Here is a 109,916-nt window from a genome sequence, read left to right as displayed (position 1 = left end):
TGGGCTTGTGTTGCCGCTCTGTCCAGTGTTCAGCAAGGGCCTGGCAGCTCGTCACGGCCCTTGGGGGCAGCCTCGTGTCCTCACGCGTGGAAGTGCAGGGTCCCGGCAGGTGAGAGGCCCCCACTCCCCTGATCACGCTGCCGTGTCCCTGTCCCGGGGGCAAGGGGTCCCCCCTCCAGGGCCACCAGCCGTCACTGAGCAGGAGGAGGGCTCGCCGCTATGACACACAGTCTCACACGACCTTTTGTCCCACTTTTTTTTTTTTAAATTAAAACAGCAATCAGGCAACTGCCCCAACCAATCAGGGACAGGACCCTGGACGGGCAGTCCTTTCTTCAAAAAAATATATTTTCTTTTTTTTTTTTAAAACAATACCAAAAGCAAATCCACAGCCCGTCGAGCCGGTCCCCAAGGAGAGTGAGCTGGATGGCTCCCCTAGCACCTCTCTGAGCAGAGACCTTGGGCCCATCCCCCTAGACCCCAGCCTGAGCAGAGAGGGCAGGTCTTAGCCTGCTGGTCCCCTAGCAGGTGACAGAAAAGTGATCGGCTCCAAACCATGCAAGAAAAACCAGCCAAACCCACAAAGCGAAAGAAAAAAATCAAGAGGATAAATTAAAAAAATAAAAGTGAAACAACACCCCTAGAGGCGGCAGGCAGGGGCGAGGTGGCCCCGGTGCCCTTAGAGCCCTGTCTGCCAGTGCTGGGGTGAAGGCCTCGGTGGCTCTGGCATCTGCCTCGTGGGGGCTCCAGGGGATTCACATGGCTCATCCCCCTACTGGGTCCCCCTACCGATGCCGGGACAGAGGTGTGGCCAGCCTGGGCCAAGTGTGCAAAGTCCATTCAGTCGAGAGATAAAAAAATATACAACTTGGGTGGCATCCAGGGCCGGGCCAAGGCAGCGGCCTGTACAAGGCACCACTGCCTTCTCTGTGAGGGGCGTCTGGCCCCTCCAAGTCCAGAGTCTCAGAGTCCTTGGAGCAGCAGGGGCAGAGGCACTGCAGGGCCCCGATGGTCTGGTTCTTTGGCACTTGGGACCAACAGCCTGTCAGGCAGGAGCAGCCCCCCGGATTTCTCCCGGGTGCCCAAGGCCAGGTTGGCAGTAGCTTATGGGTGTGGGCAAGCACTGCCGCAGCAGAGGGCTGCGGGGCGCCGCGGGGCCAGAGTGGGTCCAAGGCCCCGCCGCCTACGAGTCCTCTCCCAGGATCTCCTTCACAAAGGCAGCGATGTCGGTCTTCTTGGTTTTGTGCGAGGTGAAGAAAGGGTGTTCCTGATGGGGACAGAAGGCAGTCACCTTGGAGGGGGCGAGGTGGAGGTGCCCCCACATGCTCCTCCTGCCCAGCAAACTCCTAGTCATCCTTCCAGGACCTCTGCCCCCCAGAAGCCCTCCTGTTAGAGGCAGCGTTCGTGGCCTCCTCCTCAGCCCTCCCGCAGCCGCCCTCAACTCACTCTTCCCCGTGCATGCTAGGCCTCTGTCCCTCAGAGGGTAAATCCTTATTCACCCTTCTAGGCCCAGTTCCCCTGCAAAGCCTTCCCTGATGCCTCCAAAGAAAATGGTCCACCTGCCCCCCATTGACCTTTGCCTCCCTCCCCAGGGCCTGGCATGGAGCGGGGAGGAGGGAGCCAGGGTACATGTGAGTGAATGAGTGACGGAGTTCCTAGGAGTGAATGCACAGGCAAGCCAGAGGAGCTGCCCACCGCGCTGCGCACAGGTGCAGCCCTCTCCCAGAGAGTCCCGCCCACACTCACCATCAGCTCCAGGTAGCTCATGCGTTCCGCAGGGTTCTTTCTCAGGCTAGGACAGAACAGGGCAGGCTGAGGGCAGGCTGGAGCCATACTGGCAGGGAAGAAGTGAGTCCAGCCCATCCAGGCCAGCCAAGCCAGTCTGGGTTCAGCCCTGCCCGGGAAGCAAGGGGACACACATGCTCCTCGGGCTCAGGGAAGAAGGGGCTGGACTGTTCTGGGGGGCTTCCAAGGGCGGAGTGGGATCCATGGTGCAAACTACAGAGATTTGGACCAAGTTTCTTTGCCTCTTGGGGTGTCAGCTTTCTTGTCTCTATAGTGATCTAGGGAATTTGCAATGATCCCGATACCAAAATGCTACCATTAACAATCACATACTTGGTATCCTTAATCGGGATACCCCTACCACGGGTCTTGGGAGAAAATGACTCTGTCTGCCAGGCTCACTTGTCTCCAGTCTTTCTTATTTTCCAATAAAAGAAATAAAGGCTACGAATTTTCCTCTGCATATCTCTTTGGCCACAACACATAGATGTTGACATGTTATATTCTCATTGTCTTCACTTCTGACTAGTTCATAATTTTATTGTTTAAATCTCTCTCATAACCCAAGAGTGCATTAGAAGAATTTACTTTTAATTTGCATGTAGCTTTTTTCTCTTCAGTTATGGATTTCCTGTTCCAGCTAATTACAGTCAGAGAACGTGGCCTATATGGCTTTGCCTTCTGCCTCTTCCCCTATTTCCTTTGTAATCTCAAACATAATTAATTTTTATAAGGATCCTGTGGGCATTCTTTAATTTGATACGAAGTTCTAAACATCAGTGAAAGCAAATTTGTTATGCATTAAAATCCTCCATATGCTTTTTGTTTTCTTTTTCCATCTTCAGGATCTGTCCATTTCTAGAGGGACTATATTAAAATCTCCCCACTAGGACCATAGTTTGTCAAATTTTCCTTGTACTCAAACTATTTCTGCCTTACTTATTTTGATGCTATGTTGTTTGGGGGTTATTTGCTAAAGGAGGAGGAGACCAGGCCCAGGGAGGAGCTGGGATCTGGCCAGGACAGGGAGGGGTACTGACTGGGCTTGGGGAGGCCCAGAGGTCCGGGCAGGGCTGAGACTCACCACTGTGCAGTGAAGTCCACAAACTCGGGGGAGAAGCGGTCGGCTGGGAGCTGCGGGGACGGCTCCTCCACCACCTGCTTCAGCTGCTGGAACGGGGTCCCCCAGGACTCATAAGGAAACCGCAGGATGGCCATCTCGATCTGCAGTGGAAACAGCGGCACTGGGTCAGATGCACCCACACTCTGCACGTGGAAGCAGGGCCTTCACAGACCCTGCCTGTCCTGGTCCAGCACCCAGAGCTGGACTGTGAGGCAGGTCAAGGGGCTGATAGGTGACATCATACCAAAGATGAAAGCCAAGGGGACACCAGTAGTTAGTTCTTCTGACCCAACCAGCAGCTATGGCTCATAGCTCAGCAAATCCAACCCTGAGTTTTGACTGGCTTAGCTATCATCAGGTTTTCAAACAATCTGAATTCAGAAGATTGTACATGAAAACCCAGGTTTCAGCTAATCTGGAAAAATCAGAGGAGCTGGCAACCTGGGGATGCTTTCCCACAGGCCGCCGCCAGCAAAGGAACTCGGATAGGCAACCAGTTTCCCTTTCCTTTGCCACAGGCCACTCCCCACTCCCTAACGTCTCAACAATGACTTAAGCGTCTGCTGCCATTTATTTGGGCTGTTGTTATTACTGAAAGGGCAAACAGGAAATGAAATGACTCTCATGTGTTTGCAGAAGGAATGTTAGACTGTGAGGTCCGCCTTTGACCGTGAGTTTCATCTCCTGGACTGTGCAACAATCCACCAGACTCCACTAGGAAATGAAGTTTACAGGCCCTTCCTCCTCCACAGAGCCCCCACTGCCCAGCCATCAATACCTGTAAGGCCCATCTCCAATGCCTCCCCCTCCGGGAAGCCTTCCGGCTCTGACCTCATCACTGTGTCTCCCTGACTCCCTGGACACAAGGCTACCATGGCCTCATCTCTCCTACTAGACCCGGACCTCCCTGTGCCCTGGGTGCCTCACTTGCAGTTGGCAGGAGTCATCTCTGGGAAAGACTGACAGTTCGGGACTTCCCTGGTGGTGCAGTGGTTAGGAATCCGCCTGCCAATGCAGGGGACACGAATTCGAGCCCTGGTCCAGGAAGATCCCACATGCCGCAGAGCAACTAAGCCCATGCGCCACAACTACTGAGCCGGCGCTCTAGAGCCCGCGAGCCACAACTACTGAGCCCATGCGCCACAACTACTGAAACCTGCGCACCTAGAGCCCGTGCTCTGCAACGAGAGAAGCCGCCACAATGAGAAGCCCGCACACCGAAACGAAAATAGCCCCCGCTCACCGCAACTAGAGAAAGCCCACACAGAGCAACGAAGACCCAATGCAGCCGTTAATTAATTAATTAATTAATTAATTTTTAAAAAAAGACTGGCAGCTCACAGCAAACTCTGGGTTCCGATTTTGACTGCTGAGATGAAAACACAAATCAGGTCCACCCAGGCCCCTTTCCCTGATAAGTGATCACCGTAATGAATAGAAGAGACCTCAGCTCAAGCAAACGCTTCTTGTTGGTGGTGACTGGCACCCAAACAGATCGCTAGTCATTGTGCTAAGAAAGCACCTTCCCGTTAGGCTAAAGGCCCCTTTCCAGCCAAGACACAAATGCATCACAAGACACAAATGCAAGACTCCAGGCCACAGATGGAGGTGGCACAGTGCGGTGGGTGTGGGTGTGACCCTGGATTTTCATAGGACAAAGTCAGCCTGCTTTTTTTCCTAGAGTTTCCAATGACTCCGACACACAGAAGTGAGGACCCTGCCTGGGCTGCAGAGAAGGACCACCAGAGTTTACAAGTAGGAAAACAGAGAAGTGTCCAAACCCTGGACCTCGTAATTCCTTTCCTGGTAATTTTTTCTAAAGAGCTCAAAAAAAGAAAAATACAAACAGCCTCTGGGCACAGAGATGCACAGTACGATGTTATCTGTGATAGTAAACGTCGACCGTCCAGCGCCAGGGCTGAGTCTCACTGCGATCGTGAGGGCCACGTGTACAAGGAACTCACCTAATTTGGGGTTGACTGTGATTTCTCGACAAGCACCATGAGCGCTGGGTAAAGTCCAATGGACGAGTCATCAGAGACGTCGAGAACTATGTAAAGCTGCCCCTCACCCCACGGCGGGCATAAGGCACCTGCAGATGCTCCCCTTAAGACACCGCAATTTTTGATGATACAGTCTCTCCTCAGTTTGTGAAGCCAACCAACATTTCTGTCCAAGGCTAAACTATTTCACAGGCCCCGGAAGCTCGAGGACCTGGTACAGCCCCTCCCAAATAGCAAGGGAGCCCCAGGCAGTACCATGGTGATGCCGAGGCTCCAGACGTCGGACTTGACATTGTAGCCTTTCTGGTTCAGCTCCGGGTTGATCCTCTCAGGCTGTAAGAGGGACCAGAGCAGGGTCGCCCAGGCATCCTCAGCTGGGTCTGGCCTCCCCAACCCCAAACAGAGGGACCAGGGCTCACCCATCCCACCTCCCCCGGGGCAAATGAGGAAGCTGAGGGCCAGGGTCTCAAGGTGGAGGCCCGAGTCTTGCCACGCAGCTGCCCTGCCTGGGGGTCCCACCTTCGGGACACTGGGGGAGGGGTGGGACCCCGCAGGCCCCACCAGCCACCTCCCTGAGGTGAGACTTATTACCCAAATGGGCACCACGGGGCCAGTCAGAAAGGGGTGGAGAGGGCCGGGCAGCAGAGCCCTCTGCCCGCAACGGCAGGGAATTCGGGGTCTGGGGAGGCCTCATCCCTGATGGACACAGGACACGGCCGGGGTGGCCAAGCCCGGCTGTTTTCTCCTGGGGTGGCCCAGGAGCCACTCACAGCCATGTAGGGCTTGCAGCCGGCATCCATCGTCTTGGCCACGGAATCCACCAGGTAGCCACTGATCCCAAAGTCGCACATCTTCACGTGGCCCTCCTTGTTGATGAGGACGTTGGACGGCTTCACGTCTGCCAGGGGCAGGACACGCCTTTCAGCTCCTGGTTGTGGGGCCCCCACTGCCCAGGTCAGAGCTGGTGGCCACACAGCCAGGAGCCCCGGGCTCCAGCCACAGGTAGGGGAGGAAGTCAGGGCTCTGGGGCTTCGCCCGGGACCATGTCTCTGCAGCCAACCAGCTGGGACTGGGCCGCCACTTCCCAGCACAACCTCTAGCTCTGCGGCCCACCCAGGCTCCAGGGGGACACATCATTGACAGTGTGGGCACTGGAAACCACCCCGTGTCCACCCAGAGGGGTTGGCAGATTTGCCCAGGAAGCGCAGGGCAGCAGCTAAGACACAGGAGATGGGTCTGCGGGAGAACCCAGAGCCCCAGGACTCGAGGTGGATGTGGAATGGGCTGGAGGGCACAGCAGGGACCGTCCAGCGAGCACACACACAGGACACACACGCATCTCTCCCGCCTTCTATGGGGACTTCTGTGTGGATACAGATGCACAGAAAAAGGACCGAAGGTTCCGTGACAACCTGCCCCTGAGTGGTCAAGGGGGCTTAGCCTAATGAACTTGGTCTGGAAAAGCAGAGCACCCAGAACACAGACGAAGAGGCAGGACGTACACTGCCTGGGTGAGTCTCAGAATCATCGGGCCAAGCGGGAGGCTGAGACCAAGCAAAACCAACCCACTGCGGGAAAATCAGAGGAGTGTGGCTCCAGGGCGTGGGGGGCAGGGGGCGGGGGCGGGACTGAGCAGGACGGGCTGAGACCGTGCTGGGAGGGAGCGGGAGGCTGGAAACACCTTCACCTCGATGGGCGGGGCTTACACAGCGTAAACAACGATCACATCCACGCAGTGGTACACACACCCCCTGCGTGTCTTGCAACACATAAACAACACATCAGAACAAGATGGCTCAGCCTCCCCAGGACAACGGTCCACCCCATCCGTGCTCTCAGCACCAGCGAACGGAACTGGGACTGGGTCTTGGGGCTGAGGAGCATGGCTGGGAGGAGTGCACAGTGGGCCGGACCGGCCAACAGGCTCAGCTCCTGACCCAACAGGCACGTCAGAGCCGGCTGCCTCTGAGCCCCGGTGGTGCGGGCCCAGCAGGCCTGGGCAAGAGCGCGTGTGCGGGCAGCCAGGCCCCTTCCCGCCGGCCGGCCTGGGCACTGACCTCTGTGGATCACGGACAGCTTGCTGTGCAGGTGCTCCAGGGCCCTCACAATCTGGCATTTGGAACAGGAAGAGGGGGGAAGAGACCGGATGGCTGTGATTCCCGGTTGCATCAACAATGACAGAGCTGCAAGACACCCCACCCAGGGCCATCCGTCGCCCTCTCCCAGGTACACACCCAACCCTTCACTACCCTAGGCTCCTGCCCACATCCCAGCCTTTGCTGTGGGGTCCCAGCAACCTTGGTGCAGACGCACTCGGTTCCTGCATTGCTCTGAGTGGGCAAGGGTCTCAGGTGATATGCCCAGGACCCTGCAGAGTCCCAGACTTATGAGCCCCCAGGGTGCTGTCCCTTCCCCCTGCCAGGCTCCTGGTAGAACCCAGCCCTCTGCAGCCTCCCTGCTTCCTCTCCCTCCCTCAGCAGTCAGTGGGCTACATGCTCGGAGCCATTCCCCACAGGAATGACCCCCAAAGATCCTGATTCAACGCCAGGGGGGATGTTCACACGTTCGCAGGTGCGGTCAGGAGGAAGGACCGCTGGTTCGCTGACTCCATTTCCCTTTCTGCTTTGTCTGCTGGGGTGCTCCAGCCCAGGGCTGCCGCCCTGCCCTAGACACATGCAAGCTCAGGAGGCAAGCACGGATGCGAACCCCTCCCCCGACACTGTGCCTCCGTGAGCTGCCCCAGAGCGTCCTCGGCATGCGGGAGCTGTAAACACTAAGTCCTCTTTCGTGGCCTAGAAGCTCAGGAGCTGCACAGAAAGGCCCAGAGGGCCTGGCTCTGCGGAATTTGCGCGGCCCCAGGAGCCCCGGTCTCCTCAGCAGGGAGGCTCTGGTCCAGGGTGGCGGCAGCTGGGCTCCGAGGGGCAGCTGCCCAGGTTCAGGGCCACAGCTGGGGGCCACACTGGGAGCCCGACTCTGCCCACGACAACACCATCGGGACCCCCACCCCAGCAGGGCCTGAGCCACTTACAGATACAGCGATTTCCCCGAGAATGTCCTCCGGGATCGTCATGTCCTTGTCCAGCACCTTCCGGTAGAACTTGTCCAGGGATGTGTCCATGAGCTCCATGCAGATCCACACGTCTCCCTGCACGTGGGCATCCGGAACTCAGCCATGCCCGCCCAGGACTGCCCGGCCCGGCGTCCTCCCGTGCCCACCTCCCCGGAGCCGGCCGGCGCCCCCGACACACCTCCACCCCTCAGCCTTTGCGGATGCCCCGACCTCCCAGCTCCTCCCCCTTCCCCCGAGGCGTGCCCACTCTGCTGGGCCCACACGGCAGCCTCCCCCCGCTGTCACCTCTGCTCTCCCCTATCTGACCCCTAATTCCACGGCAGGTTCCAAAGAGAAGTGACTGAGTCCCTCCAGTGGGGGCTTCTGGGACTCGCCTGTGCCAGCTCAGCTCCATGCCCCAGCCCTGCAGACCCCTCCTGCTTCAGCCCCATACCCCCGCCCCCCGCCACCGCCATCCCGTGGCTCATCCCAGCTCTGAACCTGGCAGACGGGGCCTTCCTCCACCAGGCCCCCACCGCCCGCCCCTACCCAAGACAGCCTTCCGAGAAGGCCGGGTGCAGCACCCCCTGGGGTACCCCCAAGCCCCTGGGCCCCTGCCAGCTCTGACCCGGCCTGTGGTGAGGCTGGCGTGTCTCCCCTGCCACGGCCTGGGCCTGGCTGAGCCCCCAGCCCCGGGCCCGCCCCCCGAGGGCCCACCTCTCTGAAGAGGGCCCCGTAGAAGGTGACGGTGTAGAAGCAGTCGACCGTGCGCATGTTCACGTCCAAGTCCATGAGCAGGCGTTTCTGCTCCTGCGAGTTCACGGTGGCCCGGATGCGCTGCGGGGCGAGGGCTGCGGTCAGGGGCTGGGAGGCAGGGCCGCGGCCCCCGGCGCCCCCGGCCGCGACAGCCCTGGGCTGGGGGCGCCGCTCACCTTCACGGCCATGATGGTGCCGCTCTGGGCGTGCCGCACCTTCTCCACCACCCCGTAGGCGCCTCGGCCCAGCTCCGAGATGGCGACCAGGTCATCCGCCTCCACCTCAAAGTTCTCGGGGGACACAAAAGAGAGAGGGTTCACGGGGGCTAAGTCAGGCGCCAGTGGAGACGCTGGGGCAGCAGAAAGAGAGGACCGCCAGCCGGTCAGACCTGTGCTCAAATCTTGCCCCAACCACTTCTGCTGTGTGCCCTGGGGCAACTCACTTAACCTCTCTGAGCCTCCCCTCACCTTCTATAGAGCAGGCACAGCACCTACTTCCAAGGGCTGCTGCGAGGTGTCAGCAGGCCGGTCTGGGAAGTGCTCCCAGCGGCGTGGGGCCCTTGAGAGATGCTCCTTCCCTCCCGCCCCGCCCCACTCAGGTGGCCAGACTGAATCACTCACTCGGCACCTACTGCGCACAAGTCCCTGTTTCAGGCACCGGGGACACGGAGAGGACAACGGAAAGGCCTCGCCTCACAGGGAGCAGCCAAAAAAGGGAGCGCGCAGGGGGACGAACAGGGCACCCTCGGCGTGTCCTGTGGTCGACACACGGTCCCCGAGCCGGGCTTCCCAAGCCATCAGGAAGCGCGAGTGAAATGCAGGCCCCCGGGCACTGGCCCTGAGGGCAGGGCCAGGGATCTGCGAGCTCAGCACCACTCCTCTGAGGCCGGGGAGCTGCACGCCGGCTCCGGCTCACCAGGGCACCAGGAGGCAACCACCACCTCTGCCCCCGACGGGCCACTGGTCAGCAGCGGGGAGCCAGCGCTCCGCCCCAGCCCAGCTCCGTCCACCACCCACAGCCACCTCCCAGGGCCCGACGACACCTACCCTGTCCCCGATGGTGATGAAGGCCCGGGAGTCCAGGTTCCGGGGGGGCCTGCAGGGAGGAGCGGGGCCGTGAGCCCGGGGGGGCACGCCCTCCTGAGCGGGCAGCTCAGCCTGGCGCACATCCTGCCCGGGAGCCCCCACCCCCCAGCCACCGAGCGTCTGCGGGGCAGCACGCGGTACAGCACGCGGACACGGCCGGGGCCTCGCCTTCCGTCCTCGACGGGAGAGCAGGGCCCTGAGCGGACATGCGAGGCCCATGGCCCCCGCAGCTGCCCAGAGGAGGTGCTGCCCAGGCAGGGGCCTGGCTCTCAACAGCGGCCCCTTCGGGAGGCCGTCTGGGCGGCGCCGGGGGAAACCCGAGGCCAACTCACGTGGGGCTGGGCGCCGGCGGCTTGGACACGCAGGAGATTCGTAAATCCTTCTTCCTCCTGGACTTTCCTAAATGGGAGGGAGAGAAAGGAGCGTCCGCTCAGCCACTGCTCAGTCAGCGTCTCCCGGGACAGGCAGGACCCCCAGGGGCCCAGCACAGATACAGACGCCGAGGGTCGGCATGGTCGGCGCCGTGACGGGGCCCCGGGGCCTCCGGGAGCCCAGAGGACGTGCCCAGCCCGGGCTGGAGGGCCTGAGCCCCGCCGGTCCTCCTGCAACAGTCGCCCCACAGCCACCTGAGAAAAGTCGGCGCCTCCGAGGAGGACGCACCGTCACAGACCGGCCCCCACGGCCCCCATCAGACCCCCGCGCTCCCACCCACGCAGAGTCCTATGTCCCAAGTTTCCCTGAAGGCCTGCATTGTGTCCTAACCCCTGAAAGCTGAAGTCCTAACCCCGAGTACCTCCGAGCATGACCCTATTCGGAGATTTACAGAGATGATCAGGTTAAAATGAGGTCATTAAGGTGAGGCCCTAATCCAACACAACAAGTGTCCTTAAAAAAGGGGAAATTTGGACACAGAGACAGACACGCATCAAGGGAAGACGGCCGTCTGCAGTCCCGGGGACGAGGCCGGGGCGGCTCCTCCCATCATGGCCACAGCAGGACCAGCCCTGCGACACCTGGATGGGCTCCGGCCTCCAGACGGGGGACAGGAGGTTCCGGTGTTGAAGCCGCGCAGCGTGTGGGGCTCTGTCCCGCAGCCTGGGAAGGTAGCAGGGCCTCTACCCACCCCACCCCCATGCAGTGCTAACCTCGGTGGGGGGGCACCCGCCTCTGAGCCTCGACGTCCCCACCCGTCATGCTGGAACGCAGACGTAGGCTGGGGGCCCTGCCGGCAGGCATCACATGCAACCCGGCCAGGGGTGTCCACAGCCAGGCCCATGGGCCGGGACCCTGTGTGCAGGCACCCCGCCTCTCTCAGCCTCAGCTTCCCCAGAAGGGGCCCCGGGTGGACAAAGTACGAGGACAAGGACCACCTGCCAGGGCATCGGCCCCCGGCTCAGGTTGGAAAACGGGGGCAGGGCCAAGGGCAGGAAGGTGAGTCGGGAAAGGACCACATGTGCAGCCAGGTCTGCTGGTTCCACAGCCGGGGGTGTGCAGGGCAGGGCAGGACGTCCCCTGTGGAGTGAGGGCGCTGGACCGGCTGGGCTCCCACCGCCGCCAAGCCTGCCTGTGCCCGGGGCCGGCTCCCCAGCCCTCCACACAGCCCTCCCCGCGGACAGGCGGCGAGACAGGGGTGCCTGTACCCACAGCTACACCTGATGCTGTCGGCTTCCCCGCCCAGGCTCACGCCAGGCTGGGAGCGGGGGAGGTTCCTGGGGGCCCACCTTCCTGGGGAAGCGGGAAGTAAGCCCAGCAGGCCTGCAGGGGCCAAAGCAGGGCAGATCCAGGCCTGGAGGACGGACCCATGGCCTCATCTCACCCCTGCCCACTGCCCCGGGCACACTGCAGTGTCCCTGGGCCTCAGTATCCCCATCTGTGAGGAGCCCCACCCCCAGCTCTAGCCAACAGGGTGGGAGGTGAGAGGGGCCCGGCGGGGTCCACGTCCCACGGGAGGAGGACCACCCGAGGCGCGGGCAGGGCCAGCTCTGGCTGGGCCCACTCACCCTGGAGGCCGGAGCCTGCGCACATTCTCACCACGCAGCCCCAGGAAGCCCACTCCCACCCCACAGGGTGCTGGGTGGGCCTGAGTCCCGAGGCAACGCCTCCCTCACCCCTCACCCCCAGGGACTGACAAGAAGTGTCTCCTCTCCAAGCCTCTCTGGCCAGCTAAGAGCGCGACCCGGTGCCCGGCACACGGTCGGTGCTAAAGAAGAATCGGCATCGAGAGCGCTGGGCGGACCTGGGACTCGACCAGGACTTCCCAAAACCACCCAGAGCAGAAACGGTGCCCATGTGCCTCTCCTGCGGGCACGTTCTCCCGCCTCCCGCCCAAGGCCCTGTGCCTCGTGCCGCAGGGGTGCGCAGGGCACCAGGAGACCCTGTGCACACCCTCCTGAAGTCACCTCTGAGCCGGGTTCGGGTCAAGCCTCCAGCACACCCTGCTGTGCAGACTCAGCGCCTCGTCTGTGAATCCAGACAGGCCCGTGCGCTCGGGCCCAGCAGCGGGGGGGGGGGCGCCCCGGCACCACTGTCCATGATAGGAGGGGTTCTCAGTGCCCCCGGGAAGACGAGGCCCGGGCCCAGCTGTCCTGAGGGCTGGGTGAACCACCAGGAAAAGTCCGGTGGAGGTGGGGTCCCAGCATCTACCCCAGGGTGGGTGACGTGAGCAGACACTTGCAGCCTCTCCATAGAAGCACCCCCAGGGGCCCCCAGATGCCAGGCTTGAGGTGCATCCGTCTGTGCCCTGGCGGCCAGCAGGAGAGTCTCAGTCCTGGCCAAAGGCCCTGACCCAGGCGGCCCTGGGCCTGCAGCCGAGTCAGCGCTCCGAAGGCACAGTCCACAGCTCCAGAGCCGGGGCCCCCGCTCAGTCCACACCAGGCTCGGCTCTCGTGCAACCCTGTCGCCAAAAGCATGGGCTCTCTCTGCCACAAGGTCAAATCCCCTTTGCCCCTTACAGGCTGGGTGATCTTGGGCAAGTGCCCACACCTCTCTGAGCCTCAGCGTTCTCGTCCATACAATGGGGACAAAAACAGCACCTCCTGTGAATTCCCTGCTGGCACAGTGGTTAAGACTCCACGCTCCCAATGCAGGGGGCCCGGGTTCAATCCCTGGTCAGGGAACTAGATCCCACATGCATGCCACAGCTAAGAGTTCGCACGCCACAACTAAGGAGCCTGCCTGCCGCAACTAAGACCCAGCACAACCAAATTTAAAAACAAAACAAAAAGCAGCACCCCCTGTAGAGTTATCAGATAAAGCACTCGGGACAGCGCTCAGCCTGTATCGAGCTACTTCACCGCCTCTGAGCCCCCAGGGGCCTGTCCAGGACCTGACCGGCGCCACCGCCTGCCCCCAGCACGGGGCTGTGCCAGCTGCCCAGTCATGCCCTCGTGTGTGGAGAGATTTCATCCCGTTTTACAGACGAGGCAAGGTGGCTGGTTGTCAGAGGCCAGGGTGGGGGGGTCTCCCTCCAAAGTCCTTTCGCCCATGAGAGAGGCAACCTGCCACTCACACACGGGCCCTTCCCATCTCCTCTAGACGCCCCGACGACCCTGGAGGAGGAGCTCTTAGCCTCATTTTACTTGGGGAAACCGAGGCTCGGAGGTGGAGTCACTGCACGTTAGTCAAGGGTCTGGCCAGGAGTCACACCTGGAGACCCCAAAAGGCCAGGCCAGCGGCTCACAGCACCCCTCCTGCAGGGAGGAGGGGACAGGCCTGCTGCGCCCCCCCCAGGGGAAGCCAGCACATTCCACACGCCAAGAGGAAAACAGAAAAGCCGGGGCTTCAGTTCCTGAGGCCACTTCTGTGCTGCCCCTGGATCAGACTAAGTCACCACCAGGCCCCAAGGTGGCGCAGGGGTCCACGGCGTGTGGAGGCCACAGGCCGGGCCAAAGGAAGCCCAGCTCCGCAGCCTGGCTGGAGCCCAGCACAGAGCCCTCCTGCCCGCACCTCTACTTCTCACCCGCTCGGAGGTGCACCTGCCGCCCTAAAAGGCAAGGCCGAGGGTCTGGCACACAGCAGGTGGCCCTCTAACGGCCCCCAAGCGGACACCACAGTGACCATCAGCGCCTCTGCACAGGTGAAAAAATCCGTCCTCAGTAATGAGAAATGTGGGTGGCTTTTATTCTTGACTTGATGCTATTTTGTAACCAGAAAATAAAACATTTTAAGTTAAAAGGTAACAATCCGGGGCTTCCCTGGTGGCGCAGTGGTTGAGAATCCGCCTGCCAATGCAGGGGGCACGGGTTCGAGCCCTGGTCTGGGAAGATCCCACATGCCGCGGAGCAACTAGGCCCGTGAGCCACAATTACTGAGCCTGCGCGTCTGGAGCCTGTGCTCTGCAACAGGAAAGGCCGCGATAGTGAGAGGCCCGCGCACCGTGATGAAGAGTGGCCCCCGCTCACCGCAACTAGAGAAAGCCCTCACACAGAAACAAAGACCCAACACAGCCATAAATAAATAAAATAAATAAAGATACATGAAATTGCTAAAATTAAAAAAAAAAAAAAAAGATGAAAAGGTAACAATCCACGTGGGGGTCTCCGGGGCTCACAGCCGCAGGCCCTCCTGCGCCTTCTCTGCTCTCAGCCCCCTTTCCACCTTTCTTGGGCTCAGCCTGCACACCCACGGCCCGCCCTGGGCTTTGGGAACGTCCCCCTGACAAGCCTCAGTCTCCCTGCCTTTGGCTGCAGCGGTGGGGGGGGGGGGGAGGGGAAGAGGGCGAGGACCCCCTGCCTGTCAGGGTCCCCAGGCCTACGTCTAGGGTGACACAACTGGGTCTGCAGGGCGGCCAGAAACAGGCTGCCGGCCCCTCCCACCGTCTGCCGGAGCCGTCAGCGCCGGGCCGGGGCTGCCCAGGTGCAGGCCACTGTGGCGACTGTCACCACGACAAACAGACTTTGTGGGCTGCCCCCGGCAGAGCACGACGAGCCCGCCAGCCTCGGCTTGCGGGGCTCCCGGTGCAGGAGGGCACAGTACCGGGTGTCTGTGTCCTCGTCGGCTCCGGCCTTCCAGGGGAGCCACAGGAGGCAACGAGGACTCCAGCCGTGACCTGAATGAGCCACCGTTGTTCCCAGCTCAGGGCCTTTGCCGGGTCTGTTCCCTCTGCCTAGAACGCTCTTCCCTGCAACTCTGTCCCAGCTGATGCGTGAGCCTCAGCTCCTGCCTGTCCAGAGAGGCCCTCCCGGTCGTGCAGCTGAGCGCCCTTGTTAACTGGCTCTCCCGTGTCCAGCCGGCTCCTCACAAGCCACGGCCCTGTAGTTACATCTCAGAGGCAGCTCTGACTCGAGCCAGGCAGCCCGGGCTCGGACCGCAAGGCTGCCGCTTCCTAGCTGGGTGCCCTCAGGCAAACGACTTCACCTCTCTGGTCATCACGGCCTCAGCTGTGACGTGGGGACAACGGACTGACCTCGCATGGGTATCAGCGCACCCAGCGCGGGCCAGTGCCCTGCCTTAGTGGTCCTGGCGCGAGGAAGATTAGACTGAGCCATCTGGAAACGCGTGGGACCCACGCTAACACCGGGCCCGCAGCCCAGACGGCCACTCCGTCAACACCCTCAGCAGCCCCGGCAGTGTCTTCACGGATCTGCTGCACCAAGAGGGTCGGAGAGGAGGCGCCAGGCGAGGTCACAGTGAGCGCCTGCTGGGGAGCAGACCCTGGGCGGGGCCTGGGGACATTCCAACAAGCCAGCTGTGCCCGGCTCTCAGGCTCCGTCCGGGGGGGGGCAGGGCCGACAGCCGCGCACCACGGACCCGGCCGGGCCTCGCTCACACGGGAGCCGCACGCCCCGCCACGTTCTGTCTCCTCCGCGGCCCCCACTTTCTCATTCCCGCCTCCTACTTCTGGATATTTGGGGTGCTCCTCGTGCCTTCCAATCCTGCTGGAGACGTCCTGGGTCCCCCGGGTCCGTGCCCATCAGGTAAGGCAGCGCCTGCCACCACGGAGGTGTCGGAGGCCAGATGTCCGAGGACGGCCCCGCCCCCGCCTGGCCCTGCCCCCAGCGGGCCACCTCTATCCTGTGGGGGTCCCACAGAGAGAGACCAACTAGGCCAACCCACTCCCACTGCTCAGGTGGGCAAACTGAGGCCCCGAGAAGGGGAGGCTTTCGGGGGGCAGCAGATTCACCTGCACAGTCAATGTCCATCGCCAAGCCAAGCCAAGGCCCACCCCCACCCCCTGATATCATGACCCCCCCGTTACCGCTCTGCAGGCGTGTCCGGGCGAGGACACGGAGAGGCAGGCACAGCAGGGACGCCCCCTCACCTTCACACCGGCTCCCCAGCTCTGCAGTGGCCTCTCCCCAGGGTCCCGCAGAGGGGAGGGCGCTCCGTTTCCCGGGAGCCTCCACGGGCCGGGCCCGCACCCGCCACGGTGCCCTTAGCACCGAGCCCACAGGGGAGTGACAGGCGGGGCGGGGGGCTGCTCAACCCAGCAGCCCTGCCCTGTGCCCCCCCAGCGGCACGGTGGCCCCCGGCCCAGGCCCTGGCCTTAGAGGCCTTCGGCATCCCTCGTCCCCCCCACCTCCAGGCCCTTCTCATCTGCAGAGCCCGTGGGGAGGGTCCCGAGCCCACCCAGCTCGCAGCACCCGTCCCTTCAGCAGTGAGCAGACAGGGCCCTGCCCTCCCAGGACCGCCCTCTAACCGCAGCCACGTGGCAAAGCCTGAAGACACTCTGCTTGTCACAGCTTGGGGTGCTACTGGTACCTGGTGGGTAGAGGCCAGAGGCGCTGCCCCACAAGCCAGAACGATCCGGCCCTAGACGCCCGGGGCTGGGGAGAGACAGGGCCACAGACAAGGCCAACTAGCAGACAAAGCCCGGGTACACACCGTTCACGGAGATTTCCACAGCGCTAAGTGCTCTGAAGAAAAAGGAAGCAGGGGACCCTGCGGAGGTGAGATCCGAGCTGAGGCGGACGGGTAAGAGGAGGCAACCTGGAAAGCTCTGCAGCAGGGGAATCCAGGCAGGGGGCTCGGGCTGGAAGTGCCCACGGGGTCACCCAGCAAGGGTCCCACCACACTATCCGGGTCTGCACAGGGCAACTCGGGACGGGACGAGCTGGGCGGGAGTCAGAGGGGATGGGGTGGGCCAGAGGCCCAGACCCAGGTGCACAGAAGAACAAAGAGGGCAGGAAACATTCTCCAGCCCCCGCGCCCAGAGCGGTCTCGCGCAGGCCTCCCACCCAGGCCTCAGCAGCCGCTGACCGCCAACACCGAGGAAGCACCGACTTACTGGAGGCACAGCAATGCCCCTTGGCCCCCTTTTTACTCCCTGGTGGTACCCAAACACCTCCGCTGACATCCGAGGCCCTTCACTTGTCCCTTCGTGCCCACTGGCTCGTGCAAACCTTAAGACGAACCCTCGAAGCTGCCCAGTGACGCAGACAAGGAAACTCAGGGCTGTGGTACAGCTGCGCGGTCCGAGCACTGCACCACTTGGGCTTAACGTTCACTTGAAGCAACAGTAATAACAGCTGCAGACACTCAGACACGCTAACCCTGAGGCCCCGTACCTGGTGCTGCCACGTGTTAACACGCTGACTCCTCCACGTAGGTCCCGGTATCACCCCCGCAGGGCAGCTCCTGATCGCCAGCCAGCTCTAGCCTTTCCCCCAACAGCGCTACACACTGGTGCTGGTGCCACGGACCATGGTGTGGACACTGGCCCGGGGCTCCTGCAGGCCAGGGAGCTTAACTACACCACACGTACGTTAGGGCCTGATTTAAAACAATAATACAGAAATGATGTGCACGCGCGTCAGGATGGTTGTCAGGGAGAGGCAGCGCTGCAGGGCTGCAGGGGCACAGCAAGGTGAGATTTCTTCCGCTGGGTATCGGGTGTACAGAATTCACTTTTCTTTAGTCTTTAAAACGTAGAGGTGCGTTCTGTAGATCCTTCCGCTGTCTGCCCTGACAGGGCAGAGGGGCCAGTGCAGAGCGGCCAGGGCGAGCCCCGGGGGAGAGGGCCGACTGGACACGGCCTCCCAGAGAAGCCAGGGCAGCCCCTGGATGCCAGCTCAGCCTGCAAGGGCACCCCAGAGAGGACCTCAGGACAGGGGGAGGGTGACAGGGACCTGTGCCCAGGACTGGGGGGATGGGGCAGGGGGAAGCCCTGTCAGGGTGAGCCTGGTGACCCCCTCTGGGGTGGGACGTGGGCCCAAGCGGGTGTCTGAGCTGCAGAGGGGCTGCCTCCCAGCCCTGCCTGCTCTTCACGCCCTTTATACGAGGCTTCGGGGGGCTTCCCACGGCCACTGCTGGGGAAGCAGGCCTGACCACAGGGGCCACACCGAGAGGCCCGGCCAGTCCCGGGAGGGCGATGAGCCCCAGCGTGGGGAGCTGAGCTCAGGGAGGCCCGCCCCGTCGCCGCACCCGGCTGGGACGGGGCCCTGCGGGGCGTTCTTCTTCTGGGACCCAACAGTGACCCCTCCCAGGACGCGGACGATGCTCCCCACAGCGGCCTAGTCCCCGCCCAGCTGCTCCCACTCAGCTCAGCCCTGCCGCCCACCGACCCGGACCCTCAGAACCACCTCCCCCGCGGCCTCCTTCCGCTCCACGGTTGGGGCGCTCTCCACCCAGCCCTGCGCTCCTGCAGCAGGTGCCCTGCCTGGCCCTGACGGAGCTCCACCCACTGAGGGGCTGGCCTAGGAGGCTCCCACCCTCCCAACTCCCGGTCCCACACGCCCCCATGCTGCAGGGGACGCGGATGTGCAGGCCGAGGCAGGCACGCCGTCCTCTCCGTTCCCCGCAAGCCCTCCCCAGGAAGGCCCAAGGGGAAATGAAGCTCCCAGCTCCAGCCTGGGGACCAGTGGGGAAAGAGCCTGGTATATCCTAGCTGCCATTACAGGACCCTGCAGCCAGAGTCGTGTCACAGAGCTTAAAGTCCATCACCAGAGGTCCCCATCCTGGTTATTCATCCACCAACGAACAACTGCCACCACCAAAACGATGAGAAAATAATAACAGATGACATTTGTTTGACAAACACCGTCTCCCACCTTTACCACCACCCTGTGGGGGGCTGTTTTCTCCCACTTTACAGAAGAGGAGACTGAGGGTCAGAGAGGGCACGTGAGGAAGTTGGGAAGCAGTGGAGCGAGTCAGAATTTGAACACAGGTCCATCCACCCCCCGAGCCCAGGCTCTGCCCCACTTCCTGTCTCGCTGAGGTTCTTCGTGGGCAGAGGGCAGTCTCGCTGTTCCCAGGACCTGACACTTAGCAAGAGTGGAATGAGGCTGTCTACACCTGTCCTCGTGGCTGCCGGCAAGACGGCCTGCAGGGTTCCCACTCCCATTTTGCAGGTGAAGAAACCGAGGCCTCACATCCAAGAGCCGGGCAGTGCCAGGGGACTGAAAGCATTTACAGCAGGCAGCGGACGTCCAATGTCAAAGCGAAGGGGCTGAGCTGCGATCTGACAGCAGAGTCTTCACCTCTGCACAGCCCTGTCTCCTGGGAGCCCAGGGGACCCCGCCCCACCTCTGCTCCTGGGCCTCCCGCGGCCCCAGGGAGCACATCGGAGCCGGAGGCGGCCCTGGGCCAAGGGCGGTAAACAGCCGCCGTCACCTGCTCCCGCTCCTGCTCCCTGAACAGAGGAAGCAGGGCCCTTGCCTAACAGAGGAAGTTCCTGCGGGGATGGGCGCAGGGCCAGGAGGGGGCTCCGGGCTCCATCCCAGGTCCAGGAGGGGGGCCACCTCCGTGCCCAGCTCTGGGCCACAGGCCGCCCGAGAGGTGGGGACTCCCAGCCCCCTCCCGCCCACCAGCGGCCAGGCACTGGCCCTTTAAGCTGCAGCCAGCCGGCTGGCGTGCCCCACGGGTGAGTCAGCGCCCAGTGCCCGCTGACTCACGCCGGAAGCCTTCCGCTGCCCCGGCCCTCTCCCCACACAAGCGACTGAGAACTTTGCTCCCTTCAGGCCCTGAGCCACAGGTTGGCAGATAGTTTCCTGTGCGTCACGCCAGGGGTGGGGAAGTCCCCAAGTGCCACCTTCCAATCTTTCCGAGAGCCGGGACAGGACGGGACAGGTCAGGGGAGGGCAGCTGCACAGCAGGAAGGGCCGGGACACGGGGCTCCTGCAGCCTCAGGGTCCCCATCAGGCATCCAGGAGCCACTTGAGGATCAACCAGGAAGTGCCCACGGGGGCAGCACTCACGGGGCAGTGGGGGCACCCCAAGGACAAACGTGGCCGGAGGCAGCAGACCCAGACTGTGCCGACCAAACGCACCCCTGCCCTCTGGCCGCAGCTGCCCTCGGCCTCTGATCCCAGGCAGAGATGGCATGTGGGCGAGGAAGCGGGGAAAACAGCAGGGCTGTAGGGCCCGGAGCCTCGCGCACTCCCGGAAAACTCCCAAGGGCTGTGGCATGGAGGACGGGGCAGGGCACCCCTGCAGGGCAGGAAGCTTAGAGGTAAAGCTCCCTAAGGTCAAGTGCCAACCACATCCTGCTTGGTCCAAATTCCTCGAGAAGGTGGCGAGAAGGACAACACTGTGGCCTGTGCCCAGGACACGGAGGGCTGGGTCAAGTCACTCCTCCCATCTGACCTCAGTTTTGTCACCTGACAAATGGGCCGGACCGCAGTGAGTATGAAATGTGCCAGCTGTAAAGGGCTCTGCACACAGGAGACATCATCTCTGCTCAGTCCGTCCTCCAGGTCAGGCATGTAAAGGGCTAGAGGAGATGCCTCAGAACAGAGGTGTGATGCGGGAGGAGGGAGTATCCCACCAGCTCAGCCCAAGCACCCGTCACAGAAATGGGACACAGAGGAGCACTGAGCACTAGAACAGCAGCTCCATCTGTCACAGCCGTGTGACCTCAAGCAAGGCAATGAGCACCTCCAAGCCTCAGCTTCCTCGTCTGTGAATGGGGCTGTGAGCAATAAATGGGCTAGCGCATGGCACATGGAAAAACCTTGGTAAGTGGGAGCTCTTGGGATTTCTGGCAAGAGGTCATTGTGGCTTCCCCACCACATGCTGCCACAGACCCCAAAGAGGCTGACAGCGTCCCCACCCAACATCATCTGTTACCTGGACCCACAGACTGGAAATGCATCCTGGCCCTCTCTCTGCAGAGAGGCTCAGAGAAGGCAATGCCAGGACTCAGGTCACACAGCATATGAGTGTTTCCCCAAAGTGCTTTACTCCTTCACACCCATGACCCTTCTCCCTTCCCAACCCTGCAACTGTAATTTTTATTTTGATGAGGCATTCCCTGCCTGGAAGAGCTCAAGGGCCTTCAAAAACAAACACTGCTTCCAACCTCTTTTTTCCACCCATGAAAACACTGTGGCCCAGAGAGGTTGATGGACCTGCCCGAGGTCTCACAGCACTGGCCAGGCCAGGCCTACACCTGGAGCTGGGGAAAAGAAGTGTCTGATTTCCCGGTTCCCAAGCTCCACGAGGTCTGCGCAGTGCAAGTCCCTCCCCAGCCGTCTTCCCCCTCGAGTGCCTCCTGGGTTACTCACAGTGGTTGGGCAACGGTCAGGGATCCGGCCTCCCACTTATGTAAGACATAATTACCCTGCCCACCCGGCCGGCTGGGCTCTGGCCCCAGCCACAGCAGCCGCCAGGAGCAGGGGCAGCGAAGGACCCACACCCTCCCCCGGACCCCACAAGCCCTCCAGCTGCCTGGGCTCCCCCCACCGCAGAGAAAAAGAGGCAGAGGCAACCCCTGATTAGGGGCCCCCTAAGTGCCAGCTGCTACCTTTCTCCACCTCACTCTGCAGCTACAGCCCAACAGAGGCAAGGCCTGGATCCCACATGGCTGAGGCCTTTCCAGCAAGAATGGTAACAGTAATAAAACGGAGCAAGTGCCCCTTCCCCAGCACCTCTGGGCTCTTCATCTCATCACCCGCACTTGCCTAGAGCTCTTTAGTACTCACTGTCTCACATCCTACGCCAGGAGTCCACGGAAGGTAGGTGTGATAAGGGAAACCGAGGCCCAGAGACAGCAAGTTAGGGAGCCGCGGGCAGCCCATTCACTACGGCTGCGTCCGGTTTGCAACTCTCTCACACAGCCCAGCCCGCCGAGACTCCGACATGCCAAAAACACCCTTTCCTCTTCCTGCCAAAAAAATCCCCCTTTCGCCCTCCAAGTCTCATCCTCCCCCTCTGCATGACAAACCCTGCTGCCGCAGCCGCCACCTCACAAACATTTCCAGGAAGGCCGGCTGCCTGGAGAAAACAAGAGCGAGCCCATCGCACGGCCAGCACCCACCGGGCAGCCAGCCCAGGACCCACAGGCAGCGTCGGAGGTGAGCACCGCCCCCCCCCCCGCCCGCCCCCGTGCACAGAAAAGCTTGCAAGTCCAGATGAGGGAGCCGATGGAGAGGCCATGCAGTAGGGTGGGGTGGGAGGCCAAGAGAGGTTCTCCGGAAGACAGGGCTGCAGACAGAGCTGCAGGACGGGGTGCAGCCGCCAGGGATGGGGCAATGTGGCACCTAGGAGGGTGGAGAGCCTTGGGGGAGAGGACGGGGAGTTCTGAGCTGGACCGTAGCCAGGGCAGCCACACGGGAGGGGGCGTTTACAGAGAGATCCGCAGCAGGGGAGCACCACTGGGGGCCCAGACTGGATACAGCCCTGGGACCCGGGAGTGGAAGGGGGCTGGGTGCAAGATCAGAGTGAATCCCGCCTGGGTCCAGCTGAGAGACCCAGACTGGGAGAGTTCCTGTCCAAGGTGCAGTTAAGGCCCAAAGGGGGAGGTCCAAGCAAGGTTCCTGACCTGGAGCGGGGTGATCAGAACGAGACCCTCTCCCGACTTCGGGCCTGGGTGCAGCCCCAAGGCCTAAACTGGGGTCCGGCTGGGCCCGGGACCTAAGGGAGGCGTTCCGGGCAGGGGAGCTGCCCCGGTGCGGGCCGGGCCGGGGGACCGCGCAGAGGTCGGGGCCGGGGGACCGCGCAGAGGTCGGGTTCGCAGCCCGGGCGTTCCTAACCTTTGGACGCGGGCACACCGGCGGGCTGGCTCGCGGCAGGAGATTCCATGGTGCAGGCGGGTCGGGGCGGCGGCGGGACTAGTCCAGGGGGCGGCGAGCTCGGCCCGGGCGGAGCACGCTCATGGCTGCGGGCGGGCGGCCCGGGCGGCTAGCAGGGCGTCGGCTGGTACGCGTCCGCGGCGGGCGGCGGCGGGGCCAGACTGGGCAGCGCGACTGGGGCCCCGGCCGGACGGCGCCGACGCAGGCCCCGCCCCGCGCACCCATTGGCCCGCCGGTCTCCGGGCCCGGCCCCTGCCTATCAACCGCCGGCCGGGGCCTGCCCGTCAAGCTCAAGCCTCGCCCTCCATTGGCCCGGGGTACGGCTCCTCCCACCGCCTGTCAAGCCCGCCCACCACCGGGAAACCCGTCAGGCCCCGCCCCCCCAGGCCTCGGCGGGTCCCTCCCGCTGCCTGTCCGGACGCAAGCCCCGCCCACCCCCGGGCCCCGCCTCGCGCGCGCTGGCTCCCGTGCGCAGAAACCGCGGGTACCCCTGGCCCGCCCAGCTGCGGCCCCGGGGAGCGGGAAGGCGGGTGCTGCGGGGGCCAAAGTGCGCCCCCCGGGTGGGGCCAGGGTCAGATCCCGCTTCGACTACTTCCTAGCGGGGCTGACGTGGGCAACTCAGGTCACCCCGGAGCTTGTTTTCGCGTCCGCGCCTCCGGTCGCAGCTGGTGGAAAGGGACCTGGGCTACCGCGGACACTCAGGAGGTGTTTGTTGACTATTCAGTCCGGACGGGCCAGCCCTCCCTTCTGCTCCCACGTGGAGCCTTGGAGGATTTCAGGAGCCACTGACCAATCTGGCAGTGGGACCAGGTCACTAGGATGGACAGCCTGGCAAAGGTCACGGGGTCAGTCCCTCGCTTCACGCGGGCGTGAGTGTGTGACCGGCCAGGAGCCTCACATGAGGGAAGCAGGTTCCACCACCTGCTGGAAAGGCTTGGAGCCCTCCCGCTTGTAAGATGGGGTGACAGCCGGGCCTATCCACACCGTGATGGGGGGGGCCAGATGAGATAAGGGGAGGCCTGCTAATTGTCATTATTTCCTCCTGCGTCCCCAGGCAGTGGGAGGAAAGGCATGAGCTATGAACTCAGCAGGTTACAGGTTCAAATGCCAACCCTGCCACTCAGAGACGTCCTGAGCCGCTCCGTGCCTGTTGACGTACCTGTGCCACGGGGACAGGGCGCCCTCTCCGAAATCGGTTCACAAGTGCAAGCTTGGAAGTGCCTGGCTTAGGTCCTGGCACTCACTAGGTGCCCAGCAAATGTTTCTAAAATTCCTACAGGAAGCTGACCCGGCCTCACCACACGTGGGTGTCTGGAGTGGCCCAGAGCGCTCAGTCCCAAATGGGTCCTGCTGCTTATCTATCTGCAAAATGGGCACCAGCAGCAGATACCTTCCTAGTGGGACTGCAGGCCTGGTCTGGTGGGTTTTCTGGGTTCAGGCCCCTGCCCACCACTCGGACTCCTGCTCCTCCCGTGCTCCCCGTCGCCCCCTCCGCTCCATGCCACATGCAAGGGTTCTCAGTGCTGCCCCTTGTACACGCCAATACCGGTCCTGCCTCACGGCCTGTGCCTCTGCTGTTCCCTCTACCTGAAACATCTTTCTCCCCTACCCTCCCACCGTGGCTGCTGGGGCTGGTCCCTTTCATCCTGCAGGCCTCCTCTTAAATGAACTTCCCTAAGAGGCTTTCCGGCCATACCCCCAAATCAGTTGTAATTCTCTGCACAGCATTCATGCCACCAATGCCTTTCCTATTTCCTCTGCTTTTAATCTGACTCTTAATCTGGACCGTCAGTGCCTCCTGGGCAGGAATCTGGCCAACTCACTCCCTGCGGGGCATTCCTGATGCACAGCCCAGGGCCTGGCACATAGTAGGCCAGGAAAAATCCTTGAGGAATGAGCAAAGGACAGACAGAAAGCATGCCACAGACACTGGAAGCAACTCTAGTCCCATGCTGGCCTGCTCCTATGACTCAGACGAGGCCCTGCCGTTGGAGGAGGTGACGGTTAGTCAGGGAGCCTGACAGACAGCCCAAGAATCACAGAACTCCATGTGGGCTGCTATAAATAGATGCATGAGCAAGAGTCCCAGGACGGTGCCAGGCTCCACCTGGGTGAGGTCGGGAAGGCTCCTCAGAGGAGGTGACTTTGAGACTGGACCTTTAAGGACCAGTAGGAGCTCGTGAGCTCATCAGGCAGAGAAGCGAGAAACAGTCTCCCTGTAGAGGGTTGGTGTTGTGCAAGGGGCCCCGTGTGAGGGCCTGGCAGGGAGGCAGGGCTCCGTCGGCCCTTCCTCGCTTGTTGCAGCTCCATGACCACTCAGAAACCAGAGGGGACATTGGACAGGGTCCCTGTAACAAGCTGCTTCTTGCCCTGACTCCTAGAAGATAAGTCCCCAACACCCTTTGTGGACTCAGGGAAAGGGGTGTGGTCAGATCAGGATCTGGGTGTGAGCTGAGGTGGGTGGGGCCTGGGGTTACCGAGGGCTGGAGAGAGGATGTCGGCGCCCGGGATGGCGGGAGCTCATCCCTTCATTCACTCGGCAGCTCCGTAGTGAGCACTGACTGTGTGCCTGGCGCTGAGGGCACGACGTTGAAGAGACGGACACAAGGCCCTGCCCTCGGGGAGGTGACTGGTGGACGAAACACACAAGCGAAATGCCCAAATTAAATTATAGTCACCGGAGGATCTGCTACCAGGAAAGGAGGGAAGGGGACTGGCGTGCGTCTGAGGGTGGGGCTGTAATTTTAAAGAGGGAGGACAAGCCTCACCGGCAGGTGACTGACGTGTAAGCAAAGACCTGAGCAGGTGAGGGAGGTGTCATGAGGGTGGGGGAAAGAGCACTCCAGGGGGAGGAAACAGCGTGTGCAAAGGCCTTGAGGTGGGCGGCTGGTGGGGGAGGAACAGGCGGGAGCAGCGGGGGATGAGGGCCCTGCTCTCACCTATGTGCACCCCTGCACGTGCTCACTCACGCCCTCGCCCCCCAACCCCCAGCTCACACCCAAGTTCACACACCCCAGATGCGCATGCACACGCTCGTGAGCACGGCGGGGTGCACAAGCATGGACCTGCCCGCGGAGCGGCCACGCAGGCTCAGGCACGTGCACAGATACCACACACACACACACACACACACACACACACACACACACACACACACACACACACACACACACGGCCCTGACTCCGCAAGGGCCCCCTCAGCTTGCGCCCACAGTGCCCTCTGGTGGCCAGCCCTGGCATGGCGGCTGGACGTGAGCTGGTCACTACGGAGCCCTGGGCACTTCCGGGACCTCGTCTGCTCCCCCTCCCCCTCCCCGTGCTTCCTGCCCCCAGTTCCTCCACAGCAGCCAGAGGGCCTTCCAGAACACGGCCGGCCAAGCTCAAACCCTGCTGAGGTCACTCAGCAGAGAACCTCCCCAGGCTCTCCCCAGTCCAGCGACTCCCAACCCCAGCTCTCCTCCCTGAACCTTTCTTTGCAATGGCTGTTCCCTCAGCTTGGAATGCCCTTCCCTGCCTTCTCCACCTGACTCATTCCTACCCCTCAAGGCCCACTTCTGAAACATGGAGGGGAGGCTCTCCCTGACACTGCCCCCAGGGACCCCATCTCTGCCAGCGGCGGAAACCCCACCTGCGTCTCCTGCAGAATCAAGCTGCTCTGAGGCAGGGGCTGAGTTCTTTCTGGCCCAGCATCAGGCTGGCTGGAGGTGGTGCTTTAGTGCAGTAAGTAATTGTCCTTGAGCTTGGAGGGAGGTGGGAGCCTCCCTCAGGGTCAGGCCCTGACATTGCAGTTTACAAAGAAGGAAACCTCAAGGGAGGGCGGGAGCTCACCTGCTCTATCTAAGCCGCCATCAGTCTTGAATATCAAAGGGTGAATTCACACCAGTTAGGTGGCTCCAGGAGCAAAACAGCAAGTGCCATTGTTAGAGCACCTACTATGCGCTAGTCCCTTGAAGCTCATGGTTCTGTGGACTCACTATAATCAAGCTGCATGGGGGCCGTGACTTTGCTCCGGTCACCGCAGTGTCCCCACACACTGCAGGTGTGCAGTGAACAGCTGTGGAAAGGAGGAAGGCTCACAGTACTGCAGCAAGGGGCAGCTGTTATCGTCATCCCAGTGGAATAGCTGAGAAGCGGAGGCTCAGAGAGGGGCTGAAGGCTGCTGGCAATGACAGAGCTGTTGCTGGAACGGTCAGATGGAGACAGAGTTTTCCCTGCGCAAGCTTCCATTAATAAGTAGTTTGCAACAGCCTCCTTCTGGGCAAATCACATCGCCCTAGAACTCCCTCCACCGCTTTCTGGGAAGATGCCAAGCGCTTCGCTTCTGACTGAGCCCTCGGGTCTGTCCTGCCCAGGAGCTTCACGGCTGCACAGAAACCCTGAGGCTTCCCCCAGGACATCTTCCAGGCAGCCAGGGGCTCAGGGCATCCCAGGAGCCCTGGCCCAGAGCCTGTCTGTCCCCAGGCCCTCACACATAGCACTTCATGCCCGGGAGTCAGGGCCAGGGGTTCACTGACACGCGTTACACTCCAAGCCCAAGACTTGACGTGACCCGGCAAGGCCAGTGTGGTTAGACCTTCATCTCACAGACGAGGAAACTGAGGCCCAAGTCTTCAAGCAGCTGGCCCAGGTCCCACTGCCAGGTAGAACAAAGCCAGGCTTTTAGCCCTGATCAGGAACAGCCTGCTATGTATCAGGCACTTCAGTAGCAGAGGCTCAAGCCTGTCACCCAGGATCCAGGACGTGAGAATTGTCCTCGTCACTGTGGACTGGGGGAGAAGTACTGCAAACACAGAGACAGGCCACGTTCCCAAGACCACAGGACCAGGGAGAAGAGAGAAAGAACTGTGTCCAGACCGGGCTGACTCCACGACCCGGACACATCCCAATATCTGCCTGCAAAGGGCTGTTTTCCAATCTGAGGGGAGTCCTGGCTCCACCAGGATGGAAATGAGTGACCTGAAGCCAATCACCTGTCTCAGCCAGGCCTTGGAGGTGATCACATCCATTCTCACTAGAGTTTGTGGCCCCTTTCAGCCATCCCCAAGCCTGGGCTTACATCCCTTCCCTGATGAGGGGTTCACCCTCTCACTGGCAGTATCTTCCATTCCCAGGAAACTCTGCCCATTACCAGCTTCTTCCTTAAGTTATGCTGAAGTTGCCTCTTGAAGATCCCAGGCTCAAATCCATCCATCCATTCAACGCATATTTCCTGAACATCTGTTTTTGCCTGACACCGTGCTACATGCTGAGGGGGCAGTGAAGAACAAAACAGACAGGGTCCCTGCCTTTATGGAGCAAGCCTTCTGAGGGAGGTTGAAAAAGAAGGCAAATATATCAATGAAAGTAAATCTATAAATTAATTTCAAATAGTGATAAGGGCTAAAAACAAGTAAAGCAGGGCAACATGATAGAGAAGCACTGGGCTGGCTCCATTAGATGGGTGGCCAAGGAGGCCTACCTGGAGGAGGTTTCTTCTGAGCTCAAACTTGGGTGACAGAAAAAGAGCTATGTGAAACTGGGTGTAGGAGCCGACCTTAAATAGTCCACGGCACACAGCAGGTGCTCAAAGAGAAGGTATGGGGGACTCCTAATTAACCATGAACTGAACAGGGATATTTTTCTCCCTTCCCTCCCAAAACTCCACTAAAATAAAAGTAAAATAAGAAAACTTTAAGGCACAAACTCACAAGGACAAAGAGAACAGGAAAGTCAATGACAGGGACAGAATCTATAAAACTTTTGAAGCTGTTAAATGAATAGAAAAATGGTAACCAACTTAGTAGAGTAGAGGAAAGTGAAATGAAAGTCTACAGGGAAGGAAGCCAATCTGCAGCCAGACCACCTACAGACAGCACCTAGAAACAGCAGCCTGGGAGACACCAGGTCCCTCTGGAGGTGGAAGGGCAGGCAGGGATGAAAAGAAAATAAGCTAAGAGTTTGTGAAAGGAGGAGTTATGCCTTCCAACTTCCCAGAACGAAGGTCATGAGTTCCCAGATTGAAAGGACCCCCCCCTCAATGCCCAGCTGGATGTAAGAAGAAAACAAGGCAATTATCAACTCCTGGAAAAACAAATAACACAAAATAGAAAATGTAGTCATTGGGACTTCCTTGGTGGCGCAGTGGTTAAGAATCTGCCTGCCAATGCAGGGGACACAGGTTTGAGCCCTGGTCCGGGAAGATCCCACATGCCGCGGAGCAACTAAGCCCGTGCGCCACAACTACTGAGCCTGCGTTCTAGAGCCTGCCAGCCACAACTACTGAGCCCCCGTGCCACAACTAATGAAGCCCGCGTGCCTAGAGCCCATGCTCTGCAAGAACAGAAGCCACCGCAATGAGAAGCCCACGCACCGCAACGAAGAGTAGCCTCCGCTTGACACAACTAGAGAAAGCCTGAGTGCAGCAACGAAGACCCAACACAGCAAAACTTAATTAATTGATTAATTAATTTTTTAAAGAAAATGTAGTCATAAAGTACTGCACAGCTCAGCTGGGAACAATATTTACATAATCATAATATGTAAACCAAAACATCCAATGCTGATATATCCAAAAATTGTGACGAAAAGAGAGTGAGCGCTGGGGCAGGGGAAGTGCAGGGATCCGTGTGTAAGGGACTAAGTCCTTGTCTGCAGTAGGAAGCATCCGATACTGTCTAACACTGAAAAGAGAGAAAAGAAATAGCAATGCAAGCGTGTGATTGAGAAGTAAGGGGGAACTACAAGGGCTGGAAGCAGTCGCACCAGAATGTCAGCTGAGGGAGGGTCCGTTTGGGTCTCTGCTGCATCCCCAGTGCCTAGAGCCCAGTACACAGTAGGTGCTCAGTTCCTGTTTGTCAATGGGTGCAGGCAGGCGGCTGCTGGTTTTCTGTTCCTGTCCCCATAGGCCTCGCAGTGCTGTCTGACTTCTAACACTATGTGCCTGCATCGATCTAATCAGAATTAGAAAAACAAACAAACAAAAAAAAAAAAGAATTAGAAGTCACTTGAAGGAACACTTAAAGGCCAGCGTGTCTAGAGTACAGCCCAAGCAGGAGGGGAGGACCGCAGAGTGAGAGCCTGAGGCTACGAGGTCAGCAGGCCCGGGGCGTGGAAAGCCAAAAATGGAATATTTTTAGAAGATCTGGGCTGTCCGGCCTGCCAGCCACCCGCTCAAGAACAAAGACGCAAGTCTCCCCAGAGCCCTGCGGGCCAGACACCCTCCCACAGCCTCGGCGGTGGTGGCCCTGCGACCCCGCCCGGCGCCGCCCTTCCGCCCTCAGCCTGGTTTCCAGCGGAGCCCGAGTGCGGAGCCGGTCGTGCGGGCACGGGGCCCGCGAGGGGCCCGCCGGAGAGGAATCCGGGCCGACCGTCCATCAGACCCCGAGTCGAGCCCCAGATCCGTCCTGCGTAGTACCCCACGGGGCACTGTGACCAGCGCTTTGCAGCAGAAAATGCTATAAATGTCGACTTTTTTCCACCAGTGTCTCCCTCCGGCTGCCCAGGCCTAGGGCGAGGGCGCGGCCTGGCGCCCTGAGACCGCGGAGCCCCACTGCGAGGAACGTCCTGCTCCCAGACCCTCTCCAGCGGCCGACACGTCGTCCTCTGAAAAGCCAGAGACAGTACAAGTTCAAGTGCTTGACCTTGGAGGGTCACAAACACCCTCGGGTAGAAAGAAGAGTTCCCCCCCCCTCCCCCCTCGGGCTGCTGGGGGCGGGGTGCCTTGATGCCCAGAGGAAGGAATTCATTTCCTCCCCAGGCCCAGGACTCAGACTGATTCTGACACCTGCTGGGCGGCCCCCAGGATGCCCCAGCTCCTCTGACAAGTGGCTTCCACTGCCCTGGGCCTGGGGGTTATTGTGCTTGGGACTTAGAGAGCCCAGAGGTGGCAGGAAGGATGCCGGGTCTGGCACACTCGGAGGTGTCCCTCCACAGGGCTGTTCTGTGAATGACCAGGGCACCAGCTGCATGATGACCTTTTTGTTGGTGGCCGGGCAGGGGCAGGGGAGGAGGGCCCCACGCCGGCCAGGACCACATGCCGCAAGCCTGGCTTCCTCTGCTGCTGGTGGGAACACCCGCTTCTGCCAGCTGGTTTGTGCCTTGTTTGAACCACCGGGGAAGTTTGCCCAAAGTTGCAGCCTGGTCCCAGTTGCAAGGGGGGAAGGTAGGAAATACTCCACCAGGCCAGCCATAATGATATCTGGGCCCAAGTTCACAAGGAATGTGTTTATCTTCATTATGCTTTTCTAGTCAAACATTTCTGCAAGAATTATTTGTTGTTTTTTTTAATAAATTTATTTATTTTTAATTTTGGGTGTGTTGGGTCTTTGTTGCTGCGCGTGGGCTTTCTCTAGCTGCGGCGAGCGGGGGCTACTCTTCGTTGCGGTGCACGGGCTTCTCATTGCGGTGGCTTCTCTTGGTGCGGAGCACGGGCTCTAAGTGCACGGGCTTCAGTCGTTGTAGCACGCGGGCTTCAGTAGTTGTGGCTCACGGGCTCAGTAGTTGTGGCTTGTGGGCTCTACAGCACAGGCTCAGTAGTTGTGGCGCACGGGCTTAGTTGCTCCGTGGCATGTGGGATCTTCCCGGACCAGGGCTCGAACCCGTGTCTCCTGCACTGGCAGGCGGATTCTTAACCACTGCGCCAGCAGGGAAGTCCCAAGAATTATTTGTTATTTTTAATATAAATTAAATATATAGTATTTTAATATGTTTAAAAAGTCAGTTAATGTAATTATATTATTTTGATATTTTAATGTAAACAAGCAAAATGGCATCATTATTTTTGACTCTGTTCTTTACAACTAAATCCTGCCTCTTACATGCAGCCTTCCTGGATTACCCAAATTGATCCTCATGAGACTTGACACCACCTAATGACCCAAGACTCTACTCCAGTGCTGTCAGGGGCTGGGTGTATGTAGTGGCTTGGGGGAAGCAGATGGTCATGGCCAATGTCCCCTGATTCTAATCCAGCCCCGTAGTTTCACAGGGAAGGGGTAAACAGTGGCTCTAGGGTTGGACCCTGGGCCGAGTTCCAAGACAGCACCACCTCCACAGCCCCCAGCCCCTCAGAGGTCCCAGCAGAAATGTGTTGAGAAAGGAATAACATCAGAGATGGGGAAAGTCACAAAATCCCCCTCTGCTTATCTCCTGCTGCATTCCAACCTCCCTAAACTCACTGGTGTTAAACAACTATTTTACGATGCTGTCTCTGTCCCACGATGTCTGGGGCCTCCCTCCGCTGGATTCATCCGGAGGCCCTTCATTTCCATTCATTTCCAAGTCTGGCACTTGGGCTGGGAGGACTCCAGGGCTGGAGCCCCTCCACGCAGCCTCCGTCTCTGGCCAGGGCTTCCTCCCACGGGGTGGATGGAGAGTGGAAGCTGCATAATCCTTTCTGCTGGCGTTGCTGCTGCCTGACTCTATGGGCCAAAGCAACCCGTCCAGTTTTAAGGCGCGGAGACATCGACCCTGCCCCACCATGAGTGGAATGACAGAGAACTTGCAGCCATTTTTCAAAACCTCCACACCCCTTCTGCAGTTCATCATGGGCAGTACCATTCACAGAGCTACCTACCGCACTTCCCAGTGTGACAGCGTGACTCATAGGGCAGGGCCCCAGGGGGACTTCCTCCTCCAGTGAGGAGGCTGGAGCAAGTCCATGTGGGACAGGAGTGGGGCTGGAAGGTGCGGACGGGATCTGAGAAAGACCCGGAAGCCTTAGTGGCTGGTAGGAAGAGGGTAGAGGCCAAGGGAGGAGGCCAGGGTTACGGGGAAGCTTGAAGCCTCCTCCAGGGCCTGGAGGAGGGTGTCAGTCATCAAATAAAATGGGGTGGGGCAGTAGGTGTGGGAAGAGAAGATAGTGAGTCTGGTGGGAACACGTTGGACTGAAGATTTGACGGCCACCTCATCTTTGCAGGCTGAGCGCCAGCACCACCTTCCCCAGGAAGCCCTCCCCGCTGCTCCAGGTGGAATTACTGCTCCCTCCTCTGGGCTCCCGAAAGCCCTGTTCTGCCCTCATCACACTGGCTCGGAGTCCTCAGTCCCAGGACGGTGCATCTTTGGGGCCCCAGCCGCATCCAGGGCAGGAGAAAAAGCACCTACAGGCTGAGGGACCTCGCAGCACCAGGAAGAGCAATATCTCTCAAAGGGCTGCCAGAAGCCTCGCTAGGGTGGAATTCCGGCTCTTCCCTCACTAGTGTGTGACCCCAGGCGAGTGAAGGGATCTCTGAACTGCTCTGAGCCTCAGTTTCCTCCTCTGTAAAGTGGGTATATTAATGGTCTTCACTCTTAAGAGTCAGGGTGAGGATTAGAATGTGCCCAGCCCACAATCAGCGCTTCAGCGAGGCTGGGCTCAGAAACCAGCCCCCTCGTGAGGTCAGGCGGGAACAGGCCTAGGATCTGGGCCAACTCAGTGGCCACCTAGGGTCTTGAGCTGGATACCAGGCCCCTCCCTCAGGGGTGCCCGGTGTAACCCAAAAGCCACAAGGGAAGGGCTGGTGGGAGGCGCTCCCCCAAGAACTCGTGGGCGGGCAGCAGATTTAGAAAAGGGAGGTTCGTCGCCTGACCCCCAAGTTACTCAAAACAGCACTGAGGTGGGGACACTTCAGGGGGTGGAATCAGAGGTGGCCTCCCGAGGAGGGAGAAATTTCAGTTCGAAATTCAAGCAGTGATAAGACATAGAGTGACAAGTGTCCCCGGCTCTGTCCCCCGACGCCCGGGTGCCCCCCGGGGATGTAGCCCGTGTGCACCTTTGCGGGGCAAGGCAGCCTCTGTTCTCCACACACTGTCCCTTTGTGACTCAACGTCCCAAGGCCCCGAGTGTCCTTTCAGCTCAGCGTGGGGAGAGCACCCGTCCTCGTCGCAGCGGCCGACAGAGTGTCCACAGGGTGACTCCCCCCTCAAGGCACTCAGTAGTCCCCTGCTGACAGGCATTCGGGTGCCTTCCGGTCTTCTGCGCTGACAATGAATGTCTTCGTGCAAACACCATTTCCCACCCGCATGAGCGTATCCGAGGAAGACAGTCCCGAGGGGGCGGCTGGAAAGGGCACACGCTCCTCATGTAGCCAGATGTGGCTACCTTGCCCTCCGCACTCTGGGGCCAGCAGAGGCTCTGAGCCAGCCATGTCCACGGGGAAGGGTCTACTGAATAGGGGGTGCTCAGGTCGGGAGGGCAGTCGGGAAGCAGCCCGGCACAGACAAGGGTACAGAGACGGGGAGGGGGGTCACAATGAGCTTGAAGGGAGAAGGGAAGTGGGGAGTCATGGGTGAAGTGGGGGTGGCGTGACTGACTCCCCACGGGTATCGTGACGGTCAATGAGGTGCACGCCACCCTCACCCAGTTGGGGCAGGCCCCACAGAAGGGACAGAGGCCATGGGTTCAGCCTGGCCCAGCAGTCAAGCACTCAGGCTGAGGGGACAGGGTACCTGGGCTCAAATCCTACTCTGCCACTGATTTATTGAGTCACTTGGTCTCTCTCAGCCTCAGTTTCCTCATCTGTAAAATGGGACCATAACAGCTACTCCCTGGAGGGAGATCACTCACGCAGAGACAGGTGCTCAGTAGTCCCTGTCTGCTTCCGCTGGCCCTCCGCTCAGCCTGGGGGGACATCTGCCAAGTGACACTGCTGCCGATGACACGCTCAGGGCACGAGAGCCAGGGTCTCCGCAGCACCCCTTCTGGGCTGTGGACTCTGGGCAGCCACACTGGCTCCTCGAGCCTCCCCTGTCTCGTCTGGCACATGGGACTCGGACCCTGGGTGCTGTGATGAGGCTCGAATGAGGGGCGTGTCTGTGCATGCCGGCACGAGGAGTGTGGGCTGGAGATGGGAGGGATGTGGCTCTGTCCTGCGGGCAGAGTGGGGCAGGTGGGGCGAGGCCATCTCTGCAGCCTCCTCTGGGACCAGCCAAGCGGCCAGGGCCAGCTGGATGGTTTTGATAAGTGAACATGTAAACAACAAACAACACAGATGTCCTGGGCTCCAGCGGAGGCTGGGCCCCCTCAGGGAGTTCCAGCAAAGGGGACCTGGGGGGATGGGGTTCGGGCAGCCTTGTTGCAGGTGCCACGAGGAGTTTGGGCGGAGAGGTGTGAGGTCTTATTCTATCCACGGGACAAAATAGAGTGATAAATAACAGTAGTAAAAAGAATAATAATGATAAGAGTACCCACTTACTTAGTGTTTATGGTGTTATTTAATCCTCAAAACAACCCTGAGAGAAAATATTTGCAAAACACATCTCTGATAAAGGGCTTGTAGCCAGAATATACAAAGAATTCTTACAAGTCAATCATAAGAAAACAAACAACCCAATAAAAAATGTGCAAAAGGCCTGAACAGACACCTGACCAAGGAAGCTATCCAGACAGCAAACAAGATGATGAAAAGATGCTTTCACCACCAGTCACCAGGGATGCAAACTGAGACCACGGAAAGAGTCCATTGCACCCCTGTTAGGACGGCTAAGATTTTGTTTTATACAAAGATTTTTAAAAATTGAAGTCTAGTTGATTTACAATGTTGTGTTAATTACTGCTGTACAGCAAAGTGATACACTTACACATTTATATATATTTTTTCATACTCTTTGCCATTATGGTTTTTCATAGGATATTGAATATAGTTCTCTGTGCTATACAGTAGGACCTTGTTGTTTATCCATCCTATATATAAAAGCTTACATCTGCTACAAACATGTTGGCAATCTCCTATAAAATCAAATCTATACCTACCTACAACCCAGCCGTTCTACTCCTAAGAGAAATGAAAACCTACACAGACACACACAAAAAACTTGTATGTAAGTATTAATAGCAGCTTTATTCATTATAACTAAATCCTGGAAAGACCCCAAATGCCCATAGAACTTGCGAATGGACAGACGAATGTGGTCAATCCGTCAATGGGCGACTCCTCAGAAACAAAGAAACGAACTCCAGATATGGGAACAACACGGTGCGTCCCAAGGGCGTTGAGTCCAAGACGCCAGACCTAAAAGGTGACACTCGGCAGGATTCCCTTTGAATGCCATTGTGGAAAAGGCAAAACTAGACACAAGACAGAGCCGTGGCTGCCAGGGCGGGGTGGGGGGGGGGTGGGTTAACCGCAAAGGAGCTCAAGGGAACTTGTGATAAAGGAAATGATGCTTGTGGTGGTCGTTGCGTAACTGTATACATTTGCCAAAAACTGTCAAACACACTTAAATGGTGAATTTTGTTGTATGCAAATTATACCTTATTAAAGCTGGAGGGGGGTGGAGGGAAGCCTGTCTTCCCTTCCTGTTGGGCCGTCCCTGCTCTGTTACAGATGAGGAAACCGGGGCTCAGAAGGTGCCGGGATGGCTCCGAGGCTTGTGGCGAACGCTGACCTGAGGGGGTGTGGATAGGCTGGCAGAGAGGCCGCTGGGAAAGCCTCAGGTGGAGCCAGGGCTGCGGGAGCCAGGGCTGTGGAGGGAAGGGCTCAGGCCCAGCGCAGCCTGCGGGAAGGCTGCTGGAGATGCTGAGATTTCAAGGACACAGGGCAGAGGGACATGTGACAGCACCAATGTGCACAGGGCAGCGGGCAGGAGCCTTCTCACCTGAAGCTGTGGCTCAGAGAGGTCAGGTGAGTCCCCCAGGTCACACAGCAAAGCTGGTGACAGAGCCGGACCTGCCGACTCCAAAGCTAGTGTCCTTGCTCTGGGGACAGAGGGAAAACGGGAGGCCTGAGGCCTTTGATGAACAGCCCAGTCCGTTCACTTCTCTCTGGGCCACAGCTCCCACCTCCATGAAGTGGGGGGAGAGAGACGAAGGTCTGGAAGGCGCTGCCTGGGCCCCGTCCCCACGTGGCCGACACCCGCTCTCACGCTGGGTGGGGAAACCAATCAGGAAGGTAGGTCAGCGGCCGGAGGGGACACTCCCTCCTCCCTGGGCCTCAGTTTCCCCGGCTCGTGGGAGCAAACTGGCTAAATGACAGGTGGAAAACTGGGGGCCGCAGTTAGCACCTGCACACATTCTGCTTTACCTCCATGCCTGCCTTTTCCCCCCTTTCCCCTCCAATTTGTATTGTGCAAAGTTTAAAGCACACAGGAAGTGGCAGCCTGGGCCAGCCGTGTTCCCGCGGAGCCGCTGGGCTCTCTCGCTAGCATAACCTTTCTCTGAGCCCTTCAGCGTGTGTCCCTGGAGGACAGATACATTCTCCTCATAACCACAACACGATTATCCCACCTAAGAAAAAAGCCATCGTGCCACAGACACCTAATATACAGGCCACATCCAAGTACCCCATTAACCCCGCATGTTTTTTGTGGCTGATTTTTTTTTCAAACCAGGATCTGACAAGATTCACATATTCTACTTGGTTTTATCTCTTTTTTCCCACAATTTTTTTTTTTTGGCCGCGCTGAGTGGCATGTGGGATCTTAGTTCCCCGACCAGGGATCGAACCCGTGCTTCCACTGCAGTGGAAGCATGGAGTCCTAACCACTGGGCCGCCAAGGAAGTCCCCACATTTTTAATTTAAAAAAATTTACATCTCCAGAAAAATGGCCTGAATCCTGCAATGAGCATGCAGACGGACTTTATTTGCCAGATCCTCTGTCTCTCGCCGCTAACCATTTAAGAGTAAGCAGCAGCCGCGTGTAATTGTGCAGTTAATCAGTTGCCATCATTTAAGCATTAGGAGGCCTCACTTCATTTTTTTCTTTCCAGCTCCTACTGAAACATCAGAAGACCTGGCCAGGTTTCCCACGTGAGCTGTCAGCCCCAGTCGGGGAGGCAGGGCAGGAAGCCCCACTTTGCCACACTCCGCACTGCCCCCTTTTGCCTAGCACCCGCCTGCCTTCCCAGTCCCTGCACCATAGCAGGCCTGGGCCCGCCCCCATTGCACTGTCGACCCCGATCTACCCCAAGGGCCTCAGGACCTCGGGCCGTCTCGGGAGGCTCCTTGGTCAGGCCTGCCCGGCGGCCCGTCCCGTCCTCCGCCTGGAATGTCAGCCCTGGACTCAGCCTCCCCGGGTTTGAGCCCTGGCTCCACCGCCTCCCCCCCAGAGAGCTTCAGCAGCACGCTGCTCTCGCTCAATGGATCCTGGCTCCACATGGGGGGGAGAGAGAAAATGAGGCCTTGCCCGGGAAGCACCCAGCGCACACTCAGTGCAGTGAGAGCTTGGCGCCTGACCCAACGGCCCAGTGACAGGGGCCGCTCAGAGGATCATTGTCTCCTTAAGATGGAAGAGCCGCAGTTGCGACAGAAGCTGTATTTAGAAATGACTCAAGTGCCCGACAATAAAGGGCCGTGGGGCGGGGGGGCTGCCAGGGCCTTGTCATCTGCTACTGACGTCATGGTGTCCACTCAGAGGATGACCACACACTGGGCGGAGGGCGGGTCCTTGGCACGTGCTGGCGCCGACCGGGCTGCAGGGCCTATGGTTCAGTGACAGGCTTCACTGTGGGTTTATACGCTAACTTTGGGGTTCAAATGGGAAGAAAGAATATACATTTGTATTTACTTGGGTTTATGTGTAGAAAACTGGAAAAATTCATAACAAGTGAGAACGCTTCCCTCTGTGAGGCGGGGGAGGATGGGGAAGGTGGGAGAGGGAGGTTGAGTGTCCCCTGGGGCTTGTGTACATTTTGTTTTAGTTTTGGAAACGTGTGAATATATTACATAATCAAAAATTAAATATAAGAATATTCTTAAAGAATGATTCTGTGGTTTCCTATATATTAACAAAGGAACTTGCTCACAGTATACTGTTAAATGGGAAAAAAGACTACAAAACAGTGAATATGAGTCCACTTGTGCTGGAGGAAACATTCTACCTGTGTGTAAAGAGCTCACATGAACAGTTCTGGTGCCTTATTTGTCGATTTCCCAGACTCTAGAACCGGGGCACTTGCTCCATACGAGGAAGGAAGGAATGACGTCGCAGGAGAAGTCACCCAGGAGGACACGCCACCCCGGCCGTGGACCTCGGAGGGGCTCGGTCTCCTGGATATTTTCCTGATTATTCGGAAGATTGTAAGTCAGGTCCCTCGTGCATCCACTCAGGCAGGAAGGACAGGAGAGGCTCCGTCCCAGGGTGGAGGCGGGGAGGGGGGCGCCGGGCCGGACGGTGAGCTCCCCGGGGAGGATGTGGGGCTGGTGAGCAGCACGGGGTCGGGGGTCATAAAAGTGCTTTACAACTGGGTTGTGATGGCAGCTGCACGGGGTACACATTTGTCAAAACTATAAAAAGGGGTAATTTTTGCTATATGTAAACACTACCTAAAATGTTTTTTGATAAAAGAAAAAAACACAGAAACAAACACCACAGCCACGATGGGTACGCTGGGCTTCATTTTATAATTCTCTCTACTTACATATGTGTTTGAAATTTTCCAATATTAAAAAACAAACAAACAGGAGCCGGTCCCCGCGTGCGGTGCGCTTCCCTGAGCTGTGGGACGTGCACCTGGGACTCGGCTCAGACACTTGCAAAACAAACAAACAAACAAACAAACAAACAAAAAACCTAAGATCCCTGGTCTGCTCAGAACCCTCTCACGGCCCCTCCTGGCTCAGAATAAAAGCTGAAGACGCCACATGGCCTCAGTTCTTTAAATTCACCCCAGGGTCTTTGCACTGGCTGTTCTCGCTGACTGGACCAGGCTCCCTCACCTCCTTCAAGTCTTTCATTAAAAAAGCCCGGTCTGTAGAGGTCTGTCCTCGATACCCCCTCTGAAACCTCTCCAAAGGCACCTCCTCCCCTCCCCCCCACTGAGTCGCCCTGGGCCCTTGTCTCAGTGAGACGGACCACGGATTTATTTCCTTCTTGGTGCCTCTCCCTCCCCTAGAATGTCAGCTCCTGAAGGGCAAGGAGTTTGGTCTGTTTGTTCACTGGGTGCCCCTAGAATAGTGACTGGCACGTAGTAGGTGCTCAATAAATATTTGCTAAATGAATTAATGGCTGACTGAATAAATGATACCCTATACACAATACATGGGACCCGGTCTCTGTGTGGCCCCACCAAGGCTTGGCCATTGGGGCTTTCATGACCCAGGGCCCATCTCCCCAGGACTGCTGGGACCCAGCTTTGCTTTCTAACTTTGGGGTGGGGGGTGGTCACAGGTTCATTCAGGAGCCCCTCCCCAAGGCTCCTCCGTGACCAGCATGCTTTGGGGTTGAAAGATAGAGGCAAGTCCTTTCAACTCTGTAAAGACTGATTACTTGCTTTATTCTTTGATTGATCCACTGCCTGTTCCACAAAGGATTTCCGCAAGGTTTAAAGACCCCAACAAGATAATAGACATTTAAAACTAGGACAGAAAGAAGGGAATCAAAAACAGGGAGGATCCTGGGCGCTTATGGTGGACCTGGTGTGCCCTCGGCCCTGCCAAGAATCTCCCCTGGACCCAGGAGGGCTGAGGAGCTTCGATGAGGGCCTTCCAAGGCAGGTGATGCTTGCACAGCAGCGCATGCCAAGGCCCAGCATGGGAAACAGCAGAGCCAGTTGATGGAATTTCCAGAAACTTGTTCTGGCTTCCCCACAGCGCTCAAGTTCTTTGGAGACAAAGAAATCACCTGAGACACACACAAGGTTACGTCTTGCTCAGGATTGCAGCCAGCCCTGACTCAGCTCCAGTCAAGACCCCCTCTGACCCCAGGATCCTTTTTTATCTCCTTGTATGTGATGACTCACTCCTCAGCCTTGTTTCGTTTCCAAACTCTGTGACACAATACACACTTATTTTTTTTTTAAACTGCTAGGATAGGATATTCTCAATAAATGTATCTGACAAAGGACTAATAACCAGACAATAAAAAGAACTCCAAAAAAAAAAAAAAAACTTAAACAGGCACTTCACAAAAGTAGATATCCAAACGGTCAAGGAGTGGATGAAAAAGGTTCAACGTCATGGGTCATCTGGTGAAAGCAAACTTAAGCCAGTGAGCGACGACTTCACACTCATCAGATGGCTAGAACTAAAGGGACTGACAGCACCAAACATAACTCTCAAAATTGTTGGCAGGAGTGTAAAAATGGTACAACCACTTTGGAAAAAGGCCTGGCAAGTCCTCATAAAACTCAAGGTACACTGACTGTAAGACACAGCCACCTGCAAGGAACACCATGTTCAAGAATGTCCACAGTACGTTTATTCATAACAGTCAAAATCCAGAAACAACCCAAATGCCCATCAACAGCAGGCGGATAAATTGTGGAATATGTATACAATGGAATACTATTCGGTGATGAAAAAGATACAACCACAAGGATTAACCTCACACATAAAATGTTGAAAAAAAGAAACTGGACCCTGAAAGTGCATACTATATGATGCTGTTTACATGAAGTTCTAGGAAAAGCAAATTAGTCAAGGGTTGGGGCACTGGCTGGAAGGGGGAAACACAAGGGTCGGGTATCTGGTATTGGGCAGTGGTCACGTGGGAGTGACGTCATGCTTACACCCTCGTTAACGAACTAGTAAAACTTGCAGTCACCTGACTCGGTGGGCTGCTTCTGATCTGAGCAAAGCTGGGGGTGGGGAGGGGTTGTCCAGTCCGCCTTCAAAAAAGTAGTCTGGTCCTCACACCCCCCCCAGTCCTGTGTGTCCTCAAGCAAGTCCCTGGCCCTCTTGGGACTCAGTCCCCCCGCCCACCCCCCCTCGAGTGGCTCCAGGGATCTCCAAGGCGCTTCCCGCGCTGCTGCCTCTGGGGTAGAGGGGGCATTTCACCGGATCCAAAGCAAGCAAGGTGACCTCGCAGGTCTCCCCAGGCCCCTGTCCTCCCGGTGACAAGGGGTTAAGCGCACCTACTTCCCAGGCTTCGCTAGGGCTTTGCTGAGCGCAGGCACACAGCAAGCGCTTAATAAGTGGTGGCTGCGAGGAACTTCCCTGCTGGCGCAGTGGTTAAGAATCTGCCTGCCAATGCAGGGGACACGGGTTCAAGCCCTGGTCCGGGAAGATCCCACATGCCGTGGAGCAACTAAGCCCGTGCACTGCAACTACTGAGCCTGTGCTCTAGAGCCCGTGAGCCACAACTACTGAGCCTGTGAGCCACAACTACTGAAGCCCGCGTGCCTAGAGCCCATGCTCCGCAGCAAGAGAAGCCACCGCTATGAGAAACCCGCGCACCCCAAAAGTAGCCCCCGCTCGCCACAACTAGAGAAAGCCCGCGGGCAGCAACGAAGACCCAACGCAGCCAAAACTAAATAAATTTAAAAAAAAACAAGTGGTGGCTGCGAGGGGACGGTGAGAATTGCCCTACAGGTCGTCACGTGTCTTTGAGAAGGGGTCCGTGGGGGCCCCAGAGTCTCCTGCCGGCTGAGGCCAGAGGCCCAAGGGCCCTGGCGCGAAGCTGTGAGCGGCGCGGCGCCTTTAAGAGCCAAACGGAATGCACCAAAACAGAGCGGCCGCGCGCTCACTGGCCGCGCGCTGCACGTGACCGCACAGCTGATTTCCTGCCCCCCCTTTTTGTTGCTGCCGCCGCCGAGTGTCAGTTTCTGCGCCGCCGCCTGCGGTCGGCCCACGGTGCGGGTCCGTGCGCATCTCGCGGAGCCCGCCGCGCGCCCGCAGCCCGGGTCCCAGCGCCCATGGCGCACTCGCCGCCCGCCGTGCCGCCGGGCGCGCCGGAGCAGGGCTGCCCCATCCGCGTGGAGCACGACCGTAGGCGCCGCCAGTTCACCGTCCGGCTTAACGGTAACGCGGGGCCCGGCCCGCCCCCGCCTTTTGTCTGCGCGCCGCGGGGCTGGGGGCGCACTCGCGGGCCGGGTGGAGGCGGGCTGCCGGGAGAGTCGAGCCCGCGCCGGGCGCCCGGGGTGGAGAGGGCCCCGGGGAGGCGGAGGCAGGCGCCGGGCAGCTCCGATCCCGCCTCGGCCCCGGGGAACCCGCACCTGCTCGGCCTGGCTGTTTTCCGGGCTGCTGCCGAGGTCCTGGGGAGCGTGGTGAGCCACCACCTCCCCTTTCTCCGGTGTTCAGTGGCTTCTGGCTGTCCCTGGGAACCTTAGCTTTAATGCACCAAGGGGATTGGAAGAATCCTCTGGGCCGACCCGGGGCTGACAGACAGAGGGGCTTCTGCCTGGGAGGGGCGGGGGGCGTGGAGGGATGGTGTCACCATCAGACCCCAGAGGCTCTGGGACTTTGGCTAAGTTGCCTCATCTCTGTGCGCGCCAGTTTCTCCGTCTCTGCAATGGGGTTAACACCAGCGCATAACCCCTGACTGGTGGTAAGGACCAGATGCCCCAGTAAGAGTAAGGTTCAGAACAGCGCCTGCGGCAGGTAGTAAATGTTGGTGAGCATTGACTGGGCATTATTATTATTATTATTAATTATTATTATTTTGGCCAAGAGGTGCAGCATGCGGGATCTTAGTTCCCCCACCAGGGATTGAACGCGTGCCCCCTGAAGTGGAGGCACTGGAAGTGCGGAGTCTTAACCACTGGACCTCCAGGAAAGTCCCTGGGCATTACTTTTTAAACCAGAAGCAAAGTGAAGTCCTCATTTCCTGTAAAGAAAGGTTCCACCACTTACTAGCCCACACTCCCTCCGCCTAAGAGGTCTGGGGATGGAAAGTGGAATTATGAAATGGAGGAGTGAACTTTCATCCCTGTGCCCCACCCCTTCTGCCTTAATAACTTTTTCTTCCCTCCCAGCTGGGCCCCCTGTGGCAGTGTCCAAGCTGGAAGGGCCCTTATGGGCCACTGTGCCCATTTGTGAGGAGGGAAGAGAAAGGCTTCCTGAGGTGGGGGGGATGTGCAGAGCCCGGATGGGGTCCTACCTGGGCCCACTCCTCCCACCTGCACTTGGACGCCCGGGAGGGGCTGGGGCCTGGAGCGCGGACCGTCGTCAGACTCCCCCTTTGGGCTGTGCTGTGCATTGAGCTGGGCCCAGCACATCGCTGTCACAACACCCTTGTGACCTGGGCATCACCACCGCAGCTCAGGGGAGTAAGCCGAGGCCGGCGCAGGGGAGGAGCTCAGGCCAGAACTCAAACACGTGTCTTTCCACCTGGAGGCATGTCCTTCCTCCGCCGTGCTGCCTGCAGTGGCCCAGCGGGCTGGCCGGCCGTGACTCTCCGGGCCCCGCTGCTCTCGTTGGACGAGGCCCCATGGCTTTTCAAATCCTCTTTTTGAGGCTCCAGAGAGGCCTTAGATTCCCTTGGGGGGGCTCAGGAGACCCTAGACACTCAGAGGAAGAAGAAAAAGGGAATGTTTGGGGTTTTCCTTCTTTCTTTCCCTAGTGAGTACAGCCAAAGGACACCCCTCTAGACTCGGCTGTGGTCAGAGCTGGACGTGACCCGCCGTCTTTCTAAACTTGCCCCTCTGTTGCCTGCTGCTCGGATGGCTAACTGTAAAGTGGACCGGGGTCCCCAGCCAAGCCCGGGAGTAGCTCCTCGCCCGCCCGCGAGGCGGGGGCTGTGCGGCCGGGCCGGACCTGGTCTGGGTGTATATGGGGGGCGGGGAGTCATCTGTGCCCAAGCCCCCACCCCACCCCGCCCCAGCTAGGGAGGGGAACGGCCTGCCGTGCTGTCTCCTGACCTGCAGGCAGGCCCCGGAGGCCAGCTCACTGCGCCCGGTGAGAGATGTGGACACTGAGGCCGAGAGGCAGAGCGGCCCTGGGGCTCCAGGTGCGGGTGTGTACCGGCCATCCCCTGGCAGAGCTGGGCTGTTGCGCCTCCAGCGGGCTCCAGGTCTGGGGAGGGAAGAGGTTTGAGCGGCTGTGTGCATTCAGTCCTCAGGAGGCCCCACGCACGCGGAGTCGCTTTATCCTCAGCCTTGTTGGTGGGGGGTGGCGGCGTTGTCCGAACTGCTCTGCCCATTTTACAGAGGAGGAAGCTGAGGCAGGGAAAGTGACTGACGTGCCCAGGGGCTCGCACCTTGGAGGTAGAAGAACTAGGATTCATTCCACAAGTGCTTATTGAACACCTACTGTGTGTTGCGAAACGTTGTTGTAGGTGCTGGGGGCTCCTGGGACCGACCGTCTGGGGGGCAGTGGACGATAAAGTGTAGAGCGTCCTAGAGAGCAAGACTGGTGAGAAATAAGGTCGGGTGTCAGGAGAGGGCTCTTCTTTGTTTGTTTGTTTATTTCGGCTGCGCTGAGCATCATGTGGGATCTTAGTTCCCCCACCAGGGATCGAATCCGTGGCCCCTGCATTGGAAGCGCAGAGTCTTAACCACTGGACCACCAGGGAAGTCCCAAGGGCTGTTGTTTAGAGTCAGGTGTCTGGGAGGGCCGCCCTGCGAAGGAGGCAAGGAAGGGAGCTACGGTGGGAAGGGCACTCCACGTGGAAGGGGCGGCAAGTGCAAAGGCCCTAGGATGCCTGGTGTGTATTGGGAGCAGCAGGGACGGGGGACGGAGAGGCTGCATAGCAGAGGACGTCAAGAGGTCTTGGGGGCAGGTGGTGCGGGGCCGTGGAAGGCATTGTGAGGACTTGGCCTTGACTCCGGGTGAGGTGGGTGCCTGGGAGGGTCCTGAGCAGAGGGCGGGTGGGATGTCCTGGGCTCCCTCTGGCTGCTCTGGGGCAAGACAGGAGCAAGGATGGCTACTGCTCTGGAGCAGGCGGTGTGAGAGGAGGGGAGAAATCCCAGCTGCTGGATGGTTGTTGAAAGAAGCGTGGTTGGGTCTTGCTGATGTGGGCTGTGAGAGAACGCAGGTGCCCAGGCTTGTCTGGTCCCCAGATCCAGGGTCTGAAAAGCTAGCTTGTATCACCAGTGGGGTGAAAGCGCAAAGCCAGAACTGAGCTCCCACCCCTGGGCGGCCCCACCCTTGGCCTTTGCTTTCCCCTCCCAGCCAGTGCCGAGCGTCCCACTTGCTCCAAGAAGGGTCATTTGGGGGTCCTGGAACCCAGCGCCTTCCACATCCTCCCCAGCCCCCACTTTGCGGATGGGAAGACTGAGGCCCTGGGCAGCAGAGGCCTCCTACATTCGGATCCCAGTTCCCGGGCAGGAGGCCCCTGCACGAGACACGTTGTGCCCCCAGGGCACCCTCATGCCCTTCGCGTCCTGGGATGCATGCTAGAGCGGGTCCCTGGGCAGGGTGCCTGGCGGGGGGATGGGACCAGCTGGGCCTGTGGGTGGGCTTCCTGGGCGGCCCCCAGGGTCTGCCCTCTCACGCTTCCCAGCTCTGAGCCACCAGCACGTGGCCCCTGCCCACACCAGGCTCTGCAGGTAGAGATGCCCAGAGAAGCCAGGCGGTGCCGCCCGCCCTGGGCTCCCTCGCCCACTTGTCCTTGGCCAGCTACCTCCCAGAGGGCGCAGAGGGCCTGGGTTCTGGCTTTGCCTCTGCCTCAGCCTCATCGTCTGTATAACAGGCGTTTTGATCTGCTGGGCCTGCTCTCGGAACTGGTGCAGGCAGGGCGGAGACCGAGGGAAGGGCTCCTCATTTGCCAAGTTGCTTTAACTTTTCTCAAAACCAGTCACAGCCCATGATCTCGACGCGACTCTCAGGCCCAGGAGGGAAGTAGTGGTTGTCCCAGACCTGGTGAGGTCTGAGGTCTCCTGGCAGAGCTGGGACTGGAAGCCGGGGCCCTGGCTGGCTCCGTGGCCCGCAGGTGGCAAGTACTGGCCCAGCCCGGAGAAGGGCCTGGGGTCCAGCCAGGCTGCCATGAGCGGAGACTGTGGGATCCACGGACCCAGATGCCGGGGATGGGGTGGCCGTGGTGCCCAGGGGGGCAGGTCAGGGGGGTCTCCGGCGGGAGGCGCCAGGCAGAGGGAGCACCCGCCTGAGGCTGGGTGGACGTGGGGGGCCACGAGGGGGCCCCTGAGCAGAGGACGGACAGGATGTGACTCGGCTTCCACGGGGGTGCAGGGGCCGGCGGAGGTATGAAGTGGCCAGATTCCGGGCATGTTTTGAAAGCTGTGCCCACGGGCCTGCCGGAGGTCAGAGCAGAGGCTGAGAGGCGTACGAGAAGGGCCTCGGGGGGTGGCCGTCCCCAGGCAGCGTGGGGCAGTTGGGGCTGGGTGGCCTCTGCGGTCACCCTGAGGCCCAGGTGTTGCAGGGCTGTCCGCTGGCGTCCGGCTCCTCCGCAGCCCGGGGAGGTGCGGGGCGGGGAGAGGGGTCAGCGTCGCGCCCTCTCCCTCACACGCAGCCCACGTCCGCCCCGCGGCCCGATGCCCTTCTGCTCCTCTCGGCCGCGAGACCCGGGGTCCCCAGACAGCTCCACACGTGCCGAGCTGCGCCATAGCCTCTCAGAGCCTCGGTTTCCCTGTTTGTCGACGGGGCTGTGAGAACCCTGCCCATTTTGTAAGGTTCTCGTGAGGATTGGTGTGCGCAGGGGCTGAGTGCGCCCCACCGGTGTGCGCTGCAGCTGTCCTGTCCTGCTGTCCCCAAGGGCGTGGGGTCGGGCTCCGGGGAGGTACCGGGCGTGCAGGAGCCACGAGCCGGCCTCCAACTCCTGCTGTGCGTCTGGCCCACAGAACAGCAGGAGTTTGTGGGGCAGGTATTTCTTGGGCATCTGCCCCGGGCTGGGCACTGGGGATGTGGTGGTGACCGAGCCCCTGGGACCACCAGGAGCTGGCGGGCTGGGAGGGGCAGAGAACCCCCCAGGCCATCGTGGGATCTGGTCCATCTGTGGCCCCAGTGGTCACGCAGGAATGCTGACGGAGGCGCTGGGTGAGCGAGTAAACAGGGGCCGGGAGCAGGCCAACAAGGGCTCCAGACCCCCGCCCCCTCTCCGCAGGGCTGGCCACAGGGCAGAAGCAGAGGTCTGCTCAGTGCCCGTGAAGCCCCCGACGTGGCCTGCTCCCCTGCGTAAACATTCGCCTCGGGGCCTTTGCGCTGGCTGTGCCCTCTGCCCACCCCTCCCCTGCTCTTCCCTCAGACGCCTCCTGCTCCCCAGTTACCCCTCAGCTCAGAGGTTTCCTCCTGGGAGGTCTCCCCTGACTACCCTGGCTAAATGCCCGTCTCCCCTGGCCCAGATTATTTTTTCCTTCATACACTTGAAACTTCCTGAAATAGTAACCCGTGGAGTTGTCCTCAGCTCCTGAAACAGTGTCTGGGGCTCAGTGAACTTTTGTCAAGGGGAACAGGTGGCCAGATGGGTGGATGGGATGCCTGGGCAGGCAGATGGGGGCCAGATGGGTGGATGGGTGTGTGGTTGGATGGACAGACAGGCGGATGAGGAACTGAGGACTTTGGTTGGAGGAACTCCAGTGAAATGTTTTTCCAGCGGGAAACCAGAGTGGACCAGAGTTCCAGGCCTGAGAGGGCATGAAGGCCAGCTTGCTCTGCCTCCCATGCCTGGCGTGGCTGTCCTGTGTGCCCTCCTCCTGCCCTTCCCCAGGGTCCGGTGGGCGGTCCTGCTCTCTTGTCTCTTCTGGCTCTGGTTGAGTTGGCGCCTTGCTGAGCTCTGCTCTTCATCCAGCGCTGGGCCTGGGGCTCCCAGACCCTCGGGCAGGTGCTCCGCTGGGGATGCAGAGAGCTGGGCTTTGGGGGGCGCCGGGGGCCCTGGGATGCTGGCTGGAGGGTAGCAGGAAAGGCCCACGCGGGGCGCGGTGTGTTCGGGCGCTGTTCTAAGCATTTTATGGAAATTGCCTCATTTAACCCTCCACACACTCTAATGAGGAACGTTCTGTTACATCCATACTTTATGGACGCGGAACTGAGGCGCAGAGAGGCTGTTCCAGACCCAGCTCCCCAGCCGGGCTCCAAACGCCTGCGCCTCCAAGGCCCAGGTCTCCGTGCCGGCTCGGGCCTCACCCGCCCACCACCCTCCCCACAGGGTGTCACGACCGGGCTGTCCTGCTCTACGAGTACGTGGGCAAGCGGATTGTGGACCTGCAGCACACGGAGGTCCCCGACGCCTACCGCGGGCGCGGCATCGCCAAGCACCTGGCCAAGGTAGGGGCGTGGGGGCTGCCCCCCACTCAAAGGAGACCACGCCCCGGGGGCCGGGCCCCGCCCTCCCGGGGCTGCCGCTGCCTCGCCCCCTTCCCCTCCTCTCGGGCCGGGCCCCGCCCTCCTCCCGGGGCTGCCGCTGCCTCGCCCCCTTCCCCTCCTCTCGGGCCGGGCCTCGGGCCCCCCCCCCACCAGCACACGCACACACCTGCCTGGTGCCGGGAGCTCACTGCCGGGACCCCGTGTCTGGTGCTCCATGAACCCTTGCTGAACAGGTGGACAGACGGACATTGGAGTGACTTGGCTCTTGCCCCTGCGTCCCCAGCCGCTAGGAGAGCAGCTTGGGCTACAAGGGGCTTTAACCTGGAGCAGAGCTCGGCCTTGCGTTCCCCTGACGGCTGCTGGGGCCCAGCCCCTCCCCCTGCTGCCCCGCTGCTCCCTCCGCCTCCTCCCCCCTGGCCCGGGCGGGGGACAGGTGTCTTTCAGCAGCAGCTCGAGCTGGTCTGTGGGCCCACCCCGTTACAAGCGAGGAACCCAGAGTTGCTACCTGGGTAACAGGAGAAGGGATCTGCCAGGGGTGAGGGCGCTTATCCGCAAAATGGGAGAAGAGCCTGGAATCCTGTCACTAGAGGCTCTCGGGTTGAAACCCGGGGTCAGGTGTGGGCCACTGGGGGGGGGGGCCGGACGGTCAGACGGCCGACCAGGAGCCCAGGCGCCTAGTCGGCCCTCGGCCTTTGTCATCAGATCCTCCAGCTACACCCAGACTGTGCTGTACTGTTTCAGCAAGCGTTCATTGTGCTCCAGTGTGTGCAGGGCACTGGGGCAGGGAGGTCACCAGACCCACCAGGACGACAACTGCACGCTGACACCCCCGCCCCCGGCTGCTGCTCTTGGGATCCCTGTGAAAACTGAGTGACCTCTGCCAGGGGCGGAGGGAGCCCCGGGCGCCCTGACCCAGCCCATAGGGGAGGCTCTTGAAGGAGCATCCAGTGAAGAATTAGCGGAGGAGTTTGGTGGGCACCCCGGCTCCCTGTGGAGACGGGCGGGCGGGGTTCTCCCGGGGCGGATCCGATCCTGGCCCCTCTCTTCCCTGCCTTGTTCCTCCGGCAATTCACCAGAGCTTCCCGCCCCGGCTTCCCGACTGTAACGGCGGTGGCGGCGGCACCCCTGGCTCCGTCGCAGACCCGAGGGAAAGCCCGGGGCCTGAGGGGCTGGGCCTCCGAGCCGAGGTGCCGCTGGGGGCCCTGACCGCTCTTCTCTCTGCCCGGCTGCCAGGCCGCTCTGGACTTCGTAGTGGAGGAGGACCTGAGGGCCCATGTCACGTGCTGGTACATCCAGAAGTTCGTCAAGGAAAACCCCCTGCCGCAGTACCTGGAGCGCCTGCAGCCGTAGCCCCGGCCCCGCGGGGCCCGAGCCCGCCCACCGGACCCTCCCTCCGGGCCTCGCCCCGGCCTCTGCGTGCTCTCAGGAACCCTGGTCCCCACGGGGACAGACTCAGAGTTATTTTTGTAAGGACGCTCATCTGTGGCCATGGTCCAGCTGCCGTGGCGAACGGGGCCCGGCTGTTCCTGCTCTGCAGACACCGTGAGGGCCCGCAGTCAGGACTGGAACGCGGACAGGGGCGGCCCTCTGGCCTTTCTGGGTCCCACCTGCTGCTCCCCGCTCCGTGATGGGCAGGGGGGCTGATCTGGGGCCCTGCCGACTTGCCCAGGCCGGGTCCTCTGTGCAGATGAGGAGCCACGAGGAACCTTGTATGCCAACTGCTGGGGGCATAGGGCCAAGCGCGCATGCGCGCACACGTCTCCTTACTCCTTGCAACGCCCCCACAGCTCTCCAAGAGGCAGGCCCCCCGTGGCTGCCCTCCCCCTTCCAGCCCGAGTATCTTGGGGATCCCCACCCCTCGCTGTGGCTGAGCTTTCTCAGAGAGGGCCCTTCAGAGCTGGGGTGGGAGGGAGAAAACCGTCCTCCACGAACCATCCGCACCACCCAAGAGGAAGAAGCAGTTCTGCAGAGGGATTTCCTGTGCAGCCGCCAGACATCGGAGCGTCTTTGCCTTCCTGCGAGCTCGTGGCCCGTCAGGAGTCCTGGGGCCCCGCCCGGACCGGCCTTCCTGGGAACAGCCTGGGGAGCAAGCACCCCAGCACCCTTTGTCCTGTGGGGCCAGCCTTTCTGGGGGCTTCCTCTTGGGGGCTGGTTAGGGCTCAGTGTACCAGCCTCCTCTGCCGTGCTCCCCACAAGGGCTGAATCCACGCCTGCTCTTCTGTGGGGCTGGAGGGGAGCCCAGGAGTCCGGTCCCTCTGGGGCTGAGACGTGAGTGACGTGGCCCCTCCAGGCCTCTGGCTAGGGTGGGCTGGTTGCCCCCGTGACGCCTCCCTTGCCTGACCTCGGCAGGCATTAGCCTGTGTCCTCTTTCCACTCGTCCGCTCCAGTGTTGCACCAAGCCCCACTCCTCCACTGCAGTGGCCTGGGGCCCCCAAACACCTGTGCACAAATGCCTTCTCACCTGGTGGCGGGAACATCTCCGTCTGCGTGCCTGAAGGCCTGGCAGCCCCAGAGTCACCGTCCTCAGCATCCCCCACTCTTCCCAGGTCCCAGCCCCCAGGTCCCAGCCCCCCTCTGGCCTCCAGGAATTCCTGAGAGGGCCAAGGGCACCCACCGCACTCCCAGCTATGTTTGCAAAGGGCTTTTGGGGGAGTCAGGGAGGCCCCTGAGCCTCTACTGTGCTGGCAGGAGGTGGGCTCGGCTGCTGGGTCCCCTCCGAGCCCGGGGGTATCCCCTTCCCGGTGCAGCATAAGGAAAGAGTGGGTTGTAGGCCTGAGAGTGGACTGACGGGCAGCCCAGGCTCTGAGCCATTTCCCTCTCCAGCACCACCCCCTCCCCATCCACACATCCCTCCCCAAGTTCAAGCACAGACTCCGTCATGAGAACTTCTCTCCAGTAGCTCAGCGAGCTGGTGCTGATCCCTCTGCAGCCTTTGGGGCAAGGTGGCCCCGTTCCAGGAGGCGCTGTCCATGGGAGGGTGTCGCAGCGGTGGCGCAGGGGACCCCAGGGCAAGCAGCTTGTGGAGGAGCGGAGGGCTGGGTGGCACCAGGGCTCGCCAACCCCCGGCCCAGCCTGCACCTGTGTTCTAACAGCAGGTGACTCTGGTGCCCAGCCGGCACACAGACAAAACACTTAGTACTTGAACCAGGGGATGTGCGGGGTCTCCAGGGCCCCTGCAGCGCTGGACCCAGGGACAGCTTGTCCCCAGTTTCTGCAGGTGCGACCCGGGCCTCCTTGCCTCGGGCTGCCTTAAAGTGCCGCTGCTCCCGCTAGAGCCCTCGGCGGCAGCAACGGCCAACTCTCCCAGGTCGGGCCGGGTCCGCTGCAGACCCCTGCCCCGGAGCCCCAGCCCCCTCTGCCAGCATGCCCAACCCCATCCCGCTGTGGCTGGCCGCCCCCCCCCACCCCGGTGCTACCCTGACTGACTGGCATCCCAGCCTCGGCCCCCAACCCCACCCATCCCGGGACACCTGGGGAACTCTTGCTCAGGAGGCAGGTCACGTGGGCCAGTTTGTGTGCCACTGGCAGGACAGGGGGACACTCAAGAGACCCACCTAGGCCCCCCAGGCAGATCACCCCCGAGGCCCCGTGCCCTCCTGCCACAGCTGACTTTGTGGGTCTCTCTTTCTTGCCCGGTCGAGACAGGTGGTCACTCACGTGCCTTTCCCACTCAGGACCTGCTGCAGGTGGCGTCTGGGCCAGGGCTGGTCTCCAGACGGATTGCATGACGTACATTTCAATAAAAGGTGTGACCCAGTGCAGCTCCAGGACTGCTTCTGGAAGGGCAGGGGCACTCCCCCACCCCCCACCCCTGCCTCTGCCCCACCCCCATGACAGTTGGGCTCCACCCAGGTGTGTGTGTGGGGGAGCCCTCAGGTGTGAGGGAGGAGTAAGAGGGCAGACCTGGCAGGTGCTCTGCGTTCCCGCATCCTAACTGGCGGCAGGGGAAGCAAGGCTCTGAGAGGCGCAGGTGGCGTCAGGATCTGGGGGCTTTGCCGGCCCGGCCCGTGCCTCCTCCCATGTACGGGCCCCTCTGAGGCCACAGTCATGCCCCGGGCACTGGCTCCCCTCGCTGGGAGCAGCTGGACGGGGTGACCAGGAAGAGGCCGTCAGGTCACATCAGCTGCTGCTCTTAGCCCTGTCCCTCTCTCCCCAGGAAGCCTTCCCTTGGAGCTCCTGGCCCAGGGGGCACAGGCCAGGGGCAAGCGTGACTCAGAACACAGACGATGGAGAGCCTCCGGCATGGTGTCCGGAGCCTGAGGACTCCTGGATGGGGCGTGTTCCTCTAGGTCCACCTGGCGGGGGGGGGGGGGGGGGCGGGGGTCACATCTCTGCCCCGACGGAGAGGAAGGGGCTCTGCGGTCACCAGGTCGCCAGCCCTCCATCGTGGCCAGCTCAGCTCCCACAGCAGCTCCGTGAGACACCAGGTATTGGGAACCAGAGGCTGGGGGCAGGGGGGTGTGTGTCACAAGGCTGCAGGAAGGCAAGGGGACCAGGACCCACGCCCAGTTCTTGCCCCTCCACGTCCACATCCCGTGGCGGAGACTTCACATGGCAATTCCCAGGGACACCCCCAGCAACTGCCCTGCTGCAGCCTGGGGTCTAGAAGTAAAACCCAAGTTACCGTCTACCCTGAACCAGAATGAAACGGCGGGGCAGGGACAGGACAGACCCAGTAAAGGTCCTACCGGGAGGAGGGAGGGCAGGAGCCGGCAGCCGGGGCAGGAGTCGTGGGTGCTGAGTGACCCCTGCCCACCCAGCCCTCCTCATCCTGCTTCCCCATGGCCACCTCTCAGGAGTCGTCGGCACACTTTCTGCAGCTCTTTCCTGACCACGTGGGTGTGACTAGGCTTTCCTCTGAGCAGCAACTCGGGGGCCCATGTCCCCTCCAGCCTGCAGAGTCCCCATCCCCAAAGCCGACCACATCCAGCTGTGGAACGGGCAGGACGGGGCCCAGGGCCCCCTCATGTCCCCAGCACTGCTGCAGGGCAGGCTGGGGGTGAGTTCCAGCCATACAAACAAGGAGCCTGCGTTCTGAGGCCTGGATGGGGAGAGAGGAAAACGCACCCCCACTGGGATCTGGATTGGGGGAGGGCTCTTTGCTCACAGCATGGGGCAGGGTCCCCTCAAGGCAGCCTGGCTGGCAAGGTGGTCCTGGGAGGTTCAAAGCCTGGAGTTAGATGGCAGGACAGAGCTGCAGGCACAGCATGCAGCCTTTGGGTAAAAGAAAGCAGTTTCTTTTTTTTTTAATTGAGGTATAGTTGATGTACAATATTAAATAAGTTTCAGGTGTTCAAGATAGTGATTCAGCCAGCCTGCCCAGCACCTCCACAAACAATGCCCTGTATTAAATCCCTTCTGTTTGAAATACCTCGGGTGGATTTCTTTTCCTAATTAGACACTGATTAATATAGATAAAACTACCCCCATTTTACAGTTGAGAAAAGTGACATTCAAAGAGAGGAAACGACTAACCAAAGGCAAACCCAGTACCTCTCCTCTTGTCACCCTGGTCCCATTACTGGGTCACAATGCTGTCCCCAGCTCTTCCTTGCACACTCTTCATCCAGGCCCCATGCAGATGCCACCTCTTGAAAAGACCTCTAGCCAGGTGTCATCTCCGAGTCATCTATTACATCATCCTGCTTAGTTTCTTGTCAGTATTTATCATTCACTGAAAATACTTAGTTACTTAGTTGTTTATTCCACTGGACTGGAAACGCCACGAGACCAGGAAGTGTTTGTCTTACTAAATGCTGTGCCTCTGGTGCCTGAGAGTACCTGGTACTGACTGTGCACACAATTATTTGCTATAAAAATGAATGAAAAGAGTAGTAAGGGAAGCGGCAGAGATTTCCGAGCACAGCTAGGACCCACCTTTCCTGCTGGCTACTTCTCCGCCAGCAATCAGGGCTCTCTGGGCGCCCACAGGAATTTCAACTCCCACCATTCAGGTTGTGCCCTCAGTGGGAGCTCAGTTACTACACGCTGAGGGAATCAAGCTGCCCATGAATCTTCCAGAAGGTGTCTGTGCACTAGCAGTGATGAACAGGTGACATTCTGGGCGTCTCCACTCAAGTCAGCAGACTTCACCCTAAAAAGACCTCCTTTAGCGTGGCAGATGGCCTGTTAGAAGTTAAGTGCAAGAGCAGGGAGATGGGGAGATGGTCCCAGGCCCACAGTTGCTTGAGCACTTTCCTCTGTGCACTAGATCCTGGCCTTCCTGAGAGACACCATAGCCTAGCGAAATCTCGGCAACCGGACAGCTTGGGCTCAAATCCTGGCGCATGACTTTAGCGAGTCACTCAGGTAGGTCCTCCTCATTTGCAAAATAAGAATGTGGATAAAAACAGTATCACTTTCACAGGGCTGTTGTGAAGATTTAAGAGTTAATCACTTAAAATAATTAGAACAGGGCTTGGCCTGACTTAAATGTCAGTTGATTGTTACCTTGTGTGCTGTTCTGAGTTCCTACAGGTGTCACCTTGTGTAATGCTCATACTGGTCCTCTGAGGAGAGGTGCTAGTATCACGCCCAGGTTACACACTGGGAGGCTGAGAAACAGAGGTTATACAAGCAGCCCCAGATCCAGATCCATGCTTCAAACCCAGCTGTTGTAGAATCCCTAGAAACCCTCTGAATCAGCAAACTGGTCCAGAGAAAACAGATAATCACAAGGCGAGATGGTCATTGTTCGGAGGTCTCTAGCAGTGCCGCACACTGTTACCTGGAGGCGGGATCGTGACCCAACAGGAAGAGCAGGTACTGCTGAAGGATGGTTGGCAGGGAGAGAAAGGCATTTTAGGCACAGCATGGACCGTCTGGGGACCTCCGAACCCTCCGAATCTGCTAACCTGGCTCTGGGCAGGGAAGGGAGGCAGCTGAAGCTGGAGAGGGGAGCAACCTCCACATTATGGAGGGGCTTCTGGGTTGCGTTAAGGAGCTTGAGTTGCATCTTGTAGGTACCGAGGGCCCGTGACAGACTATTAAGACTATTGTAGACTGTGAGCCGGAAGGAAATCCTGAGGAATCCTCAACAATGGGAGCCGCATCTACACCCAACAGCCCTCGGGCCCTGGTTCGCCCGGCTACGCCAGACCCGGGGGCTGAGAGCAGGCGCCGTGCTTCTCCCCTCTCTGAACACGGAGCTGATTTCGGCATGAGAGTTGCTCAAATGCTTATGGGACCAATTATGTCTAGCGACGCTGTCGGTCGGAAGCAGGGGAGGGACTACAAGTTCAGAGCTGCGAGGGGTCCCCCGGATCAGCCCCTGGTCGGAGGCGACAGGGGGCAGGAGTCACTGGGCTCCGTCCGCCCTCCCGACTCGGCAGGGTCCAGGCAGGGCTCCCGCCGGCGGGGTGAGGGGCTAGCACCCGCCTTCGAAGACGCCCGAGTGCGGGGCTGTGTCCTCGCCACCACGGCCGGACGAGGGTGCGACGTGCGCGGGCCCCTGTCTCTCCCAGCAGTCATCACACGTTAAATTCTCCCCTTTCTCCGCTTCCAGACACTCTCTGCCAACAGCCTGCCAGCAGGGACCCCCTGGCGGCGGGAACCGCGTCCGTCTCGCCTCCCGAGAATTTGGGGGATGAGCGAGAGTGGCCCCTCGGTGACCTCGGCGGTCGAAGCTCTCGAAGCGCAGGAGGCCTAGCGGCGGCTAGTCCGGAAGTGGGCCCTCAGCTCCTCCTGTCTGGGCCCGCCTTTCCCAGGCGGCCTCGGGGTGGGCTTCCGGCGCGCAGTGTATTGTGGACCTTATAGTCCCACGTGGCCCGATCCCCAGCCGGCGCGCCCTCCGGGGCGGCGGCCGGACTACAACTCCCTCCCGCCCGCGCGGTGTCGCGAGGCCTCCCGGCGTGAGGCGTTCGCGAGCGGGGAGTCTCCAAGATGGCCGCGTGGGGAAGGAGGCGTCTTGGCCCGGGCGGCGGCGGCGGCGCCCGAGAGAGGTGAGGCGCGGGCTGCTCCCTGCGAGCGAGTCGGGGCTGGGAGCCGGCGGGGCTCCTCAGGCTGCAGCGCCGTCCCCGCCTCCGCCCCGCGGCTCGCCCCGGTCAGCCGCCGGGCGCGCGGGGTCCCGGTCCTGGCCGACGCGGCCTCCGCGGAGGACTCAGGAAGGGGCGATGGCGGGCTGGGCACGGCCGGGCCGCTGCGGGACCCACCTGGATGCCGCGGGCCGAGCGGCGCCGGAGCCCCCGGCCGTCTGGTCTCGCGCGTGGTCCTCTCAGCCGTAGCGAGGAGCGGCTCCTGGGACGGAGGAGGAAGGGGAAGCCTTCCCAGCGCGGGCCGGTGCGGGGCGAGCGAGGAGGTTCGCGCGGTCACCGAGGGGCCTCAGCCTTCCGCGCTGTGACTCCGGACAGGGAGCCGGCCGCTTCCCCCGGGGGTGATCCTTGGGACTTTGGAGGCGTCTCCGCGATCGCCCCTGCCGTGCAAGTCCTTTGCAGCGACCTTTCCTAACGAACGGTGCGTGAGTAGGGAGCCGGGAGCTTGTTTCTAACAAGGTGGATTTCGATTTGAAGGACTCATTTCTAGAAGATGAGATTGGAGTCGGTTTCGTGTTTCGTGTTGAATTTACAGTTTTTGCTTCTGGAAAACAGTTTCAGCTAGTGGAAGCCACTAGAAGCTGTTCAGGCACCAGAAGTTTGGGAAAGGATGTGTATTCGTGGAGTCATCCGGTTTGCACTGTCCTGACCATTCTGTTACGAGTGGGCTGGTGCGGTAGATATAGGTCAGCAGGATCTCCGGGTTTGGGTTTTTTTTTTTTTTTTTTTTTTTTTTGGTGAGGATTGTTGAAGAGAAAAGTTCTCTTTCTTTCCTCTTCCCCCTTCCTCCCCTCGCCTCCCGCCCCGCTCTCTTTTTCTCTCGACTATTCTGCGTTATTCTCTTTCTTTGATTGCATCACATACTCATTGTGGTCGCCTTCCTGTTTGGTTAGCTGTGCTGATAGACCCCTCCAGGTTGCATTTTATTCTCGAGCTCGGAGTTATCCAGCCTTGTCCCTGCTGCACTTCCTCTTCTTGGAGAAGCAGCAGTGAACGGCCAGCAAGTATTTTTGTTTTTCCACCTCCCACCTGGTTATTTCTTAGATGGGACCATAAAAAGTTAAAGAAGTGATCTCGATGGTTTCCAGATGGCCTTAAAAACTAGCAAACATTTTCAAGATCTTTAATGCAAACATTAATCCTTTAGTAATAGGAAATAACTGGTTTAGAAGACACAGTTGCAGAGAGAAAAGCATTCCTCCTTACTGGATAAAAACAACAGAAAGGGCCAAATGAGGACGCCCCAGGCACCATACAGGGGCCGTGCCAGCAAAAGTTACGCTTTTACTGATCTAAGAAATTGGATATTGGTTTGTTTTTTTTTCCCTCTTTGGTTTAAGACAAGTGTTAATTCGAAACTGAGTTTGCAAACCAGGATCCCAAAGGCTGAAACTAGTCCTTGACTGTGATCCTCAGTTTTTAAGAGAATTTAAGTTAGTTGCCAATGGTTATAAATGGAAAGATTTCACATAAAACTCCCCTTGAAAAGCTGCGTGGTGGCTCTTTTTGGTCAGGGCAGGTGCTCATCATTCCTCACCTGACAGCTTGACTCATTGCAGTTACCTGTCTGGTCTCCTTAGGTGTTCAGGTTGCACCCTTTGGCCTGAACGGCAGGCTCTGCTTGCACATGCATATGTCGTGTGTCAGCCAGGGATGGGGCGTCTGCTTTTGTGGTTTGGGTGGCACCATCTGTCATCCTTCCAGATAACATGGAGTGGCTGGAGGGGGGTACCCCTTTGTTTGCCTCTGCCATGAGGCCCTAGCTGGGCTCTTTTGGAGGAGTGTTTGCCTGGGCTGTTCCCTGAGATCCTCCATGCTGAGTAGGGGATGGAAACATAGCCTGGGCACACCTCCATTCCTGCTCAGTGGGTGGGAAGACTTTCGGGTGGGCAGGCTGGATTGATTGCCCACACCATAGATTGAGGCCCAAGCATACCTAGTGGCTCCCGTGACCGAAGCAGGCTGATTATGGTGGTCTTAAATGACTTTGTTCCATGTCACGTTTGTGCTGACTCAGATTTCAGCTCCACACTCTAAGACCACTTTCCCGAGTTGCTGCACACACTTGGTTGGAATCTGCTTCATGCTGACACCCAAGGAAACGTCGTCTAGTTTGGGGCATTGGCTGGAGCAGAGCAACGCTTTGGGCAGACTTTCCAGATTTGCCTGTGGCTGCAAACTCTGAAGCCTGCATTGTATTTGAAGGCCCTGCTTGGTGCCAGACTTTCCTCAGGAGTTACTGTTGTCAGCTGTGTGTTAATGACGGTCCAGTTTAGAATACATAGTGTGTGAATTCTTGATTTACCTGGTTCTGGAGTCTAGAGCTGTGTTAATTCAGTGCCCACTAGTCACTTGCAGCAATTAAATTTAAATTAATTAAAATTAAATAAAGTGAAAAATTCAGCTCCTCAGTCACACTATTCACATTTCAAGTGCTTGGTAGCAACGCATGGCTCGTGGCTAATATATTGCACAGCGCAGATAGAGAACAGAAAGGTCAGCGCTGGTCTAGACCAAAATAGGAGAGGGGTGGAAATAGCAAAATGAGAGCTGCTTGCATGTTGATTTTTCTCTTCAGTCCATTAGATCTAGGGAACCCACAGTGTTTGTAATGAAGAACATCAGACCCTGAGCTGTAACCTGAATTCTTGTCCAAAACTCCACACACTGGCAGCAAGCACAGCAAACAGATGGCCGCTTGTCCTGACGGCCTCTTTGAGACAAACTTGCCCATCTGGGAAGGCGTGGTGCAGGTATCTGTGTGTTCTGCCGCTTGGGTGCCAACCTGGGCCAGCTCACAGAGTCCCCCCTCCGTCCCATGTGGGCTGCCTGTCCTCCTCCCGGAGGGCCCCCGAGTGTCCCTAGTTCTCTGTGACTGCTGAACGTGAGCGCAGCCCGTGAGGGTGCACGGGATCTGATTCTGATCACGGTGTGAGGCGGCAGCACTGCTGAAAGGCCTGGAGTGTTCAGGGGGCCGGGCGTGCTCTACTGAATGCTCAGGTTTTAGAGTGAAACCACTTTTTGTGGCCTTTCCCCTCCCCGGCTCGTGCAGGTGTCTGCTCCAGCGTTTCTAGGCAGCCAGTTCTGTGGGATTACTTCCACATCTTCTGTGCTACACTTTATGCCCGGGGACTGGGCCCTCCTCTTGGACAGCTTTGCTGTAATCTTTGAACGGGATGGATGTGGTTCTGGCTGGCTGCTGGAGGGTTTCGTTCCCAGAACAGGTGGACCACGAGCCCCGTGGGCAGGTGGCTGACATCCCCAGGGCGACATTCCCCTCATTCTGACCTGGTCATTTCCTTTAGAGCTGAGGACCTCCAGGGGGTTTGGATGTTTTCTTTCTCCTGAGTTTCTTTCCTCCTGGTCTGTATGAGTCGTGCCAGTAGAGCATCTGCACCCAGGTCCACGGGTGTGCAGGCCTGAGGGTGTGGGTCCCTCTCAGCTGGCTGCCAGAAGGTTCTGATCCTGGAAGTTGGATGTTGTAGGTTAGGGTCTGCTGAGGTTTGTTCTCTGCGGTGAATCTCCATTTTCCTTGATTCGTTCAAGCCGTCCGGGTTCCAACGGCGGTAACTCATGCCTCTGTGGTTCAGTCCTTCAGGCCTGACTTTCTGAAGGAGGGAGGGTGGTCTTGTGTCCTGAGCCAGGCCTCTCTGCACCGGCGCCCGGCCAGTCTCGGCAGTTCCGCTCGGGGCTGTCCACTAGGGCAGCCGTTGGCCACCTGCGGCTGTCAAGCATTGGAAATGTGGCTGGTGTGTCTGAGGAACGGAATTTTAAATTTCACTCAATTTTACTTAAGTTTACACAGTGCTTGGGCCTTACACTGGGTGGTGCTTTGCAGCTGTCACCTTGTTTGCATGCCCGGCCCATCCCATCTCACCCCATCTTCACTCTGTGAGCCGGGGCCTTTGCACCATTTGACATGAGGGAAGCTGGCTCAGAGCAGCAAGGGGTTTTGTCCTTGGACACAAGGCCAGTGAGTGACTGAGAGGAACCGGAATCCAGGCCTCTCGGCTCCCACTCTTGGTGCGCCGTGGTCTTGTCCCCAACGCAGAGCTGCCCGGTCCCTGGAGCACCACGGGGAGCCTGTTCCCTGGCACGTGGCTTCCTCTGAAACAACGAGAACGTCAGGTGCCAGTTTGGAAATGTCCTCAGTATTTGGAGCTACAAGCCTGTGCTTTTCAGTCCTAACTGGCCTTTGAATCCACAGCATAGGAGTTTACTGCTTTCCTTGGCTCCCAAGGAAGTGATTTGGGGTTTGCCAGAAGTGGGTTTCCCTAGACCGGGGATGCGGGGGTGGCACCACCTGGCATGTCACAGCTGGTCACGTGACCCTGTGCTTATTGGGTGGAAGGCAACCTGATGCATGGACCTAGTTTAATTTTCAGCCACAGGTGCCCTTAATTACTGTTAATTGTTTTTCATCTGTCAGTCCTTTCAAACGTCCTTCCTCTAAGTCTGCTGGGAACCTGTCACATTCAGGCCCAGGGTGGGGCGGGGCGGACCAGACTGCGATGAAAGCAGTCACTGCCTTCAAGGAGCTTGGCATCACCTCCTCCTGTGTTTGAGCTGAGACTGTGAGCCCAGCGCCGCTCCAGGAAGGGGCCTTAAAGCAGTGTTTGGGTCGGTTCTTCTGGTTCCAGCATGACCAGAAAAGGTGGTGGGTTGCAGGGCCAGTGCCCGCTGGAGTGGAACAGGGAAACGGACTGCAGGAGTGTGAGACCACCTCGGCCCCTTTGCGGCCTGGGAAGCCACTGGAGCAGGAGGGGGGCCCCCTCTCCTCGGCTGGGAGGGCCTGCCCTGTCTGGTCTCTTCCACCCCAAGGGATACAGAGCTATTGGACAGGATTTTTCTTTTTATGAAAAAATTTATAATTAATTTTCCCATTATAAAAGAAACACGTTTATTTTTTGTTTTTGAAAAATACAGAAAACTAAAATTTAAAAGTTACCTGTTGGGCCACCATCCAGAGAAAACCATTATTGGCCTTTTTTTATGCAGAGCATCTTTGATGCTTCCCGCTGGGTATTTTGTCTTGGAATTTTAAAAATTATATGTTAAATCCATCAAAAGTATGTCTCTACCATATGAAAAGTTATACACTTGCTACCATATGTACGACCTTGGGAACACGAGGCTAAATGAAGGAATCAGCCCCAAAGCCCACGTGCCACGTGATGCATTCCTGCAGAACGCCCAGAAGAGGCAGATACACAGTCAGAAAGTAGGCTGGAGATTGCCAGGGACGGGGGTCAGGGGCGAATGGGGAGTGACGGGGTTACTTTTTGAGGTGAGGAAGATGTTCTAAAATTGATCGTGGTGTTGGTTGCACAACTCAGTGAAAGTGTCGAGCCACTGACTTGTGCAGTTTAAGTGGGTGAATCTATCACAATAAAGCTGTCATTTAGGAAGCACAAGTCAAAACCACCACGAGATGCCACCTCATACCACTAGGATGGCTACTATGGAAAAAACAGAAAATAAAAGTGTTGGCAAGGATGCGGAGAAAAGGGAACCCTTGTGCAGTGTTGGTGGGAATGTAAATTAGTACAGCCACTGTGGGAAAGTGTGGAGGTTCCTCAGAAAATTAAAAATAGAACTACCACATGATCCAGCAATCCCACTTCTAGGTATATATCCAAAATAATTAAAAGCAGGGACTAAAACAGGTATTTTTACACCCGTGTTCACAGCAGCATCGTTCACAATAGCTAGAAGGTGGAAGCAACCTATCGATGGATGGATGGATAACGAAACGTGGTCTGTACACACAGGGAATATTACTCAGCATTAAAAAGGAAGGAAACTGACACTTGCTACAACGTGGATGAACCTTGAGGACATTATGCTAAGTGAAAGAAGCCGGCCACAAAAAAAGATACTGTGTGACTCCACTTACATGAGGTCCCTCCCTGAGCAGCCAAATTCATAGAGACAGAAAGTAGAAGGGTGGGGTGCGGGGGGAGTTGTGGTTTAATGGGGACAGAGTTTTAGTTTTGTAAGACAAAAAAGTTCTGGACATTGGTTGCCCAACAGTGTCTTAGTGTACTTAACCTTACTGAACTGTACACATAACACAAAATTTACAGATAGTAAATTTTGTGTTATGTGTATTTTACCGTAGTTTAGAAAACAATTAATGAACCAAGCGCTAGCGTCTCCCTGGGCCACACTGCCCTCCCGAGCGCAGGCAGCGGCCACCTCACTCCGGAATCCTCCGCCGTCTCCGTGACGGCACGTGCTTGGTTCTGCACGCTTCTGAACCGTGCGTGCGTGCGTGCGGCGTTCACGGGTGTTGTGCGCCCGCTTCCCCTTCCGGGTCGGGAGGCACTGGGTGACTGTGCCTCCACGGCTTTACCTCCCGTGGCCGAGTCACGCTCTCTCTCTCTCTGCTCTCGCCAGAGTGCTGCTTTGAACATTCTTGTGCACCCCTGACTTTTGGAGCTGTCTCCAGACTCTGTGGGTCCCGTGTCTGAGGCTCCTGTAATCCCAGGTTCAAGACAGGCTTCAAGATGGCGTGGGATCCCCAGGGCCGGCTTCTGTGCTGGCAAAATGAGGTTTGTTCTGTGGGCTCTTCGTGCTGGCTGCCAGGTTCCCCAGGATTCCTTTGAGGACTATTTCCTGGGTGCTGCTGGAGCCGATTCTGACGAGGAGAGGAGACTGACCCCAGCTGGAGGCAGGTTCACAAGCCCCCAGGGAGAGCCCGTGACCCTGACCGGAGGCAGCGCCTGCAGCAGCCCCTGTGGCCCGGCAGGCTGTGCTCCTGTGCAGGCCAGTTCCGTCCCGTAAGCTCCATGGAACCTGCCAAATTCAAAGGGTTCTAAAGTCATTTGGTAAGAAGGGGCCCCTTTCTTTCTGGAGCCCCTCCATTCCCCTCCTCAGAGACAGTCGTAACTCTTGGGTCTTTGTATATCCGCCCAGAAACGTTCTGTGCATCTAAAAGCAAATGTACACTTTCTCAGAAATGCACTGGAAATCACAGGCTACACACACTGTTCTGTACTTGACTTTTTCACTTTTAAAGACCTTTCCATTATTGGCGTGCTCAGTTTTATTTTTCAACGTGAACCCTTTTTACTATGCTCTCTTGCTGGTCATTTCACACCTGCAACAAAATGCAAAAATATAGTCGCTTAGGAAGCCCAGGACTCAAAGGATCCCAATTAGCTATTAGTTGTTGGGTTTTTTTAATCTGCTTTTGTGTACAGGGTCAAGTTGGGGGTTGGCTGGTGGTGCTCTGAGATGGTTCAAGGCAACCTTCTGACTGGGTTCTTTCCTTAATTGGGTTACTTCTGACCCAGAAACAAAGCAGGCCACACGCAGTGGGCGCTGGGGTAGCTGGGCAGTGGTGGCCATGGCTCACTTTCGAGTCCTCGGCCACCTGGCTTGAGAAGCAACAGTCCCTGTCAACTGCAGGACTGAATCTGGTGGTCCAGGCAGCCTTTGAAACCATTTGCAGGGCAGAGGGTGCCCCGGCGCCCCCAGCAGGTGGGGCTGTGCGTGCTGACTGCGGGGTGGGTCCTCTGACAAAGGGGACGCCTGCTGGTGGGTCTGGGTCTGTTTGGGACCTTGTGCCGCTTCCCTTCCCCGCACAGTGTGGAGGCCTGGAAATCTGCGTGTGTGTGTGTCACGGTCCATCCTTTCCTGAGCAGGTAAAGCAGGTTTGGCCTCTAAAGCAGAACTGGTGGTGAGCCCAGGGTGATGTGCCCGCTGGGCTGGCTCCTGAGCCTAGTGTGTTGGAAGGCGCCTGGGAGGGTTCTCCGCGCTGTGGAAGGTTGTTCACTGGTTGGCGGTGACGGACAGGAGTGGGGTGACCGGCCCACCGTAAGACTTGGGGCTCCAGGTGGCCTTGGTAGGTGAGCTCCCCATCCACACACCCTCAGCTGTGCTGTCCCGACTGCCCGTGTCCACTGGTAGTTGCCCCCGTGCCATCAGGGCTGAACCAGCAGCCTGGAGGGACTTGTGGGCACAGCCACCAACATGTGCTCGCCCAGCACGCTGTGGGAGGAACCGGGAGCCCGCCCCTGGGGTGGGCGCCAGCACGCCGGCAGAGGCGAGGGCGGGGCAGACAGGAAGGCCTGGGTGAGCACCAGGTGAGGGTGGGGTCTGCCCATGACGTGGCCCCGAGATGGAGCAGTCTGTTTGGACGCTGGGGTTTCAACTGGCACTTTCTTGTTGGGCCTGTTTTGTCACTGCACTCAGGTAGGTTAGGGTTTGGGCAAGAATGTTCTCTAATCCCAGCCTTGACACCCGCGTCTTGCTCTGAGCATTCCAGAGGGACTCTGTGGCCCGAAAGCTCACCTTGGAGGCCGAGAGGGAGGCATCGTCCCTTGGCCTCACTCTGACGGTCAGCGGGGCGGCACAGACCCTCCCTTTTCCCGTGCTTCTCTCCCTGTGCCTGTCTTGGCTGATGAACTGGAGAACACAAAGGAAATCTCTGCGCCAGGGCTGCTGCTGCCGGGAGTGAGGCCCGCCTCCTAGGTTTGCTTGTCTGCTGAGGTGCCTCGTAAGGTGCTGGATCCCACCTGGGAGCCTGTCTCCTTTCTGAGTTAAAACCAAATGGGGAGGGGGACTTCCCTGGCAGTCCAGTGGCTAAGACGCCATGCTCCCAATGCAGGGGGCACGGGTTCGATCCCTGGTTGGGGAGCTAAGATCCCACATGCCATGCAGCACGGCCCCCCCAAAAAAAATCCCCCTGGGAGCACGAAAGGGCGGGCACCAGTGGCCGGCTCTCCCTCGCCTGTCTGTCCTCCCAGGAGTTTGCCCAACAGTCCGGTCTCCGCTGCCTTGAACGCGTAACAGCTTTCCTCTTTGAAGGAAATGCTGACCCTGGAGGTTCTGGGGTGACCTCGCTTCACAAGCCTTCCCTGGTCCCTACGCGCGCGGCCCCTTGTGCGGCCGCTGACCAGGCAGCTCCGAGCCCCGCTCCCAGCGGCCGCCTGGCGTGCGCAGGGCAGGGGCCTCCCCGCGGGGGATGGCATCTCCGCAGAGCAGCAGCCTCTAACCTGCTCTTCTTTTTCCCCACCCCTCCCTCCTAAGGGCGAGCCTGTCGGCCACAGACTGTTACATTGTGCATGAGATCTACAACGGGGAGAATGCCCAAGACCAGTTTGAGTACGAGCTGGAGCAGGCCCTGGAAGCCCAGTACAAGTACATCGTGATCGAGCCCACCCGCATCGGTGACGAGACAGCCCGCTGGATCACCGTGGGCAACTGCCTGCACAAGACCACCGTGCTGGCGGGCACCGCCTGCCTCTTCACCCCGCTGGCGCTGCCCCTGGATTACTCCCACTATATCTCCCTGCCCGCGGGCGTGCTGAGCCTGGCCTGCTGCACCCTCTACGGCATCTCCTGGCAGTTCGACCCCTGCTGCAAGTACCAGGTGGAGTACGACGCCTACAGACTGTCCCGGCTGCCCCTGCACACACTCACCTCCTCCTCCCCGGTGGTGCTGGTCCGGAAGGACGACTTGCACAGAAAGAGACTGCACAACACGATAGCACTGGCGGCTCTGGTGTACTGTGTAAAGAAGATCTACGAGCTCTGCGCCGTATGATCGGGGCAGAGTAGGGCGAGCAGGCAGCCCGGCCCGCGAGGTGGCGGAAGGGAGCCCGGGAAGGCATCTGGCTGCACGTTTGTTATTTTAAAGAAATAACACATCGCAAGTGTACCAGGGGTTTTTTCAGCTCATCACACTAAGATGTGGATTCCCGTAACCCACGGGGGCCTGAGGCTGTGGAAGGCCGACCAGGCAGCTGGATGTGATGGAAGCAACGCTACTGGGGGATGTGAACACGCTTGGGGGGTTGTTAAGTATGTTGTTTAACTGTACCATCCAGAGCCAACCAGAAGCTATTGACCATTAAAATTATGAGAATTTCAACTCCAGGTGTCCGCTCTCTCCGTGACGGTCCGCGAACAGGCCTCTCAACAGGCAGGGCCAGCCCCTCCCAGAGCAGCCTCACGCCTCGCCTTGGCCTTGGCCCAAGGCGGCGCAGCTCAGTGCCGCTCGGGGGTGTGGCAGGACAGGTAGGTGGCGAGGCCTGGCGGTCACTGGGTCTCCACTGGGTTCCCCTGGAGAGCTGGGGCCTGGGACCTCTTGTACAGATTCTGATTTAGGAGAACACAAACTAACATCTGTATTTTTCTTAAAGCACTGAAGCTGTCCTGATGTGTCCTGAGTTCAACCTGCTGCCCCCCTCATGTTCCACAGACAAGGGGGCCATGCCGGCCCGAGACTCTGCTCGGTCATCCCTAAAGGGCACCTTTCTAAGCGGCAACCAGACTGATGTTCACGTAGTTTTAAAGGATCCCTCAGGAAGATCAGACACCAGAGAGTAACAAGGGGTGCAGGGAAGGTGTCAAAAGGGTGTATGGGGGTGATGGGGCCATCTGTTTATAGGGGGAGAGCCAGAAATTTTAGAAGAGTGAGAAACTATGGTCCCTCAGTTGGGTGCTGGGTGGCAAATGGTCTGGAACAAGGGTAAACTGGCAGTGATCCTAAACAGACCTGTCTTGACCGTGCGGTGCCCACCACCCTCCTGAGCCTGCTGGGTGGGACTGGGAGGTGTTTCTGTAATAAACAGGCCAGATTTGGAAAGGGAGCCTGTGATCTGCCTGCAGATCAGATTCATGGGTGAGGCGGCTGGAGACGGACAAGCTGTGGCCACCTTGGGGCAGCCGAGCAGAAGCTGTCACCAGAAACAAGCCAGGTGCGGATGGGCGGCTCCAGCACACTGAACGACGGGACACGCCGAGAAGCCAGTCACATGCTGACTGTTGGCCGCGCTGAGCAAGGTGCTGGGGGACCCTGTGAACGGTGTGAAGGCAGCAGCAGCCTTCTCCCCGAGCCCCAGGGATGGGCTCTGCCCCCAGCGCTAGGTGAGTCAAGTACGAGAACTGGCTCAGATGACAGGATGTCTTTGATCTCAAGACCCAGATTCAAAGGAGGCGTGGTTCTGCCTGCCCTCGGGGATCACAGCTCCACAGCTCAACCCTTTCCTTCATGTCCTAGAGTTTAGACCCAGCTGCATTTTACCCCTCCCCCGGAGGAAGCCTGTCCTCCTCCAGCAGGACAGGCTGGGGGTCTGCGGGAGAGGCGTGACTCCCTCCCTCCCCTCCCCGTGAGGCAAGAATCCAGTACAGTCCACGCAGACACACCTGTCGCCGTGCAGCAGCGGTGCTGCCGCGCCGCCTGCCCGCACAGGCACTAGCAACGCTTGGGCTTCCACTCCTTCCTGGCCCGGGAGGCCATGAGGCTGAAGAAGAGCCGGGGAGCCAGAGTCCGCAGGTAAACAGCCAGGGAAGGCGCCACATCAGCCAGGACCACATCCTTCTTTTTCTTCCCCACGGCAGCCAGCACATCTCGGGCCACCTGCGAGGGGCTTCGGCCCTGGGCCGTGGTCTCGTCCATCACTGAAATGAAACGAGAGACTCACTGAGCTCGGGTTCATGCCGAGTGAGGTCAGTCGTCAGTATATACGACCAACACCCACACGTCAAGTGGTTTAGTTTTAAACTTATTTTCTGAAAGAAAATGAAAACGACCACAGAATCATCAGGTAGCTCTGCATAGAAAAAAAGCGACACCAGGGCCTAACCTCCATACTTGGACCCGTCGGCCGTGACGGCGTTGAGGGAGAGGCTGGTCTGGATGTACCCGGGGCTGACGACGGTCACCTCGATGTCATGCCGCTCCACCTCGGCCCGCAAGCAGTCGAAGAAGGCCTGGGTCGCGTGTTTGGAGGCCGCGTCTGCAAAGGTCGGTGGCCAGAGGGGCAGGTGAGTGAGGGGCGGGACGCATTCGTTCCCTGAGTCAGAGGCGCCCGGTCTGGGCCCTGGACAGGCGCGGGGGTGTCAGGTCTCCTGCCCTCGTGTGGTTCAGGGAAAACACTGTACATGATACACTCACATACAGGTACGCTCACACACAACACGACACAGCGCACATGGTCAAACGTGAACCACCGGCAATGTGCAGGAAGGGTGCGTGGGCGTTCTTTGTACTGTTCCTGCAAGGTTTAAGTGTGAAATTCATCTAAATTAAAAGTTTAAAGAATAAAAAACACTTAATGCCTACTGGGTAAAATATTCAAATAGTTCAGGAGGAAACAGAGTCACCAAGCGAAGGTCCTCCTTGTGCCTTCCATACGGTTCCCCAGAGGAAGCCAGGCTGCCGGTGCCTCAGCATTCACTTCTCACATCACCAGGTACCTACACGGGACGCGACACAGAAGTCCCGTGTGTGCGGACGTGGCCTCACGCTGTGCCTGCTTCCGTGCCATTCCTGCACGTAGCTCTCTCCAGCGGGGGACGGACGGGGCGGCGGCCATGCTCCTCGTGGTCACAGGCCACGTTGCGACAGTGCGTCCAGGGCGGCTCCCTGCGCGTGCAGGAGCGTGTGTACACACCACCTCTGGCCACCTCACGTGTCTGTCTGACAGCTTCTACAGGATGGCCTTTCACCTGGAAGAGCTGTCCGGGCCCCCTCCGCTCCCCAGCAACGGCCTCACTGCACGGCGTCGGGTGCTCTGAGGGGACAGAGGAACCCTACGATGGCACTGCTGGGAAACGGCATCTCCACTGACGGTTTCCAGATTTGGAGTCCACACGTTCGAGCCTGAGGAAAGGGCACCCATCGGCCACACAACTGCAGGTCCTGTGAGCAGCCCAACAGCGTCTGGACCCCGCAGAGCCTCTGGAGGAGCGGCCTGGCTGAACGAACGCTCTGCGGGTGGGCGGCTCGAGACACGCTCCTACCAGCCGTGATTCCACAGGCACGGCCCAGGCCGAGGCCCGAGAGGACTGAGCCACCTGGGGGCCTCCCTGACCCCCGGTCTCCACGGCTCTCGGGCCGTATGTAGGTCCTCAGCCAGGCTATGCTAACCTAAACGCCGTGACTGTGGTCCCCAGGGCTCCACGTGCGCCACACACCTCCTGGATCCTCCCACTCGGCCTCACAACAGCCCCGAGAGGCGCACGAAGCCACCCCCACTTCACGAGTGGGGAGACTGCTGCCCGTTGGGTTGGCTGACGTGCCCAGGAGGCGCCGCCTTGTCCGGCCTGGTGGTTATAAAGCACCCAGAACTACCAAGTGTGACCTACGCAGTCACAGCCAAGAGGAGGACAAAACTCAGTGGGACTAAATCCAAGTGAAGTTTGGAAATAATTCAGTACAAAGAACTCCTTGACCCTGTATATCCTTCTCCCTGTTATTGCCTCATCTGCTCTGTCACATGTGATGCCTGCATATCTATTCCTCAGGCGGCTGTCCTGTGCCAGCGAAGTGAAACAGAAAACTGGCAAAGGGAAATAACCACCCCAGAAACAAGCACGGATACGGCGGGTGTCTCGCGTTGTCTTGAGCACGGCCGTGGAGACTGTCTGATGACATGAGGGGGCAGTGCGGGCTCAGACAAGTCCCACGGCTGACCCAGACACACGGCCGGCACCAGGAGGATGGCTGCGCTGCGTTCGGGCTGACAGGTGGCTCCCAGTCGTCCAGCTGGGTGTGCGTGGCCGTCCTTTCACGGTGCGGAGGCGGCTTCGCCCCTCCCCTCCCTTCCCGTGGCTACGTTGAGCATCTGGAGAGGGGGAGACTGTTACAGCTGAGTGTTTCCTTGCAGACGGTGAAGCAAAGAATGCAGTTCCCAGGACAGTTTGTGAAATCACCTTTCAAATCTTTTAACAAAAGTAGAATCTGCTTGCTGGTGCTCGTGATGGCGCAATCTCAACATTCTGGCCTAGCCATTCATGCAGGGGGGTGAGAGTCGGAACTGAAGTCAAGCTGGCAGCGTTAATTTTTGGGTCCTATGTCCACTTTTTGGAACTAATCTTACTGAAACCCTCCCATGAGCGCCCAGAGATAAAAATACTGAAGGATGGTGTACACAGCACATCACTGCTACTGGTCACCGACTGAAGGGACGCAAATCCTCACGTGTCACGAAAACTACTAAGGAAATTATGCCACATCCATTCGATTAATGACTGTATATCCACTTAAAGGAACTAGGTAAATCCATACGTGCTGATGCAGAAAGATACACTGTCAAACGGAATAAGCGAACCACAAAACTACATACAACGTGCCCCAGTTTTGCACATTTGATCCCATGTAGAATTCTGGAGGCACATGCAGTAAAGTGGTGGCAAGGCAGCACCTGTGGGCCGACGGTGGTGGCACTGAGAGGGGCCAACACTCGGGGGGCACAGCACGGGGGCCACGGCACGAGGTCACACGTGGCACGAGGAGCAGAGCTGGGGCTGAGCCCAGGCCTCTGCTCAGGAGCACACGCTGATTTTGTCCCTGCACGTTCTGTGCTGAGTGTTTCTCTAACGTCTGAATTCTGGACAGTAAACGTGTTGTTTTTATAATAGGGAGAAAACACTAAAGGAAACGTGGGAAGAAGGAAGTACTCACACGCGGATCGGAAAGGAACGCTGATTTTGCCCTGGATACTGCTGATGGCGACAACGTGGCCCTGGCGCCTTCTGATCATAGAGGGCAGGAGCGCTGTGGGGAGAGGGTAGAGGTCACTGCAGCTCATGCTGAGAGCCTGGGGGGGGACTGTCTGCTGGAACTCTTAGCCCCCTGCACCCAGGAGGGGAGGGAGGGCCTCTCCCTGGAGTGAGAGCCGTGGCTGGACGTCAGAAGGCCCCACTCTGTAGGTGTCCAGACACAGTGGAAAGACATGGAGCCAACACTGTGCAGATGAGGCTGTTGCTGAGGAGAACATCTCGACGTAAGACCGTAAAGCAGTTGACGAAAATGCAAATAAAAGCCCAGAAAAGCCAACACGCAGGCTGTAAGGACAGCACTGACTCCAGGGTCAAACGGATGGGACAGGCCAGGTCTAGGAAGAAGGAACCAAGGGAAATACAAAGAATGCCGACGTGCCTGTGCTCGTCTTCCTTTCCACCCAAGACGGTTACCTTTCGTCAGAGCAACTGGACCAAAGTAGTTTGTCTCCATGACTCTCCTGTCCACGTCCAGGTTGGTGTCCACAATGGTGCCGCGGTAGCTGATCCCAGCGTTGTTGATGAGCACGTCCACATAGCCAAAGCACTGCAGGATCTCCGCAGCGGCCCCCACTATGGCCCCAGGGTCCGTGAGGTCAAAGGTCACCGTGTAAGGCTTGTGAGTCTGCACCTGGGCGAGGACAGAAGCCAAACGTAGCTTCAGAGCGACGGGCGTGGGAGCCACAGGCCCTGCTTCTCAGCGCTGGGAGGGCCTGGCCGTGAAGGGACAGGTCACAACACTTCTCCTCTGAAGGATGTGACCTGGAGGAGCCTGCCAACCCTGTCACACCTGGCCTGGGCAGCCTTTCTCCTTAACTGCCTGTAACTGCCACGGGGCAGGGGTCACGTATGATGGAAGCGTGGCTCCCCTGGCCGCCCTGTGCCAGCCTGGCGCTGCACTGTCCTACGTCACAGAGCTGCTATCCTTCTCAGGCCAGATCAGTTTCATTCCTCATTCACAGAACATTTTTATATGCCCCTATATGCTCAACACTGGGGACACGGCAGAAAGCAAGATAGACGTGCTTCTGTCCTCCTAAAGCATGCAGTCTCGTGGGGGAGAGAGACAAATTCTGTAACTGAAGAGAATGACGAGCCAAGCAGTCTAACTCGGGGCCGTCGCAGAATCTAAGAAGATGAGGGAGGGGACGTGGAGTCAGAGGGAGCACGAGAAGGAAGTGCCTGGAGTCCTGCCTCTGCCTGGACAGCTGCACAGGCAGCAACTCTCTGGAGTGAAATGACGTCATGGCTCTGGAGTCTGTTTGAACGCCTGCAGCTTCCAGGGGAGTGCTCGGCTGGCAAAGGATAGACAATTTCGGTCAATTTCAACCATTAGCTCCATGGTGGCCCCACCCCTGTGGTGGGCAGCTGTGGGAAAGGCAACCCACATTTCTCTTGCAGCTTGAAGGAGCCAAGGTAGACAATAAGGACCTTGTCTTCCACATATCAGGACTGCATTCTGATGGTGGATGCTGTTCTGATCGCCGAGCTGCAGCACGGAAGCAGGCTGCACTCTTTTAACCACCACCTGCTGAAGTGGCTTCCAGTAGGTTTAATGGAGTTGCACTTGCCTTCTGGTATTCAAAAATGTAGATAAATCCCCAGAAAAACATTCCTCAGGAAGCCCAGACAATGAACTGACTAAAACAACTGTCTTAAATGTGCTCAAAGTGCTAAAGGAAGATGTGGACAAAGGCAGGAAACTGATGTATAACAAAATGAGAATATCACTAGAAACAGAAATTATTAAAAAATTCTGGAGCTCAGAAGTACAATAACTGAAATGAAAAATACACTACAGAGGTCCAAAGGCAGATCTGAGCAAGTAGAAGAGAGAATCCATGAACCTGAAGAGGGGACAACTAAAATTCTCAAATCTGAGAACAAGAAAAATGACGAAAAGTGAGCAGAGCCTAAGGGATCTGTGGGACACCACCAAGTGGACCAACACACTCCTAGTGGGAATCTGAGAAGGAGGAGAGAGAGAGAAAGGGGCAGAGAAAACACTGGAAGAAATAACTGCTGAAAAAGTCCCAAATTTAATGAAGGACATGAATCTACACATCCAAGAAATTCAACAGCAAGTAGGATAAACTCAGAGACCCGCACTATGACACATCACAATCACAGCCAAGTGACAGAGAATCTGAAAACTGCAAGAGAGAAACTACTCCTCACATAAAAGAAATCCTTACTAAGACTATCAGCTGATTTCTCATTAGAAACCTTGGAGGCCTGAAGACAGTGGGTTGATATATTCAAAGTGCTGAAAGAAGAAAAATGTCAACCAAGAATTCTATATCTGTGTTCTATAACGTCAAAAATGAGGGAGAAATTAAAGTTCCCATATAAATAAAAGCTGAGGGAGTTTGTTACCACTAGACATGCCCTGCAAGAAGTGCTAAATGAAGTCCTTCAGGTTTGAAATGAAAGGAAGCTATACAGTGTAACTCAAAGCCATTTGAAGAAATAAAGATCTCCAGGAATATAAATACATGGGGAATTATAAAACCTAGTAGTATTGTAACTTTGGATTGTAACTCTACTCTTTATTGTCTACATAATTTGACAAATGCATTTAAAAACTATTATTAATCTATGTTACTGGGCAAACAATGTATAAAGATGTAATCTATGACATGAAGAGCAGAAATGGGGGAGGACAGAGTGGAGTTTTTGTGTGCTATTGACATTAAGTTGGTATAAATTCCAATTAGATTGTTACAACTTCAGGATATTCAATGTAATCTCCATGATAATCACATAGAAAATAGCTATAGAATATACGTGTAAGGAAATGAGAAGGGAATCAAAGCATTTCACTCCAAAAAAATCAACTAAACACAAGAGAGTAATGCAGGAAATGAGGGACAAAAAAGCTACAAGACATATAGAAAACAAATAGCGAAATGGCAGAAGTCCCTCCTAAATAGTAATTACTTTAAATGTAAATAGTTTAAACCCTCTAATCAAAAGACTGATTGGCAGAATGGATTAAAAAAAAAAAAAAACACCTAACTATATGCTGTCTTTAAGAGACTAACTTTAGATCCAAAGACACATTGACAGGAAAAGGATGAAAAGAGATATTCTATTTAAATAGTAACCAAATAGAGAGCTAGGGTGCCTAAACTAATATCAGACAAAAAAATACTTTAAATCAAAAAAGGTTACAAGAGACAAAGAAGGACATTATATAATAATGTTAAAAGGTACATTACAACAAGAAGGTATAACAGTTATAAACACTTACGTACCTAATAACAGACCCTCAAAATATAGGAAGCAAAAATCAACAGAATTGAAGGGAGAAATAGACAGTTCTACAATAATATTTTGATATTTCAATACCCCACTTTCAATAATGGATAGAACAACCAGACAAATCAATTAGGAAATAGATGACCTGAACAACACTGTAAACAAATTGGACTTAACAGACATATTTAGAACGCTCCACCGAGCAACAGTGTAATACATAACTCTTCACAAGCACACATGGAACATTCTCCAGGACAGACCACATGTTAGGTCGCAAACAAGTCTCAACAGATTTTAAAAGATAAATATCATAAAAATTATCTTCTGCAACCACAGAGTGATGAAACTAGAAACCAATAACACCACGCAAACTGGAAACAAGGGGACATTAAACAACCACTGACTCAAAAAAGAAATCACAAGGGACATTAGAGAATATTTAGAAGAAAATGAAAATGGAAACATAACATACCAAAACTTACAGGATGCAGTGAAAGCTGTGCTAAGAGGGAAACATAACTATAAATGACTATATTAAAAAAGAAGGGGATTTCCCTGGCAGTCCAGTGGTTAAGACTGTGCCTCCAGTGCAGGGGGTGCAGGTTCGATCCCTAGTTGGGGAGCTATGATCCCACATGCCGTGCAGCATGGCTGGGGAAAAAAAAAAAAAAAAAGATCTCAAATCAATAACATATCTTTAACATATCTGTGCATCTTAGGGAAACAGAGCAAACTAAACTCAAAGCTAGCAGAGGAAGGAAGGCAGATTAGAAAGAAGATAAAATACAGGGGACTTCCCTGGTGGTCCAGTGGTTAAGACTCCATGCTCCCAATGCAGGGGGCCCAGGTTCGATCCCTGGTCAGGGAACTAGATCCCACATGCTGCAAGTAAAGATTCCACACACGGCAATAAAGATCCCAAGTGCCTCAGCTAAAGACTCGGCGCAGCCAAATAAATAAATAAAATATTTTAAAACAAAAATATATAGAGAGAGAATAGAAAACTAAGAAAATGAATGAAATCACAAGTTGGTGTTCTGAAAAGATCAACAAAATTGAGAAACCATTAGCTAGACCAAAGAAAAAAGAAAAGATGCAAATAACTAAAATTGGAACTGCAAGTGGGACCTTACATAGATAAAAAAGATTATAAAAGAATACTATGAACAACTGTATGCCAACAAATTAGATAACCTAGAAGAAATGGACAAATTCCCGGAAACACACAAATTACCTAAACTGACTCAAGAAGAAACAGAAAATCTCAGCAGACATGTGACAGGTAGAAACTGAATCAGTGACCTAAAACCTCCCAACAAAAAATATCCTGAACCAAATTCACTGGTGAATTTTATCAAATTTTAAAGAAGAATTAACACCAATACTTATACTCTTCCAAAAAACTGAAGAGGAGGGACTTCCCTGGTGGTGAAGTGGTTAAGAATCTGCCTTCGATGCAGGGGACGCGGGTTTGATCCCTGGTCAGGGAACTAAGTTCCCACATGCCGCGGAGCAACTAAGCCTGCACGCTCTGGAGCCCACGCAATGCAACAAAAGATCGCGCATTACACGACTAAGATCTGGCGCAGCCAAATAAATAAATATTAGAAACAAAAACAAAAAAAAACCCGAAGAGGAGAAAACACTTACTGATTCATTCTGTGAGGCCAGCATTACTCTGATACCAAGGCCAGATAAAGACACCACAAGAAAATTACAGACCAAAATCCTTTATGAATATAGATGCTAAAATCCTCAACAGAACACTAACAAATCAAATTCAACAGCATATTAAAAGGATTATTCATCACGAACACGCTGAATTTATCCTAGCAATGCAAGGGTAGTTTACCATAAGGAAATCAATCAGTATGACCCACCACATTAATAGAATGCAGGGGGAAGGACCACGTATCCATCGCAAGTGACGCAGAAAAGAGATCTGACATGATCCAACACCCTTTCATGATAAAAACTCTCAGAAAACTAGGAATAGAGGGGAAATTCCCCAAGGTATTTATGAAAAACTTACAACTAACATCATGTCCACTGGTGTAAGACTGAAAGTGTTCCTCTCTGCTCCAGAACAAGACAAGGATGTCTGCTTTCACTGCAGCTATTCAGCATAGCTTGTTCTAATCGGAGCAGTTAGACAAGAAAAAGGATAAAAGGCACCTCAATTGGAAAGGAAACGTTAAATGTCATCTTAACTTAAAATGTTAAAAGTCATCGCCAACCTCCCGGCTCCCACCGCCAAGAGGTGCACAGGTATTAGCGGAGACATGGGGGAGGAAGAAAGCACTCACAGAGGGGCCTCCCTAACCTCGCGGCACTGCGAAAGTGGTGGATTTGAGCCCAGCTGGCCGACCGGGGCTGCACCTCTTCCCCACGAAAAACACCCCTGCCTGGGCTCACCTTGGTAGCCCGGGAAGCAGCAAGTTCTCGGGTGAGCTCCTCCAGGGCCTCGGCGTTCCGGCCACAGAGCACCAGCTTAGCGCCCGCAGCGTGGAAAACTCTGGCACATTCTAGAGGAAGAAGAAAGCAGCGTGGCAGCTGGGGAGGCCCAGGCCTTCACCGTCAGCTCAGCTCCCAGCTCCCCAGCCCCAGACCATAGGGCTACTTCTTCCCCAGCCATCGGCACCGGCCCGCCGTGGAAGGCTGTGGGGCAGGGGTAGGGCCCCGGCACAGGGAGCTCTGCTGTCACCACTGCAGAGCCCACGTTCGGGGCTGTGACAGACGTCCACGGGCAGGAGGAAGGCAGCAGCTGGGGGACAGACTGTTAGGTACCAGGCTCAGAACTTTCCAGCATAACCTTCAGTTCTGATCCACCCTGACAGCAGTATCCCCACTTGCATGGCGAGGAGCTCAGTGAGGCCAGGGATGTGCCCGACGGTCAGGCAGCGCCAGCTCGGGGATGCCGTGACCCCAACGCAGCAGGCACACACCTGCCGGGGCCGCTTCTGTGGTTCTGTGGGCGCACGGGGGCCACAGGACTCTGGTGAGAAGGGGTGGAGAGGCTCCCCCCAGGCCTGAAGCCTGCAGGCTGTTCCTCCCGAGAGTACACAGGCCCGAGGGCTCGTGGACACACGCAGCGGGGACAGAAAGTGGGGAGGCTGACAGCCTTGCAAGGAGGTTAAAGAGCTAAAGTATGCCGAGCGCCCACACAGCAGGGCGGCATTAAGGGTGGCATCATTTTTTTTTTTTTTTGGCTGCGTTGGGTCTTTGTTGCCGCACGCAGGCTTTCTCTAGTTGCGGCGAGCGGGGCCTACTCTTCATTGCGGTGCATGGGCTTCTCATGGCAGTGGCTTCTCTTGGTATGGAGCACGGGCTCCAGTAGTTGTGGCACGTGGGCTCAGTAGTTGTGGCGCACGGGCTTAGTTGCTCTGCAGCATGTGGGATCTTCCTGGACCAGGGCCTAAACCCGTGTCCCCTGCATCAGCAGGAAGATTCTTAACCACTGTGCCACCAGGCAAGTCCAAGGGTGGCATCATTCTAAAAGGTTCCCTCCTGCTGGGGGTTCCTCTGAGTCACTACAGCATCCAGGTGACAACTGACGAAGACCATGGCGGAGGAGTCCAGAACTATCTGGGCACCTCTTAGTCAATATTCTTTGGTGGCAAGAAAAGAGACTCAAGTCACCCGGGGCAAAGCAAAAAGAGGATTTATCAGGAGGATTCCAGGGTAGCTCAAGCATTAAGGGAAGGAGCTGAATGGTTCAGATGGGAAGAACAGGAGTGGTGGTGGCCCAGGGTCCTGGGTAGCAGGAACCAGGCTCTCTGAATGCTAGCAGGTCCCTTCCCCACTTCACTCCCAGCCTGGCCTCTCCACCAGATGGGGGTGGGGCTGCAGACAGCTCTGCGTTCCCGTGGACACCACTCCCTGGCCAGACAAGGGTGCCCTTGGCCCGTTCCCTCCAAGCTCTGGTGGCAGAATCCTTGGGAGGGACCAGATCAGCCCTGGTGGGGGCAGCATCTCTAGGACTGGGCCAGCCAGGGTCATGAGTGAATCCCAAGGCCACAACGGGAGGGGCAGGGAGAGGGAGGAAGCAGGGGGTGAGGTCCTCTCGCCCTGCCCCCAAACACAGCCGAGCATTCAGTGCCCCGCAGCTCACAGCCCACGGAGAGCAGCACAGCCCCGCGGTCAAGAGGACGGACGTGAGCGAGACTTCCTGTGTCCGACTCAGACTCCCAGCCCTGACTGGCCCTGTGATGCGGGCAGTTTCGACCTCTTTGTCCCCACTTTCCTCTCTTGTAGATGCAGGTCAGCAGCGCCAGGACTGAGCGAGTTAGAGCGGCCACGGTCAGCACCGCGCAGAGAGAAGGCGCTACCCAAGTGCTGCGTTTGTGTTTCCAAGCTGCCTTTTTAAAATGTTCTAAAGACTGGCTGTTAGTGAAGATGGAAACGTGCGGCTTGAAGGGGCACAGTCTGTCCTCACTAGAGGCCTAGTCACTCAGGTGCCCAAGAGCAGGTGTGTGCAGCCCCCGTGGCCCCAGCTGACCATGCGGCCACCCCCGGGTCCCAGACTGAGTCTCAGGGGCCAGGTGGTCAAGCGGAGTCTTGGTGCCGCGGGCTGCTAGGAGGGCAAGGCCGGCCCCAGGAGCCCACCGGAGGGTCAGGGATCCAGGAAGGGAGGAGGCTCCGGGGTCCAGGCGGGGCCCTTCCCCCACCAGCGCGTTGAAAGCGAAGCGGGGAGAATGCCAGCGTCCCTCAGGGAGGGAGGCAGGAGGCTCCCTGGCGGCAAAGCCTTCTTTCCAGACGCGGCGCCTCCTGCAGCTTCACTTGCTATCCCAGGGCCGGCGCCTCCCAGCCTGACCCAGATGGAGCTTTCTGGAAGGAGGTTCAAGTCAACTAAACCGGTGCACTTCCAGGCGGGCGGTGTTGTCTTCTTTGAAGCTCACCCTGACCGAGGGCACAAACCCAGACAGAGCCACCGCCCCCGCTCTGGCCCCGGGGTCTGCTTGGGTCACGGCCCCCATCCCACCTGCCCTGCGGAGCCTCCTGGGGGTGGGGGTGGGGCTGGGGGCAGGCGCGCCTGAGGTCCGTTTCCTGTCACTCCCGAAGCCCTGCTGGCTTCCTGACCCCATTTTGTCCCGACCTGGCCACCACGATGGACATTCTGTGAGGTGCCACCAAGATCCAAGGTGGGGGACACGCAAGTGTCTGAACAGCTCTGGAAACTGGTCACCCGCGTTCTGCTTAAGCTTTGCTTCCCAAGGAAAGCCAAGGGAGGAAATTAAAGTTCGCGTAGAGAATGACAGAAACGCCAACAGGCTGAGAAAATTCCATTTTCATTTCTTGAAAAAGCTGATACAAAGAGGTGGGAAGGTGGAGAGAAAAAGGAATACATTTATCTTGGGCTGCCAGCCAGTCCCCAGGCCACCAGCACTACCAGCTTATAAGTCCACTAGCTGCTCGTGGCCTCGGGGCCGAGACGTGTCCGTTCACCCAGTGTCCTGCCAGGCCACAAGGACAAGCCAGGAGACAAGGCAGGAGAAACACGAGAGCTGTCCGAACACTTAGCACGTCAGCCAGGCCTCCAGGGCGGCCGACAGGGTGGGCAGAGCCATGAGGGTGGCCGGGGTCTCCTCCCCACGCCTCCTGGGCAGTCGCTGAGGGGTGTTTGTACCGAGACAGCCAGAGGGGGAGGGATACACGCCCTCCTGGCCCTCCGATGGAATCCAGGAGATGGAGGGAAGAGCACAGATGCACACAGACACGCGGCTCTGTCCTCCATCCCCTTCCCGGCCCTGGGGTCACAGGAGGAAGCGCGGATGAAGAGAGAACAGCATCTCCATCACGCGTGTGCACATCGGCGCCGCAGTGTGCCTGTCCCTCACAGCCAACCCCCAGGCACGCTTCAAGGACGTTAAAAAAAAGGCTTCTCTCTGTGGTAGAGCAGCGGCTGCTGACACCCTATATTTAGCTGCTGAGTAAGGTCAGAGGCCCGGCTATGGCTCGGGGCCTGAGATCTGATGACAGACCCTGGGTCACCCCCGAGAGCTCACCTGAACACCATGCTGGTGCACGCACGGACCCCCGCTTCCTGCAGTCTGCCCAGGTCCCCTGGCCGCCTGCGTGCCACTCCCCATCTGCTCCTCTGGGTTCCCGCAGCTCTCAAGCGCCAGCAGCCCCTGCGTGACCCTACTGCTCGCGGCCCACCCTGCCCCCTCCCCCAGGGAGACAAGACGAGGGCTTGAGTCCTGGCTTCGCGCTCCTGCCTACAACTCCCAGGGCAAGTCACACCTTCTCTGAGCGTCAGCTGTGAGGACTCAGGGAGATGAGCCCAAGCCAGCACGCACCTAGGTGCCTCCCCTGCCAGCCCGCTGGGAACACCCGTCCTGAAAGGGCAACACACGGAGAGAAGTCCTTCCTCTCTGCACAGACCACGGGCTCCCGGAGGGAAGGGACCCTGCCTCACATCCGTCTGTTGCAGCACCTGGCCTAGGGGCCAGCACGTGGCCCAGGGCCACACTGGCTGTACTCTCACCGGCCAGGAGACGCAGGGGCGCTGGGTGTACCCCAACTCAGGGCGCCTCTCGGCCTCGTTCCATGGAACTGAGCGCGAGCATGGGGGGCGCGCAGGGGTGGCGTGGCGCGTGTACGGATGTCGACACACCCGCACCTGCCCTGGTATACTGCCACGGTTAGCATAGGCGCGTGGGGTGGGCCTGGACCCAGAAGCTCCACGTGGCCACTAGGTTAGATCTGAGCTCAACTGGAGAACCCAGCTGAGGAACAGCTGAGGCCTCACCCATCCTGTCCCCACCTGCCAAGGTGCCAGGGCACGGCTGAAGGCACGGCCCCGTGAGGGGACGGCAAGTTGCAGGTGACACCAAAGCCGTAAACCTGGGATGCTCGCTAACCCAGGAAAAGGAACGTTTTGTTTGGCCCTAAGTTAGTGTCCATTTTTGAAAGCCTCCACGTACAAATGCCTGTTTCCACACCGACCGGCGCTGAGGCCGCCCCACGTGCACACGCGGCCTCCTCCCTGGCTTCCGCCTCCGGCCCTGGTGCCGAAGGTCAGGTCCGTCTCTCACTGCGCTTAAGCTCTCCGTCTCCATCTGGACCAAGGGCAGTGCCGCCCTTGCTGCCCAGCTGCCGGCCCGCCTCGCGCGTCCGCACCCACGCCGCTGCCCACCCCCCAGCACTGCCCCACCACCCACCTCGGCCCAGGCCCGACGTGGCGCCGGTGATGACCACCACGGCGTTCCGGACGCAGGCTCTCGTGCGCAGCCACTGCAGCAGCTTGAAGAGGCTGCAGACGCCCACGCAGCCCAGCAGCAGGGGCAGGATGGCCGTGGAGGTGACGAAGTCCATGACCCTCGCCCTCAGCAGACTCCTTCTGGAAGACAAACCAGATAAATTAGTGACAAGGTGGGAGGACGCCAGGGACTCACCAACCCTCCTCCCCCAAGTCTGACACAGACCCCAGATCTCTCGTGCGGACCTCAGCTCTGAGCCCGTCAGTGTCTCCCCAGGCCCTGCGCCCCGTGTGGACCGTTCAGCGTGGTGGAACCAGTTTCCTCTCTGCACGGACACGAGCGGGTGGCAGGGCGCAGACGCACGTCGCCCAGGCAGCTGAGGACCAGCTCCTGAAGTGCGTCAAGGAGGCCCCAAGTCTCCTGCAGCAATCTGTTTTGAGGAACTTAATATCACCCACTATCATTTTCAATTCCTGGTATTTGTGAAACTAGAGAGGTTTTTCTAAAAAGATTTTTTAAAAGGAAAAAGGAGCCATACCCATCGATTCTTACACTCCTCCCTGGACAGTCTCCTCCACGGCCACAGGCCTCCGGACGCCTGGGGGACTCATGGCAGCGCAAGCAGCCCTCTGCCAAGCGGGCGCAGACTCAGGCCGTGGAGTGGAGGCCCTGCTGCACTGTGGCCTGTGCCCACCAAGTGCCACTGGCGAGCTGCGTCAGCCTGACCAATCAGGAGCCCACGGGAGCGTGGTGAGCGCTACCACGCGGGGTCCATGCTTAGGAAACACCCGTTCCTTCTACAGCTGCCCCTCCCTTCCTCATTCCCACCCCCCACGCCCCGGGCCCAGAGCAGCAGCCAAGAGGGGAGACACGGGGTTAAAGGAACGCTGAGGAGGAGCTACAGGGGAGCAGCACCACGCATGCCGCCTTGAGATGCCCCCCCTCGGCCCTCCAGGACTATGATGTTAGAAGCACGTCAGCTTCCAGGGGAGGAAGGGGCTGGGAGTAAGCGCACAGCTCCCGCGAACAAGCCTGCAGCTTTCAATCATTCATCACACCGCAGTGACTGCGTAAAGCCCTCGCCCACCTCCCAAGCCCTCAACTCCGCATATTTAAAAACATATCTCTGCTCCCTTCCCAAGACAGCACCCACTCTGTGGATACCATGAAGCCAAGAACACACAGATCCCAGCACGGATCCGCCTGTGCCCTGAGCTGCTTTGACTCTGAAGTCCAGGTTTGGGAGGGGCCGTCCCGATCTAAGCTAAAAGGTTCTGCTCCAGTTTGATCAACTAAGCTAGTTCAGTATTTAGCTTAATTTTTCACCTCCCTTTCCAAATACACCCAAATTCTTGATCACTATAAAAAATTAACATCCTTAGACGAACATCTGCAAAAATGACGCTTTCCTATCAACCTCCACTTAATCTACTTCTGAAAGACGCCGGCTACTGTCTGCTAAGTGGACACACTTCCCTCTTACCCTACACTGTGCCAAACCCACACGGGGATGCCCTGGCAATCCAAGTGGATTCTGAAGTGCCGAGCTCTTTACCCGGGTACTACTGGCACCAACCCCTGCCCTCAACTGGACGTTCAGGCAGGGCCGAGTCCCAGGGGAGAGATGAGGACCCAAAGATCCTTTGTTTGGGGACTCCCCTGGTGGTCCAGTGGTTAAGAGTCTGCCTTCCAAAGCAGGGGACGCGAGTTCGATCCCTGGTCATGGAACTAAGATCCCACACGCCGTGGGGCAACTAAGCCTGCGCTCTAGAGCCCGTGCACCACAACTAGAGAGCCCGTGTGCCACAACTACTGAGCCCACGCACCCTGAAGCCTGTGTACTACAACTAGAGAGAAGCCCACGTGCCGCAAGGAAGATCCCACATGCCGCATCTAAGACCCGACGCAGACAAATTAATTAATTAATTTAAAAAACAAAGATCCTTTGTTTGGCACCTGGTAGTACTCAGAGAGGTTTAGAGCAGGCAGGAGCACCTCCGCCATTCCGTGGGTCTGTGGGTGCTGCCTAGGGGTCTTCACAGGGCACAGCCCCTGAAGACGGCAGGCTGCGGGATCCATTTCAGCCCAGCGGGACGGCTGCGCGGGAAGAGCTTTATCCCCAGGGCAATCCCAGATCCTTATACCGCGTAGGTCCCAAGGTGGACCACCCTGCTTGGCTCGCATCACCCGGGGCCCAGACAATGCCCAGGAAGCCCAGGGAGGTGGGGACACTGCTCAGGAAAGGACAACCGGCTCAGCCTCTGGGTCTGTGGGTGGACACAGGCCCATGGAGACCACAGCCCTGTGGAGCCTGCCTGTCTCAGACCCATAACCTGGGGCTGAGCCAGAACTTCACTCAAGGCTACAAGGGGTCAAGCCCCAATACGCAGCCCTGCTGCCTCTAAAAATTCAGAGGTTTCAGAGACCACGTGGAAAACACCAACTAATGGCAGTGGCAGCACAGGGGTTGCAAAGATGAGCCCTCGCCTCCTGGCCGGGTTCACATCCTGGCTCAGCTACTCACCAGCCTGGGTCAGGGCCGCAACACTGAGGCCTTGGCACCTCTGTCTGTAAAACAGGTTCGCTGGACTTCCCTGGTGGCGCAGTGGTTAAGAATCCGCCTGCCAGCGCAGGGGACATGGATTTGAGCCCTGGTCTGGGAAGATCCCACATGCCGCAGAGCAACTAAGCCCGTGTGCCACAACTACTGAGCCTGCGCTTTAGAGTCCGAGAGCCACAACTACTGAGCCCACGTGCCACAACTACTGAAGCCTGTGTGCCTAGAGCCTGTGTTCCGCAACAAGAGAAGCCACTGTAATGAGAAGCCTGCGCACTGCAACGAAGAGTAGCCCCCACTCACTGCAACTAGAGAATGCCTGCTCACAGCAACGAAGACCCAACACAATCAAAAATAAATGAAAAAAAAAAACAAAAACAGGTTTGTTGTGGTCTGATGAATTAACACATACAAGTGTGTGTGCAGTCCCTGGCTCAGGGTAAGAGCTCAGTAAACACTGCTGGCACCAGCATCATCACGACCTATCACTAACTGAAAGCCAGCAATCGGATTTCCAAGGTTGTCTGAAAGGGGCCCTGGTTTATGACTTAAAGCAAACTCATTAAACATACAGTTCATTATAATTTAATTTTTATGGCTTCATAAGCCCTCTGGTTTAATTAAATGAACAACTAGGAAGAAAGAGACCCCAACTTTGTCAGGAATCAGAATCCCATATCCCAAGTTTTGTAACAGAAGATGTGGCCAAACATGGGAATTCCCTGATGGTCCAGTGGTTAGGACTCCGTGCTCTCAGTGCCAAGGGCCCAGGTTCGATCCCTAGTTGGGAAACTAAAATCCCACAAGCCGCACGGCATGGCCAAGAAAAAGAAAGAAAGAAAGAAAAGGAAATGTGACCAAAGAAAACCTAAAGTCAGCAGAAAGAAGGAGATAATAAAGACCAGAGAAGAAATAAATAAAATAGAGATTAAAAAAAAAAAGAAAAAAAATCAATAAAACCCAGAGCTGGTTCTTTGAAAGGGTAAACAAAAATTAACACACCAATGTCTGGGCTCCCTAAGAAGGAAAGAGAGAAGACCCAAATAAACAAAATACGAAATGAAAGAGGAGAAATCACAACTGATACCACAGAAATACAAAAAAACCATGAGAGAATACTATGAACAATTATATGCCAATAAATTTGACAACCTAGAAGAAATGGACAACTTTCTAGAAACATACAGCCCACCAAAAGTGAATCAAGAAGAAATAGATAACTTGAACAGACCAATCACTAGAAGTGAAATAAAATCTGTAAAAACAAACAAACAAACAAACAAAACTCCCTACAAACAAAGTCCAGGGCCAGATGGCTTCACAGGCAAATTCTACCAAACATACAAGGAAGAACTTATACTGATCCTGCTCAAACTCTTCCAAAAGACTGAAGAGGAAGAAACACTCCCAAAGACATTCTATAAAGCCACAAGCACCCTGATACCAAAACCAGACAAAGATACTATCAAAAAAGAAAATTATAGGCCAATATCTTTGATGAATATAGATGCAAAAATCCTCAACAAGATATTAGCAAACCGAATCCAACAGCACATAAAAAAGATCATACACCAGGACCAAGGTGGATTCATCCCAGGGTCACAAGGATGGTTCAACATATGCAAATCAATCAATGTGATACACCACATCAACAACAAAAGAAGACAAAAACCACATGATCATCTCAACAGATGCAGAAAAAGCATTTGATAAAATTCCAAATCCATTCATGATAAAAACTCTTTTACCAAAGTGGGTATAGAGGGACCATATCTCAACATAATAAAAGTTATTTATGACAAACCCACAGCCAATATAAGACTCAATGGTGAAAAGTTGAAAGCCTTCTCGCTAAAATCTGAAACAAGACAAGGATGCCCACTCTCACCACTTCTCTTCAACATAGTATTGGAAGTCCTAGCCACAGCAATCAGACAAGAAAAAGAAATAAAAGGGACTTCCCTGGTGGTCCAGTGGTTACGACTCCATGCTCCCAATGCAGGGGGCCTGGGTTCAATCCCTGGTCAGGGAACTAGATCCCGCATGCCACAACTAAGAGTTTGCATGCCATAACTAAAGATCCCACATGCTGCAACGAAGATCCTGTATGCTACAACTAAGACCCAGTGCAGTCAAAATAAATAAATACTTTTTTTTAAAAAAAAAAGAAATAAAAGGTATTCAAATTGGTAGGGAAGAGGGTCTTCCCTGGTGGCACAGTGGATAAGACCCTGTGCTCCCAACACAGGGGGCCTGGGTTCGATCCCTGGCCAGGGAACTAGATCCCACACGCACGCCGCAACTAAGAGTTCGCATGTCACAACTAAGGAGCCTGCAAGCCACAACTAAGAAGCCTGCCTGCTGCAACTAAGACTGGGTGCAATCAAATAAATAAATAAATTTTTTAAAAAAAAAACTGGTAGGGAAGAGGTAAAATTGTCATTATATGCAAATGACATGATACTATACATATTGGGCTGGCCAAAAAGTTCATTCGGGTTTTTCATGTTACGGGAAAACCCGAACGAACTTTTTGGCCAACCCAATAGAAATCCCTAAAGACTCCACACAAAAAATACTAGAACTGATAAACAAATTCAGCAAGGTAGCAGGATACAAGATTAATATACAGAAATTGGTTGCATTGCTTTACACCATCAATGAGATAACAGAAAGGGAATGTAAACAAACAATCCCTTTTAAAATCCCATCAAAACAAAAATAATAATAAAATACTTAGGAATAAACCTCACCAAGGAGGTGAAAGACTTATATGCTGAGAACTACAAAACATTAGTAAAGGAAACCGAAGATGATTCAAAGAAATGGAAAGACATCCTATGCTCTTCGACTGGAAGAATGAATACTGTTAAAATGGCCATACTACCCAAAGCAATATACATACTTAATGCTTTTCTTATCAAATTACCCATGACATTTTTCACAGAACTAAAACAAATAATCCTAAAACTTACATGGACCCATAAAAGACACAGAATTGCCAAAGCAACCCCGAAGAAAAAGAACCAAGCAGTAGGCATAACCCTCCCAGACTTCAGACAATGCTACAAAGCTACAGTAATCAGAACAGTGTGGTATTGGCATAAAAACAGACATATGGATCAGTGGAACATAATCGAGAGCCCAGAAATAAACCCACAGACCTATGGACAATTAATCTTCGACAAAGGAGGCAACAACATACAACAGGGAAAAAAACAGTCTCTTCAGCAAGTGGTGTTGGAAAAGTTGGACAGCCTCATGTAAATCCATGAAGTTAGAACACACCCTCACACCATACACAAAAATAAACTCGAAATGGCTATAAAGACTTAAATATAAGACATGACACCATACAACTCCTAGAAGGGAACATAAGCAAAACATTCTCTGACATAAATTGTACCGTTTTCTTAGGTCAGTAACCCAAAGCAATAGAAATAAAAGCAAAAATAAACAAATGGGATCTAATCAAGCTTATAAGCTTTTGCACAGCAAAGGAAACCATAAACAAAATGAAAAGACTGGGAGAAAATATCTGCAAATGATGTGACCAACAAGGGCTTAATTTCCAAAATATACAAACAGCTCATACAACTCAATAACAAAAAAACAAACAACCCAATCGAAAAATGGGCAGAAGACCTAAATAGACATTTCTCCAAAGACATATAGATGGCCAACAGGCACATGGAAAGATGCTCATCGTTGCTAATTATTAGAGAAATGCAAATGAAAACTACAATGAGGTACCAGCTCACTCTGGTCAGAATGGCCATCATTAAAAAGTATACAAATAATAAATATTGGAGAGGGTGTGGAGGAAAGGGAACCCTCTTACACTGTTGGTGGGAATGTAAATTGGCAGCCACTACGAAAAACAGTATGGGGGTTTCTCAAAAAACTAAAAATAGAGCTACCATATGATCCAGCAATCTCACTCCTAGGCATATACCCAGACAAAGCTATAATTTGAAAAGATACGTGCACTCCTATGTTCATGGCAGCACTATTTACAATAGCCAGGACGTGGAAACAACCTAAATGTCCATCGATGGATGAATGGATGAAGAAGATGTGGTATACACACACACACAAACACACACACACACACACACAAACAGTGGAATGTTACTCAGCCATAAAAAAGAATGAAATAATGTCATTTGCAGCAACATGGACGGACCTAGAGATTATCATACTCAGTGAAGTAAGTCAGAAAGAGAAAAACAAATACCCTTATGATATCACTTATATGTAGAACCTAAAATACGACACAAATGAACATATCTACGAAACACACTCACAGATATAGAGAACAGACTTGTGGTTGCCAAGAGGGAGGAAGGGTAGGGGAGGGAAGGAGTGGGAGTTTGTGATTAGCAGATGCAAGCTAGTATATATAGGATGGATAAATAACAAGGTCCTACTGTATGGCACAGGGAACTACATTCAATATCCTTTGATAAACCATAATGGAAAAGAATATGAAAAACAATACGTGTATCTATAACTGAGTCACTTTGCTGTACAGCACAAGTTAACACAACATTGTAAACCAACTACAATTCAATAAACTTAAAAAAAATAAAAAAGAAACAAACAAACAAAATGCGGCCAACACAGCAAAGAGAGAGCAGACAAGGGCCACAATGTCCTGTCCACCCCTTTCTCATACCCAGGGGAGGAAGAGGATGAAGATAAACCCACCCAGCAAGGCGCCCCACTGAGACAATCACAGCTCCATGCACCTGTTCAAAGCCCAAGCTGGCAACCCTTGACATGAAGAAAAGAGAGAAACCACACACCGTCTTGTACATGTCTGGTATTCCTTGAGCACCTGACCCAACATCGTAAGCCAGCCTTGGTCTCCTGGCCCCAGGGACCATTCTGCCCGAGGCAAATACGGCACCAGGTTAAGGGGGTCCATCCTCAGCCCACTTTCTGTAAGAAGAGTGCATCTGCATTCAGTCTGGCAAATTCTCACAGAATCAGAACGTAAACTAGAAACCAGTGCAGCTTTGCCCAGTAACTCAGGATGATGGTGGGAAAAGACACCCCAGAGCAAGCCACTAATTTTAGAGTCAGGTTCAACTTCAGCATAACTCCCCTGACCAGGTGAAGCTGCTAATATAGCCAATCTCAACTCTTTCTGGGAGTTTTTCAAATTCTTAAAGATCTCCCACCTGTCATTCTGTTCTGCAGTACACGTGGCCACACCAATGGGCCCTGCGTCTCCCAGACTCTCAGAGGCAGCTGTGCCAACGCCTTCCTGTCTCACCCTCCACAGTTATGATGGCCAAGAGAGCTAGACAAAGAAGTAACTCAGACCCACTGACTTGCTGTGGTGTCTGGGGGCCTGCTCTGAGCAAAAGGGACAGCTCCCCAGTGGAAGAGAGGAACTAAGTCTTGGCTGGCCACATTTCCAGATCAGGAAATAAATCTCCTATGTAAAGCAAGGTCAAAAAGGGCCTGGTTTTTTTTGCAAATGGCATATAACATGCTTATAAATTTTGCATTTTATACGAAAATGCTTCTTAAAACTGCTAGTTTCAGATATAACTGGAAGACAAGACTGGTGGTAAAAAAAGGGAGTGGGAAAAAAATCTTGCTCACGATTCCCAGCATTTGGAGATGAGCTTATAGCACAGAGGGACAGTCAGCCCAGCAGTGCTGTGAGCCAGAGCCAAAAGCAGGACAGGCACGTGGAGAGAGGGGAGGCAGGCTCCGCCCACCCGCACCAGCCACGCCCACTCACCCCCACACAGGAAGTGACCAGAGAGAGGAAGTCACGAGCCCAGGTGTCTGCTTGTGTTTTCTCGCAGCACACACAACGGAGCTCCAGACCTAAGTCAAAAGAGTGTGAAGGCGGAAAAGCCCCTTCACAGGTGCCTGTTACTTGGGCCAGGCAGCCGGAAAGTTTGCGGGTCTGCACTGCTCTCCTACTTTCTACTGAGGCTTTCGGAACCTCAAACTAGAAACAAGACCGTCACCGAGAAACCAACTCGGAGCAGGCACGTCACCTCTTATGCCATCTGTTCCATTCTCCACCCTTTAGCCAAAATTCTACATTGCATTTCACAGATGGAATCTGTTCCTAAGATTCCTTTCTTCTCTCAGTTACAAAAATAAAATAAATTGAACCGTCAATAAAAACAAGTTGTTAGAATCTACTCAGAAACCACACATAGAAATTAAACCATTAAGAGCTATATCTGAAAACCAAAGAAGGGGATCTGAAAACCCTCCAAAGTGAAAAATGATAATGAGGGACTTCCCTGGTGGCGCAGTGGTTAAGAATCTGCCTGCCAATGCAGGGGACATGGGTTCGATCCCTGGTCCAGGAAGATCCCACGTGCCGCAGAGCAACTAAGCCTGTGCGCCACAACTACTGAGCATGCGCTCTAGAGCCCACGAGCCACAACTACTGAGCCTGTGTGCCACAACTACTGAAGCCCACGCCCCTAGAGCCCATGCTCCGCAACAAGAGAAGCCACCGCAATGAGAAGCACGCGCACCGCAACCAAGAGTGGCCCCCGCTCGCCGCAACTAGAGAAAGCCTGCGCACAGCAACGAAGACCCAATGCAGCCAAAGATAAAATTAATTAATTAATTAATTAATTAATTTTTAAAAATGATAATGAGTTCAGGTCTGGAAGGATTAGTCATGAAATAAGTTGCCATGTTATGCACAAGAAAATCAGGCTAAAGGGCAGAGAGGGGTTCCAACTGGACGGCAGGACACCGAGGCCACAGGGCAAGGAAGGGCTTGGCAGCAAAAGCAGTCAGGCTCAGTCCCCACAGCCCACATCCACTCTTGTGTGTTAGCGCTGACAGCCAGCTGTTCTGTTAAAGGTGACGTAAGCTACAGGTCATGCTTATGACCCATATCTGAAAATACGTATCTAATTTCAGAAAGTAAAAGCAGAGTAAAGCCACTCTTTCTTGGTCTCAAGCGTATGAGAAGCAGCAGCTAAGGCCGTCTCTGACTGAAAAGAAAAGATAGCATCCTACCTCAGACAGCAGATACTTCACCAGTGGCAGTTCCCGGCACCCATGTCTACTCTAGTCTTTTAACCCAGGGCAGAGTAACTTGGACCAGAGGCCAGAGGATACCTTCAGGTGAGCAGGCCCTCCCTGGAATGCTGGAACGAGCCATGAACGAGTGGCCTACGGGGTGTACTTTGGGATGCCAGCCTTAGGGCCCCCAGTTTAAAGGAGTGCAGGCTGGCATTAGTGAAGACAGAACCAAGAGGAAGGCCTGCGAGTATTTCAGACCAGGTCCTGAGCATCCAGTCCTGGAGAAGCGAGCAGTGCTCTCCAGTAAGATGCTGGGCCCCCGCTGCACAGCACGCCCAGCCTGGGAGGGTGGGATGAGAGGTGCTGAGCACAGCTCCAGACCCTGCAGCGCGGGCTCCTGACATGAGGACAGGGTGCTGGAGGCTAACCGTTTATTATGGGCCAAAGTCTTTGTTCAGTTTTTAAAAACAACACTTACGATAGCTACCTAGACACCTTGTCACAAAAAACAATTTTGTTTTCTTTTTTTTTTTTTTTTTTTTTAGTTTATTATTTATTATTGGCTGTGTTGGGTCTTTGTTGCTGCACACAGGCTTTCTCTAGTTGTGGCGAGCGGGGGCTACTCTTCATTGTGGTGCACGGGCTTCTCGTTGCAGTGGCTTCTCTTGTTGCGGAACACGGACTCTAGGCACGCGGGCTTCAGTAGTTGTGGCTCGCGGGCTCAGTAGTTGTGGCTCGCGGGCTCTAGAGCTCAGGCTCAGTAGTTGTGGTGCAAGGGCTTAGCTGCTCCGCAGCATGTGGGATCTTCCCGGACCAGGGCTCAAACCCGTGTCCCCTGCATTGCCAGGTGGACTCTAAACCACTGCGCCACCAGGCAAGTCCCACAATTTTGGTTTCTAATGTGCTTTATAAAATGAATTTAGTGTTACTGGAAGATGCCTGAGTGATCTTGCCCTCTTTCCCAGAGCACACAAGAGGCCCAGACCCCTCGACAGAAACCACACAAGGCGCTCACTGTGGGTGTACAGCAGAAAAAGCACCAAGCTGGCACTGGGGAGCAGGGTTCAAGTTCACCCTGTCATGTCCCTGCTGTGTGACGCAAGCAGGTTTATTCTCTGCAACTAAGTGTCCTAACTTCAAAATGGGGGTGATTATTCCAATGAGAAACCACATGGGAAGCACTTTGTAAATGCTGAGGTCCTGCCGACTCACAAGCTAACTGAAAAAAAGCAATAAAGCGTTTCCAGAGAGGATTTCAGGCAGGAACTGAGCAAAGGCAGCCAGGCAGGCAGCTGGGGTTTTTTGGCTGCACCATGCGGCACGTGGGATCTTAGTTTCCTGACCAGGGATCAAACCTGCGTCCCCTTCATTGGAAGCATGGAGTCTTAACCACTGGACCACCAGGTAAGTCCCCAGACAGGCAGCTTTAATGGCGTTTCGTAAAAAGACCAAGCTCCCTACTTTCCATCCACACCTCACGTGCCGAGCGTCCTCTCAGCTCCAGGATGGCTCTCGCTCACCTGCTCACCTAAGGCACACGAGGTGCCACTCACGCCGGGTGCTGGCGGGGCCGGGGCTGCAGGGCGATGGACCAAGGAGACGTGGGTTCTGACCTCATGAAGCTCACCGCCTAGACAGACAGAGTGGCGATAAACAAAGAAACACAAAAATTAAACGACTGGAATTGTGATAAGATGGCCTGTCTAGAGGACGAGCCTCACCTGAAGCTTTGATTCCAAGTCAAAACCACCCAAGCTGGTGTGCTGGCCACATGGCACACAACCAGCCCAGGGCAGCCCTAGCTAGTGACTCCTCTGTTTTAGGAGAGAACACTTTCTAACCCATTCCATGAGACCAGCATTACCCTGATACCAAGAAAAAACACTGTAAGAAAACTACAGAACAATATCCCTTTTGAAGAGTGACACCAAGCTCCTCAACAAAAAAAACTAACAAACTGAATTTAGCAGCATAGTAAAAGGATTATACATCCTGACCACGTGGGATTTGTTCCTGGAATGCAAGGATCCTACAACATATGAAGATGATCAACAATATGCCACGTCAACTGAAGGAAAAAACCACACGATCAATTCAATTGACGCGGAAAAAGCATTTGATAAAATTTAACACCCTTTCATGACAAAAGCACTCAACAAATAGGAATACAAGGAAACTACTCAACACAGTAAGAGCCATACATTAAAAACCTACATCAAACATCAGACTCAATGGTAAAAGACTGAAAGCTTTTCCTCCAAGATCAGGAACAAAGCAAGGATGCCAACTTTCACCACCTCTATTCAACATAGTACTGAAAATTCTAGCCAGAGCAATCAGGAAAGAAAAAGAAATAATAGGCATCTAAATTGGAAAGGAAGAAGTAAAATTATCTGTTTGCAGGTGATATGATCTTGTATGTAGGAAACCCTAAGGACTCCACAAAAATGTGTTTAAAATGTGTTAGAATAAATTTATTCAGCAAAGTAGCAGGACACAAAGTCAACACAGAAAAATCAGTTGTATCTCTATACATGCAAAAGCAATTCCATTTACAATAACAACTAAAAGAATTAAATACTTAAGAACTAACTTAACCAAGGAGGTGAAGACTTGTACAATGAAAACTGCAAAATATTGCTGAAAGAAATTAAACAAGACATAAATGAATGGAAATACATTCCATGTTCATGGAGTGGAACACTTATTACTATTAAAATGTCAATACCAATCAAAGCAACCTGCAGATTCAATTCAATCCCTATCAAAATCCCAACAATGCCTTTTGCAGAAAGAGAAAAACTCATCCTAAAATTCACATGGAATCTCAAAGGTCCCTGAATAGTCAAAAGAATCTTGGAAAAGAACAAAGAAGCTGGAAGAACCACTTCCTGATACCAAAACTTACTATAAAGCTAGAGTAATCAAAACAGTGTGGTGTTGGCACAAAGACAGACATAGACCAATGGAATATAGAGCCCAGAAATAAATCTTTGCATATATGGTCAAATAATTTTTGACAGGAATGTCAAAATCATTCAATGGGGAAAAGAGAGTCTTTCAAACAAACGATGCTAAGAAAACTGGATATCCAGTGACTTACCTGGCAGTCCAGTGGTTAAGGCTGTGCTTTCACTGCGTGGGGCACGGGTTTGATCACTGGTTGGGGAAATAATATCCCACATTCCACATGGCACAGCCAAAAAATAAATAATTTAATTTAATTTAATTTAATTTAAAAAAAAACTGGAGGGGCTTCCCTGGTGGTGCAGTGGTTGAGAGTCTGCCTGCCAATGCAGGGGACACGGGTTCGAGCCCTGGGCTGGGAAGATCCCACATGCCACGGAGCAACTGGGCCCGTGAGCCACAATTACTGAGCCTGCGCGTCTGGAGCCTGTGCTCCGCAACAAGAGAGGCAGCGATAGTGAGAGGCCCGCGCACCGCGATGAAGAATGGCCCCCGCTCGCCGCAACTAGAGAAAGCCCTCACACAGAAATGAAGACCCAACACAGCCAAAAATAAATAAATAAATTTTTAAAAAAAACCTGGATATCCACTTGCAAAAGAACAAAATTGGACCCTTATACAAAAATTAACTCAAAATGGATCAAGGATATAAATGTAAGACCTAAAACATATTTCTTACAAGAAAACATAGGCAAAAGCTTCATGACATTGGATTTGGTGATGATTTCTTGGATAAGACTCTATAAACGCACAGGTAGCCAAAGAAAAACTAGATAAATTGGTTCATGAAAAATTTTAAATGTTGTGCAGTAAAAGACACTATTCACAGAGTAAAAAGATAACCCACAGGGTAGCAGAAAATATTTTCAAATCATATACCTGATAAGGGAGCAATATCTAAAATAGAGAACTTCTAAAATTTAAAACAAAACAAAAACAACCTGATTCAAAAATGGGCAAAGGGGGCTTCCCTGCTGGCACACTGGCTAAGAATCTGCCTGCCAATGCAGGGGACACGGGTTCAAACCCTGGTCCGGGAAGATCCCACATGCCACGGAGCAGCTAACCCCGTGCGCCACAACTGCTGAGCCTGCACTCTAGAGTCTGCGAGCCACAACTACTGAGCCCATGTGCTACAACTACTGAAGCCCGCGCGCCTAGAGCCCGAGCTCCACAACAAGAGAAGCCACCACAATGAGAAGCCCGCGCACCACAACGAAGAGTAGCCCCCGCTCGCCGCAACTAGAGAAAGCCCGCATGCAGCAACGAAGACTCAATAAATTAAAAAAAAAAAAAATAGGCAACGGACTTGAACACACATTTCTCAAAAGAAGACATAAAAACAGCCAATAAGTATATGAAAAGATGCTCAAGATCACTAGTCATTAGTGAAATGCAAATAAAAACTATAATGAGATACCACCTCACACCCATTAGAATGACTACTATCAAAAAACCAGAAAATGATAAGTGGGAAGATATGGAGAAATTAGAACCCTATGCACTGCGGGTGAGAATGTAAAACAGTATGGCCACTGAAAAAAAAGTATGGAGGTTCCTCAATAAAATTAAAAATAGAATTATCATATGATCCAGCAATCCCACTGCTGGGTATATACTCAAAAGAATTGAATGCAGGGTCTCGAAGAGATATCTGTACACCCATGTTCACAACAGCACTATTCACAATAGATAAAACACAGAAACAACCCAAGCGTCCACCAACCAATGAATGGATAAGCAAAATGTGATATGTACATACAATGGGATATCACTCAGCTTTAAAAAGGAAGGAGACTCTGACACGTGCTACAATATGGATGAACCTTGAGGACACTATGCTCAGTGAAATAAGCCAGACACAAAAGCAAATACTGTCTGAGTCTACTTACATGAGATACTTGGAGTAGTCAAATTCTTAAGAGACAGAAAGCAGAATGGGAGTTGCCAGGGGCTGGGAGCAGGGAGGGAAATGGGGAGTTATTTTTTAATGGGTACAGAATTTCAGTTTTGCAAGATGAAAAGAATTCTGGAGACAGATGGTGGTGATGGTGGCACAACATTATAAATGTATTTAACACTTCTGAACTATACACTTAAAAATGGTTAAGATGGTAAATTCAAATTATGTATATTTTATTACCATAAAAAAATTTTTAAGTGTGTCATTCATAAAGGATTAAACATTAAATGCTGTCTAACTTCAGGTAGGCTCATGGTTGAAATCAGATTATTTTAAAATTCTAACAAATTAGTTTCCTCATGAATTTGGATAAATTATTTGCCTCTGCCCACTGTTCTCTCTCTTAGACAGTTTATTTAGGATGATGGTTCACTCTGAGCTCCAAGGCTTTTTTTTAATTATTAATTTATTTATTAACTTATTTGGCTGTGCCGGGTCTTAGTTTCAGCATTCGGGATCTTCGTTACGGCATTCGGGATCTTCAATGGCGGCATGCAAACTCTTAGTTGTGGCATGTGGGATCTAGTTCCTGACCAGGGATCGAACCCAGGCCCCCTGCATTGGGAGTGCGGAGTCCTAGCCACTGGACCACCAGGGAAGTCCCCCAAGTTATTTTTGGAACTGGAAAACATAATTGTGAAATTTAACTAGGAAATGCCCTTTACTCTGAAGCAGTTTTTAATAATGCTTCCACTTAAAACTTAAGAGTGTCCTGACTTTAATGCCAGAAAACACATGGAAAGGAATCTCACGTTCTGGAGGACTAAAGGAGGAGGGAAGCATAATAACCTGAGAGGGTTTTCCAGAGCCAACTTCTAAGCTTTCATTTAAAAATAGCCTAGCCGGTGACCTATCACTTTATTTCCCAGCACCCCACCAAATAGCTCCCTAAGGACACGGCCACGGCGCCTCAGGACACGTCCACAGTAAACCATCAAACAATTTGTTTATTTCACCAAACACTGTTGGCAGATTTACTTTTCCCCATACATATTCCCCTCCTTACTTCTCTCTCAGAGCCTTTTCAGAATTGAAAAAAAATTGCTTGGCAAATTCCAGAGCCCAGATTAAAAGAAGAAAAATACCTTAAATCGAAAACATATTTTGTACATTCACCATGTTTATTGCTAGGGTATGCAACAGCATAAAGGCTTTTTTTTTTTTTTTTCTATTTTCTAAGTGCTTTTATTATAATGGGTATTGAATTTTTTGACAGGCTTTTCGGCATCTAGAGAAATAATCATATCATTGTTCCTAATACTTAATAATGCTGTATAAGATACTAATCAATTTCCCAATATTGAACCAACCTTGCATTCATGGAATACATCCCACTTGCTCATTTTATTTTCTTTGAAACAAAAGGAAAAAAAACACTCAAGGAGAATTAGGCAGTTACCTAAAAAAGGACTGCTCATAAGCCATTTCCCATAAATGAAATAGAAATCTTTTAGCAAACAAGTGAGTTTTTAAAGAATGGCTTTGACTTTTACATTATGGTAAATTAATGGGCAAAGAACAGTCTTTTCAATAAATGATGCTGAAACAACTGGATATCCACAAACTAAAGAATAAAGTTGGAACCTTACAGAACACAATATATAAAAATTAACTCAAAATGATCAAAGACCTAAATGTAAGAGCTAAAATTATAAAATACTTTAAAGAATATTTAAGTGTAAATCTTCATGATCTTGGATTAAGCAATGATTTCTTAGCTATGACACTACAGCAAAAGCAACAAAAGAAAAAAATAAATTGAACATCAAAATTTAAAACTTCTGTGCTTCAAAGAAAACTATCAAAAAAGTGAAGACAACCAACAGAATGGGAGAAAATATTTGCACATCATGTATCTCATAAGGGTCAAGTGTCCAGAATATAAAAAGAACTCTTGCAACACAAGAATAAAAGATAACCCAGATAAAAAATGAGCTGTTTCTTCTCTAAACTTTCTTTTCCAAAGAAGATATACTAGGTGAAAAACTGAAAGCATTTCCTCTAAGATCAGGAACAAGACAAGGATGTCCACTCTCACCACTACTATTCAACATAGTTTTGGAAGTCCTAGCCATGGCAATCAGAGAAGAAAAAGAAATAAAAGGAATACAAATTGGAAAAGAAGAAGTAAAACTGTCACTGTTTGCAGATGACATGATACTATACATAGAGAATCCTAAAGATGCCACCAGAAAACTACTAGAGCTAATCAATGAATTTGGTAAAGTTGCAGGATACAAAATTAATGCACAGAAATCTCTTGCATTCCTGTACACTAATGATGAAAAAAGGCTGATTACAGCAAACAAGTTCAAACTACTGGTAAGCAATGTTCAATCACTTCAGCTGCCATCAGCGGTCTCTCCCTTCAGTAAGCAGTTTAGTGGCCAAGTCTCAGGTTACTGTGAACTTAAGAAGATGGAAGGGATAGCTCAGGTAGAATCTAAAAGAGAGTTTGTTGAATTTCCTACCTCGGTGAGTGGAAAGCAGCTTCCAAGCTAAATTTACATGCCATTCAATCTCAATTTCCATCCCCACATTTATGACCTTCCAGAATAGATTAGTGGAGAGTTCATTTCTGCATTAAAATCCTAACTTTATCTACCAAATATCTCATATATGAAGAACTGGTGTTAAAAACAAGAAAATATGCTCAAAGTGGAGTCACCGATGCTGAGCCCCACATCACCAAACTTCACTTATTTAGTTTCAGCCTCTCCCAGAAATGGAATCTTAAACCAGGGAATCAGGAATCGCCTGGTCAGCACAGTGAGGTCATATGCCTGGCGGACCCCTGCATCCCTTAAAGGGGGGTGACCTCGCCACAACCAACCCGCTTTTTCCCAGGTAGAGCTTCCTGTTCCCGCTCCTTCTGCCTGTAAAAGTCTTTCACTTTGTACAGCTCCTCAGAGCTCCTCTCTATCTGCTAGATGGGAGGCTGCCCGATTCATGACTCAAAGAAAGCCAGTAAGATCTTTAAAACGTACTCAGTTAGGGACTTCCCTGGTTGCGCAGTGGTTAAGACTCCACCTGCCAGTGCAGGGGACACGGGTTCAAGCTCTGGTCCGGGAAGATCCCACATGCTGCGGAGCAACTAAACCTGTGTGCCACAACTACTGAGCCTGCGTGCCACAACTACTGAAGCCCGCACGCCCTAGAGCCCATGCTCTGCAACAAGAGAAGCCACCGCAATGAGAAGCCCGTGCACCACAACGAAGAGTAGCCCCCGCTCGCCGCAACCAGAGAAAGCCCACGCGCAGCAACGAAGACCCAACACAGCCAAAAATATATATATTAATTAATTAATTTTAAAAAAATTTACTCAGTTGAATTTTATGTTTTTAACAATGGGTAGGAGTGAGAAATGACACTATTGACATTAAAGAGGACAAGTCCTGGAAGGGTTAACTACCATAGACAAGAGTTCTGGCTGGAAACCAGCAGGATCTGGATCTATATTTTTCTTTAAATCAATGTACAAGAAATTATGGGCTAGATTTGACCACCTGCAGGCATCCTAGCTATGCACAACTACATGGAACTCACTTAAAGATCATCTCCAGAACAATTCCCATACTGAGAGAGCTCCAGTCCAACATTTTACTGCACTGTTTAATTTTTTAAACTGACTTTTCCCTGTTGCAAAAAGGGAAAGAGATTTTTCTCTCCTTTTTCTTAGAGCATTTCTTTGAAAAACCTAGAGTTTGTAAATCCTTCCTCTGCCCCTTTGGTATGTAAGCAAACCTTTTTAAAGGCTAAATAAGCTAGCTCCAGCCACAAGTAAAACCCAAGAGTTTTTTTCTGAAGGGCCTGGGAGCCATCTCTCTTAAGGTAACATCATGGGAGTTCAGCCTAGGCACCTCGACTACCTGCTCACAGAAATTAAGGATGTTTTATTTTTCTTTCAGAGAAAGGCAACTGACTAGCACAGACGGCCACCCCAATCACCAGGTAAATTTAGGATGAAAACACATACAGCAAATGGTGTTGTCTAGTCTTTTTACAAGAGGACAAATTACCGTTAATCTTGAGATTACGTATGTAATGGGCTGTAAATGGTGGGGTTTTTTTTTTTTTTTTTTTTTTGTAGTCTCATTTGCAGATTACCTGTGTTGTATCCCACTTTCGGTTAATGCTTGAATAACAGAATTATTTTCTTTCCGCATTTGTGGAGAGCATTTCCTAGGCTGGCAGAAGATTTTATTTTTACCTTTCCCCAACATAAATGTGGAGAAATTCTACTCTCATTGGACCACCTCACAGGTCCCACCTTGACAGCTCCCTCAGTAAGGAAAGGTGGGGACTTGCCTGGCGGTCCAGTGGTTAAGACTCCACGCTTCACGGGTTCGATCCCTGGTCAGGGAACTAAAATCCTACATGCCCCACAGCACAGCCCCCCCCCCAGAAAAAATGGGAAAGGTGTTCTTCTCTGACAAGAGCTTTAGAGACTCAGCCACTCCGGTCACGTGAGTGCCAGACCCTCCTACATCCCTGCCTTTGTGACACCCCACCTGGATCATTTCAAAGACGTCTTACTCAAAACTGAACTCATGTCCTTCCTCTGAGTTCCGATCTCAGATACACAGGCCAGAAAATGAATCAGCCCTGAACCTCCCTCTTCCATCTTACCCCAGAGTGAACCTATTACCAAGTCCCACTGATCCTACCTTTTAAACAGCCCTCACACCCATCGACTTCCGCCTCCGCCGAGGGAGAAGCCAGAGTGATCTTTCATAAACACACACCTGCTGCTTCTACTCCCTGACTGAGACTCTTCAGTGGCCTCCCACCATCCTTAGGAGAAGCTCCAGATACTTGGCATGACCTGTGAGGCCTGCATGGTCTGACCCCTGCCTACCTCTCCAACCCCATCTCCCTGACTCGCTCCCCCTCCCTCTCCGGGATCCTCCAGCCCCAACTGGGAGCTTAAGCTCCAGGAGGACACAGACCATGTCTATTTGCTCACGCTATGTCCCTAGCACAGTGCCTAGCACATAGTAGATGGTAAACAAACACATCTGAAGAATAATATTGGTAAAACAACTGTAGCATCTTAAATGGAAAGCAAATAAAACATGAATTAAATTAACAACTATCCTTACACGTTTGTATCCTAGGTAGCTAACACAGGACTTGGACCATTGCAAAAATTGTTAAATAATTTTGCAAAGCAGAGACAAATAGGGTGAAATACAATACTGGCACTCCTGTCTATTCAGCTTTGCCACGCAAGTAACCAACACTGAGCAAGTGTCACACTGAGGTCTACGCCCCTTCGCACATCCGTCCCCACCCAGGGCAACCAGAGACCTAACCATGTCTGAAGAAGGAGGCCAGGAGTTGGAACACAGACACGGTTTGTGGAGTTGATTATATGTCCTGGGAAGCAAATAAACCCTGGGGCGCAGCACTGCTCGGATGGGATCCAACCTGTGTCTGCTTCTGCCTTGGAAGCACTCTCCACTGCCGGCCACGTGGGTCACTCCGAAACTACCCGACACAGCCCCTCCGACCCTCGAGGCCTCACGTGCGTCCCTCCTTCTCTTCACTCTTCTCTCTGCCCAGTTTAACTCCATCTCAGTCCTTAAGGTCTCAGCTCAATACTATCGCCTCAGGAAAGGCGAACCTGTCCCTCCTCACCCCGCCTGCTGCCACTGACCCCATTATATATTCTTACAGCGCCCTCTACTGTCTCCTATGGCGGGTACCACGACCACAGCCAATATTTACTTGGTCATTTTCTATTTTCTGTGTGTCTCCCTTGCTAGACTCATTGCTTATGAGTTGCTACTTCAACTCAAGTTGCTACCTGAAGACAGGGGCTGTGTCTGCTTTGGCCATCAGTGTATCCCCAACACCTAGCACCTGCTGGTACAGACCAGCTGTTCAATAAATATCTCTGAAGTGAAGGAATGAATGAAATACATAGACAAGCACTAGCTTTTGGAGTGACATGGAATTGGCTCTGCCCTTACTAGTTCAGTGCTAAATTTCTTCCCGTCTCTGAGTCCATTTCTTCCACTATAAATGAAGACAGGACTTCCCTGGTGGCGCAGTGGTTGAGAATCCACCTGCCAACGCAGGGGACACGGGTTCGAGCCCTGGTCCGGGAAGATCCCACATGCCGCGGAGCAACTAAGCCCGTGCGCCACAACTACTGAGCCTGCGCTCTAGAGCCCGTGAGCCACAACTACTGAGCCTGCGTACTGCAACTACTGAAGCCCGCGCACCTACAGTCCGTGCTCCGCAACAAGAGAAGCCACCGCCATGAGAAGCCCGCGCACAATGAAGAGTAGTCCCCTCTGGACACAACTAGAGAAAGCCCACGCACAGCAACGAAGACCCAACGCAGCCAAAAATAAATAAATAAACTTTTAAAAAATATTTTAAAAAAATAAATTCTTGAGCAAGGACCTCTTCAGAAGCAACCCCTGTACTAGAATGAGTTTGTTTTATACAGAAGCCTAGTTTTAAAAGCCTGCTTCCCTCACTTATTTGCTGTGGGTGCTCTCAGCACCCAAAACTGGGCTGGAGAATATGGTGATACCACTCACTATACTCTCTCGTGCTGAGGAATAAGAGATGTCTACAACAGTCATTTTGGTGGGTGCTCAAAAAAGTTAGTTCCCTGCCTATCCTTAAGAATTAGATCACTTTTGCTAATTCTATCCCTGTATCACCAAGTTGAGGATCCCTTTTTCTATCTGCCACTTTTCTAGAAACTGACTTCCTCTGTTTTCCCCACACACAGGTTGGAAGACGTGAAAAGCACTTCCTGGTAATTCCATTAAGAGAAGCAAGTATTATGTTCACTAAACACGTGTATAGGAAGATCAAAAATTATTTCGTTAACTACTTCGTAACAAAAGTAACTCGTCAATTCTCAAATCACCATAGCAATGGAAACTGAAAAGAGGGTTGTACGGGTACCATTTGTTGAGCACCTATTCTGTGCCAAACGCTAGCTCAGTACCACCCATGCGCAATCTCACCACGCTTCTCGACAACCTCATTGGGCGGGGGGGGGGGGGGGCGTTTTATTCCCAAAGTTACAGCTGAGGACACTGGTCCAAGCCGCACAGCTTGGGAACAGCAGAGCAAGGGCAGGAGGAGCAAGAGATGCCGTGGCAACCCCGCGGGTACGCAGCAGGCAGCACCCCGCCCTGCCTCCGAACAAAGGTACCTGCTGCGCTAACTCTGCACCGGCCAGGTGCCGCCAGTCTCGCCCGCGCACGGCGCGGAATCGGGGAAATCGGGTCCGCCGTCTGCCTACACCCACTTGCAGCCGCGCAAACCGAGGCTCAAAGCTCAGCGAAGGCGCGGCTCCCCATCCAGAAAACGCTGAGCCCGGACTCCGGCGCGGGCGCCCCTCCGGGTCCACGGCCTCCGCTCGGCCTCCACACCACTCCTCTCCCCTCAGCGGGCGAGACGAGCTCGAGCCGGGACCTGCCCCGCGCCTCAGCTCGGGGCGGGGCCTCACGCCCCTCGCCACCGAGGCTCCCCCGCCCGCAGCCCTACCTGCTCGCTGCGGAGGCCATGGCGAATCAACCCCATCCTCCCGCCTCTCCGGTGACGTATTTTTCCCTCGCCCAGCCGTGAGGCTGCGCATGCGCGCTGGGCGGGCGCCCCTCAAGGCGCAGGTAGGAGGGGCTGGATGCGGAGGTTTGAATTGCGTCCTCCGGCCTAAGTGCCCTCCCTCCATCTTCCAGAGGGAAATTCGGAAGGTCACGGTTTGAATTGCGTGCACTCTTGGGGAAGAGGGCAGGGGACACAAAGTTGAAGAACGTGTGCTACGGAGTATAAAGCCTTAGTAATTAAAGCGGTGTGATACTGGCCCAAGGATAAATAAAAAGATCAATGCAAAAGAAGTGAGAAGCCAGAAACAGACCCACGGGTATGTAGTCACACGTCTTCTCCCCACAAAAGAGCCACTGTAATGAAAGAGAAGAGTTATTTTGAAGGAAAAGTGCTCGATCAATTGAATGTCGTTGGCGGGGTTGGGGGACGAACCGTAACCCCTACCTCAGGCAAAAAAAATCAATCCAAGATAGGTTGTAGACCTAAATGTGAAAGACACGACTCTGGAAAATAACAGCCAACGGCAGAATATCGGGGTTTTTTAGTTTTGTTTTGCTTGGCTACGTCGCGCGGTTTTTGGGATCTTAGTTCCGGGACCAGGGATCCAGCCCTGCCAGAGGAGTGAAAGCGCCGAGTCCTAACCACTGGACCCCCAGTTAAGTCCCAAACAGCAGAATATCGTGACCGTGGGAGAGGAAAATACTTTTTAGCAGGACATTAAAAAGTACCGACCCTAAAGGGAAATGCTGATAAATTGGTCATCGTTAACTTTAAGACGTGGAAAGACACCATCAAGAGAGCAAAAGGCAAGCAATAGAGTGGAGAAGATATTTGCAATACGTATATCTGAAGATGACTTTTATTTAGAATATGTAAGTAATTCTTGCAAATAAATTTTGTAAAGACGTCAAGTGGTAAAAGAGGAAGCATGGAAAGAGGATGTGGAGAGAGAAACTGGGGGGAATTCTCATGGTTCAAAATTCAAGAGATGGCAAAAGTGTATAAATTGAAAAACCTCCCTTCCTTTTGTTCAGGCACCCCTTTCTCCTTCACCTTGGTGACAGTGCCAGCTGTGCTTGCCTTTCCAGAGGCATGTTATGTGTGGTCAAGCAATTATGTATATATTCAGCATTCTTCCCACTGTCCCTTGTTATACAAACAACATAATACTCTACACTCTGCTTTTATTCACTTTAGTCAACTAACATACCATGGACGTCCTCACAAGTATCCACAAAATCTGAAAACAAGAGCGAAATTTTAATGACAGCAGATTTTGCATTAGAAACCCAGAAGCCAGAAGAAAGTGACGCAACATTTTTCAAGTGCAACTCAAAATTCTACATCCAGCAAAAATATCCTTCAGGAATGAAAGGGAAACAGACATTATCACATGAAGGAAAACTAAGAGAATCTGTCGCCAACAGGCCTACCCTACAAAAATGACTAAAGGAAGTGCTCTAAACAGAAAGGCGATGATAAAGAAGGAATCTTAGAACGTTAGGTTCTAAGATACAGAAAGAAAGAACACTGTAAGAGTAAAAATATGGGTAGACAAAATAGACTTCTCTTAAATTTTCTAAATTATGTTGAATTGTTGAAGGAAAAATTATAACACTTTCCAATATGGTTCTCAATGTATGCAAAGGAAATATTTAAAACAATTACAAATGCGAAGGCATAAACAGACATAAAAGGAGGTGAGCTTTCTACACTTAACTTGAACTGATAAAATGCAGACAACAGTAGACTGTGATAAGTTATGTATATATAATGAAATCCCTAGGGCAACCACTTAAAAAGTTATACAAAGAGATATACTAAAAAATACTATAGATGAATCAAAATGGAATCCAAAAATGTTCAACTAACCCACAGGAAGAAAAAAAGCCAACAAAACAAAACAAACAAAAATGGAAAGCAAAGAATAAAATGATACACTTAAACCTTAACATATTAATAATTACAACATTAAAAGAAAGAAGTCTAAATACAAAAAAAGAGATTGGCAGAGTGGATAAAAATAATATAACCAAACTCTATGCTAGCTACAAGAAACTCAATTGTATACGTAGGTTGAAAGTACAAGGATGAAAAAAGATAAACTGTGCAAAAGTTAATTAAAAGAAAGCAAGAGTGGCTATATTAATACCAGATAAAATTGACCTAAGAGCAGAGAAATATGTATATGTATAGCTGATTCACTTTGTTATGAAGCATAAACTAACACACCATTGTAAAGCAATTATACTCCAATAAAGATGTTAAAAAAAAAAAAAAGAGCAGAGAAAATTACCCGGGATGGAAAGGTACCTTACATATAGAAGAGTCAATCCCTAAGAAGACACAGCAACCCTAAATCTTTATGCACCAAACAGCAGAGGTGCAAAATATGCAAAGAAAAATCTGATAGAACTAAAAGGAGAAATAGACAAATCCACAATTACAGTTGAAGACTTCAACACACCTCTCTCAGTACTTGATACAACAAATAAAAAGTCAGCAAAGATTTGGAAAGGCTTAATGATACCATTAACCAACAGGATCTAATCAAGATTTGTAGAACAACCGCTAACACCAGAGACAACACATTCTTTTTAAGCACTCACAGAACATAAATCAAGATAGACCATATCCTGGCCATAAAAACTAACCTCAACATATTTAAAATAATTGAAATTTTATAGAGTGTGTACCAACTACAATGGGATCAAACTGGGTATCAGGACTTCCCTGGTGGTCCAGTGGTTAAGACTTCGCCTTCCATTGCAGGGAGTGCTGGTTCAATCCCTGGTCAGGAAGCTAAGATCCCACATGCCCTGTGGCCAAAAAACCAGAACATAAAGCAGAAGCAATATTGTAACAAGTTCAATAAGGACTTTAAAAATGGTCCACATCAAAAAAAAAAAAAACTTTAAAAAAAATTGGGTATCAATAAGAGAATGATAACAAGAAAATCCAAAAACTTGGAAGCTGAACAACACACTTTTAAATAATCTATGGATCAAAAAGGTAGTCTCAAGTTAAAAATACATTGAACTGAATGAGGGACTTCCCTGGTGGTCCAGTGGTTGAGACTTCGCCTTCCAATGCAGGGGGTGAGGGTTCGACCCCTGGTTGGGGAACTAGGGTCCCACATGCCTTGCAGCCAAAGGGCCAAGACATAAAACAGAAGCAATATTGTAACAAATTCAATAAAGACTTAAAAAAAAATTGTCCACATTAAAAAAAAAACTTTAAAAAATAAATTAATTAGGGGGCTTCCCTGGTGGCGCAGTGGTTGAGAATCTGCCTGCCAATGCAGGGGACACGGGTTCGAGCCCTGGTCTGGGAAGATCCCACATGCCGCGGAGCAACTAGGCCCGTGAGCCACAATTACTGAGCCTGCGCATCTGGAGCCTGTGCTCCACAACAAGAGAGGCCACGATAGTGAGAGGCCCGCGCACCGCGATGAAGAGTGGTCCCTACTTGCCGCAACTAGAGAAAGCCCTCGCACAGAAACAAAGACCCAATGCAGCCATAAATAAATAAATAAACAAAAAAAATTTTAAGAAAATAAATTAATTAAATAAAATAAATAAAAATACATTGAACTGAATGAAAATGAAAATAGAATACAAACTACTACACATAAAATAGATAAGCAACAAGGATATACTGTATAACGGAATTATATTCAATATCTTATAATAACCTATAATGCAATATAATCTGAAAAAATATATAACTGAATCACTCTGCCATACACCTGAAACTAACACAATATTGTAAATCAACTATACTTTAATTTTTTAAAAATGGAAATACTTAGGTATAAATAAAAGATGTATAGGGGCTTCCCTGGTGGCGCAGTGGTTAAGAATCCGCCTGCCAGGGACTTCCCTGGTGGCGCATTGGTTGGGAGTCTGCCTGCCAGTGCGGGGGACGCGGGTTCGAGCCCTGGCCCGGGAGGATCCCACATGCTGCGGAGCAGGTAAGCCCCTGTGCCACAACTGCTGAGCAATCCCCGCTCTCCAAGACTAGAGAAGGCCCGCACACAGCAACGAAGACCCAGTGCAGCCAAAAATAAATAAATAAAAATAAATGTATAAAAAAAAAAAAAAAAAGAATCCGCCTGCCAATGCAGGGGACATGGGTTCGATCCCTGGTCCGGGAAGATCCCACGTGCCGCGGAGCAACTAAGCCCGTGTGCCACAACTACTGAGCCTGTGTTCAGAGCCCGCGAGCCACAACTACTGAGCCCATGAGCCACAACTACTGAAGCCCGTGCGCCTAGAGCCCGCACTCTGCAACAAGACAAGCCACCGCAATGAGAAGCCCACACACAGCAACGAAGACCCAATGCAGCCAAAACTAAATAAATTAATTTAAAACTAATAATAAATAAAATGTATGTGGAAAGGCAAAGGAACTACAATAGCTAAAACAATTTTGAAAAAGAATAATAAAGTGGGAGGAATCACTCTACCTGATTACAAACCTTATTATATCGCTCAAACTTTGTGATGTCGAGGGATGGACACATGGATCAATGGGACAGAATTGAGGACCCAGAAGTAGCTCCACACAATTACGTCCGTCTGATTTTTGAAAAAGTTGAAAAAGCAATTCAGTGCAGAAAGGATAGTTTTTTTCAACAAATGGTGCTGGAGCAATTGGATATCTATAGGCAAAACATATAATAAATAAAAAATAAAGAACATCAATCGAAACCTCACATCTTCTGTAAAAATTAATTCAAAATGAACCAAATTTAAATGTAAAACATAAAATTATAGGGTTTGGGGGTCTTTTTGGCCACGGTGCGCAGCATGTGGGATATTAGTTCCCCAACCAGGGATGGAACCTGTGTCCCCTGCTGTGGAAGCATGGAGTCTTAACCACTGGACCACCAGGAAGTCCCTAAAATATAAATTTATAAGACTTTTAGAAGATAGGAGAAAATTCGGCGAACTAGGAGTTGACGAGTTCTTAGACATGACACTAAAAGTATGTTCCATAAAAGAAAAAATTGATAATGTGGACTTAATGTTAAAATCTTTTGCTTTGCAAAAAACCCTGTTAATGGGCTGCAAAAACTAATTACGGACTAGGAGAAAATATTTGAAAATCATATATCTGAAAAAGGATTCATATCTAGATTACATAGAGAACTCTCAAAACTCAACAGTAAACAAATGGACAATTCAATTTAAACACGAACAAAGAGGGACTTCCCTGGTGGTCCAAATAAGGTTTAAAATTAAAATTAAAATTATTCATTCCAAATAAGGTTTAAAATTCAAAAATAAAGAACCCCACATGACAGATGTTGAGTTTCTTACCACCTCCAACCTCAGGCTTCTCAACCTAAAATGAAGATAATAAAGTGTGAGACCAAAGGTGTTACCCACCAGAGTTCTTGGCCTCCTTAACCAGTAGAAATTGACCAGAGGGCAGACAAGAAATTCAGGCCAGGCTTTATTGGGGCCGCTGATGCAGCAGCGGGGAGGGAGAACAAACAACAGGTTCCTTTGTTTGCCAGCTCCCTGAGAGGGGGCGGGCTTGTTCCTTACATGGGGTGAAGGTAGGGGTGTGTCCAGGGGTCGGGTCAGAGGGGTGGCTTAGGTGGTCTGCCCACCCCTTAGGTGGTGTTGAGTGCAGGGGGCATGTGCAGTACCCTGCTTTTGCTCCCGGCTCTTCAAAAGTGGCTGTAGGGTTTTTTGGTCTCTTTGTATCTTTTGTCCAGAATTTACCCCAACTGTGCATGCACTCAGTTATGTTTAGTCCCATATAGTTTCCTTGTATTTTGCTGCTGGAGGACAGGTGTGTCCAGGTGCAAGCACTGCAGCAAAGGGTCCCAGGTCCCTGCCTGTCTCAAAGGCAGTTGTGAAGAACCACGTAAGCTGTGATCAGTAAACTGTAGCTGTTGCTTTGATTGCTGTTGGTGGGGTGATTATTGCAAGAATACGAAGTTGCATAAGCGGGCTTTCCTCTGATGAGGGGCAGAAAAGAAAACATGTTTTCCCGGTAACTACAGAGGTTTCCTGTAGTTATAAGAACTTCTCCTTAGTGATGTGCTTTGTATGATGCTGCTTGGAACTGGGGGGTGATGACTTGAGCCCCTCCCCAGTGGTGTGCACATGTCAGACCACCCCTTCCTCCCAGAAACCTCCTGCCCAGCTCCATGTTTTGCCGAGGTTACTAAATGGCCAGAAGAACAGGGATCTGATAACAGAAGAGAGCTGTTGCTGCGTCAGCCAGAGACACAGACACACGTTCT

General features: G+C 54.6%; 4 protein-coding genes and 1 non-coding gene across 26 annotated transcripts; 3 read left to right on the top strand and 2 right to left on the bottom strand.

Annotated features, from left to right (window-relative positions):
• Nucleotides 1-266: 266 nt before the first annotated feature.
• On the bottom strand, nt 267-22,927 carry MAP2K3 (mitogen-activated protein kinase kinase 3). 2 transcript variants are annotated; one of them, XM_036836962.1, is made up of 12 exons: nt 22,713-22,926; nt 10,134-10,200; nt 9,763-9,811; nt 8,893-9,006; nt 8,678-8,797; nt 7,940-8,056; nt 6,969-7,020; nt 5,682-5,809; nt 5,167-5,244; nt 2,870-3,009; nt 1,747-1,792; nt 267-1,267 (listed from the first exon to the last, which is right to left on the bottom strand). In XM_036836962.1, exons 1-12 carry the CDS (start codon nt 22,759-22,761, stop codon nt 1,184-1,186), a joined length of 1,044 nt encoding a protein of 347 aa, XP_036692857.1. In that variant the 5' UTR covers nt 22,762-22,926; the 3' UTR covers nt 267-1,183. The 2 variants fall into 2 exon arrangements, with proteins under 2 accessions (XP_036692857.1, XP_036692856.1); XM_036836961.1 differs by having other exon boundaries at nt 331-1,267; nt 1,747-1,834; nt 22,713-22,927.
• Nucleotides 22,928-42,200: 19,273 nt separating this feature from the next.
• NATD1 (N-acetyltransferase domain containing 1) lies at nt 42,201-52,316 on the top strand. The gene is made up of 3 exons (XM_036837964.1): nt 42,201-42,382; nt 48,402-48,520; nt 49,793-52,316. Exons 1-3 carry the CDS (start codon nt 42,277-42,279, stop codon nt 49,907-49,909), a joined length of 342 nt encoding a protein of 113 aa, XP_036693859.1. The 5' UTR covers nt 42,201-42,276; the 3' UTR covers nt 49,910-52,316.
• A 753-nt stretch (nt 52,317-53,069) lies between these two features.
• Nucleotides 53,070-66,469, top strand: TMEM11 (transmembrane protein 11). The gene is made up of 2 exons (XM_036837963.1): nt 53,070-56,499; nt 65,626-66,469. Exons 1-2 carry the CDS (start codon nt 56,441-56,443, stop codon nt 66,140-66,142), a joined length of 576 nt encoding a protein of 191 aa, XP_036693858.1. The 5' UTR covers nt 53,070-56,440; the 3' UTR covers nt 66,143-66,469.
• DHRS7B (dehydrogenase/reductase 7B) lies at nt 60,360-103,655 on the bottom strand. 21 transcript variants are annotated; one of them, XM_036837958.1, is made up of 9 exons: nt 103,595-103,645; nt 92,675-92,776; nt 81,531-81,709; nt 76,783-76,892; nt 71,521-71,737; nt 71,009-71,101; nt 68,187-68,339; nt 67,747-68,001; nt 60,360-63,691 (listed from the first exon to the last, which is right to left on the bottom strand). In XM_036837958.1, the coding sequence occupies exons 3-8, from the start codon at nt 81,682-81,684 to the stop codon at nt 67,796-67,798; spliced, it is 933 nt and encodes a 310-aa protein (XP_036693853.1). In that variant the 5' UTR covers nt 81,685-81,709; nt 92,675-92,776; nt 103,595-103,645; the 3' UTR covers nt 60,360-63,691; nt 67,747-67,795. The 21 variants fall into 21 exon arrangements, with proteins under 21 accessions (XP_036693853.1, XP_036693837.1, XP_036693848.1 ...); XM_036837953.1 differs by having other exon boundaries at nt 60,361-63,387; nt 92,667-92,776; nt 103,595-103,646; XM_036837946.1 differs by lacking the exon at nt 60,360-63,691 and adding an exon at nt 88,935-89,070 and having other exon boundaries at nt 66,279-68,001; nt 92,667-92,776; nt 103,595-103,646.
• On the top strand, nt 75,163-75,235 carry TRNAW-CCA. The gene has a single exon. It is a non-coding gene; the product is annotated as a tRNA-Trp (tRNA).
• Nucleotides 103,656-109,916: the final 6,261 nt, after the last annotated feature.

Source organism: Balaenoptera musculus, chromosome 20 (genome assembly GCF_009873245.2).
Source record: "Balaenoptera musculus isolate JJ_BM4_2016_0621 chromosome 20, mBalMus1.pri.v3, whole genome shotgun sequence".
Classification (NCBI taxonomy): Eukaryota; Metazoa; Chordata; class Mammalia; order Artiodactyla; family Balaenopteridae; genus Balaenoptera; species Balaenoptera musculus.
This window is presented reverse-complemented; position numbering and strand designations above follow the sequence as displayed.

What these genes read in the sequence shown, in the direction of transcription:
- DHRS7B (XM_036837942.1), bottom strand. Translation starts at nt 101,652, where the DNA reads ATGGAGTTAAACTGGGCAGAGAGAAGAGTGAAGAGAAGGAGGGACGCA. An exon ending in CGTTCCTTTCCGATCCGCGT is followed by an intron (nt 68,340 to 71,008) that starts GTGAGTACTTCC and finishes CGACCTTTGCAG; the next exon opens with ACGCGGCCTCCAAACACGCG. An exon ending in CGACGGGTCCAAGTATGGAG is followed by an intron (nt 68,002 to 68,186) that starts GTTAGGCCCTGG and finishes GTTTCATTTCAG; the next exon opens with TGATGGACGAGACCACGGCC.
- MAP2K3 (XM_036836961.1), bottom strand. Translation starts at nt 22,761, where the DNA reads ATGGAATCTCCTGCCGCGAGCCAGCCCGCCGGTGTGCCCGCGTCCAAA. An exon ending in ACGGGGCCCTCTTCAGAGAG is followed by an intron (nt 8,057 to 8,677) that starts GTGGGCCCTCGG and finishes GCCCACGTGCAG; the next exon opens with GGAGACGTGTGGATCTGCAT. An exon ending in TGAGCTACCTGGAGCTGATG is followed by an intron (nt 1,268 to 1,746) that starts GTGAGTGTGGGC and finishes TGTCCCCATCAG; the next exon opens with GAACACCCTTTCTTCACCTC.
- NATD1 (XM_036837964.1), top strand. Translation starts at nt 42,277, where the DNA reads ATGGCGCACTCGCCGCCCGCCGTGCCGCCGGGCGCGCCGGAGCAGGGC. An exon ending in GTTCACCGTCCGGCTTAACG is followed by an intron (nt 42,383 to 48,401) that starts GTAACGCGGGGC and finishes CCCTCCCCACAG; the next exon opens with GGTGTCACGACCGGGCTGTC. An exon ending in TCGCCAAGCACCTGGCCAAG is followed by an intron (nt 48,521 to 49,792) that starts GTAGGGGCGTGG and finishes CCCGGCTGCCAG; the next exon opens with GCCGCTCTGGACTTCGTAGT.
- TMEM11 (XM_036837963.1), top strand. Translation starts at nt 56,441, where the DNA reads ATGGCCGCGTGGGGAAGGAGGCGTCTTGGCCCGGGCGGCGGCGGCGGC. An exon ending in GGCGGCGGCGCCCGAGAGAG is followed by an intron (nt 56,500 to 65,625) that starts GTGAGGCGCGGG and finishes CTCCCTCCTAAG; the next exon opens with GGCGAGCCTGTCGGCCACAG.